General features: G+C 35.9%; 1 protein-coding gene and 1 long non-coding RNA gene across 2 annotated transcripts; one reads left to right on the top strand and one right to left on the bottom strand.

The window, feature by feature from the left end:
* The first annotated feature begins 3,735 nt into the window (after window positions 1–3,735).
* Dera (deoxyribose-phosphate aldolase) lies at window positions 3,736–39,240 on the top strand. The gene is made up of 8 exons (XM_081760015.1): window positions 3,736–3,858; window positions 9,651–9,800; window positions 13,004–13,198; window positions 16,666–16,800; window positions 20,208–20,363; window positions 22,986–23,071; window positions 27,240–27,458; window positions 38,524–39,240. Exons 1-7 carry the CDS (start codon window positions 3,828–3,830, stop codon window positions 27,444–27,446), a joined length of 960 nt encoding a protein of 319 aa, XP_081616141.1. The 5' UTR covers window positions 3,736–3,827; the 3' UTR covers window positions 27,447–27,458; window positions 38,524–39,240.
* Window positions 39,241–39,772: 532 nt separating this feature from the next.
* LOC145684840 (uncharacterized) lies at window positions 39,773–81,868 on the bottom strand. Its single transcript, XR_014131410.1, has 2 exons — window positions 81,734–81,868; window positions 39,773–40,146 (listed from the first exon to the last, which is right to left on the bottom strand). It is a non-coding gene; the product is annotated as an uncharacterized LOC145684840 (long non-coding RNA).
* Window positions 81,869–105,214: the final 23,346 nt, after the last annotated feature.

Here is a 105,214-nt window from a genome sequence, read left to right as displayed (position 1 = left end):
GTGGTTCTCAGTAATTAAAATGTTCTACATTTCACAATATTCACTTACACAAGAGGTTAATGACAAGTCCAGATACTTGTCTGTCCTCTATCAAATATCACGCATTATATACAGAAGTGAGTTTATTCAGAAAAACGTGGCTTTTTCAGGAGTAAAAACTGATCCACAATTACTTCCAAGTTGATCCTTTTTGTTTGATCATGTTCAATACTCAGAATGGCCAGTGAACGTAATCTTTGTTGTACCATTGTGCTCCGTAAATAATTCATGATCAGTTTTAGTTTTGAGAAACTTCTTTCTGCTGTAGCAGTTGTGACAGGGAGTGTGAGGTAAAATTGTAAGGCTGTTGTCAAGTCCGGTAAACTACTTACAAGACAACTGTTTTCTTCAATTAGTAATATCGCTATGTCTCGAATTGTTTTCCTTTGAGCTATCTCCTCAGAAAATAAACAACGGAAGGCTAACACTTGTTCTAATAGGTTTCCCGAAATGTCATTCTTGTATTTGTCAACAAATAGACAAGTTTTATCTTAAATTTCTTCATTGGTGAGTCCTTTTAAGCACTTTGGTGTCGAAAATGAAAAGTATTCAAGTATCTCACTCAAACCCCTGAACCTGCTTTTAATTTGGCAAATCACAATGTCAAGTACAACGTTGAAAACAGATATTTGGAATGTCTTCAACGGATCCGAAATAGGAAGTTCACTTGTCACTTCATCAAAAAATGTTTTAACTTTTCGGGGACGCTTTCCCTTTATATTAGAATCTACACGCCACGACCTGGGAAGTTCTTTAGCTTTATCCAGAAATCCCGAAAAATTATCTCACAGGGAAGGGAGATTGGCCAGAAGAATACGAACTGTTTCAAGGTCAGCATTGTCGCTTTGCAGTATCTTGGATGTGATGTTGATATTTTCCAGAACTTTACTTAGTGATGTAAGCAATAAAATGAACTGAAAGTTGTCCAGCTGTTTTTTTCAGTCATTGCTTGCTGTTTTTCTGGACCTTTGGAGCTCCGCAATAGTACGTTGGTCAAACATTTCATTACGGATTGATAGTTATTTCGTGTGGCTAAAAGACAATCATAGCAAGATGGCCATCTTGTTGGACACAACTCCTTTAATGTGATACAAATTTGACCGTCCTCAGCTAATGTTTTGTTCAGCTCTTGTCATCGAGGTAAGCTTTCACTGAAAAAAAAAAAAAAAACTTCTTGAAGAATATCGTAGAATTGTTTCACCTTATTAATATTTGACACAGAATCGTTAAGAACAAGATTTAAATTATGAGCAGCACAATGCACAAATTCTGCAGTAGAAACTTTCTTCTTTATTCTCGTTTGAACACCACTATATTTACCACTCATATTCGCTGCGCCATCGTAACCTTGACCTCTGCACTTATTAATGTCTATTCCATTTTCCTCAAGAATTCCTAAAATTTTGTTTTGAAATGACTCACTAGTTTGTGATATTATTTCCCAAAATCCTAGAAAAGATTCCTTTATTTGAAGCTTCAGACCTTCAGGTGAATTAGCAAACACAACATAGCGAATGAAAAGACTGAGTTGATCCTTTTTAGAAATATCTTGTGTGGTATCTACAATCAGGGAAAAGAACGGGGCCAAATTTATTTCTGTTGTTAACGCGTTCAGAACAGAATTTGACAGTAATTCTATGATCTGATTCTGAATATCATGATGTAAATACTTAATTTGTGTTTCCTTGTTCGTTACTTGCGATCTTAGTAACGAATATTATCTTGAAAGCAAATCAATTATATTGAGAAAATTTCCACTTCCGAGATCAATTAATTGACTGTCCTCCCTATGGCCTCGATAGCACATAGCTAAAGTTCGAACAACATCAATACATGTTATTATGTCTCTCCATTTTCGCCGTTCTTCATTCATTTGATCTTCTACCGTGCCATTTTTCTTCCGTACAGTGTACGTAACACATGCTTGCAAATGAGATTTGCTTTTTTCGTGCACCTTAATTTTCTTACTGAGGCCTTTCCAATCCCGAATAACGCCATTTTGCCATGAACGCTCACTGCAAGATTCTTTGAAAAGCCAACAGGGTTCACAATAAACAACATCTAAAATAAGTGAATTACACAATCAAAATATTTCTTTTTTTGACCGATTTTAGTTTTAATAAAGTAATACTTTTCACTAAAGGATCTGTTTGTTTGCGGATCTCGCGGGAAGAGAGCTTTGGGGGACACGGTGTAGATGCGAGAATAGCTCTTTTTGCCTCTGGTAAGCGCTTCTTTGTAAAGGCCTCTGTCACTAGGAAAGGGTTTGGAAATATCTGAAACTGTAGCAGTGCATACAATAGAATCACATTCCCTGGCCTTTGCTGCACTATTATTGTGTGAAAAGGAAAATCCCTCTGTTTCTTGTTGGAAACTAGCTTGGGCACTACTTGCACTAGGATCACATTCACTGGCCTTTGCGACGTCATTATTATTGTCCGAAATTGAAAAATCCCATGTTTCTCGTTGGGAAGTACCTTGAGCACTACTTACACTAGTATCACATTCACTGGTCCTTACGACACCATTATTATTATCCAAAATTGAAATATCCCTAGGTTTTCGTTGGAAACTAGCACTACTCCCTGCATTTTCATTACCAGTATGCGTCGAAGTTTTCGTTGCTGGCAAGAAAATTGTATCTATTTTCTTTAGTCTTTTATTAGCAGCTTCCTTTTCCTGTTGAATTTTGCGTTTCTTAGCCCCGCTTAAATATTTACGGTTGTCAGACATTGTGGAAAAATTCAATTCCTTTCACAAACAAAAGTAAAAGGACCCTGGGGATATAACAATTGTCCACTTTTTGAAATTCCAAACACTGACCATTGCGGAATCTATCGACTTCACTCAAACACAAGACTACGCGTTTGAACGAAAGAAGGCGTAGAAAAAAAATGTGCAGGGTTTTCATATAGGCCCCTACTCCACTGGTAGCGACAAGTGTGTATGTCGTGTGAGAGAGAGAGAAAGAGAGAGAGAGAGAGAGAAATATATAGTGAATGAGGGAAGTCTGCAGTAGATCCCCGCATTTGAACAATTATAACTTTCTTGACAGTACGGTATCAGATGTTCTCTTCTGACCCCATCTCAACCCTTGTTAGATTTCACGCGTGATAATACGATAAACTATCCATAGACGGTACCAAATATACACCGGAACAATGCACGGAATATGAACGTGTAAAAAACAAACTACAAGACCAAAGTGAAAGTTTTCCGAGTGTCCGAGATCCTGGAATAAACTCCAGCAGTTCAATGACCTCACAAATATATCTCTCAGCCGCAAGTAACGGTTTGGCCAGTAAGCCCCTGAGTAGAGAGAAGAGGATGAACGAAGACGACTTTTCCTAATCCATATACGACCCCAGAAGAAAGACAAACAAATATTGTCAAAACAACATACAATATGATGCATAACGTCCTAGGTTGTCCCTCAGCCTCTTATGGGGGGCCCTTGAGCTCGCCCGCCCCAGCACCGCGGGGTCTGCGGGGCCGTTGTGGCCGCCACTGCTATCTCAACTTTAACACTAACTCTTTTGCTTTGTATTTCAAAAATTATGAATAAAGATATTTTAAACAATATACAACGATACAAGAGTTCTGGAATGGCCCTATGATGCCAACTCTTATCACGTTTGAACCAAAGTTGGAGTAATTTTATCCATTGTTTAGCGACATTTTCTATCAACGACTTGGCAATACTGATCTTTGATTCGTACACACACGCACGTGACTGGAGTTACGTAATATAGAAATTCGTCTGCTCAATTAAAAAAAGAGTTTAAAGAATGGGAGATAGAAATCCAGGTTGTGAGCTAGGTAAAGAAATAATGTTAACTTTATCAGAATTGTATTAATAGAATCGTACAGTTTAAGAACAAAGAGTCAAATTTATACAATAGTTAAGAACTTCATTTCTTTATGGAAATGCAATCCAAAAATGTTTTGTACATTTTTCTTTTTCTTTTTTTGCGCATGCACACACATCTCACGTGGCACAGGCAAAATTGAACAGCGCAATAACAAATGTTCAAAATTTGAAGATGTTCTAATTACTTCGTAGTTTTTTTTATGGCTTCTTATGTTCTTGTCGCGTACCCATAAAGTGTGTACATATTTAGGCTGATATTTACTATCTCCCCCAATCTTTCACATATAAGGTCTCCAGTGTTACTTATATCACAAAATATACCTGAGCAAGCAAAAGAGGTTAGAAGCACCGCAGAGCCCGTTTTCTTTCTACCTTTATCGTAATTTACACAAAAACAAAGTCCTCTGGGCATTACTCGAGCAGACGGCTCTACTAAATTTTCATTTATTTGTTGCATTTTCCGATTTCTTCTTTCAGAGCATGTACTAAATGAGAAGCCAACGCATAAACCACGAACCATCTTGTGCTAGGTGGCCAATAAAAGCACGAATGCTATATAACCGAGTCAGGGTAGGAGCGCAGCAGGGGGCCCGACCGGAGCGAGGGGGTGCGTCCGTAGGGAGAAGGCGCGTCAGCGACGGGGGCATACGCATAAACAAGTATAGTGAAAAATCCATAAAACATCCGCAATAATTTTCACCTTCAAAAACACTTAAATAATCGTAATAACTCTTACTTTCAAAATGGCTTTACTTATTTCCCGGGCACAAATGGCCCGCTGAGAGGAGAAGTTCGTCCGTTTTGAATTTTTATTTCTTTTCCACACTTCGCATAGTTGATTTTACGTTTCAACATACCATGACGCTGCAAAAACTTTATAATATGACGTACTGTATCACACAATTCTTTGTAATAAAATCGTATGTTTGCATTATATCCATCGCAAATGTCGATTGCTAACACGAACAGAGCATTCCCGCCGTTTATTTCCACCTTTTTCGCATTTTTGTATTCTTCCGCTTCAGTAAGTAGTTACACTTAGAATGCGTTCACTCCCATTCAAAGTGTATTTCAATATGATATCTAATGAGAGAGATTACTTATACTCACACTCTACTTCTTTTATGAAAAGTGTTTGACATCGTATTTGACCTATAAATTTTGTTTTTGGTAGATCCGTCTGCTCGAGTGAACCCGTACTTTGATCTGGAGGCATGAAATGAGTTTGCGGAGATATTAGATGCCATAAAAGTGACACATGCGAAAATTACATGCTGGAAATTTAAAATAGGGATTAATTTATAAATTCACTGCGTAAGCACTTCTATTTCAGTAAGTCTATTCTTAGTACATTTCCTCTATTCCGAAGTTGGTCGTCCGCTGGGTTTTCTACAAAAAGCATAATAATAGCTACGAAAAGTTAAAAATCATCAATTTTGGCGAGTAAACTTTACAATGCACGCTCCAGCTGCGCATCGATAAGTGGGTCCGCTTTAGAAGGGTATGGCAGGGATAGAAACGGGTGAGCTTAAAGTTCAGAAAGTTTTGATCCATTTTCGTAAAATTAACAGTGATTTCTTGTTCCTAAGTGAGTATACCAGCTAGAGCGGGCGTTGTAAAGTTAACCCAAGTTAGGGAAGTTTGGACCTATTTTGTTAAAATTAATAGGGTGTAATTTCTTATCTCTGCGTAAGTATACCAGCTGAAGCGTCTCTGTACACCTGCAGCCTGTTCAGAATACAAATGTCCGTTACTTTTCCACAATCCCAAAATGCGGGAACGTTGCGCGAAGTAGTTCCCTCCGCTTGCCAGATCGTTTCATATTTATAATTACTTATAAACAAATAAACAGAACTTGCAATATCCTAAATATTATCAAGCACACAAACGAGTAGATTATCCATTTTTTCCCTAAAAATTTTCAAAATATATCTGCAAACGGAAGACCAACTTTGGGACTTAATCCCATTTTTAGGATTCTTTTTTGTCGATAATTTCTGTTTGCAGATTCTTTTAAAATTATATATTTGTGTTATAGTTTCGGCTATGTAACATAGCCTTCCTCAGACACATTATGAGAGAAATATCCAATTTTGACAGCTTATATACAATCTGGATGCAAGACACGCCCACTTTCTCTTTACAAAACATAAACTTTTAATTGGCTCAAAAAAGTAAATTTTTGATTACTGTAGTCACTTTCTTTTTTTGTGCACATTTTACACAAACTCTCAATGAGGTGTTTGTCACTTACACTTTCTATTCGCTATTGCTATTTATTAGTAATCTCGAATTTTCCAAAGCTACAATGAATAATTTACAAGTTGCAGATTCTCTTTAGAAGGGATTTTATGAGTATTAATGCTTTTTTCGCTAATTTATTTCTTTATGGCCTACAAAACAGGGTTGGCAAAAAAACATGGTTTTTATTGAAAAAACAAAAAACAAAAAAAAAAAAACAAAAAAACAGTATTTTGGTTTAAACCCGGTTTTTTTGGTTTAAATAATTTGCTCTTTGTATTTATATCATACATGGACAGAAATAAGCTGGTTTCGCTTTGGTGTTAGTATGTAACAACCGGGTTATGCTGGAAGGGGTCACATAAGCTTAAAGCGGAATTCAAACCGCTTCTCGGCTTACATCCAAGAGAAATTGTCCTCCATTTGAAATCAAAACCGGGAATAATTGGCCACAAATGCGATACGTCTGCCGACTCACTCACGAAGGACTCCTGATAAAAATACGTTGACTAATCTTTACATATTTCTTAATATAATCGGGGTCATTAGGACAGAAGGACAAAAAGATAAACAATTGCACAAGTGGAACCATTGTACAGAATTACCTATGGACAATTTCAAACTACTACAGGGTACAGAAGAACTAATTTAGTCCAAGTCAGTTCACTACGACTTTTATTAGTCCAAGTTAAAGAAATATAACGACTTACATTGCATATCAGTAAGAAAAGTGAATGAAGGTACGAATTATTTGAGTCCTCTTTGGCTCTGACCCATTTATACATAAATAGTTACCAATGATTCTTTTTATTTTAATAATTGCCTTCAGTGGGTTTTGTATGACCTCCCTCCCCAAAAAAGTACGGCATTTCGATGTATTTTATCAATAGTAAACATTATTAAAACGAAACAATGTTTAAAATTTTCCTTTTGTTGCATAACAATAATAAACAATAAAAAAAATCCATAAAGTTACATAAAAAAAGTTGCTTTCGTAATATAATCTCTTTGAGTAAAGAATGAGGAATTTAGGTCTGAATATAGTACGAATAATGTACGGGACTGAAACGTGATAACCCACAAATGTGTGTTCATCAAGATTTTATGAATAGTTACACTTTTACGAACATTTTTCATTTTTTGGTTTAAACCATTTTTTTTAAAACCACCTTGTTTAAACCAACCAACCCTGCTACAAAATCATCTATTTCCCTGTGTACAGGTTTACTTTCGGCGTATTACTAGAAAGAATTGTTGAAGAATGATAATTCTTTCACTAATTTCTTTATTGTCCCCTGAAAGGTTTCCACTGGGCAACATAAAAATATCTCACTTGGCATAGATAGAATTCAAGGGAGAAACTAGAAGTAATTGTTGAAAAATTACAATTCTCTTACGATTTGGGTATAAATACTGCTTCCGGATGTGTAATGTAAATATTACAGTTTAAAAACACCAACCTGTGCTAGGTGGCTACTAAAAATCGCGAATGCTATTTAACCAAGTCAGGGCAGCGCGAAGCAAGTGCGTCAGCTATGGTGGGTATGCGAAGGTAGCGGAAAGGAGTTCGTTTTGGCAATGATACGAGTTTCAATAGAACTTGTCATGGTTTCATACTAGTAACACACTACTTGTAAACATAAAATACAGGTCTTATATACTGTGCAGAAATATGCCGTCGATGGAAAATAGCATCTAATAGAGCCTTATTTCATATGCACTTACTTATTTTATCCGTCGTAAAGCACTTGTAATGATTTTCCACTATTAACCCCACACTTGTAAATCTAAAGTACAGGTGTATTACTTTGTATTTAATTCTGTCACCTGCAAAAATTTGATCCTTATAAACGTGTATTTTCATGCAAAGTATTGAATTTTTTCTGTAAATCGTCCAAAATATGGTGCGACAAAACCACACCTTCACCTTTCTCTGTATTAAGTATATGGGATTCGTACCTCTACTCACGGATTAGAGGTCGCGCGGTTTTGCGCCAAGGGCACCAAGCGGAGCCATCATAGACGTTGTTGATCATACTTTTTAGGGCTTTACTCGAGCAGACAGCTCTACCAAATAGAAAATGTAAAAGTCGGCTCCTGTAATGTCCTAACGGATTTAACGTAACCTAACCTGAAATGTAAAAAATCGGGTTCATTGGAGCAGAGGTACTAGTAAATAGAAAATTTAAAGGTCCATGTGCTCGTGCAATGCTACAAACCTAACCTAACCTGAAAATGTAAGAAATCTGTCAAAATTTGCTTGAACCGTCTGCTCGAGCAGTACCCTTTTTTAAATTGTTACTTGTGCAGTACTTTGTACATTCGATGTACACAATTCGCGTAAGAAGAGGTATAAGAAATATGTCTTAGTAATTTAACATTTTCTGTAGCATGTATTCTTCTGATACTTCTACAGTTACACCTTTATTCATTACTGTAGCATGTACACTCATGTCCAAAATGATTGTCGCATATCTATAACTGTCTTCTTGTAAGAGTATAATTTGATAATGATTTTCTAGGGTACTTTTAACACTGATACAATGTGTATAATCGAGAAATGTATATTTGTGGTAAATTTCATAGGAAAAGAATTATAAAGACGAAAATTAGAGTGAGTAAAACAAAATGTTGCTAAATGGACAAGAAAGTTTTATTTTCGTTTTATTGTTCTTATTTACTGCTCTTTTGACATGAAAATTGCCACATACATGTCTTTGCCGATTATACACATACTCACATTATAAGAAATATCGGGCGAATTGGTTATCAAATTATATTCCTAAACAACACATTTATAGACATGCGACAATAATTTTGGACATGAGTGTACATATCACAGTCATCATGAAGTGTACACTTACTTACCCCTTAGATACTTCTATGGTTGTGCATCATGAGTACACACTGCCTTGAGTCAACATTTTATAAGATAGAAATTGAAGGGGTAATTTGGATAAGGGTTTATCAACCTATTTCCTGTAAAATGAGATATACATATTTTCTGCAAGTTTGAGCATGTCCGTATGTGTCTAGGTGGTGTTAAGGTAATATCTCTGCTCCGTAGCAAACGCCTGCCTCCAAAAATAGTGTGTGAATACGTTGGTTAATTGGATAAGGGCGTTTGTTTTTCTGCTCTCCTGAAAAATTGAAGAATTGCTAGTTACGCCCTTATCCAAATTTATCCCTCAATTTATGTCTACTCATTGACTAATTGGAAACCTTTTATTGGTGTTCTTTTTGAAAACGAAATTTCAAAATTATTTTGCTTTGAAAAGAAATTTTAGAAGACATTTCTTAACTTATATAAGGAAATAGTCGCGAAGATGTGGCTATAGGAATTTATAGATAAATGTTGAACTTTACTATTTTCTTTTTCAATAAATGTCTGGCATTTGATACTTCAGCAAATTGAAATTTAGACAGGATGTAATCCTAATGTCTCTGTGATTGTAGTATTTCACAGGATAATATTGTAGTATTTCGTTTGTAATTTCAGATCTTGGCTGGGTCAACAGTGTGAACATAAACTTGCCAGCTGTGAAAAAGAGGGCAGAGGTGCTCCCTGGACGTAGAACAGTTAAAAAGCAATGGCAGGCGGCGTGGCTACTGCGGGCGGTCACATGTATAGATCTCACGACGCTATCAGGTTTTTGTTTTATTAGTATTGTGTGTAGTGTATATCTTTGCAATTTAGACTATGTCTGTACCTGTATGTGAATCTTTTAACAGTTTAAAATTCTGGAATATTCGTAGTTTTTTTTAAAAGAAGAAACGATGATAATAAGAGAAAAGATTGACTGTAATATTTTCAACCGAGAATATGAAACAGAAATTTACTTATTAATAATAAGATGAACAAAGTAGTTTTATTTCACAGTGTGAAGCTAAGGTATACTTTCGCACTATGCGAATTTAATGCTCGAACTTCAAATAGCACATCGATAACTATTGGTTGCAATAGAGGAATAAGATTTATTTATTTATTTTTATTTATTTATTTCGTTTTGCGCCGTAAGAACTTAGCGTTCATGGCTTCGTCAAGGGATACAGTTACTATTACAATGAATAATAATAATTACAAGAGAAACGCTACAATTAATAATACAATTATTAAGAAAACATAGAACCTGTTCTTCGACCCTGAATCCATATCTAAGAAACACATTACTCTCTATTCCTTACCGTTTTTGTTCTATGGCGATAAAGGTTGAAACCAAAAATGGTTAATTTCCACCACTTCCGGTTTGAATAGAGAGTTAAGGAAGGAGATAGAACCTATTCTTGGGACGCTAAATCGTTTGCAAAGAAACCACTTCTCGATATCTCGTACAGTTTTTGGTTAATGAAAATCAGTATTGAAAACAGAGGCACTCGGTTTCGATGTATTGCGGCAAGAGAACATCATCACAACCCACTACACCCTCTCTCAGTTGGGTCATATTACCAATAACGTCTGAATGAATTATCTAATTTGAGTATCGTTTGCTTGATGTAGCAAGAACATAATTCTGTGTACGTAACTGAAAATTGTATAGAAATAATCAATATATTCCTAACTTCTCACAAAAGAAAATCTGCCGTAGAAAACTAGGACAGGTCGACAGTTTTTTATTTTTTTTTTTAAATCGTAGAAACAAATAAAAATGGAGTTTTCAGCGAACTTGGAGAAATTCTTCTGATACGGAAACTTTCAAGTCATTTAATGTACATACTGCTTCGATAGATTTTCTTTTATCAAAAGTTTGAAATAAATTGAGTAATTTCTACAGGATTTTCAGTAACGCACGTAAAATTATGTTCTTGCTACATCAAGAAAATAGTATTCAAATTAGATAATTTATTCCGAAGTTATTGGTAAAACAATCTAACCGGGAGACCTCTTTCGCTCGCGTCTGTGTAGAAGTGTGTTGCTAAAACTGTTAATCTTATACAACATTACAGCATTGGTAATGGTAATGAACGTGGTAGGCATACGTGAAATGTTGGCTGTTACGTGAAGTTAAATAGAGGGCGATCAGAGCGCGAGAAAATTAAGTCTAATTAGCATAGTTGTAAAGAGAATAAAGAAACTATTTTTTTACATTATGAGAGTTGTTTACAATATCTGGACATGAATCTTTTATGCTCTGAAAGGAGCTTCAAATAGAGATCTTAAAGATCAAATACAGTAGAACCCCTCTCGTGCGCCCTCGGCTGCTCCGCCACTCTGGTTGATCCGACCGTGCTTGAGCTAACGTTTCTCGACTAGTCGGTGACTCACGAGGTCCACTGTCGTTTACTGCCGTCGCGACATTGTTGTTTACTTGCTGTTATCGCTTGTCCGCTTTAGTGCTCCGTCATCTCTTGTATCGTTTCTTTCGTTGTGCGTGTTTTCTGTATTGTACTGTGCAGTTTTTAGCGCTTATTGTTCGTTGGTTTTACGACAGTGTTCTTCTTTGTTTGTTACAGTGCAGTGCTTTTTAAACATGTCAGGAGAGAAACGTAAACACGTTACTCTTTCATTAAATGAAAAATTAAGAGTGCTACAAAGACTGAACACAGGGGAATCGCTCCAAAAAATTGCCCAAGGAACTCAATGTAGAAGATTGGAGAATTAAGTTTTGAGTTCAGAGATTGTTTATTTTATTATAAATTCGTATTTTTCTGTATTTTCTGGTAATCCAACCTTTTTTTGCGTTCCGACTACACTCCCCAGTCCCAACGGTGACGGATTAGAGGAGTTCTACTCTATGTCTAAAATGACAAAAAAAAAATAAATAAATAAATAAATAAATAAAGAAGTGAACTTGATTTCCTTGTGCACTGAACGTGCCATATCTTAAGGTGAGTTTTAATAATCATCATCATCATCATGGTAACTCAAATAGAAAACAATGTAATGCGAACATATTATGTTATTATGTTTGCCTTTCAATCACAAATTTGTTTACAAGTATATATTTTATCTACCTGTGAGCTTAGATAATTGACTTACTGATTATATAGAATAATAGGGCTTGTAGTTTAATATTCAACACTCTACATTCAATGTATGGTAAGGTAAGAATATATAACTGTAATATATAAGTTCATAGTGTTTTATGAATATCCGTGGTAAAAAAAACACGTAAGGGGGTACATATATATATGTGCACATTACCCGATTACGTTAACTGAAAATGAAAAATGAAAGAAGTATAAAATGTGCAGGAATTCTAAGTAGCATATGCTGATGATATATCCTAACTCTTGCTACAATTCTTCGAACGTACCTGCATTTATTGTAGATGGGATATCCTGATTGGGTAGCTACTCCACAGAAAAACCACCTATGGAGAAAGTATCTGCCAAATCATCCAATCAATAAATACATCTTGGAGGTGTAGTAAAGAAAGATTAATGTGCACAGTGTTGTAATTTTATTGAAAATTTTGCGTGCCGGATTTTTTTCATTCATTCAACCTATGTACAGGGCAAGAATATCTGATGCTACTATTGTTAACGACTTTTTGTCTCCTTTACCCGTTTCTTGTACATTGTTTTCCAAACTAAAAGCTCGAGAACGATCAGAAAGAGAGCGTTGATTCTGAACTCTTCATGACTGATTTTTTCCTTAGGGAATTTAAATACCCTGTATCTCTTATCGTTTGCAGTGTACTTACAATGTTTAGTGTGGGGAGACTTTTTAAATGTACGGTACTTTTGGTAACTCATTATAAATTTATTCTTACACTTCAAATTCTGTTATATAAACCAGTGAGGGAACATGAGTATCCTTATGGTTTCTCTTTGTTTCATCACATTGTGAGCGTGATGTGTTCCTCCTGTCGTTAATTGTATAAATTTTGATTTCTGTTTTGTTCTTTATAGGAGATGATACTTCAGCGAATGTGGAACGCTTGTGTTATAAGGCAGCTCATCCAGTAAGTCCAGATATTTTGACAATGTTGGGAGTACAGAACAAAGGTATAACGACTGGTGCTGTTTGTGTTTATCCAGCGAGAGTAGCTGATGCTGTCAGTGCACTAAAAAGATTTGGAGCATCACATATTCCTGTCGCATCAGGTAACGCATAAGCTAGCAGCAAAATTTAACTTTTGTGATCAAAATGTTTCCATATTGCATATACGCACATTTATATAACTATATAGTAATATTATAAAAATTTGCTCCGTCATTATTGGCTGATTGGAATACCAAAGAGGAGGCAAGGTGGCTCAGTGGTAGAGCGTTTACTTTTGGTGCGTGGAGTTCCTGGTTCGTTCCCCGGCCAAGGAAGTTTGTGGTGGACAATATCATGTCCGTGCGTTTTCTCGGATTACTCTCGTTTCCTCCCACTTTCTCATTCCATCAATTATTCTATCATCATTCACTTGCCTTAATCATATCTCCCTTAGCCTAAAAGGCATAAGCGTGGGACGTTAAACTGAAATATTCAGTCATTCATTCAGCATGTTGCGATCATATTTCGAAGTGGTGAAGTGGAAACCAGATCCATGTATCTTCTTTTAGACAGTTATTATTATTATTATTATTATTATTATTATTATTATTAAGTATTCTGCCTTCCGGCAGGTCCTGGGACTACAGATTTTTTTTTTTCAATTTTAGATTTAAGCCTGGAAATGTTTCTTCCGCGTTTTCCGATCTTCAGCTTCCTCTTTTAACTCCCAATATTTTCTTCTGTTTCTCAAACCATCGATTTAGATACTTACGTAAAGTTATTTTCAAAGTCGATAAAGTTATCAATTATAATCAAAAACTTACCTAGTAAGCTTGTATATTTGTTCAACTGTTCGTCCATTGATCTCATCAATTATTCTCCATCGTGAGAACAAAGTGTTTCATTTTGGCATCAGTGCTTTTCATCTGACTAGAGCGATACTGGTAGCTGAACAGTTATAATCTAATCGTATCTCTGATACTTGTCATCTAATTGCTTCTCCATGACGCACAGAGTGCAGTGAAACTTTTGTTTCACTCTGTCTACTCATGCTATTCGCAGTGCCGTGACAATTAATAATAATAATAACTTATTGGAATTGAAGTACCTTCATTTCGTTTGTTTTCACTTGACGGGAGGAGGAAACAGTTAATAAATAGAGAGTACTGATAACTGATAATAAGATTCGCATTATGTGTAGTCAAGGAGCCAAAGAGAATAAAAATATCGATTATGAGTTTTGAACTGAGTCTCCTTGTTTCTTTTCGTTTCTTTTTATACCTTCTTTAATATTCTCTTACCCATGTATTCATGTTAGAGAGAAATTTCTTGTTCCGATTTTTAAAAAATCTAGTTGGAGAACAGGGTTACCTATAGTCTGAATATTCTGTATGTGCGTGTCCAAAATTAAGGAGGCAGACTACTAAATATTTTTCAAAACCTAACATTTTTTCTTTTGCCAGATTTTTGTAAATGAAAAGGGATAATGAAATGTAACTTACCTCAATAATAGATGTTATTCTACACCCGAAAATACGAATCGGAAGGATTTTCAATGTTGCCATCCATAGAAATTACAGTATGACCAGAATTTGAATTACCCAAAAAATCAAAGTTAAGGCAACGACTAGAAAAATGAACTTAACGGTAATTGAAGACTTATCATGCTGTTTGTGTTCCTTGTTAACTACTTTTTAAACAATATTTTTTTTTATTTTGTAATAAAGTATGTAAGATATTACAGAATAAATACAAATAATAATAATACTTTTTTATTTTGTAATAAAGTATGTAAGTTATTACAGAATAAATACAAATATTATTTAAAAAGTAGGTAAAGGAACAAAGACATCATGATAAGTCATCAATTACCGTTGAGTTCATTTTTCTAGTCGCCTTAACCTGGATTTTTGAGTAATTCAAATTCTGGTCACACTGTAATTTCTATGGATGGCAACACTGAAAATCCTTCCGATTCGTATTTTCGGGTGTAGAATAACATTATCTATTATTGAGGCAAGTTACTTTTCATTATCTCTTTTCATTTACGAAAGACTGGCAAAAGAAAAATTGTTAGCTTTTGAAAAATATTTAGTAGTCTGCCCCCTTAAAGTGACAAATGAAAATGCAAGGACAGTAGAGTGAAAAAATACCGAATATGTAACACTGTGCTTGCTTAAATACGCCGTGTGATCACTGTGTGTGACGCCATGCGAAACTCGTGCAAACTACCAGCAGCACGATAGATAAGCAATGCACAGGGTGCAACCCCCGAATCATTTGATAACTGGATTCGGATGAATGTGTCGTCGAGTTTCATGAGGATTCATAACCAATGTCTAAACGACGCACTGCACTAGGGAGAAGTCGATCGAATGGAAGCAAATTGGTTGCATGTGTCCGACAAGTGGCCTCCAGTGTGTGGCAACAGTTCCAAGAGACAAGAACAATAACAATGACCCTGGCAAGATCGGCCTCAAAGCATGACACACATTATTTAGCATTAACGGCCCGTCGCCATAGACGCATGAGTGCAGCCTAGATCGCTCGGAGCGTTATTCTGCTATTGTTGCCTCAATTTTGGACAGGGTGTCTGCAGGCACTGCAATGGGGTATGATTCTATGCAAGAAGGCCAACGTGAGCAATACAGGTGGTGCAGAAACCATGGACAATGGATTCCAAAACAATGAGAAGTTATACTTTCAGTGATGAATTGCGATTCACTCCACACAGCGATTTTCGACATTTGTGTATATGGAGGGAGGCTGGAACTAGTTTTCTCACTCACAACATCCGAGAAATGGATCACTGCTAAGTTGGTGGCATGATGATGTGAGCCGGGATCGTGCTCTGTGGACGGATGCCTCTGTATGTGCTGGAGCAGAGCGCCCTGACCACCCAGATGTACCGAAATGAAATCCTTGAGCCAATTGTGAGGACTTGTGAGGAGCCGTCGGACCACAGTTACGGTACGTGGACAATAACGCCCGTTCTCATCGTGCAGATCTGCTGGCTGAATTTTTGGAGAGGAGGATATTTTGACAGATTCCATGGCTTACACATTCTCCGGAGTTGAACACCATTGAACGTGCGTGAGACGCATTGAAAAAATTTGCAGCTTCTCACTCCATTTCCAGACCCTTTTGACCTCAGAACTGCTCTGCTGGGGCAAAGAAAACTTTACATCAGGAACCCACCTTCATATACAACATGGGAAACCGTTATGCGGCGTGTATTACAGTTGCTCAGGCGCCCATTTCGTATTAGCAGCTGTACATGGTCACCAGAAACATCTTAGTCTCTGTCACCTTTATGATCACGAGCGAGCCACAGACATCATTACACGTTTCGGTTCATACTGCGATTTCCATATGTTCGGCCCTGTTCCTGCTTCGGACACTATTGTACGCTTTACTTGAACATAATTACGTATTTACATCTGTTAGCATCTTCGATTTTTCATTTGTCACTTTATTTTTTGGACACGTGTGTATATGTATTGTTAAAAGTAATTTTCAAAATTATTTCTTTTTTCAAATAAAATATTTTAATTGCTCCTCTTTTTATTTGCTTTGCGGTAAATTCTAGTGGCAACAGGATTTCCCAGTGGGCAGTATCCGCTGAGAACCCGTCTCGAGGAAATAAAACAGGCCGTGGAAGATGGTGCATCAGAAATTGATATTGTTGTTGATAGAGGATTAGTTTTAACGCACCAATGGGAAGGTACGTACTACATTTTTTTTTTTTTTTTTGTTGTTTGTTTGTTGTGTGTATGTGTGTGTGTCTCACAATGGGATTATAAGATTCTAATCTCTTCTCTTCGTCTTCGATGTTGAATGCAAGTGAATAACACAAATACGATTTCATTATTTTTCTCTCAATAGCCCCCATCAGGGACGTACATCCGTACCTCCCGAAATCCCGATTTTTCTGTAAATTTGGTCTAATTTTAGGAGTAAATTTACAAATTTTAATATAATTTGTCCTCATATTGAATTTGGACCCCTCCCCGAAATACTGTCCTGGGTACGTCTCTGACCCCATCCACCCGTAGGATATACAATTAACAAAACCTTACAGTCTACGGTGTTAGGAGTACATTTATACAAACTTTCAATGTACTACGCCTTATAATTCCGGAGATCTGGTAAACTGCAAGAAAAGTAATTCAAGGCCCCTCATTCCCCTTAGATACCTATTTCACAAAACCCCGTCTTATCTACAGTCTAGGGTACAAGGGAAAACATTTCCAGAAAATTTCGAGATTCTATGAGTAGTAGTTTCGGAGATCTGTTCATGAGTGAATCAGTGAACTAGTCAGTGAATTCACTCTTTTATATATTATATATAGAGAGATTTGCAATCGCTTTGTAAGTGGTGCATAGCCCAATTTGTAAACGAAAACGTCTTTTCCCGTTGACTGACACGTAAAAATTCTCGAAAACTACAAGTGCTAGCGCGTATGATTATTTTTGCGGCTTTGATATCCATTGCAGTATGAAACGACATACGTAATATACGTATATTTTTTAACATAAAAGAATATCTATAAAAGAACCTTTATATATATAACATGTATATTTTCCATACTCGTACAGTTATATACGAGTAAACACTGTGCATGATCTTTCAATTATAAAACATTTTTTGTAAATAGTATGTTTATAATAAAAATTATAAAGATTGCAGTTTCTTACAAAATTACAACTAAGCAATTAACAAATTCGACTACGTAAAATTCAAGTTACGTAAAGTTTATGGAAAGCATTACTCAGTTAGTCGTGGACGTGCTTTATTTTAAAAATTAATTGTCCTGAGTAAGATTCTACAAACTATCTTTTATAAAAGTGTAAGTCATCAGTTACGCTGTGTTTCATGAGAAGTATTAGAGAAAGGAAAAATGTTTCTGAATTATAAGATCATATGACATTTTATTCCTCCATACCTGAAAATGAATTTCAACGTAATGGCGGCATGTGCAATATATATCTGTCTGTGTAAATCTGTATAAAATCTGATGCGGCTGGCAGCAAAGAACCAATAAGACGTATAGTTTAACGTGGAATTCCGTATTTCAGTATTTCTGAAAACATACATCGCTGTAAATAAAATAAGTAAGATAATCCTATTAAACCGCAAATAAAGTCAGTCTAAAAAAATTAAAATAAATCTCAAAAATCAGTCATGTGAGTTATAGACTGAAAGTATTTGAGAACAAGATCCTGGGGCGAATTTTTGGACCCAAGAGGAACAGGAATAGGGAACGGGAGAAACTTCTTAACGAAAAACTACTTAATTTATACGGTTTACCAAACATTATTAGGGTCATCAAATCTAGGAGGCTTAGGTGGGCAGGTCATGTAGCCAGAATGGAACAAGCAGGAACGCTTTCAAAGTTTTAACTGGAAGATCAATCAGAAAACGACCATTAGGAAGATCTAGGCGCAGATGGGAGGACAATATTAAGATGGATCTCGCAGAGATAGGAATACAAAGTAGAAACTGGATCCAGTTGGCTAAGGATAGAAGTCAGTGGAGAGCTTTTCTGAACGCGGCATTGAACCTCCGGGTTCCATAGGCCATAGAGTTAGTTAGTAAGTTAGGTGAGTTAAATATTTTGAAGTTATGTAGTAATAAACAGGATATAGCTTAAGAAAAGGGACACTATGACTGAATCCCTTTTTAGGTAACAGTATTACAAAATATGCTTTTAAAGTACAGTTGTGGATACCTTTTATTATTGAGGCTATGTGAGACGTGGACCATAATTTTACATTTGATCTGAGCCACTTAGTCACAATGAAACTTTGTTCAAGATGCAATTGATTCACGAAATTCTTAGGTGAGCAACATACAGCCACAACATGACTGTTTTAACAAAAGAGACACTGACCAAAGCTTAAAACTTTATTTTAAATTATAATTTGTAACTGTTTCGGATATCTAACATATCCTTCTTCAGACACGATCGAAATTAATCTGTGTTGCAAAAAAAATTTTAACTTGAGGTATACATATTGCTGAAATTTATTCTTTATTTGAAAATTCTTGTACGTAATTATGCTTTTATATTGTTAATGACAACTTTGTTTCTTTTTAATTTTTTGTTATATGCAGCACAAAACAAAATTTGTATTAATATATTGGGTACTAAAGTATGCATAATTGCATAGTGTAAATATTTTTTTCTTTCTTTTGTGGTATTCCTATGATAAATGCCTTTTCGTAGCCAAGTGGTTAAGTCGCATGGTGTCGAGTACGATTCAGGTATGAGCATGAGCTTCGGGTAAAATGGTTTCAAGTAATGGTTTCTATTCCACTGTAAGTATATACGTAGTAGGTTCCGTTTTATAAGCCTTGGTGTTGAAAAAGGACCCAAAATCAATCAACCTTACGTTAAATGAAATAAAACAATGTCTTAATATGTGCATATGCAGGGTGGCCCAAAAGTAGGTATACAGCCCTTATTGATCAAGTATAACATTCTAGCTTATAGGTTTATTTGCTTCGGCTGTTCCGGGCTTAAGATATAAGTAAAAACACATTAAGAACAAATAATAAAGAACCTAAGTCTAACTGATGGATAACAATAAAAAATTATATAAAAAGCAATGAGCTGAACAGCACGGGACAGTATACTTGACCATCCTGTATATTGGTGTTTTATCCGAATGTTGGTTTTAGTTCATTTGCACCAGTAGAAAAAGGGTAGGACACCAAGGTTTAAGAGTACATGAAAAGCTGGAAAGTAAGTGTTGGACCGATCGGATAAATTATGAATTCGAATCAGGGATACCACTTATAAAGGTAACTGAGTAATAATGATTACATTACCTTCATATTCATTTGCTTACGTTAATTAATATGCTTTCGATATAAGGCTTTCTTATGTGTTTATATGGGTAACAAGCTATATCCTTAACAGAAGTTAATGTTTTAAATGGTATGAGTAAAATCAAATATAAGAGCGTAGGGGAAATGTCTACGAGACTTCTTGGAAACGAATGAGTGTATTACTGGCGGTTAAAGGAAGAAAAAATTAGGTAAACTGATTGGATTTAACTGAACTTTTCAGTATCACAGTAAAAATTCGTGTAACTTGTAAAAGAAAAAAAAAATGTTTTTTGCAGCTTTATACCAAGAGATCCAACAGATGAAAGATGCTTGCGGAGATGCCCATATGAAGACTATTCTCGCTGTTGGAGAACTAGGATCTCTTACTAACGTCTACAAAGCTTCTTTAGTGGCTTTGATGGCAGGCTCTGACTTCATTAAAACTTCTACTGGTAAGGAGTTTGACTTCTTGTGAACTAACATGAAAATAACTATAAGCTGGCGTAATTTAACAAATATACGTACTAAAAGTTTTATCGTACAACCTATAACACATTACGTGCGATATGTTCAAATTACATGTATACAGGAGGTTACAAAAATTTGTCACAGTATTATGAGAATAGATTCCTGACATCAAAATAAGAAAATATGTTCATATGGACCTGTGCTGAAAAGTGGATGGTTTCGGAGTTATAGGGTGGCGAAAACGTGAAACAAGTGGACTTCAAAACTTCATAGCTCCACTACTATGGGACCTATCGTAGTGGAGTCAAGACATCACTGAGGAACTGGTATGTGAACTATCCAAATATCCATGTGTAAGAATCCTCCAGTACTTGCATGCCAATTTTTAGAAAGGTAGGTGGAGAGTGATCAAGTACTCGAAACGCCCTCTCTATAAATGATTGTGCAAGTACCGGAGGTTTCGAAAAATGGCTATTTGGATAGTTCACAAACTAGTTCCTCAGTGATGTCTTGACCCGACTGCGATCGGTCTTACAGTAGTGGAACTATGGACCTCTAGAGTTAATTTTTTCACGTTTCCGGCACCCTATAACTACGAAACTATGCACTTCCAACCATGGTCCATATGAACTTTTTCTTCTTATTTTGATGTGAGAAATCTATTCTCATAATATTGTAACAAATTTTTGTAACACCCTGTATATGTGCCAAACTGTTGTATATATACAGATGGTGATCAGAAAAATGGAAACACCTGAACGAAATTGCAACTTACCAGGTTAATATGGTGTCGGGCCACCTTTCGCCTTCAGAACGTGGGATGGAGGCATAGAGGTCGTGAATGGTAGCAAGTGGAATTTTACACCATTCCTCATGCAGGGCACTGCCAGTTCTGTGAGAGGATAGAGGTGGAAATCGTCGCCGGAGTCGTGTTTCCAAGACGGACCACAGATATTCAATTATGTTGAGATCTGGGGATTGGGCGGGCCAGGGGAGGTGTTGAACTTCATCCCGATGTTCCTCAAACCACGCTGCAACAACGCCAGCTGTGTGAATGGGTGTATTATCATCCTGGAAGATGGCGTCATTGTCTGGGAACAACACATGGACCATAGGATGCAAGTGGTCTCCTAAAATTGCAACATAATCGTTGGCAGTGATTCGTCCGCTAAGTGTGACCACAGGACCCAATGAAAACCATGATATTGCGGCCCACAGCATCACCGAGCCGCCGTCATGTTTCACAGTTGTGCGGAGACACTGCAGATCATAAGCTTCTTTGGGCGTTCTCCACACATAAACACGGCCCGTGGTTGGGAATAGGGTGAAGGATGACTCATCCGACCATATCACACGTTTCCAGTCCTCAACGGTCCAAGTTGCGTGGTCGCGGCACCATTTGCGGCGTGCGAAAGCGTTGTGGCCCCTGATGAGCGGTTTGGCCCGTGCAACACGACCCCGTAAGTTCATGTCATGTAATTCGCGGCGGACTGTGATTGTCGAAACAGGGTGGGGGAGGTGCTGATCGAGTTCCTCCGTCACTTGCTCCGCAGTGGCACGACGGTTCTGCGTGACAATGCGCTTTAACACTCGGCGTGACCTGTCACTCATGATTTTCTTCCGCCCACTGTTCCGCTTCCCCGATGTGTTTTTCCCGTGTGTTGTGTAGGCCGTCATCACCTTCGACACTGTCCTACGCGACACACCTAACACAGTAGCCACTGCCGTCACACTCACTCTACATAACCGCGCACCAACAATTTGCCCTCTTTGAAAATCTGAGAGGTCTCCCATTTTACAGTACCTCCGTCTGCTGCAGCCACTGGACACTGCTGTTCCACTGCGCCTGACGTAGTATGGAGACCGACCTAACACACCATCACCAGCGGTCCGGCGCTGCGGACGCCACGACACCACTGCCAACCCATACATCTGACGTGTTGCCAACTACAGGTGTTTCCATTTTTCTGATCACCATTTGTATATATACTTAAATAATTGTGAAAACATTAGCATAAAAAAAAAAAACTGTAAGTACTTTCGTTAAATGCTTCATCAGATAGAAGTAGATTCTCTTCAGTCGGTTGAAGGTCAAGTTGTGCAGCAGATCATTATTCTACGGTACTGAGTAGTTGAGTTAGAACATTTGAAAGTGTTACGTAACAGTAGTAATGTGTGTTATATTTGTGCAGGTGGCTGACAGCACGAAGCGTTTGATGATGTGTCTGATGAATATGAAGTTACATTGCCGAAACTATTACACAAATTTCATTAATATATGTTTAATGTTTTGATCAGTTTTGTTTTACTAATACATGTTGAATATTTCCAAACCTACAATGAACAATATATAAGTGTTAATTTTATGGTTTTTTATAGCTCGATTAAACAAATTCACCATACTTGTACTCTGCACAACTAGATACTCATTTGTATTTCCCAGTTCTTAATATCTCTCAAAAGTAAAAAATGTAAACTTTCCTATTCACCACATCCACAAATGAGGTTTAATTTTCAGGAAAGATGTAAAATGTTTGTTGATTGTTTCTGTTCCTTTTTCTTTGTTTTAATTGATCTGTAAAATAAATTGTTTGTTCTTTCTATAGGTAAAGAAGGTGTTAATGCAACATTACCAGTAAGCATAGTCATGTGTCGTGCTATCAGAGATTACCATGAGAAAATAGGATATAAAGTAAGTGTTTAATTTTTGTATAGCTAAATACACAAATTAGCATTTTAGTACTATACATCACAAAGGCTAATGATTTTATCGTCATTTCATTGAAAGTGTTTAAATTTGCTTTCGATGTTTAACTAAGGTCAAATAAATGAGGAAAGTGAAAAAAGTGAATCACACAACGATGTCGGATAGTACATACTCCTGATCGGAGGCACGGTTTCTGGGTAAGCACTTCGTACCCTGATTAAATATAAAATCATGCAATAATGTAATATTGCAACATTCCCTCTGTGTAGCGGTATTTGAGATCGCTGTGATGTTGTTAGTTGAGCCAGGGGCGGATGCAGGACCGACTTCTGGGGGGGGGGGGGGATTGTCATACTGCTACTTAGAGCTACTTTTAAGAGCTTCAAACTCTGGCATGGGTTTGATTTATATATATAAAATAAGAAAGTTTCCTTTATCGCCCCCCCTTCCCCTTGGATTCGCCACTTAGTTGAGCAGTCGATCTCTTTAGAGCCATTTCTAATTCCTATTCCAAAGAAACAAGTAAGGATAAGTGTGTTAGCGAAACCCCAACCCTTATAAGCAGTGCAATGCGTAAATGGCTAAAAAAAAGGTGCTAGAGTATTAACCTTAACCTTTAAAAAATTAACGAAAAAACTGTTCTGTTTTTGAAGCGGATCTGTAAGGGGAAACAAGGTATCAGAATTCTACATTTTTATTCAAGATATAGTTCGTATACTTTGTAATATAGTTTTAGATACAAAATAATGTACACTACCTGACGTAAATAGGAAGAAAAAAATTAGCGAGTGGCCATTGATACGTACCATGCAGAGAGGGAGCCATTACTGACGTTGGACATAAAGCTTCGACTGTACGTGATATCCAATAAATCATCGATATCATCCCGTTACAGGTGATAGAATTCATCATAAACTACCTCGAGTAATCATTGTTGCTTTGTGGTTGTGTGTGACCGTTTGTGCAATTTTAGTTGTAGGAGATGGACAAACTTTTCTCTGGAGATATGTTCCTCCAAAATGGGAGATTGATTTTGAAACCCATCTATCTTTTCCAACGGAAGGGGAGGTGTAACATGGCTACTACGTCATACATGAATTGTGTGATGTGCGACAGTTGATCTTTTTCAAAGAGTGGTAGCAATACTCTTATAATACTTCGATGTATTTCGTAGCATTGATGCGCCGTCACACACACACACACAAAAAAAAAAAAGGTCATTTAACGACCACCTTTTCCAAATTGCACCCCATATCATGATACTAACACTGCCGTATTTCACCGTGGGATAGTGGTGAATCACAGTTTGTCGATCGCTTTCATATCCACTGTTGATCGGTGTCCGAGAATTAGCAAAATCGACTTTTATCGAAAATTGCGACATGGTTCCAAAACTGTTGTGGCTTGTTTTACATGGTGGTGCTAATTGCGTCTCCGTGTCATTTATTGTTTTGTAAGTAAAGACTTCTATCTGGCGGCGCGTTGGTACATCCCTACACTACATAAATACCGCTGGACGGTTTGTGCTGATCCGTCAACCTTGGCTGCTAGTGTCACCGGTAGATTTGAAAGGGTGACTTCTTTGATTAAGGATGATCGTACGTTTCAAAGTGTGGAGTTGGTTCTACTTGAACTGATTTTGGATCGACGTATTTCTTTCCATCTCATTTAAACTGCACTACAATTCTTTAGCAGTGCTAGCGGTACACAACATATTACTTGTGGAATTAACTTCTAGCATACTCTCAATGTCCAGTTATGCGACCTTGGGTAAGCTTCTTCAGCTTTTCACGTGCGCGTGACGTAGTTTCAAGTAAAATTTCCTATTATTATATAAAATTCACTTCACTTGATTTTCCCAGACTTATTCTCCTGTGATTTTTTTTAGAAACAGTACAAAGTGAATTGAAAACAGTTACAAAATATTAAACGATTAAAATAGGGAAATTGATCAAGTTTTTCTAAATTTGTTTTATGTGTATTCTATCAGGCCTTGTTTCCATTTTGTACTAAAACACAACAACACACTGAGCAAGGCTATGTGATAATATACATATGTTTTGTTACATATTATCACATAGCCCTGCTCAGTGTGTTATTGTGTTTTGTTTTATACGAGAGAAAACCAAAAAGTTCTCGCTCTAATTTTTATGATCCAGATGTACTAGGGTTGTGAAGTTTCGTCCATTGATTCTTCCCTCTCCATGTATCCGCCTTCCTTAGCCACTCTTTTCTTACATCTATGGGACACTCGTTTAGCCAGATTTTTCTGCAAATCTGCAGATTTTGGCGGAAATGAGTTTTTGTTTTTAGTAATAACCTTACCAAAATCGTGAAAACATCTTTCCTTTAACTAATCCTAATTCGGAGAAAAGGTAGAAGTGAAAGGTATTAGATGAGGTTAATACAGTGGGCAAGTCAAAGGTTTATATCTCCAATGACAAGCAAAGTGGCTGTTTCTATAAGAACTGTGTATATTATTGTCAACTAGCAGTAATACATTTTTATAGCAAGCACCTTCTTTTTTCTTGATATAGCCCCACAGTTTTTATTGTAGAAAGTATCCATTCTTAGTATGCTTGTGTTATCGTAAATGGTAAGTAAATATCACATTTTAATTGACCCAAGTACAGTCATAACTTTGCTGCGTGACGTGCGCACTTAAGCATTTTGGAAATGGGTGATGATGTTTTAATTTCTTTGGTTTCAGCATTAAATGAATATATCCAGCTTTTATCCATGGTCACTAATTTATTTTAAAAGTCTTTCTCATCTGTGTCGTGTATATCAAAACTGATAATGCAGCTTGTACATGTTGCTTGGTTTTTAAGATATCAATCTGAAAAATAACCGTAGTTACATTCATGGTGTCATACAATATGTTGTACATCGACTCCTTACTGATGTTAACCTCTTTAACTAAGAAATTAACCTTCGTCCTCGTGCGCCGTATTGTAGATTTGTTTGCACCCATTTGAATTATCTTTTCAATCATTTGACAATATCATACGATGGACATTCCGCACCATACACAGCTGATATATTTTCGTGAATGATTTGTGCAGATTTCCTTTAAAAATGTGGGATGATCATAATTCGATGATCAATTTTGTCATATTATTACTATCTCTTACTTTCGTGGCTTTAACTCCAGTTCCACAAGACCTTCATGATACAAATGAATAACTTCCGGATTGCGAAGCAATAACCTTAACTATCACACAATTAACGTTTTAGAATCATTCTAAATTATTATCATTGCATTTTGAAGAAGTTGATTTTCTTTGCATTATCTTTTATTTTTAACGTTCATGTTTAGTAACATGATCATCTTTGAGTAACATTATCATCTTTAAACTTAAGATAAGTATTACTTGTCCTCTCGACAATTACAGTCATAATATCAAAGTTCATATTCTCTCTGCTATGTTTATAAGAATTACAGTTTTTACCAATTTTATGATGGCTTGCATTTTAAGTATCCCGGTCATAAAAAGGTTTACATCAATTGGAAAACACCAGGTATATGTGTTATTAAGATCTGTATGATGCCATGCGTATAACATTTCACAGACATAAAAACACAACAAAAACTAAAGTAATTGAAGCTTGCTCCTTTCATTTATATGTAAAAATGCTCTATTTTTAGGATCTTTACTATCTGGATTCTGGTTATGTTATGGCTGTAAAAACTTCTTGCAAAACACCCCAAACATTTTTTTTTTTTTTTTTTCATGATAACCACAAAAGCTTCACATAGTGTATTCAATTTGGAAGAGTAAATACTGAATAAACTCGGTTTACTAATCGGTTTGAAGAGATCAAGATACAACTCAACTTGGACAATCTCAACTGACGAATAGAGACAAAACCTAACCAGACTGTGTGTTGCAGTTTTTCTTGCTAAGGCAAGTCATTCCAGTAGAAGTCTCGCGTGGCATAATGGCCTTTGGTAAAGGTTGACTTGCTTCTTTGATCCTCCATGGGAGTTCATGTTACATTCCATGGTTGTTGAAGTTCCATCGGGAGTTCATGTTACACTTTAGGCTCACATCGTATATACATGGGCTAATAATAGTAATAATTGTTAGTCAACTTAGTGTTAGTAATAGTATTATTATAAATGATTCATTAATACAATTAATTTTCAAAGGTTGGTTTTAAACCTGCTGGTGGCATTCGTACTGCCAAGGATGCTCTAAATTGGCTTGTACTGATGAAGGAAGAGTTAGGAAACGAATGGATGTATCCTAATCTCTTTCGATTTGGAGCTTCTGGGTTACTAGTTGACATTGAACGGCAGTTGTATCATTATGCCATGGGAAGGTACGCTGCGGCCTATGAATTTCCAATGGGATAGAACACTTCAAAGGTGAGTTAAAAAAATAATAAAACTATTGAATCATTACGTGAGCATGCAATTTTATGGCCGTTGAATTAAATACTTCATAATTCGTGTTGGTATAAAAACACCAGCGCAGAAGAGAATAAAAAAAAAAGAAGTAAACTACCTACTTGATGTTCGCTAGGAAAATTACGGTAATATATTTTTTTATTAAGAAAAAGAAATTCAAATACAACTCGAGCCAGTACAGCAGAGAAAATACAGGTTTTTAGGGGCCGCGGTGGCTCAATGGTAGAGCATTAACCTCTGGTGCATGGGGTCCCGGGTTCAAACTCTGCTCCTGCCAAGTGAACTTTGTGGTGAACAAACACCATATGCGTCGGTTTCCTCGGGGTTCTCCCGTTTCCTCCCACTTTCTTCATTCCACCATTTCATACATTTCTCATCATCACCGTCTCCTTTAACCTAGCTGGCATAACCGTTGGACGTAAAACTCAAAAGATTTCGTTTTATTTCATTTCATTTCAATACAGGTTTTTATATTGATCACTTTTCTAACTTATTCAACTTATCGTTGCGATTTGTATTTTCGGTTATTTAGTTTTTGTGATATTTTAAAAGTAGATTGAGTGGTAGGTAGCATTGGCCAAGATAATCTAGGTTTTGGTGAATGTTAATTAAGGTTAATCTAAAGCTATGGAAAAATGGCGTCAGAAGGAGGTACACTTTTTTACTCACAGGGGTCATAGTTTTTAGTTCTTACGAAACTTACAAAAATAGATGGCGGTGTTCTCGTACGCAGCTTGAAAGATAGGACAAGATCTTTGAGTTAGAAGTATATCTTCCCTGCTTTATTTTCTTTCCTCGCGAAGGGTGGGCAGACGTTGTGGGATGTCGTTTGTCTTCGACCTTGGTAAGAATTTTCTTTTTCGATACCTCCGTCCCTCTAAGTAACCCAACACCACCGACCACTGTTTAGTAAAATGCAGCTTTTTTGGAAGGAGAAGTTCGAAGCTAATCTTACCATTTCTTGTAAAGAACGCTGAATTAGTGAAAATGTCGATTAGGCCTACTGAGAGCACTTTTTTTTCGGTACTTGCAGTATATATATATTCACATGATGCTAGAATTGCAATTAAATAGACATTTGCGCAGCGTAGATTTAATAAAAAATGTCATAAACGGCAACTCAAATTGAATACAAGAACTTTTAGTGTCGTGTACAGAATGTTATAAAGAGGAGTTGAAGTACCCAAGTTCATATCGTATGCCATTGATCCGTACAATATAGTAAAGGGTAAAGTACGTACACAAAATTTTGAATTCTTTATCTAATATAAGGGTTTTGAAACTTGTTGCTCCTTTAAAACTTCATTTACTGGAGACAGAATGATGTTTAGCGAAAATGAAATACAAGGAAGAGCGATGATAAAAATATAAATATAATGAAGAAAGAGAAAGAAAAGAAAATAGCTTTAACAGCAGGATTACCGAGGGAGAGGGAGAGAGAGAGAGAGAATAGTGTTGTATTTATGAAGATACAATAGTTATTATCAAATACTTGAAATTAATGTAAGAAGTGAGTAAATTGTTAGTCCATTGTAGAGTGGTATCTTATTTGCAAAAACAGGAAAATATCAATGTATAAATCATAGCAAATCACTTCGTAAATAAATATTTTACATTAGATTCCCAACAGTATTATATAAATTATTTCTCATGGACAGGAGTAGTATACACTTCGGAGCAGGGGCGGCGATTAGGGGGGCAAGAGGGGCAGTTGCCCCTCACTTTTTTTGAAGTAACCCCCCAATGTATATAGTTCCATTTGGAAATGTAAAGTTTTAGTATGTATTACTGGTTCATAGAAAAAACGGTGCCATATAATATTTGCCGTTGCGTGAGTACTACGTATTGGTTATTTGTCTTCCCTGCTATATTAATTGTGTTTTAATTGCAATTCAAAGCAATTAATGCAATTGCGCATTTCTTTAAATGTCGTATCATATGCATGTAGTATTTACTGTCTTTCAGTTTCTAAGAGTAATAACACACATTTAATAGCATGTGTGGAATTAAAAATATAAGTTGTTCATTAATCCCCAGTTTTAATATAACTTCTACAAAACAAGCCTCATTATTCATTACTATGATTAATATTATCCTTTCTATGTATTTGTTTTGCAAATTTGTTACTAAGTAATATGATCACACAATTTTATGGACAGAATTTTAAGATGTTCATAAGCAAGGAATCAAATCTCTTCTTTAATTTCGTTGTTTAAGAGTACAAAGGGCTAGTACCTACTTGCGTTGCTCTTGTCAATTTACTTAATAAAGTATGAAATACGAAATTATTATTAAGTATTCTGCCTTGTAGCAGGTCCTAAGACTAAAGAGGTTTTTATTTATTTATTTATTTATTTAGACTGGAAATGTTTCTTCTACGTTTTTCGATCTTCAGCTTCCTCTTTTAACTCCCAATATTTCTTCTGTTTCTCAAATCATCGAACAGTTGTGTTCTTCTTCTTTCTATTCCTCGCTTTCCTTCCATCTTTCCTTCTATGGTGGTATGAAGAAGACAATTTCTTCGCAAGATGTGTCCAATTCAAGTGACCTTCCTACGAAGAATGGTGGCTAGAAGTGTCTTCTTCTGTCTTATCCGCTTTAAAACATCTTCGTTTGTAGCTCTCTCTGTCCATTTTATTTTCTCTAACTTCCGTAATGTCCAAGTCTCTAAACCAGAGAGTCCAATGTTCCGGATATAGCACTTGACGAACTTCTTCTTAAGTCCAATATTGAGCCTGCTAGTTAAGAGTGATCTTTTCTTGTTGAATGCTTCTTTGGCTATGGCAATCCTTGACCTGATCTCTTTAAGTACGATCTTGATCTGATCTTGAGTTACAGTAAGCGTCTCGTGTCAAAATTGGCATTGTAAAGTTAATCATATCATTTAGTGAAGAAAATGTGCCAAGTGGATTTCTCTATTTTATATTAAGTACATACTACTTAGTTAATTAAAAATTAGAAATAAATAAATAAGATAAAGCTCAAATTAGCCACTGAAATCCTTGAGAATAAATAGTTTTCTCTCATTTAATGTTTTGTTCAGTTCTAACAATCAGCAAATAAATTATTTATGATCTTGAATTAGCAGCTTTTTCCTACTGCATGGTGAGGACGCAGAAATATGTTGAGTGGTTTTAGTCAGTTTCTCCAGATGCATGTGCTACGTACCTGTGTAATATTTCTTAATTAAACCTCTCCCTTAATATATATCCCTACCTCTTCGACCTTTTTGCTTGTGATTTGTATTTGGTGTACAAGTAAGATGTTAAAATCATTCTTAATTCTTTATCAAGGAGGAAGAAACGCTAAATGCTATTGAGGTAAATTTTACACAGATCTTGATGCTTTCTTGTGTTGTAGGAATTACTTTATAAACATCATGATTTCTTAAAGTTTACGCATTCTATTAATATCTAGTCTTCTCAGCTCTTTTTTGGTAACAGATTCAATTGCATTTTGTTATTAGAGTTCAGTGTCCGATTCAACACCGTGGCTATGTGAGATTTGGACGTACAGCTTAACATGGAATCCGAACTACATAGGCTCCCACCAGGAATCGAATCCGGGTCTCGCGCTCCAAAGACGCGTTTGTAATAGATTGAACATTTTTGTAAACGTTAATAGTAATAATCAAGAGAAATGCGATGTTTAAAGAAAACTTGTATTATTTCGTATATAAGAATATTATTTGATTTTGTTTTCAAATATTTAATATTTCTGCTTCAGTCTTTTTTTTTTTTTTTTTTTTTCATTTATGGAAAGTATGACAAGATTTGAAAGTGTTTTGTCTCTCTCTCTCTCTCACTTTCCCTCCAATCATGAAATTGTATGTTTCGAACCTAATGAAATGTTCAGTACATGGAATATAAATTAGCTATCTAACAAGGGACATATGCGAAACGTGACAGCTAGATATATATGAAAATTGGTATCCTGACTAATCGTGGATCGCTAATCATCGTGATGATAATTATTCGGTTCGGAAATGCCTTGTTTATCCGCTATAATACGTATACCAAGCAGTGACCGGATGAGGCTGTGCCGAGTTATACTCCAAAAACGCTGGAAAAAGGTAGAAAATTAAAAATGTGTGCAGGTAACTTGATACCTACCTGAGGGGGAGACGCGACCAAGAACACGGTAGTAATGTCACGGAAGCAGTGTTGCCATCCCAACACAAAGTTATAGCTTTTCAAATAGAATGTATATCATTTTATTGCAGTAAAACAAGTGGCATAAAACGTGAAAGAAAACAAGCAGAAAGTGGGTTTTCAGTGTTGCCAAATAAGGGAGATATGAGGTGTAAAGTTGAGAAATCATCGAGTACGTACAATGAAACAAATGTATAACAACAAGAAGTATGCAGAAGGAACAAATGTACAGCAGGGAATAAACCACAGTATGCACAGCATCCAGTGACTATCCCGCCAAGTGAACTTTGTGGTGGACAAACACCGTGTGCGTGGGTTTTCTCGGGGTTCTCCCGTTTCCTCCCACTTTCTTCATTCCACCCTTTCAGTCATCTCTCATCATCACCGTCTCCTTTCGCCTAACCGGCATAACCGTGGGACGTAAAACTCAAAAATTTCATTTCATTTTTTTCCTGTGACTATCGGGCTTGATACGTCATGTCGAGTGTAGCTGGGGCGAGAAATGTGCGTATTTTGTCATACTGTGACTTTTCTGTTGTATGTATTGGTGTATTATAATTAAATACCTTGCACCAGTATATTACTGGTAACCTGAATGTAGTGTGTTTTATCTTCATCGTTGTCTCACATGCTAACAATACGTTTCCTATACTCTCGACTGAGACCAATCACAGTTCATTAATCTTTGCGAATCGATTCTGACGCACTTTCTTGTCACAGATTTGTTATCTTTCGTGTCACAACTTTATGTACTCTTTTCAGGCGGTACGCCTTCGTTTCTGTGGTTTGGAAGGCATATAGGATTTTATATAGTGTTGCAATCCCAAGACAGTTCGTTTTATAGCTCTCGGGAACGGTTCTTGATATCGATTCCACACATACGCCATTAGATTTGATGCGCTACAGGAAGAATTGTTGTTCACGTTTCCACATAATGTCTCATGAAACTTCTTTCTATGGCAGCTCTACCATGTGCCCGTTTTGGGTGAATCCTGTATCAAGCTCGTTAGTCACTGGATGCTGTGCATGCTGTAGTTTACTCTCTACTGTACATTTGTTCCTTCTACAGTCTTCTTCTTGTTGTACATTGTTCATTTCTCTGTACAGACCCCATAATTTCTCAACTTTACAGCATCATATATCCCTTATTTGCCAACAATGATAACCCACCTTTTGCTTATTTTCTTTCACGTTTTATGCCAATTGTTTTAATGCCATAAAATTGTATACTTTTATCTGAAAAACTATAAATTTGTATGGGATGGCAACACTGTTTGGGTGACACTACTGCCATGTTCTTAGTCACGCATCCTACTCTTGTAGGTATTAGCTTACCTGCATACATTTTTCATTTTCTGCCTTTTTCTGGTGTTTTTGGAGTATAATTCGATACAGCCTCACCCAGTCACTGCTTGGTATATGTATTAAACGTAACCATTTAATGCATTTCCGCACCGAGTGACTATCGCCACGATGATTGGCGATCCACAATTAGTCAGGGTACCAATTTTCATAAATATCTAGCTCTCACGGTTCGCATATGTCCCTTGTAAGCAGTATCGTTGTAATTAGTTTGAATTCGGTTCCTTAATTTCTAAGCCTATTTTTCTTTCCTATTGAAATTTCGTAAGACTATACCCTGGACACAAAATTCAGATAAACATAAAGGGAAAGATAACGTGAGCTTGTCACACCATATTTATGTGGTTCTATTTAGAGAAAACAGGAAAATTTCAATTAGAATTGTTACTTAAGCAGGATTCGAATTAGAAACGTGCTATGGAGGTTGGCTATCTTCCAGATGGTGCTATTATGTTATTTTGAATCTTATGGTACTGCTGTTTACCTGTGTATCACAAACGATCATTTTCGAATACGTTAGCATGGCGATATCTGGAATAGTTGATTAATTCTTGTGAAACTCATGAATTGAATTAATCGTAGTCAGGTCAGCTTTTTATCTTTTAGGTTTCTTTTTAAGATAGATGCTCGCCCTTCTGACATTCATAAAAGTAGGGTGTGATGAGGTTTGTTCTTGTGTTCGTTCTGCTCTTGTTTTAATCTGTCACGTGCGACTTCTATTTTCTCTCTTCTGTAAAAAAGTTGTTCAGGCAAATAAACTCAGACCATGATTCAAGACACGGTCATGTGACAGCCAGCGTAGTGTCTCAGTAGAAAGTTATGCATTAACTGTTGTGGACAGTTCCTATAAAATCACATGACAGACAGTAACTTTGTCTGCTGTGTGTGTTATGTACAGCAGGGCCGTGCTGGGATACTAATGAGGGCGGTGGACAAGTCTACTAAAAGGGCGCCAATACAAACGGGAATATATATATATATATATATATATATATATATATATATAGAGAGAGAGAGAGAAACTTTGAAAGAAAGTATGGGTGCCATTTTATATCAAAATCACCACCAAATTTGTTCTATTATTAACGTAAATAGCTAACCTCGAATCGAAATCCTACAGAAAAACTTTTTAGTTCCTGTAATAACATTTCTGTCAAATAAACAACAGAAGCTAAATGTATCAACAACTTAATATAGCACGCCTATGGACGCAGGAGGCTCATTGGCGCGTTTATAAAAGCTCTCCATTGATTTCTGTCCTTAGAAAACTGAACCAAGTTTCTACTTTATATTTCAATCTCTGCGAGAACCATTTTAATATTGTCCTTCCATCTGCGCCTCGGTCTTCCTAACGGTCATTTTCCTATTTGGATTTCCAGTTACTACTTCCAAAGCGTTTCTAATTTATTCCATTCTGGCTACATAACCTGACCATTTGAGCCTCCAAGACTTGATGACCCTAACAATGTTTGGTAAACTGAATAAAATTATGCAATTCTTCCTTATTAAGTTTCCGCCTTTCCCCATTCCCGTTCCTTTTGGAGTTCGAATATTGGTTTAAGAATCTTGTTTTCAAATACTTTCAGTCTGCGACTTTTCCCCCGAGTCAGTGACCATGTTTCGCAACCATACAGCACAACAGGTATGATTATCGGTTTATATTTTGAGCTACAAATCCATCAACAGAATTAGTAACAGCAAAATATTTTTAACTGAATAATAGCACGAAATCTCTGCTATCAGTTGACATTTTTTTTTTTTTTTAGTGATTATGGTTTTGGTCTGTTAATATTAATCCTAGATATTTGAAAGTATCCATTTTATCGAAAGAAAATATTATTTGGTATTTTAACGCATCCATAAAATGCAGTATTACGATCCCGACAAACTTCCATTTATTTAGTTTTCTCTGCATTTACTTTTAAGCCTATATCCCTGCAAGCGTTAATTAAGATTTCTGCATTTCTTTCTATTATTCTATCATTACCTATTAAATTTACATCATCAGCATACGCCATAACCTGGCAAATACAATTCAGCTCTAGGACCTGATTACTGTCTTTGATTTTCCTTATCGTGTTCTCCAGAACAAAGTAAATAATAATGACGACAACGCATCTCCTTGTTTCAGGTCATTCTCAACGTGAAAGCTCGTGAACAAGATTTCTCTACCCGAACCTTACTTTGGGATTCATGTAAACATATCTTAATTAATCTACCTTTTTCGGCATTGCAAATTCTGTAAGCATGTTGTACAATGTTTCCTCCTGCCAGAGTCTAAAGTCAATAATTGATGTGCCAGGATGTTGTATTCTCTCATTTCTTTTCAAGTATTAGTCGAATGGTAAATATCTGGTCGATAGTTGATCGATTTTTACCTAAATCCGTTCTGATAGTCCCCAATAATTTCATCTGCGTATGGAGTCAATCTTGCTAATACAATGTTTAAGAGGACGAATTGGATGTTGACAGAAGAGAAATGTTTCGATAATTATTAAGTCTGTTTTGTTGCTCATCTTCTGAACTGGAACAATGATTGATTCTCTTCACTCTTGTGGTAATTCTTCATTGTTCCAGATAATGAGAATGAGTTTGTGTATCTTGCTCTACAATTTTTCCCCTCCAGCTAAAATTAAGTCAACCAGAATTTCGTCTACACCTGGAGATGTGTGTTTAATTTTTTTTTTAAATAGCGACTTCTATTTCTGTCTTGTTAGGTTCTGGAATATACGGTTATACTGCATGCATATCACTTCCTCCAAGCGCATTAGTTTTTGGCTATGTGTTAAGCAAATCGTCAAAGAAATCTTTCCATCTATTTAAGATGCTATCTGTATCAGTGAGAACTGTTCCTTTAGGTTTCTTTAATATATAAGCACGAAGTTGATAGCCTTTCTTAAGTTCGTTGATGCATTTATACATGTCCCGATTGTTTTTGTTTTCACTATTATCTTCAAGTTAATTAATTTTAACTTTCAAAAGTCGCGTTTCTTTGTTCTAAAAATTTTAGAAATTTTCTGCCAGGTGACAATTAAATTTTATGCAGTTATTTCTTTCGGATTTTGTAGCCAACGCAGTTTCTTCTGTTTTCTCTTCTCTGCTACTTTAGTACATTCCTGGTTGAACCATGGTTTGTTCCTACGTATTTCTGCGTGCTCCAACATTTCTCTTGCTGAAATTTTAATGTTATCTATAATTTCAACCAAGTATCTTGAACACTAGTGCACTCCGAACCTTCTAAAACCGAAAAAAAAATGAAATCTTTGAGTTTTACGTCCCACGGTTATGCCGGTTAGGCTAAAGGAGACGGTGATGAGAGATGAGTGAAATGGTGGAATGAAGAAAGTGGGAGGAAACGGGACAACCCCGAGAAAACCCACGAACACGGTGTTTGTCCACCACAAAGCTTCTAAAACCGAGAATCTATTCGACACTTCAATCTGGTTCCCCTCTCACCTGACTCTCCTCTATTAAAAAAAAAAATTAAACCGCTCCGTTTTCAGATATTGAATATTTCCTATATTCAACGATATTCTCTCTCTTACTATCGCAATCAACTCCTCTGAACGACCGTACATCAGTTGTGCTAGACTGTTCTTTTCTGTTTGCTAAAACATGATCAGTTTGAATATGTGTTTTTCCATCTGATGAAGTCCAAGTATATTTATGAATGTCGCGATGTTGGAATTTTGTAATCTTCACGATAGGGTTTCTGGATATTGCACAGTTCACGAGTCTAACGTCGTTGTCACAACCTTCCTTATGCAAACATTTATTCCCTATAATCAATTTGAAAATACCCTCTGGTCCTACCTTCGCATTGAAACCGCCTAACAGAATTTTCATATGATATTGCAGGAGATGATCAAATACCCGTTCTATTCTTTCATAAAAACTGTATTTTTTTAATCGCCATCCTTATTTTCTGTTGGGGTATGTGCATTTAAAACAATAATATTACACAACCGACCCTTAAGAGAAGTAAAAGAAAATATATCATTAACAAATTCAACGTATGTAATTGCTGATATTACGTATTTGTGAACGGAAAGCCCTGTTTCTAGTTGGTAATTTTTAATTTGTTCCCCGTAAAAGAGCGTAAAATTTCCCGACTTGATTTCTCCATTTCCTTCTCATCTAACTTCCTGATATCCCACTAGGTCCTACCTCTATTTAAACTCATTTTTTACAAATTTTAACGCGCCTGTCCTATAGAGACTTCTTATATTTCATGTTCCAAATCTCATGTCGATTTTACTTTGCGGAGTTCGTGCCAAGTTATCAGTTCTGATCCGAGGATTCTGCGAACTTTTTTTTTTTTTTTTTTTTTTTTTTTTTTTTTTTTTTTTTTTTACAGGATGAGGTTGTTAGCCTCACGCCGGTTATGCCGGTTAGGCTAAAGGAGACGGTGAGGATGAGAGATGAGTGAAATGATGGAATGAAGAAAGTGGGAAGAAACGGGAGAACCCCGAGAAAACCCACCAGTACGAGGACGCGCCGTGCCGTGGTGACAGGAAGACCACATTTTACGGAAATTAATACAGCTATATTTCAGAAATACAACAGGTACTGATTATCCGAACATTGCTTTAAAACACACAGGAACAATCAATATGCTCGGATATATGGATGCATATTAAGACTGTGAAAGCTTCGATGCCGTAAAAATTGTAAATTAGAGACTAGTGTCAGTGTAGTATTACATAAATGCATCGTACGTTTGGCTATCCGAACTCTTCTTGATGTATCACATTGTTTCGTTTTATAGCTATATAACTTTATAATATTTTTGTAAGTAATTATACTGTATACCTGTTCTCTGCCAATAGCAACTGTATGAATTTATAATACAAAACTGAAATACAGAAGAATGAAATGAAAAAAAAGTTATATTTTATCAGGGCATCTTGTGTAAAGGGCGCCTGGTATTCTTCACAGGTTCTGTACTACCAGTCAGTATTTGAATTTATTAAACAAAGCTGGTATACAGGATAACTAAAACCATTTATCTATAAAGTGATGTTTCGTGGGGCGCCTTAGGTAAAGGGCGCACTGTACCTTTCACGGGTTCTTCGCCAACAGTAACTGTGTGTATTTATTGTACAGAACTGTGTTATACAGAAGAGTAGATAAAATCGTTCATCTGTGATGTGGTCTCGGAAGGGCCCCTAATGTAAAAGGCGCACTGCACCTTTCACGGGTTCTTTAGCAATAAAACTGTAAGAATTTATTACTAAAAATGTGTACCTTTACTTATAGTGTTATATTTCGGAGGGCGCACCGGGACACGTCCCGGTGTCCCGGTGGGCCAGCACGGGCCTGATGTACAGTGCAATAAAAGACCATCTGTTCACATTTTATTTGAATAACCCGTATGTAAACAAGGTTCTCCTTTTACACTAATACCTTTTACACTAAAATCATAGCGTATAATAACCACTGTTGCAATAAGTAGAAAACGTAATTTATTTTAAGAGAAGTGTAAATATAGGATTTTTCTTTCTCAACAGGACAGTGGCAGCAAGTTCACTAGAGATTTGTAACAAAGCTATCTCATGGTTCAAGAAAAAAGAAATTGAATTGCGCTGCGCAGACACGAAAGGAAAGTAATATACATATTATATGAATATGCATCAATTTTTATTATTATTACGCATATAGTGACGTTTAAATATTTTGTGGATGTACAGAATTACTGTAGTGTGATTTATTACAGGAGGGTTCTTTTTAAAATTATATTTGTTTAATGAGATATTATTTGTTTCGTATAAATACTCTTATACTGGCTACATATTGCAATTATCACTTTAATTGCAGTTGTAGCAACTACTTTTCTATACTACAAATACCGTAGTGTCAAATTTTCAACTGGTATTCTCTAGTCCTTAACTGCTTTTTTTTTTAAATATATATATATATATATATATATATATATATATATATATATATATATATGTTGTTAAGTTTCATTTATATTTTGTGTCCTTTTCAAAACTGGTTTTGTTCATTCAGTATTTACTGTGATATCTTATGTAAAGAATAGAATGAAATTTACGTTTGATGTAATATGAATTTGTTACAATGTTACTGTCATCATTATTGGGAAAATTGTACTCAATGTTGTTTGAAATACTAAAAGGTTGCTTAGTTGTTTTTTTTAAAACTAAGTACAATTAAAAAATAATATATTTTTCTAAAAAAAATAAACTTTTTTGAATAAAAATGTATTTATTTGTTTTTATTTAATAAACTACTTTGGTATGTTCCTCAAAATATCTTTAGAAATGAAATGAAATTCCTAGTTTTGCGTCTTATGTTTATGCCCTTTAGGCTAAAGCATGCGGATTATTATTGAAAATGATTATAAAATAATTCTATTGTACGTACCAGATTGTAGTACCTTCAATATTAATCATGCCTTTTGTCAATACTGTGAAGATGGAATTAAATCTCACAATGGTCTACAAACTTCATACATCCCTTACCTGCTATCGGAAACACAATTTCACCTAATGCAGGCGTGTTTAAATTATATGTGGCCATCAATATTTTTAAGAGGCTTTGTCATTTTATTAATAAATTAAATTTGTATATAAAGTAGAGGCGTATCTGCTGTTCCAGAGCTTTGTTACAAGCTTAAGTATATATATATATATATATATATATATATATATATATATATATATATATATATATAAACATTATGTACTTTAGAGCTAGATGGTCAGATTTAAATCCGACTTTCGCAAGTAAAGTTTTACTGATAACCATTATGGAACTCAATTATACACACAGATAGAAAACAAATAAAAGTTTATTGCCCCTGAGTTAAATAATACATACAAAATATAACAGTTGTACTTTTTTATGTTTGAGATAATGATTATTTAATATACAGCGTATGAAATTGGAATATACCGATATCTGTAAATAGGAGTTACAATGGAAGAATAAACTACAGGATGAGGAGCATCGAATCTTGATACAGCTACTGATTGGCCTCCATCGCTGTATGCGTAGGCTGTTCCTTGATTTCCAAATGCATCCCTCACTACCGTCTGACTTTGTGAACCAAACTGTAGTATGTAGCCGGGAGATGCGAGTGTCATGGTGACACACAGCCCAAGGATAATCTACAAGAAACAAAAACAAACAGGGTCAGACAATTTAGTGTAATACTTCGTACAATTATTTTCACAAATTCCAAGTTAATAATCTATTATCTATCGATAGTTAGATCCCAAAGAAAGTTTTTTCCATTCATTTCATCATTCTTGTTTTCAAAACTATAGAATAATAATGTACTAAATTCAGAATCTGGCCAGATAAAAGAAACATGGCCTCCCACCCAGTAATTCGTAACACACGCGTATCACAGAACACGAATTTAGGACATATTTTTAATTCAGAATACAACACGCAGTTCGGAAAACACAGTGTAGAAATTTTGAACTTGTATTATTGTAGTTTGTCCGACAGGACATAGCTGCAAAGCACAACTGACCTAAATGGATTATAGCATTTTTCCTGTGGAAGTGAAAGGTGGAGTGCTGCATGCGTTGGGTGACTCAATGTATGAATCGAGAATGACGTATTTTCGCCACTAAAGTTGGCGTTATTTGTTTCCGGTTAGTTTCGCATAAATATACAGTATACGGTAGTTATAATGTTTGTCTTTCTGCCGGACCATAAGATGGTACTAATAGAATTATAATTTTTGTTTAAATTTCTAAAAGGAGAAACTTCAAAAAATCAAGTCCATTAGGCAATGAAATGCAGCAGCATTAAAAAAAGTGCCCATTTTCGTTTCACTGTATAATAGAGGGCAGTTGTAAGAAAAATCCCCTTTGTGTGTAAGTTGATGATTAAAGTATGACATTTGCGGTATTGATTATTCTCACGTTCCTCATGAGTTGTTACCATGGTGTCATATTTTTACAGCCCTTAGAATGCGTATGGTGACATCATCTGTGTGGCCGCCACTTCAAACTACTTAACACGTATTATCTTCAGAACAGCTGAACAGATTTAAATTGTTTGGAGCAAATGAAAATTCTAATCTGAAGCTGAACATTATGCTCAATGAAAAGGTACGAGGCAATATTTTCCGACATCAAAATTTGTGGTATTTGTCAAATTACAACAAAACTGTCAGCTTTGTGAAAAAAAAAGTACAGAAAGTAAATTTTAGTGTAGTTCAATACATTAGAAAAAATCAATATAAGAGAGAATAGGCCTCTTTTACCTTGATTTCTCCTAATGTGTTTTGACAACCCTGCAAAAAAAGTCGTGACTGGCCTTTTTTCTTTCAAGTCCATATATTCTATATTTAAATGTAATTTTGTGTAATTTAATCTCTAGCAAAGTTATGAAAAATTAAAAGATTTTTTTTTTTATTAAGCCTCCCTTCCAAAGCTCTGGGCTCCCGATATATGTTGAGATTACCCCACCCCCGTATGGTGGTCTGATGATATGTCTAGATTTGACATTGCTTACACATTCACACACACACACACACACACACACACACACAAAGTGTACGTCATCTTAATTTGGAAATGCATATGACGGGTTCTAGGCCACAAATGATTATGTCGAGCGCTTGAACTCAATTGAACATACTTAACTGAGGCGTTAACAGCCATTAGTTAACACGTAATCCAATAACGTGCTTAGCGCTGTAATGATTTTGATTGTTATAGTAAGTCATCTGGTAGCACTTAGCTTATGAGTCGATTTTATGTCAATCTTAACGATTAAAATTTAAGATAAATCAGCAATAACAATACCGTGACAAACAACACCAAACTCTAGTTGAGGCAAACCGCACATAATAATTTTACCTGTATGGTGGTGTGATTCCGCATCAATTCTATTCGTGGTCTCCAGGTTTATTGGTTCTAGATAAGTCATGGAAGCTTCACTCTCTTCCTTTGGCCAAATTTACTGTTTAAATAACTAATTTTTCATATAAACATGCTTTATATTGTAAGAATAAATATTCTAAAACTGTCGTCTAGTTTAGGGAGACGGAGAATATATTAATGAAAAGCGGTAATTTTTATTTTCCCTTAGAGCAGTTACAAAATATTATTTATTAAGTTTAGAATACAGAAATGTGTACAGGCAGGCACGTAGCCTGGATTTCGTAAAAGGGGGGAGGGGGGGAGTCCGTGACATGAAATACTGTGGTTATCACACCAGGAGCTCGATGAATCTAAACTATTTTAGTGGCATCATATATTGGTTTGTTAGGACAATAAAATGAGGATATGTTAGTAATAATGACAAACTACGAAGAAATCTTGAGTAAAAGAATAAAAAAAAAAGTATTGAAAAAGATTTTACAATATTTATGTTCCTTCCTTTGTTCATTCAAATATAACAATTTATCTTTCATTATGACTTCAACTATTATTTAAAAAAAAAAAAGTATATATATCCAATTATGCCTTGTAAAATATTTTACAATGTCTGCGTTTTTTTCTCTGTTGAATCAAAAGTTAACAGAACTTTCTTTCTACATAACTTTTTGTTTTCATTATTCCGTCCAACTACGGTACTATTTGTTCCAAATGACAGGTTAAAGGAGCAGTACAGGGTGTCTATCGGTCACGAAAGTCACGAATAAATCACGAAATCAGAAAACGGTCATGAAAGTCACGAAAAAGTCACGAAATTTAGCTTTTGGGTCACGATTTTTTTTAACTGTACAAATGCAAGTACAAATTGGAAAATTTTGTTCTATAAAACGTCAAAATTCATCAGCAAAAATGTCTGTGGTCGGCTTTAGACGCTATCAAATCGCAAGCAAAGTACGTTTCTATCGCATGGATGAAAATTCGGCCTAATTCGCACCCAAATTCGCTCTTGAAAATGTTAGGAAATTTTGTGATTTGGTAAAGAAAAAGTCACGAAATTTCATTTTGGAATTTTAGTAGACACCCTGCAGTAGAAAACTGATTCTGAAATAACATGTTTGATACTGCAGAGAAGCGATGACGAAAAATTATGATAAAAAATGTCCACAATGTTACAGAACGGCACTATGCTTTCGAAAACTTGAAATTTCTCTGACTTTAAGCAGAAATTCTGAGAATTTAGTGTCTTCTCTAGAAATTTCAAATTTCCTGACTTTTCCAGGATATCCCGCTCATTCGTCACTATGTATTGCAAGTAATATAAATCTCTTCATAAGAAAGAGTAACCAGAAGCTTGCTGTAGCTTTTTATTTTTAACGCTGATTCTTCTTTTCCTCGTTTCTTTTTGTTTCATTCTTCCTTAATGAAATGACGAAAGGGCCCTCTTCCAACTGCATCAGTAACCTTTTTTTTTTTTTTTTTTTTTTTGTAACTGTGGTGATTTTGCAAGTTTGAAACAAAGAGAATCGGAATAATAATTTTTCTTCACTGGCTTTTGATTATCGTTATTATTTTATTTTTTATTATATACATATATAATATGTTATATTTACAAATCTGCTCCTGCGGATGGAAAATACCTTTCTGACTTTGGCATACTGACCATAAATGACGAAGTGAGTATTCTACCAAGATCAACCGATTGTACTTCAGTTTCCTTTGAGCACTTGAGATTTCTCATGGCTGATATTTACCCTCGCCTATTTGGACAAAGACACGAACACAACGAGCATGACAGTTTTGAAAACTTTCATGCTCTTCAATGGGAATTGAACCCATGATAGATTCACTTTACGATGATGAACCGAACGCCTCACATCAGACCACTTGACTACACGACACCGACTACCGTTTCCTTTGAAACCCAGAATTTCAACTTCAAAGAAAGAATGACGTAAGAGAAGTTAGTTTCATCTATTTGGTGATCGAAAGCCTTTATGAGCAGTGATAATTTCAGATTTTCTCCGGGAGGGGGATTTTAATAGTCAGGGTGAAAAGTAGTATAACAAAAAATATACATTGAGCACGATACATGTACACTATGTGATTAAAAGTATCCGGACACCCCCCAAAATATACGTTTTCATATTAGGTGCATTGTGCTGCCACCTACTGCCAGGTACTCATTATCAGCGACCTCAGTAATCATTAGACATCTTGAGATAGCAGAATGGGGCGCTCCGCGGAACACATGGATTTCGAATGTGGTTAGGTGTTGGGGTGTCACTTGTGTCAGAAGTCTGTACGCGAGATTTCCACACTCCTAAACACTCCTAGGTCCACTGTGTCTGATGTGATAGTTAAGTGGAAACGAAAGGGACACGTACAGCACAAAAGTGTACAGGCCGACCTCGTCTGTTGACTGACAGAGACCGCCGACAGTTGAAGAGGGTCGTAAAGTGTAATAGGGAGACGTCTATCCAGACCATGACAAAGGAATTCCAAACTGCATCAGGATCCACTCCAAGTACTATGACAGTTAGGCGTGAGTTGAGAAAACTTGGATTTCGTGGTCGAGCGGCTGCTCCACGGAGGTAAATGCCAAACGACGCCTCTCTTGGTGTAAGGAGCGTAAACATTAGATGATTGAACAGTGGAAAAACATTATGTAGAGTGACGAATCACGGTACACAATGTGGCAATCCGATGGCAGGGTGTGGGTAAGGCAAATGCCCGGTGAACGTCATCTGTAAGCGTGTGTAGTGCCAACTGTAAAATTTGGAGGTGGTGGTGTTATGGTGTGGTCGTGTTTTTCTTGGAGGGGGCTTGCACCCCTTGTTGTTTTGCATGACACTCTCACAGCGCAGGCCTATATTGATGTTTTAAGTACCTTCTTGCTTCCCACTGTTGAAGAGCAATTCGGGGATGGCGATTGCATCTTTCAACACGATCGAGACCTGTTCATGCATACCCTGTGGCGGAGTGGTTACACGACCATAAGATCCTTGTAATGGACTGGCCTACACAGAGGCCTGACTAGAATCCTATAGAACACCTTTGGGATGTTTTGGAACGCCGACTTCGTGGCAGGCCTCACCGACCTACATCGATACCTCTCCTCAGTTCAGCACTCCGTGAAGAATGGGCTGCCATTTCCCAAGAAATCTTCCAGCACCTGGTTGAAAGTATGTCTGCGAGAGTGGAATCTGTCATCAAGGCTAAGGGTGGGCCAACACCATATTGAATTCCAGCAGTACCGATGGAGGACACCACGAACTTGTAAGTCATTTTCAGCCAGGTGTCCGGACACTTTTGATCACATAGTGTATATTCCTGGAGAGAATTTCATGGATCCGGGGAAAATTCCTCCTTTACCCCCTGAAATCATCAGTGCTTATAAGAACAAAGATATGGCCAAACGAAGGTTGTTAAGTTGTTTCTCATTTTTCAGGCCGAAAGAATTGTGAATAATAATAATAATAATAATAATATGTCTGCCAAAATTAAGCTTGAACCTTGAAGTGCAAGAAGATAGATTGATTTGCCCTACGGAAAGATAACGACGTGGCATAAAATTTTGAATTTCATCTTCAGAACGATCAAATTACTGGACACTTTTTAAAATACACAATTTGTAATAATAATAAGTGTATAGGAAATGTTTATTAGTGTCTACTTGAACGCTGAGAGAATTTGAAGAGAATCGTCCACAATAATTCTTAGTCCTTTGCTATAAATGTGAATTCATCTATGAATTGCTCTGCACGTTGACAACTTTTGTCCTTAATTGATTAAAATTTTGTTATAAAATCCAATTATTTTAAAAAATTGTTGTATAAGCGGTTGAAAACAGTACTTGGATTATCCAATTGAAAACTATGAGAGTCATCCTACTTCTTTTACAATGCTGTATTCATTCATATCTTTTGTTCTGCTAACGAATACAAATGCAACTCGGTCAAGACATTAATAGGACGTAAAGAATCGATTGAGTTAATAATAATAATAATAATAATAATAATAATAATAATAATAATAATAATAATAATAATAATAATAATAATAGTCTTTATTAAGATGCAGCTTTCTTGCCACACACGACACTTAATATTTTCTCCAAGGTAATTGCACACATAAGCTTTTGTATAATTTGCTAATTGATCCAAGCGTATTTATCAGTGGAAGAATGGCCCCGCGTAGCGTAGTTGATAACGCTCTCGCCTTTGGTGCGAGCGGTCCCGAATTCGATTCCCGGTGGGAACACTAGGTCGAAAAAGTGTAAGAGCTTTTTTGGCCAGCCATCCTGAGTGAGGTCTTTCCTGGGTTTTCCTCATTTACACCAAGCAAATGGCAGAATGATACCTAACATAACAGTCCCAGGTCGCTTCCTTCCTTTCCTATTCTTTTCTTTCTTTCTACTTTCCCGGATATTGTGCTCGCCGAGGGACGTCATCCTTCATATGTGGCACGGGCTGACATGGCCATAGATGCCGAAAGCCCAGAAATCTAATACCTAATCCGGATCAAAGTGGAAGACAACTACTTAATTAAAAGCAAATAATTTGAATGCTAAGAGTATGTGAGCATACGATGGACATTGTGCTTATTTTGGGGAGAGAGAGAAAGATTTCTACAAATTTGTAGAAGAATAATTTCTACAAATTCTTGTATAATTAATCATTTGCATAAATTTGTTATTCGTCTCTTTTAGCTTACAACGACTCACCAAAGGTAGCCGTTAACCCTGGTTCAGTTAATATAAGTATATCTCTAGTGGCAATACTCATTTATACCTTAAAATATCTTCTGATGTTATATTCACTAAGATGATCACCTTTTTAACGAAATTACAAGTTCATGATAAATATTAAATAATTTATTCTTTGATTCCCCTTTAACGTATATTCACACAAACTGTCTTGCAACCAAACATGTTAAGTAAGTATATATAAACAACGACATAGCAACCAACAAAACAATAATATATATTTCTTATATTAAAAACATTCTTCTTCTATTATTTTAATTAACGTTATAATATGTATAGTGCTTGTGTAAAAGCACTTTCTGCCCGAAAGATAAACAATTATGAATCATACAATTATGAATCGATACAAAGTATCTCGTTATATAAAATGTCGCTCGATAAAGGGACTAAATATAAAAGTTACATGGAAGCTTGACTTTTATATTTAAGAACCACTGGTCCGTTTATAATAATAACATGATAATAGTTGTGTTCTTTACATTTTGATCGCCCTTCATATATATAACTTCGTTCAGTTACCTCATATAAATACATTTATAATAAAACTTTCATTCCACTATTATTTATCTTTTATCATTAAAAAGTCGTCGCTTACTAATACAATTAACGAAGGATGCGAAATCAAAAGCATAAGAGATAATTACATTCTAAAACATAAATTACAATGATCAATAGTTTCATGCATTATTAAAAACGGTCATGTTAAAAATGGTTAATCTTTACAGAGCGAATTATAGAATAATTACGTTAGATGACATTTTAAAGTATGTATCATATCAATAAGGTGTCAGGATACAAAAGAATCTTATCCGAGTATCATATAAGGTGACGCATGGGTACGGTCGTCGGATAATTAACTTAATAGAATGAGCCTTATACTGAATATAATCTTTGACAATAAAGTTCCAACACAAATCAACATAATATAAATAACCTTTGTTTTTAAAATCATTTGGAAATTAATATTTGTTAATGAGAATTAAAGAAAATTAAATTAAGTAAAAATCAAAAATAAAATGTAACCTATGCTCGGGCGAGCGAAAAGAAGGAATTAACTTTATTTTCACACAAACAGAAGTCTTAGTTTCCTTCATTCTTATTTATTTGAGCAAGAATGTCAGGTGCAACTAACCTTTTTACCAGCTGCATCCATTTTTCTCTTGTATACTGGGTACGCCTCCAAACCTTCAACTCATCTATATTACGAAGTCCAATTAACGTACCTGTTTTAGCGTTCAACAATTCAAAAACTTTAGGGTTTATTTCCTTGAAACATAAATAAGGACCTGAGAAAACGTCACAAAATTTATAAATCTTCTTTAACAACGCATTACTTTGTGGGTGTTGTTTTCATTATTGACATTAACACATAAATTTGAAGATAAATATTCATAAGAATCAATAGCTGATATGGGTTTAACCCCTACCACATCAGCTGCAGTCAGTTTAAATTCGTACTCGTGTATGGTTCCAATAAAGTACATTGTATTGCACAATCCTGATTATGTTCCGCATTATTATTTTGTACAGGAATTGCGTGATTGTTTTGATTATGATACGAAGTGCCATCTCTTAAATTAAAGTTACGTCTATCAATACGGTTTACAGTATTTCCAGAATTACGCCATACATTTCGTCTGTTTTGGAACCTACTTCGGTTAAATGGTCTGACATAATTATTATCACAATTAGTTAGGTTAGGTGGATTTACATCATATCTTTGCCTATTCTGATTATTTAAATTTACTCTATTCAGGTTATGTTCCGTATTGTTTACATTACGAATATTTACATTCCGGACAGGTACTGACCTAAGGTTATCTGAATTATTTCTAATTTTACCTACTCCAGTTTGATTATTCTGTGCCTGGTATTGACTTTCGTAATATTGAACAAGCATTAGCAGATGATTGAAACTTATGCACTGTGTAGAAAGCAGAATTTGTTGCAGTTTAAAAGGTAGTAGATTTCGGACAGATGCAATCACTCTGGATTCAGATTGTAGTGGATTTACAACTTTTAATTCATTGTAAGTGTTCACAACAAAATCAACAATAGATTTGTGTAGGCGAGGATGAAAAGGTTGGTTTCTAATCATAGCGTCTCTGTTAGCAAGTAAAAAGTCGTTCTCATAATTTGCGATCAACGCTGCTTTGAATTCCTCATATGTTTTGACGTTTTCCCGTACTGCTTTAAACCATAAAGAACACGGTGGGAGTAATAAATGAGGGATTAGTTTCATATATTGAGATTTATCTATACACAATATACTGCATTCATCCTGAAATTTTTCCAGGAAAGAAGTAGCATTTTCATTGCAGCTGCTACCACTAAACTTACTCATAGCTCGTATTTCGCTCATTTTTACACTTAACTTTATATTTCTTTCACCATTTCGTGTTAAATGGAAATTTCTACCTACTGTGTTATGCGTGATTCCACCATCTCTTTTCCGCGTGTTATGCGTGGTTCCACCATCTCTTTTCCGCCCATCTATATTCCTTTGTTGAATTCTTTCCAAAATAATATCCTCATCGGATGGGTTACTTGAAGAAGAAGTAACGCAAGGTCCACGTCGATCTGCTTCGGGTGAATGCGAGGGCATCTCTTGTGAATGAGGGAATTCCAAACGATCAGTAACAACGTTGTTGTTGGATGTATTGTCTTTAATCTGTAACGCCCTAATTTCCTCCTGTATGGTAGATATCAATTGTGTATTTGCACGTATTTGGTTAGAATTACCTGTCACCTGAATCTTTTGCTGACGAACAGAAGATTCTATTACTTCAAAATCTTTTTTTACAATATTGACTTCTTGGATTACATGATTGTAGTTATCCTTGCAATCTTCAGATAATCTTTTTAACTTCTCATCAAATTGTAGCGTGATGTCTCTCACAGCTTGGGTTACAGATTGATCTATTTGTTCTAATCGTCTACTCAATTCTTCATACTGTCTACTAGATTCTTCAGATTTTTGCTGTACCGTTTGTTTTAATTCTTCAGACATTTGAGCTAAATTTTGTTCCTGTCGCTGTAATGCTATTAGAATTCTGTCCTCTAGTGTCGACATTCCAGGTGTAATGGGAGCTATATTCTGCTCATTGTTAACACCGTCAACAGTTTCATTCTCTACTGTCTCACCAATCATGACTTTTCTTATGATTACTCTGCCACTTCTAAGAATGGTTGAGTTAGTATTCATGAACCTTCTTATTAAGGTAAATTCACCCTTACTTTAAACTTCGGGATATGAATTTACAAGAATCCCGGGTTTCGGCACCAAAAATTTTACAACGACTCACCAAAGGTAGCCGTTAACCCTGGTTCAGTTAATATAAGTATATCTCTAGTGGCAATACTCATTTATACCTTAAAATATCTTCTGATGTTATATTCACTAAGATGATCACCTTTTTAACGAAATTACAAGTTCATGATAAATATTAAATAATTTATTCTTTGATTCCCCTTTAACGTATATTCACACAAACTGTCTTGCAACCAAACATGTTAAGTAAGTATATATAAACAACGACATAGCAACCAACAAAACAATAATATATATTTCTTATATTAAAAACATTCTTCTTCTATTATTTTAATTAACGTTATAATATGTATTTGATAAGCATATCTCTAATCAGTCTGTAGATTATACCAGCGGCGGATCCAGGGGGCGATCGGGGCAATCATCCCCCCAGAAGAGGAAACTTTTTTTATTTTATATATATAAATAAAACCCTCCCAAAGTTTGAAACTGTTTAAAGTAGTTCTAAGTAACAGTATGACAACCCACCGCCCCCCCAGAAGTCGGTCCTGGATCCGCCTCTGGATTATACAGTGTGTATCAAAAGTTCAGGGCCATGAGTAACTTCGTTATGAGTAAAAGTACGAAAGAATGAACGGATAAGAAAATTGTTGGAAATATGTGGTTTTCAGTCTAAAATAGTGATAATTTCCCCAATACCATTAGTGGTTTGGGCTCCACACTGCTAAGGCGCCCTGTGTTAAATGAAAAGCCAACGTTGCCAGTTCAACATTTCACTTCGGCTTTCACATTATCAATAATATAGCATTGTTGGGAAATAGATTCGAGGTATTCTAGGTTCCCTCACATAACAATATGCACGTTCCCTGTAATTTTGGCGTACCCTTACGTTCCATTGCCAACCTCAGAGAAAATTATCATATATTACAAAAAAATACCGTGTATTCGTTATCCATGTAATAATTGTAAAAACGAGTATAATACTATTAATAATCGCAATAATATATAATGAACTACTCTAGTAATCTTCAGTTTCGAACTCCAAATTGGGATCAGTCCTTACCATTCTTTAAAATCTCTATTAACACTAACCTGAACAATAATAATATTTCCACCCCCTCGTAAACGCAACTGATTTTAAAAAATGAGTACAGGGTTGCCATTTTCCAATTAAAAATTGTTATTGATTTATTTTATAACAGAAATGACTGTTAAAACCGTCAGCGTGTGTGTTTTATAATTATTTAATGCACTGTACATTTTATTTGCACATTCAAAAAATGCAAAGAAGTGTGTTCTAAAATTATCGTATATTCACCTATTATAGCAAGAGCATTATCTAGAGTTACCAACTGTCCGGTATTTTACCGGGCAGTTGTTTTTGTCCTTGTCCGGTGTCCGGTACTACCTGAAAACCGGACGCTAAATGTCTGGTAATTTTTCCTCTTACTAGTTCTATTCAGTTTACTTTTTAATCCCGTGGAAAGTAGATTTAGTTGAATCCGTATTCTAAGTCGAACCGAATTTGACAACCTTTTGATTTCGGCCATAGAGTAATTCCATTCCGCAACGAATTTGTTGTTTCGTCGCAGTAATGATATCGTTTGCAAAGTGGAAGTGATGCCAATTTATCTTTAGAGTATACGTTCTCCAGGAGAGTATCGGGTATTTCCATTTTCAGAAGTTGGCAAACCTTGCATTATCGTATATAGCATTAGTATATCACGATAAATTATCGCATGGTTGGAAAGCCTGTCGAACAGCCTACTGACCTGGAAACGTCATGTTTTTGGCATTCAGCGCTTTACCACTGTGGAGCCCAAATGGCTGATGTGATTAAAAAAAATTACTATTTTAGATTAAAACATAGAGGAAAAGCACCAAAAGCGACATAGGTCCGTAAACCGACATATCGCCTTTTTTTTTTTTTTTTTTTGGCTGGAACACGCTGCACTCTGGACAAGACACTATATTAGTAGTTTCTACTCTCACCACTAGGCGGAGTACGTGCAATTTAAACCAGTTGTGAGGGTGGATTAGTGTGTGAGGAGCATTGTTTTGTTTATCGTTGTGCCAAAATTTCTGTTGATATTTTATCATTAGTAAGCGAGAATTATATAGAGGTAGATGATTTACTCATTACATACTTTTATTCTTTAAGTTATTAAGTTTGCAAATCACCGTGGTTCTTGTGCCAACTGATACTCTTTGATAGTGAAACAAGTACAAACATGTAGGAGTAAAGTGTTCTATAAACCGACATACCCTTTCACTGACAAGTCTGCAGACCTACAGCGTAAGGCTACGCTGCGTAAAGCTACTCAAGCGTCAGTAATAACTTCGTCACCGTATAAAAAAGAACTATTACCTACGATTTAGAAGAAGGTGCAGAGAGAAACTAAACTGAACGCAGGTAGAAAAGGAGACTCAAAAAGAAATGCAAGTAGGGTTAAGTCCCAAACTACGCCCAGGTTAAGGTATGAACAAGCAGACAATGACTCATCATCAGATTAAGGTTTAGTGTCCAGTGTACCAGAAAGTAATGATATATATTGCCAAAGACTCTTTTCGGAAGACTAGCTGAGAAGAATGGGTTCAGTGTATATCATGTGAGGTCTGAACACACAAAGAATGTGTCGGTGTGGAAGGGGACCTTTACATCTGTGTATTGTCATTGATTTAGACTGAATGTGTAATTCCATAGCGATATTCTCTCTTGATGCTTACTTAACTTACAAAATACCCATAATGTGTAGACTATTTAGAACTGTGAATTGTGTCTAATACCACAATGAAACTATTTCTATCAGCACCTATTTATACTTTTAATAAGCAAAGTATGGTGCAGATCTAATAGTATCTTACAAGTAAACCTACTATTGTGCGTAACAGAACTTATACAAGAATATCAAAATGAAAATTTAAGAAGATATCTTCTTTTCATTTTGCAAGATAATAATTTTCTGAAGGTATGTCGGTTTTGGGGTCTGGTTTCTAAAAATATGATTTCGGAGACAATTGAACAAATCGTCATAATCGTGGCAATATATGACGATTTTTAAAACTGGTTACATAATTTTATTGAGTAGTGTTGCTGGTTTAAAGAAATATATTTACTTCATAATCGCGGTCCTTCAATTCAGCTTTATGAGCCAAAAGCAAAATGATATGTCGGTTTCGGTGCTTTTCCTCTACGTATTTCCAACAACTTTTCTCCTTTTTTTCCATTTTTTTTTCACATTTTTACTTACAACGAGTTGCACTATTGTCCTAGACTTTTGGTACATCCTGTGTAATGATGGTGTGAGACATTGAATAATTTAGTACTTTCATTTTTATTTGTTTTTCTTCTCAAAAATTTTTAATTTCATTTTTTTAAGAAAGGACAAGGTCCTGAGAAATTTTCTCTTTCAATTGTTGAATATTTTCTCACGATAGATTAACACGCATGAGAAATGACGGCATTTAAGAAAATGAATGCGGCTTTTGTTAACGGAATGAATTGTTAGTGGGATATCATGTGACAACATATGTGGTCACGTTGAAATAAACAATAAAAATTAGCTTAATAGGTGTCAATGAGGGATTCAAACTTTCACACATTTAAAAGTTAATTTAAAATTATTATTTTTCCCATTTGTCTTATGAAATTTTGTACATGTTATCAAACTATTGTTTAGAAGACAAAAAATTACAGGCTGGTGCGTTTGTGTGTATTAGTCCGGCAGCCAAAAGCCTAAAATTAACTGAACCCAAACTTAGCGTATTAAGTTTTTTCTCTTTGAATTTTCTGAAGGATGGGTACAAAAGCTTCTCAAAATTCAAAAAATGAAATGAAATCTTTGAGTTTTACGCCCCACGGTTATGCCGATTAGGCTAAAGGAGACAGTGATGATGAGAAATGAATGAAATGGTGGAATGAAGAAAGTGGGAGGAAACGGGAGAACCCCGAGAAAACCCACGAGCACGGTGTTTGTCCACCACAAAGTCCACACGGCGCGAGCTGGGATCAAACCAAGGACCCCAAGCACCGGAGGTGAATGCTCTACCACTGAGCCACCGCGCCCCCTTTCTCAAAATTGAGTGATGCCACCTCGGCACCCTTGGGAAATTCGAGCTGTGACGTCATTTTTATATCATCATAATAGTCATCAAGTTTAAAACGACAAGTTCCAAACAATCGACGATAGTTCCTATAATTATTATCTGATTTGCATTATGTAACTTGCTTCAGATAGGTAATGAATTCAGTTTTCCTACAAAGTATTCCTTATTTGCGTATTTGCTTTTGTTGTAGTTAAAAATTGCTTTACAAAGTTAAAATTTACCAAACTTTACTTTTAATATACAGTATGACTTTGATAATGTAACAGTTTCCGGGCTCTTTTTGATAATTTATTCAACCGATCTGTTTCAAATTTTCTGGGACACGACTAGATAGTCATAGAGGCTACCCTCAGAATTTGTTACAAGGTGGTTGAGTAGAGGCAGAGGAATATATCAGAAATTGTTGAATTATGAAAGTCATACTGTACTTCCATATTCGTATATAATTATAAATGATGTTTATTTATATCATTCACTTTTATTAAACATATCTCATAAATGTTTATTTACATATCCATAAGAAACATTCACTTTCAGTGCAAAATTTAATCTTAAAAAAATCTAATATACCACTGTAATGTCCGCAGCAAAAAAAAAAAAAAAAAAAAAAAAAAAAAACCTGCAACATGAGCATGTAAGTTGTGAAACAAGGAAGTCTCTTGCTCCAAAATGAGTGTGCAGGAGAGGACGCCGAGGTTTCTCCTGGCGTGATTCGTGCCACTTAGAAGTTACAGTAGAGCGTCGAGTATCCGAAGTAATTGGGGGACATGGGTGTTCGGAAAACTGGTTTGTTCGGATAATCGAACTGTACATGTTTATTTGCCATGCGCGGAGCGGCACGCCTCAACTCTAAGCTGGCGCAGCTGTTGCTGTGAACAGCTTTGATACTGCCGCTACTTCTACAGCCAGTGCCAAACCGACAGAAGTGTGCTGATTGTTGAAACACAGCGACTGGCGGCTTGGCCGGTCAGCAGCGCCTTATGAAGGCCCCATTAGAAGCAATGTTCCGCCAGCGGTGGCTCAGTGCGGCGACTACTGTGGGAAACTTGGTTTGGGAGTGAGGGGGATGATGGACGGTAGGGTGGGAGAGTAACAGGTGCGAGCGAGTACACAGTTCGGTTAAGCGGTCGTTCGGTTGACCGACGTTCGGATAATCGACGCTCTACTGTATGTTGATCCCCTGGGTTTTTAGGCGTAGTTTCACAATAAACTTACATGCCCATGTCGCATTTTTTTTTTTTTTTGCTACGGACTGTACATTTAACATCAGTATTATTTCCATCCTCATCTGAATCTTCACTACGTGTTATAGGGCTGTAAATTCAATATTGTTACAGGCACGGAACAAAGTACAGGGTAAAGAAGAATCTCTAAAATTACAACGATACATTTTCCATGGTTCTTCACTTTCACACGAGCATTTAATCAGTTTTAGTTCTTCAGAGGGTGCTAAGGGTACATTTTCAGGCAAAGTTAATGGCACTAAAGTTGTCTGAACAATGTCCTTATAATATCCATCCATACATAGTTGGGTCTAGTTTAGGTGGTTGTGACACAATACACTTTTCAACACATGTTCGCAAATGTGCACGTTTGACGCTTTTTAAAGCCTCGTTTGTCGAAGGAAGCGAGGAAAGTTGTGGTGCTTAAGAACAGTTGTTTCCCTTTTCTTATGCCACTGTTTATTCGTGCCTATGTAATAGTTGCATAGCTTCCTTTACCATAGCTTTTGTGACAAATAGTGAAGCTTACTCTAGAACACTAGAAAGTGGTACTGTATGGTAGGCCAGTAATGACAGGGAATATCCATCCTTAATGGTTTTAACATTTTTTTTCTTTTCCGATACGAAAGTACGAAGCCGTAGCGTCAAACCACTATGGACGTGAGCTGCAAAATTATTGGGAAAGATTTTCCGATTCTCCAATACAGTTCCACCAATATTTACGACAGTTCGTCCGTGCATTGGTGATCCCATTAACATTTCTGCTGTAGTGTTTTAAAAGAAGTATAAAGGTAACCAAGAAACTTCTGTCGCATTTTATGAAGGTCTGTGTTTCATTGGCGTGAGTTGAATGAGAATTTGTTGGCATGGGTATATCCAACATACTACCTGGTTGTGGCAGTTCAGTTACACCGTGAACCTGCGTAAGGACAGAATAAACATGGGATCTCCACAGAGCGTCATAAGGGTGTGTATGCTGTACGAGTTCAAACTGGGGTCAAACAACGCAACAGTGGGGCGGAAGATATGCCAGACTTTTGGTGAGGGTGTCGTGTAGCGGTGGTATAACAAGTTTAAGGACGGTGACGTTACACTCGAAGACTCACCATGTGTCGGAAAACCAACACATGTACAAAATGAAGATCTTCAGGCAGCAATTGAGGCGAACAATGGCCAGACATGTGAGGAACTGGGACTAAAATTCAGTGTGAGTGGAGAAACCATTCGGCAGCACCTCCATCAACTTGGGAAGCACTATCAGTTGGATCGAGGGGTCCCACATAATTTGATCCGGGCCAGAAGGCAACGCGAGTAAACACTAGTGTTTCTTTACTGTCTCGTCTGCGAGCCATTTCTAGACAGGGTGTTGACATGTGATGAGAAGTGGGTCCTGTACGAAGCTCTGCGGCGCCGTCATCATTGGTTAGCACCCCATGAACCGGTTCCAAAACAGCCAAAACCAGCTCTGCACCAGAAGAAGTTCCTCCTGTGTGTTTGGTGGACTGCTCGTGGCATCGAGCATAGGGAACTGCTACCAGCTGGTGAGAGCATCAATGCAACTGTGGACTGTCAGTAGTTGAATCGTGTTCAAGAAAAACTCAAAACTCTTTAACCAGCACTTCTGAATAGCAAATGGGTCCTCCTGTTACAGGACAACGCTAAACCCCACGTGGCTAGGATGACCCAGAAACCATCGGTGTCATCCGATATTACAGTCACTTGCCAGCCAAGGTTACTTTCATTGCTTGTTGCACTAAGATGTTAGCATCAGTGATCGAAGTGAGACGGTATGTGGTGGTATGCCATACCACCTCTTTCTTTTCAGTGATGAAGACACACCGCCTCTGGTTTTTCAGTGATCAAGAAATACCGTCACTGGAAAGTGGATGCTAATATATCTGTAATAAATCCATTTTTACACACAGTAATTGACGAATAGCTTCGAGTGTAAGAAACTTTTACTTCTTATGTAGAAATAATTTCTAAGATGGCAACAACATTTTTGAAATCTTTCCCCCACTTTTTATATTAAATATGAGGTGTCTAAAAGGTTCACCTAGTTTATATTTTGTTTAATATTATGTTGTGCCATATTCAAATGCTTCTTTCTTATGTATGTTTGTGTCTTCTTGCCTTAATGCATACAAATGCCCTATTTTGAGCATGGGCGGATTTATTAGTTGTATGCTGTGGGGAACTGACCTTCCGGGGGTCTGGAATACCCCTCAGTCGAGTAGAGAGTTTGGGAGTTGTCCTGCGGTAAATTATTTTAAAATTGTTAATATAAAAACTCCGCTTTTGAGCATTTCCATGTATAATTATCTATAATAGAACATAAGGTAACATTTTAAAAAAAATCTCAGTTGAGGGTGGGGTAAAGCCTCTCTCATGGTTTTGAGTCATTATGTGAATAGAAATGCAATCTTTTAGGCAACATACCCTCACTGTATTTGAACTTTAGATAGGTTGTACATCCAGTCAAAATCATAATAAAACATACCGCCTCTACTTTTTTCCACTTCGAACACTGGTTAGGATCATAATGAATACAGTGAGAACATCAACGCTCAGCTTTGTCGTTTTACTTTTTGGGGGTAAGTTTTTCAGAACATCCAGTAATTCGTTGCCACTTTGTAAGCATTTCGACTGAAATATTATTCTCATAATTTCTTCAGCAATTATTATCATTGGGCGTACATACTGATGAATTTTCTTCCCAAGTAGCATTTTACTAATACCAGCAAATACATTCTGGATTACTTCAGTTAATTCACTTTCCACCATGAGAGCACCAATACAACCAGCAGAACTCATCAGAAGGTGCATGTTCCCAAGTCTCAGCACCACGTTCTGAAAACAATCAGGATTTGTCCACTGTATGTGTAATGCCCCACTGTATAACTGCTGCTCACATGTGAATAGAGTAATATCTTGCTCAATTTGTTTTGTTATGATCTGAGCCTTCGTCAAGGCTGTCATGATAGTGTTGGGATGAGAAAAGGACATATCAATCAGAGGTAGATACCGACAAAGTGGATGGTTGTAAAGTTGAGCTAATTTCTCTACATTTAAAAGTGTTGTAACCATGAAACTCCGCATATGTGCTGTGCATCAAAATTATGTAGTAGCAAATTACATATATTAATCCCTTTCTGCATGACTTTTTCTTTTAGCGAAAAAAAAATCAGTATTGGAAATCCTCATATGGGAACTTGAAAAATGAATTAAATCTTGAATTTTAGATTTTTCATTAATTCCGACGAGAAATAAGTAAGTGCCATATATGATACACTTACAACTCACAAAGAACATGCCAGATGTCACCAAAATCTCTTATTCATACACGTCAATATCTCATACAGCAGACAAAAGAGTCATTTGATGCCTTTGATAAACCACAAAAAATCTAGTGAAAAAAGAGAATGTGCCATATATGGCACGGCATGCGGTAAGGGTTAAAATATATACATTTTTCGTCCGAAATGTTCTTTAATGATTACAATGTGGCTTTATCTGTCCTAAATTTCCCTACAATACTAAAATTTGAAATAAAATTAACTCGAAAGTAAATATATCACATTTTCAAGTTGACTGGCGCTCTCACTTATAATGCCAAGGATCGTAGGCTCGATTCCCATTCGAATAATGTGGTTTGCTTTACACTGCTGACCTCGTGATTTGGAATTAGCTTACATTAAAAGCTTCTAGCTTAATTGGAAGCTTCTAGGTAGATATATAATTAAATAAATTTCATATATGCAAATTTTCTTCAAAAGAACAGATCGTTTTTATATTTTAAAATATTTTTAACTGTAATGAAAATGAATACATAATTAATGGATACAATTAGCAAAAGTTGAATTCATTATCTATCAGGAGAAAGTTACAGGATACAAATCGGATAAAATTATAGGAACTGTGGTCAAGTATTTGAAACGTGTTGAAGTGTATTTAATGATTCTTGCAATACCGCAATTGATAACGTCACCGCCCAAGTTCTCCAAGGTGCCAAGGTGGCATCACTCGAATTTGAAAAGCTCACATGTCTAGCATTCAAAATATGCAAACAGAAAAACTTAATACGCTAACTGTGGGTTTAGGTCTCGGCTGCCGGACTATCTGCCTTGGAAGAGGGTCATTTGTTTTGTTTGACTAAGGGCGGTCAGTTGTACAGATATTAATAAATTGATCCTTCATTGAGGTTGTTCGTTAAATTTTACAGATTTACCAATCGTTTCAAAATTTTCAGGATTGTCCCTACTTTTGGAAAATTATCCAGCGTCTAAGCATGACTTCAGCGGAACATCTAAATATCTCTATACTTTCATGAAATGAAATATTTCAGTTTTACATCCCACGGATATGTCGTGTAGGCTAAAGTAGACTATGCTGTTGGGGTGTAGTTAAATTTACATTGAAGTTGCACTATCCGGTCGTGACGTAATGTCACGTGGTAATTAGTCCACTTTGCACACACAACTTTACGTTTTGTAAATTATTCATTGCAGCTTTGGAAAATTCAAGATTGCATTGGATATATACAGTATACACTGCTTTGGTCAGTTGGAGTTTTATGTACGTACGTAACTTTACGTACGTTAAGAAAAATAGCTGAGCGAGCGTGGGTTAGAAGCCTTGCAGGGCTCGTTTTGTTTCACCTTTGCCCCCTGACAATAACACGTGACATTACGTCCCACTGGGGTGGTGCAACTTAGATGTAAATCTAACCTCATCCGGATCGTTGAGAGTAAATAAAATGGTGAAATGAAGAAAGTGGGAGGAAACGGGAGAACTCCGAGAAAATCCACACACATGGCTCTATTTTTTAATAATTTTTCATTTTTTGTGTATGTGAAGCGATAAATAAAATGAAACGCTGAGTCGTACGATTATCACTTTTAAAAAGTCAAAGGAGAGAAATCATTACATTAAAAAAAAAAAGGACTTGGTCAGGAATACCAAATTTGTTTGGTCGGGTCATTTGGTCACTTTATTTGGTTAGTTGAACCAAAATTTGGTCATTTATACCAAATTTGTTTGGTCATGAGCACTATATTTTTTGGTTAGAACATTTGGTTGATTAATTTTGTTATGCGAACCAAATCTTAAGTGATTTGGTAAAGATTTGATTCTCCTGACCATGGGCGGCGATTAGGGGGGGCAAAGGGGGGAAGTTGCCCCCCACTTTTCTGAGATGGACTATTAATGTATGTAGTTTCAACCAGGGAAATATGTATATTAACATTGATATACAAATATTCAGATTATGTCTTGCCCCCCCACTTTTAACGTCCAATCGCCGCCACTGCTCCTGACCAAAATGTTCAGTTACAAGGTCACGTGTATCCATTTGATTTCTGGGTAAACATGGCGAGTACAAAAGTGTGGATCGCGGTTTGAGTGTATGGACGAAAGTATATAGTGATTCTACCGAAAAAAAAATATCACGTTTAACTAACAATCACAAGTTTGGAATTCAAAGGACGTGTGTGAAACAGACTTTTGTTTGCACTATCTAACTTTCAACACCAAAGTCCCAATGATATGTTGTCACTTGGCAGCAACACAATGGATCTCGTGAGCTACACATTAAGAAGTTGGAACTTACCGCTGCTAGTCAACGTGTTTCGAGGTAACCTTACTTTTTCGTTCGTATTACTTTACTGTTAGTATATATATATATATATATATATTGGCTGTAAATTTGGTATAACAAATGCGCCTTAGGTAAACTTTTACAATGCACTCTCCAGCTGCACATCGAGATGTAGGACCACTTTAAAAGGGTGTAGTAGAGTAGGGTAGGATACAGAAGAGTAACATAGGAATAAGTAGGGTAGAGGTAGGATATGGTTAGTTTAAGTTTAGGGAAGTTTTGACCCATATTCATAAGTTTAATAGAGTGTAATTTCTATTTTATTTTCAGTTTAGTTCCTGTGGTAACTGTATTTGGTATTTGCTACCAAATGTTTTGGTCAAATTCACTAAATGCAGGTTTAATATTTACAACCAAATTATTTCGATCCAAGAACCAAACCTGGATAATTTGAACCAAATTTTTGGTATTCCCAACCAAACCCTACTTATTTGGTCATTATTCAGTCAAAATTACCAAATGCATATTTGGTAATGGTAACCAAATACTAGGTTCCTGCAATCAAACAAATCGTAACCAAATTATTTTGTGCTGGTGACCAAACGTTTGGTTGGCGCTATATTGACCAAACGATTTGGTAACCAGCACCTATTTTTTGGTCAATCTGACTAAACCTTTTTTTCAGTGTATGGAAAAATAAGAATGCGGAAGGAACAGAACTCTGAGAAAATCCAATGAAAAAATGTCAGTTTCAATATTCCATGACATGTAATCAAAGCATGGACCCACCTTATGCCAAAGGTGAGCATTGTATTGCGACAGGAAACGCCGTGCAGCTGAGCCACCCAAAATTTACACCTTATCCTATAATCATGTCTGGTAAAAAGACCCCCCTCTCTCTTCCCTTCGTTTCTCCGATACTAAAATAAGCAATCGCAACAGAATGAAAAATTGAAACCGATGAATGTCTGTTAGACAGAGGTACAGAAGTGAGACAGAGAGAGAAAGGGGAGAGAAGAAGAAAAAGAGGAAGATGAAGAAAAGAGAACACTGATAAAAATAAAATTAAAAAATGGAATTTAAACATAGTAAGATAGAACCTAACATTATAAAGTACTATTTCCAGAAATCCAACAACAGTGTAGAAGTAACGTTTGGATTTTATATTTTTTTCAGGGCTATTCGAATATATAGGAGATGCTTGAAAAATTCATTAAGTCATTTTCAAAACGAATACCAAACTAGGTGGTCACATTAAATACTCAATTTCCAGCGGAACTATAGGGTTCCAATACACATCAAGAATAATGTCAAAAGGTTAACACACATGTTTATTTGCGCGTGGTTCGGTTGCAAATTCGATGGTATTCATTGAACGCACTGATTTAAAATGCATTATGATAAACCCAGTAGGTAGCGTAGGTCATACCTTCAATTCCAGATCACTAAAGCAAAGAAAACAAACAAAAATTGAATGATTTCTATTTTACTGCTAAATTTCTATCAGGATGGTTCAACATTTCAAGTCCAAACTGTATCATAATGAAAAGTTACAAATGTTAAAAAGGAAAATTGAATAGACGTAGCAGACCTTACATGTTTCACATTCCAAACATAAATAAAAGACATTGAATTATAGGATGGAAACGAATTTTATGTAAAACTAATATAAATAAAATCTTCTCTTGAATAACCAAATAAAGACCATTTTCTAGTAATCTCTGAAGATATATCCATTTAGATTATCCACTCTCGATTTCACCTATTTTGATATTAACGTTGTAGTTCGCACAGATAGAATGAACACGCCAGAGCTGAATCGCGTCATCGCGTCAGTCAGGTGATGTGGGTTAGGTTATGGACCGCAAATGGATCGAGGAATTGAACCCGTATTAACCCGGTGATTCAATTGAGACTTGGTAATCCGAAGGACAAAGAAGAGATCTTACTTATTTACTTGTGTTTAAACAGTATTTTTTCATCAGTGACCAGGACTAGACATGTTATTCCCCGAACACGAATAGTAGAACGGCAAAATTCTCAGTTAATTAGACTTTCCAGAGTGAGTCAATCGGGTCATTCAAGTCAAGTTTTAGATCAGAACGCTTCTGTTTGGGTTAGAGCTAATCACCATACCATCAAAACTGGCTTGCTTTTAACTGTAGAACACGCATACACACAAAACGTGTGAGTATGTGAAAGAGAGAGAGTGAGAGAGAGAGAAAGTGAAAGATGCAAAGACGTGTTCAGGTAACGCCAAGAAAGGCAGAAAGAGATAGAAAGAGGAATACAAGTATGAAAATTACTTATCATTACACTGTATGGTAAAGAACACACACGTTATTTACTCGGATTCTTGCCAGTGATGCCTTGTAAGTTCTCCAACCGTAGATTAATCTCTGTTTGCAGCCATTACTTAATGCAAAAATATACTATCTGGTAGCGAATCGAACCGAGATTTTCCACTTGGAAGTCTAACGCGATATCGATGCTCCACAGGTTACTCTACCCAAAACATGTTTAACAAATGATACAGTCAGTGCCGGATTTAAGGGAGTTGCAAAGGTGCACGTGCACCTCCCTCCGTTGTAAATATACACTACCTAAAGTGAGAAATTAGCTGTGAGTTTTGCAAAATCAATAGTTTAAGTCAATTTTCTGAAGGTTGAAGGAAAAGAATTCATCGAGAGCAGACACTTAGCATTTCCAAACGAATTCCTCATTCACATCACAGATGTCTAAAGGCATTTAAAAAACTAAAGTTTAATTCAAATGTACTGGTAGTTATTGGTGCATCCCCTCAGAGAATCCTGGATCCGGCCATGGATACAGTGTTTCTTTCTAAGAACAATAACATGAAAAGTGAATGCTTCAGATCAGTGAACTGTTTCGTACTATCCTGGTAGCCTCTATAGGCGTTATTTGGGCTTCCGCAAGCAACATTCGTAAATCGACTCTATTGTGGCATAGATGTTTGCTTCAACATTCTTAAGGACTGCTTGTTTAGTATGAGAAGTTACTCTTCGATTCTTCACGATAGCTTTGTAAAAAATTGGATTGAATATGGTTTGAACCTATGTTAACTAGCTGCACTATTCTTAAGTCCAGCATGTTACCCTATACTATATTGCTACCTAAAACCATAAGTCAAATATTACTTAGTTTAGCCCTGATCTTTGGAACGAACCGGCTTCTTCTTGTAAGTAGTGCTCTCAACGGGTCTGGTCGGGTTGAAGACTGACCCGACCCGACCAGTGACCCGAATTGACTGACCCGACCCGATGATTTGACCCGACCTGAGTGACCCGACCCATGATCCGACCCGACCCGAGCTGACCCGATTGACCCGACCCGAATAGCCCGACCGACAACCCCTCTCGAACTGAACCGATTAACCCGACCCGACAACCCAACCCGTAACCTGACCCGAGCTGAACCGAGTCGGATTGGGTCGGTTCAACCCGACCCGTTTGAGAGTACTATGGTCACGAGACACTGGGTGAACGCCAAAATGCACTCCCATTGGGAATTAAACCCGGACCACGTGTACCGAAGTCTTACATGTTAATCACTAGCTACATCAAGCGGGGGATTTGTATATGCATCTTAGGGAATATTTGGCACTTTTGAGATTTCGTTATTTCTTTTTATAACTGATACCAATGTCCGACGTGGAAGAAATTTATTATTTTTTTCTTGATTTAGTTCAATGCGACGAAATTTTTCTTCAAGGTCAGTGTTCTCACCTGCTCGGAAGGCAGAGGGTCTTCTTGAAAGACAGTAGCAAGAGTCTCTTGGCGGAGACAGAAGGAAATAGTTAAACTACAATGATAAGGGTTGAGGAAACGGGAGAACACCTGTGATTTTTTCCAACCCTTCAACTTTCATTCCAAAATAGCTTCTTGTGATTCCGGGACCCGCGCCACTTTGATTTTTCTTTCTCGGTAATTAAAACGTATTTTACAGTATATGTAGTTGCAAGTAAGAAGATACATAATACGAATTTTGTAATTTAAATTTAAAAATACAGTGTGATAATTAATTATAAAGTACTATTTTTATTTCATCACGTTCAGCAAAATGAAACAAATGAAATTCAAACAATTCGCACCCTGGGTCTTGGTCATCAATACTACGTCTTATTCTTTGTCTTGCACAGTCAAGAGTTGTTCCTGTATTTCGTAGTCTTGGTGGTCTTCATTGCTATACAAGAGCCAAGAATGCTCGCCTCATCGGTACAAATGAAGACCAAGTGTGATTTTGATTATGGTCTTTCATACTATACGGAAAGCAAGAAAATATGCTCATCGCTACTTCGTGATCACCAAAACAAGGCCAAGAGCAAGATTACTATGCACTTCGTCTTGTATATCCAATTTTTATCTTGTTCTTGTATCGATGTTCTTGGGTTCGGTGAAATGAAAAGAAATATTCAGTTTAAGGTCCCTCGATTCTGCACCGAGGCTAAGGGAGATGGTGACCATGAGAAATGAATGAAATGGTGGAATGAAGAAAGTGGGAGGAAATAGGAGAATCCCGAGAAAACCCACTACACGGCGTTTCTCCACCACAAAGCCCACTTAGCACAAGCTGGGATCGAACCATGGGCAGCATGCACCAGAGATTAATTCTCTACCACTGAGCCACCATGGCCCAGCTTGGACTTGGTCGTCCATGTCCAATCTTTCTTTTGGCCTTGCTTAAACAACTTCTAGTTTTGTTCTAAATCCAGACTCCAAATTGGCGTAGATATTAATATTACAGTCGATTGGTAAAATCAATCTTCCACATTTAAAAATTAAAGTACACACAAGTACAAAAATAAGCATTTACCATAAAAGCACTAGCTGCAAGTGTTCAAAATAGTTTTATGGTTTCTATAAAATCAATTGAAAATTGCTATTTTTAATTAGGCAGCTAGTGAAAAACAGCAGCTTTCGACTCCAGCCGAGTTTAAGCTCAACCTAAACTCAGTTGACCAAAGTGAACTGACCCGAATAACCCGACCCCAGCTGACCCGACCCGACAACCCGACCCGAGTAGCATGACCCGACAACCCGACCCGAGTTGACCCGACCCGACCCGACCCGTTTGAGAGCACTAATTGTAAGGTTATTTACACCAAAGTGGATGCCGAAATTCATTTATTCAACGACCTGGAGACAAATTAGTGTCCGTTAAATGAGTTAACATATAATCCACGAAAAAATAGAGAAATAATAACTTCCATCTTATGCAGTAATTTTTGCCGTGTAAGCTCAAAAGTATGCTTATAAGTATGATAATAGTAATAAATGGTCACATTTACTGTATAGTTGTCACTTCAACGAACAATAATATCAATATTGTCCTATACTTGCAACGCCATGCACAGATACCATACACGGCGTCAATCTCACGAACGATTCTTTGGGGTAGGTTCTAATCCCATTTTCTCTTCCATTTCCAGAAAAGTCACGCTCATGACGTTTATCGAGTATAAAATCCATACGACATGAGAAGGAATCGATCTTATATATATTCATAAAAGTCGGGAGCAGTACTACACATGTTATTGTCGAAAAAGCTTAACACAAAATATTTAGTTATGTCTTGGTACTCGTGGACATGGGTTCAAGTTCGTTGGGGGCTATTGAATACAGTGGTTCTTAATATACTTTAGCGAAAAATTGAGTCCCGTCATTAGAAGCTTAGCTCTTCGTTTTAGTTTTTCGTAACAATTATTATTGAAAATATTTAGTGCCGGTAATAGTATTTTTCTTTGCGTGTTGTTTTTATTCTTTCCTTCATTTAAAAATATATCCAAATAAATACCACCATACTTCCTCTTATTTTGAATGTAAATACCATTTGCATTGTTCTTAACTTCAATTTACTCGCTCCGCCTACAGAAACCACTCCACAGAGAGGAAACCTGCTTGGTTGCCATCTCGTGCCTCGCTAGTATACTGTTACGGAAAAACCTTACGTGAGCGCGGAAGCAGTTACATGTTTCTCTCTGCTGGCAGACGGCTGCGGTTTCCCAGGAGTTGTCAAATCATCAGTGTTTACGAAAGCGAGAGAGATTGCGTACTAAGCGTTAACGGCTGCCCTAGTGCGTATTCATGTTTGCGAAAATATAGCAAAACTAGTACCATGAAAAAAAGATAATAAACTGTAAACGTATTATTTTAAATTAATTTAAAAACGTGTTATTTCAAATTAATGAAAAACGTGTTATATTAAATTTCTTTATTAATGTTGCAGGGCTACCGCCGGCAGCCTTGGTTGCCCATAAAATGCGCCACTGGTATATAACCTTGTAAACTACTACAAAAAAATTGAATACTGTACATTTAAAGTGGGATTTGAATTACGCGAGATATCGGAGTTTGAATCTAATCCGTTTAGGGATCCAACCCGCGACCATGCATAACGAAGTCCGTAGTAGTTTATTATTCTAGTAATATTGTTTATTAAGATAATGAACGTAACTCTCTCTCTGGTGAATAGAGAATCGAATAAAATAGCTGATATACGACAATTCCTAAAAATCGTACTACAATTCGTTTAAATACGGTTTTGGTGTCATCTATTGCGTTGCCTGACGTAGTAACGAATAACACTCATTAAACGGGCAGGAATTAAACTATAATGTTGGAGTTGATTGATTACACGTTACTTTCTCTTTTCATTATTAATATTATATGAATAAAGGTCTACACATATTTCTTAAAATGGGATCTGAACTATTAGTCTGCTTTTATCCAAGGTTTGGTTAACTGGGGATATACCCTAAACTTGGTAAATGTCACTGGAGATTCCACCCGGAAAACATTAGCATAAGACACGTAGCTACGAAGAAATACGCGGCCTACATGAATTTTTCAGCCGAAAGTGAATTGGAAAAATAAGGAGAAAATTAAGATGTAAAAAATTACAGTAGAGCGTCGATTATCCGAAGTAATTGGGGGACATGGGTGTTCGGAAAACTGGTTTGTTCGAACTGTACTGTACTGTACTGGACTGTACTTCTACAACCAGTGCCAAACCGACAGAAGTGTGCTGATTGTTGAAACACAGCGACTGGCGGCTTGGCCGGTCAGCAGCGCCTTATGAAAGCCCCATTAGAAGCAATGTTCCGCCAACGGTGGCTCAGTGCGGCGACTACTGTGGGAAACTTGGTTTGGGAGTGAGGGGGATGATGAACGGTAGGGTGGGAGAGTAACAGCGAGTACACAGTTCGGTTAAGCGATCGTTCGGTTGACCGACGTTCGGATAATCGACACTCTACTGTATACATGTTTATTTTCACTTTAGTTTTGTTCGAGACTATCGAGGCTGAGAGCGAGATCAAGACAAGCATATGTTAATTGAGACGGTAATTTCGACTCGAGACGAGACCGAGATGAGATTGAGACTGTATGCAGTCTCGTCTCGTCACCATCGTGTTTATGTTTAAGGGTTAAAATTTTGAAGTTACAGATGAAGCATTAAGTAGTCCATATCACTCTTCACTATATGATTGGATGAAATACCATAATGTTCGTAGATTCAAACAAAAAGGAAATATAGAGACAGGCTTGATACATTTCTACAGCTTCTTAAAACTTTTCAGCTATAAGGCACACTTGCCCCAGCTTAATGTATATTACCTAAGTATAAAATACTTATTTTGTTTCTAATGCAAAACGAAAAATTTCTTTCTATAAATTTCCTTCTAGTGCATTCTGTCAATTTCGTTGTTCTTCTTGGCCCTGATGGATTCGCCCTGAGAATTATTAACACTGATATCTTGGTTCTCGATCATTTCGTGGGGCATCCATTTGTCCAAAAGACGTGCTACGTTTGAATACTGAACGTTAAGCTTCTCCTGAACCTATAATGTCGTTAACTGAGTCTACTTCTGCAATCAGCTCCAAATCATCTTCCTCAATAACAGAACGATATTCATGACTTTCCTTACCTTCCATGCTTAAGTATCTCATACAGAATTTTCGGAGCCAATGTTGTACTGCGTATTTATTTATAATAACTTTCTTTACACCACATACCTCTGGTGTATAGGATTTGTGGTTCGATCACGGGCCATATGAGTTTGTGATGGACAGCATCTTGTACATAGGCTTTCCCATTTCCTCCCAAATTCTTATTGTACCGTTTTTTAATTTTTGTGAGAACATTAAATTATAAATTTCATTTTTATCTTTACATTACACTTCAATAATATTTGAAGCTATTTTTCGCCTCTGCGATCGAGCTTAAATTTGTTGAAGTAGACTGTGCAAAAATTGTGTTTTGACATCCTCAAATGTGAAAATACACGAAGGCTTACAGACGTTTCCTATGAAGTCAGTGAAGAACTTTTGCATGATACCTATCAGAACATACAGATTGTACGTTTTATAACCAAAACAACGTGCCAAAGTGGAAGTATTCGAAAACACGTAAAAGTTGGGTGACGGCAGAAGTCCTAAAAATATAGGCACTAGACCTAAATTTTAGTAGTTCTGCAGTTTAGGACTTGTGCCTAATTGCGACGATGCAGCAACTAGTTGGCAATAATGTTACGAATGTAGCTAATTCCAACAGTAACAGCTATATTTGTACTACTAAGATTGTTATTATCACTATCTGTTCTGCACTTATACACGAATTACATAATACAACCTATTTCATTCTAAGAATTAATTACATAATTAGTTAAGAAATTCGTTAAGAAACTATTTTATATTTACTACTTTACAGTTAAGATCATTGAGTAGTTATGTTTCTTGTATTAGAATAGGGAATTTTATGGCAACAAATATATTTACACCATTCCTTTAAAGTTAGCACCGTAAAAGAATGGAGTTATGACTACAAAAAATACTAAAATATAATCGAAGTTAGATTAAATAATATAGACGCATTTAAATTATCTTACGTAATCTTATAAAGTTACCGTTTTATGGTAGGGGAGTGTTAAAATAGCAGGGCCAGAATCATTTTAGTTAATACCAGTATGTTAAAATCAAATATCTATTTTATGGAGACACGTATCTTCCTTGTGCTGTGTAATTTTTTGTAAATTTTGAACCCATTAGAAAAAAATCTTTTGTTCGGAAATATTGGCAAAACCCGGATAATGTAATTTAAAAACTATTTATTCGCCTGATACTAATCTTATTTGCTGTAACGTGTCTGCAGCATCTATACATACAACGTATTTCGCTAGCAGGAAAAATAGTTAAAGCAACATCTTTTAATTTTACTTTTTAGTTTTCTGATAAAAATACCTCTTCATTATTTGTATATTTTTCGAAGAACTCAAAAAGAGAGAGGATTTTCTTTACATATACACACACACTGCATAAGTGCGTAAATTTGAGCAGCGACAAATATATTAAAGAATTTAACATGTGAAACTTCCGTTCGTTATTCTTAAAGACTAGCAGAATACCCGTTCTTCACACGGGGAGAATAGTTTCATTTTCGGTATGAGGAGCATCAAAACTGTCACCAGTGAACTTAGGGACCCCAAAACTATGAGTTTGACACTAGTATCAGTCATTTTCACTTACTATTACATGTCATCCTCTCCCTTTAGGAGTAATAATGGAGGCTGAATTTGGATTTAAGTTTCATCGTAAGTGTCACTGTTCATCTCAGCCACCCAAAAAAGTATGGATTCGACACTGATATCGACCATTTTCGACCATTTTTATATACCCATATTTTCTCCTCCCACAAGTTGCGGTGCTGAATTTGGACTTAAAGGTCATCGGAAGTGTCACTGTTCATCTCAGGACCCCAAAAACCATGAATTCAACACTAGTATCGGTCATTTTGGATCATATATATATATATATATATATATCCGCTTCCAAGTTGCGGGGATGCATTTGGATTTAAAGTGCATCGGAAGTGTTACTGTTCATTTCAGCGACTCTAAAAACTATGAATTCGAATTCGACACTAATATCGGTCATTTTCGATCATTTTTATATATTTCTCCGCCTCCAAGTTGCGGAGATAAATTTGGATTTAAACTGCATCAGAAATGTCACTGCTGATCTCAGCGACCCCGAAAACTATTGATTTGACACTAATATCGGCCATTTCCAGCCATTTTTATATATCTCTTCCTACCCAAGTTGCGGGTCTGAATTTGAATGTAAAGGGCATCGGAAGTGTTACTGTTCATCAAAGCAACCCCAAAAACGATGTATTCGACTATAATATCGGTCATATATATATATATATATATATATATATATATATATATATGTGTGTGTGTGTGTGTGTGTATTATATCCCCCTCTCCTCTGTCCCCAGGTCACGGCGTTGAATTTGGGTTTAAACGGCATTAGAAGCGTCACTGCTCATCTCAGCAACCCCGAAAACTATTGATTTGACACTAATATCAGTCATTTTCTATCATTTTTTATATATCACCCCCTCCCTAAAGTTTCGGCGTTGAATTTGGATTTAAACTGCATCGGAAATGTTACTGTCCATCTCAGTGGCCCTGAAAACTATGAATTCACACTAATATCGATTATTTTGCATCCTTTTAATATACCTCCCCCTCCCTTAATTTGCGGGGATAAATTTAAATTTTTTAAACGGCATCGAAAGTGTCACTGTTCACCTCAGTGACCCCAAAATCTATGGATTCACACTAATATCAATTATTCTGCATCATTTTTATGTACTTCCCTCAATTTGCAGGAGTAAATTTGAATTTAAACGGCATCGAAAGTGTAACTGTTCACCTCAGCGACCGCAAAAACTATGGATTCGACACTTATAGCGGTCATTTTCGATCATTTTATACATCTTCCTCTCCTTCCCCTAAGTTGCAGTGCTGAATTAGAATTTAAGCTTCATCGGAAATGTCAGTGTTCTTCTCAGCAACCCCGAAAACTATGGGTTCGACACTAAGATCGATAGTCTTTAATATATATCCGCACTTCCTTCCTCCAAGTTGCACCTTCAAAGTGAAATGATAAAACCATCTCAGGCCCGAACCTCATCTATGTTGAAAGTTTTTGTCAAAATCAGTCTGGTGGTTCAAGTGTTGTTAAGTTACAAATATAGTTACTTTCATTTATATATATATATATATATATATATATATATATATATATATATATATATATATATATATATATATATATAAAACTCAGCTATTGCTTCTGCAATATTTCAATGGTTCGTACTTTAATACATCCCTTCCTCAACCATGGTTGCGGAATTGATTAAACGTAATGTTTTTGTATTATATAAATTTATTTTAAATATATCTTTCTCATTAATTTCAATTAAATTGCTTTTCAAAGATCCTCTAAAATTTCAGTGACGCACTATGGGCAATAAACCATTAACTTCTATGGCCACCCTGCTACAAACTACAGACTTAAATACCGGTATCCGATAAAGCATTTCAGTAGTAAGTAGTTGCCACAATATCAATATGAACGTATTTAATTTCAACGGCAACAACTATGTTAGTAACACTAAAATTATTAATAATAATGATAACGAGTAAGGAGTAGTTAATTACGAGTATGACAATTATTTGCTACAGAAAGACTTCTGTACAAGAAATAAATGTGTAAAAATAATTTACTTCAAAACAACACAAGGAAAGCAAATTTTATGACGTACATAACTAAAACACAATATTATGTTACTAATATGAGGTCAATGGTGTAGAAATAGAGAAAAACAGACATTATGAAAAATCTGGGAATCACATTTGGTAGGAAGTTAAAATTTTGTCAACATAGAAATATATCATGGAAAGAGCAAGAAAGGACAATAGGCTTTATTTATTTATCTATTTATTATTTCAGAACGATAGAATATGTATTTATACAAATAACTTGTAAGAACTAAGGTTCTGTAATATGAAACAGTATATCTAAAACTTTGACTAACAGATTGACAGTATTCTTCTTACGGACGCGATGGTAGCGCCACAAGAGATTTTTAGGACTTCTGCAGTTTAGGACTTGTACCGCGATATGATTTTTAGGACTTCCGCCGTTTAGGACTTGTGCCGCGATATGATTTTTAGGACTTGTGCCTTTTAGGACTTCTTAAAGACTTGTGCCTCGAAATAATTTTTAGGACTTGTGCATTTTAGGTCTAATGCCGTTTAGGTCTTGTGCCTTTTAGGACTTCTGCCGCGTCCCCATTATTACAACATCACAATACACGGAGATATCCTATTAGCTATCCAGTCCATTAAAAAAAAATAAGGAACTAGTAACGTACTCCAAAATAAGTCGGAGATTGGGAATCCCATAAATACTTTTCTGTACCGGGGCCCCGAAGATATTTAATACGGCCCTGGATGGTTATGGCAGGTGTGATTAAAGGGGGGGGTTGCGTAATGTGTAATGGGGTGAGGGATACCCCTATAATAATACACACAAAAGTAAAACACTGAAATGACTTATTTAAAGCTGGGCTATTTGACAATTTAGGCTTATTTCTGTTGCTAGTATTTATACAAATCTGATGTCGATTTTATTCGATTCTGTAGGCTATCCTAAGTCTATAAAAATAAAACATTTAGTGCTTTAGATAAAGTAATAAATATCCTTAATGAAAGTAATAGTTATTCACAGAAACTTACAGTTTTTTTTTAATCATCAAGATAGCAATCTCTAATGTATTTAATTCAAATAATTTTCTGATTATGTAAAATAAATTCTGTCCACAGCATTCAAATCATTAATATGTATGAGAGTGATTTCAGGAATTCTTTTGTTTTGCACTGCTCATAAACATATTAAGTACATAAAAATATGAGGTGATTCTGTAATTCGATGCAAATCGTAGTATCCATTAAAACTAATTTGTTCAATAAACAAATGCCATATTTTGTAAGCGGCTTGTCTAGTAGAATTCCCTAAACTTTAAATTGTCATGTACTTGGCAAAAGTTGAAAACAGCGCCTCACGTGCGAGACATGTAAATTCTTGTTATTTACATTTATAATATAAGCCCTACCTACCAGTCGATGTCATTCGTTTGGAAACCGTTATTGTAAAATGTTTACGTTTGCCGTCATCATGTATACACAGAATATATCTAAGTATTTCTTTCTTCTCTCTCTTTGCTTAATTTCTCAGCAGAGCTGAATATGGTGAAACACCTATATAATAAACTGTTTCGCAATTATCTGTTTTTTTAAAGTATATATGTGTGTGTGTCTCTGTGTGTGTAAGGATCGTTTTTATTATATATGTAATTCTTTTAAACATGTAAACCATTAAATGAAAAGAAGAAACGTCATGATGTTTAGTCTCTTGTGCTACTCATTCGACTAACGATGTTGTGAATCTCACAAATCACACAGTAAACAGGTTATAAAACTTGTATTGTATTCAAATTAAAAAAAAAAAAAAAAATCTGGGAAATATTCTCATACTATATACAAAGCCGAAACATACCTACTTAGTGTATGTACCCAAACATTACATTCTATATTCCATTTTATTCTTTTTCTTTTACTTTGAAGTCTCTCTTATTTGAAAGGAAAATTGTAGATATCACTTTGTTTTCTTCTAATTAATGGGAGTGCGGATTCCCCTCCCTTCTTTTTTGGCGTCTTCGTGAGGAAAAAGGCGCTTTTAAGTTTTCTTTCTCTATCAGCGTCCGTATTATCTTGTAATCTCGGAACGAAAGTAGCTATCAGTAAACGGCTTTAAAAATTCGGAGTTAGCAGGGTTGTCCTTCGGAGTTGTGGAGCCCTATTGGGAAAAAACATGAGGAGCCCCATTATTCTCAGCATATTTGCACCAAAGTTTATATGCCCTATAAATGAACGAATTTGATGTTTTCTCTTATAATCATTTAACACTCAGAAATTATATATGAGTCAGTATCATTCTTTTTAAAATTTATTTTTCTTACTTTTTTCCTGTGTAAAGTATTTTAGAATTTTGTCTAAGTTCAATCTTCTGCTAATTTCAGATTCAATAAAATTAAATTGTTCAAAAGTTTTTGCCGAATTGATGATTTCAACTAAGTTTAACGTTGGGAAAGCTCTTTTCTCCAGTTGCCGCAGTCACTGGGATTGTTAAGGACGTATTGCAATGTATGCTTGCGTGTATTTGATAACTGAGAGCAGATTACACTCAAGTGCCGGACCGCTTTAGGCGTGGGGACCGATTCGAAGTAATCGATCCAATCGGCTTAGGTCCATCCTTGGGATTCTCGATTTATTCAATCATTTTCGACGTCATGACCTATTTGTCAGTTGCTTTGCAAGGAATCTACTGTAAGAAGGTTTTCACCAGTAGTAGGTATAAGAAAGAGGGGTTTCGAATTTTAACCCCCTACCTTTGAGTAAGATATTGTAACAAAAAAAGAAGAAGAAGAATAAACTTTTTTATATATTAAGATCTAGTACAAAAATCAGACGTGTACTGAAAAAAAAATTAAGACAATGCTCCTTGTTGAAATTCTGACATCACCCATTATATACACGATAATAGGACCAATAGACGTAAATGAATGACGTTTTACTGAATTTCGGTTCCAAATTGGAATTGACTTCTCCGAAACAACAATTCCAAGTACGGAACCGAAACCGAAACCGGAATCGAAATAGACTTTCTGGTAAAAATGGTTTCGGACTCTGCACGGAAACCAATTTTCCCAAGAAATCGGTCTCAGACTCAGAACCGATTGATTTTCTGAAAAACTCGGTAGTTTCTGGAACTGAAGTCGATATTGAAGTGGAAGCAATATTAATTACATCAAAAGAGAAATTGATTTGGCAATTAAACCGCTATGGGTAGTTCCCTCGACTTAACATTTTAACACTTGTTTCAACATCGCTTGCACTTTGCAACGATCTTGAGCTAACGATGCTTTTATCAAAATGTTTACATCAAAATGTATTTCGGTTCTCCTATCGAAACACACCGATTTATGGTTTTCCGTTTTATTAACAGAATCGATATGCCGAAACGTATTTCGGTTCTCTTTTTGAAGCACACAGGATTAAAACTTTTTATTTAGATTCCGGAACTGGAGTCCAAAACATTTTCGGTTTCGTTAGTATTAAAAATTCCGAGACCACCTTCACATCGATTGGGACAACCTGCTCACATCATTAGTCTGACTTTATATTCACTCGACCTCACGGTGACATTACCAATCTGACGTCATGCCAACAAGCTCAAACTCATATCATTATTCCAATATAGCTCTCATTTGACATCAGTCCGACATCACGCTCACTCGACCTAACGGTCACATTATTAGTTTGACATCTCACTCATTCGAACTCACGTTCAAATCAATTGAACATTACTCTGACATCATAAATCTGATGCTCTCGCTCGTATGATCTTTCCAGTATCAAGTTCTCACTGTTATTTTTAACTCGTACTCAGTCAACGTCTTATATATATATATATATATATATATATATATATATATATATATATATATATATATATATATATATATATATATATATATATATATATATATATAATCCTTGCCACTCTACAGATTGCCGAACATTATTATTATCGATCGAAGTTATTTGCGTACTTACACGTTTAGAGCACATAAGAACTACATCACTGAAAACTATAAAATAGAGAAGTAAATGTTTTTAAGAAGTTATTTTCAGTTGAGAAACATGCTTGATTACTTTGTGATTGTGAAGTTATGTTATCACGCCTTGTTTTACAGATACTTTTAAAAAAGACCATAGCGTGAATTTATGTACTCTAAATGACTGTTTAAGTATCAACAAACTGATTTATATACTAACTAGCATTAGGCTACCTGGTCCCCCTCTTCTCATATCCCAAACATCGCCTCTTTCATCCCTTGTAAAGGAAATATCAAAAAACGCTTAAAAAATACGTTTTTAACTATTTTAATTAAAAGTCTAAATTCGAATTTTCATGCCTCTAATCTTAAGAAATGTTGATATATGGCCATTTTATTTTCACAATTACAATCCCCACTCTTTTTATCGTTCTGCCTTTTTCCTTCCCTTGTAGGAAATAATAATTAAAAAAAAAACACACTTGAACTGGTGTTAAATTATTTTAAATGGGAAATCTAAATACAAAATTGCGTGTCTCTAACTTCGACGAATTTCGAGATATGGGCATCCAACATAACAATTGTAACAATTGTAACCCCACCCCTTTTCTTCCAGCTTTCTTCTTCCCTTGTAGGTGAAATATATATACGTATAAATGGTGAAACGCGTTTAATTATTTTAAATGAAAAGTCAAAACACCACATTTCATACCTTTAATATTAAAATATTCCGAAATATAGACATCTTATTTAATAATTGCAATTAACACCACTTCTCACTCCTTTTTCTTCCCTTCTAGGTCAAATAAAAAAAAAAACGCTACAAGATGTCTAATTATTTTAAGTGAAAAGTCCATATACCAAATTTCATGTTTCTAACATTCTGGAATTTCGAGATTTAGAATTTTAAGACTATAATTACCACCCCTCTGTTTCTTCTTTCGTTGAAGAATTTGCGAAAATCCTTCCTCAGTGGGATTTTACACTATATGCCCTGTCCACATGTCAAGTTCCTAACTTAAGCAGTTTGGTCTTAGCATTGATCAATGAGCCAATCAGAGCCTCTTTTATATACAGAAAGCCTAATACAAACTTTTATGTCTCTAATCTTAAGGGTTTCGAGATATTGCCATCTTATTTTAACAGTTGCAACTCACCCTTTTCTTCCTGTCTTTTTTCTGTGTAGGAAATATATATGAACGGCGAAATGCGTTTATTTAACTCTTTGGAGATGCAAAATATGAACTCCTCAAAAACATCCAAGCTTATGATTGGGTATTGAGTGATTTGTTTGACTAATTAAACGCATCTGAGGCTTATACACTAAACCACGCCTAGCCCTCTCTTAGATGTTGTGTTTATATACCACACCTGTCATACGGAACGAACGAAAATGTTTAAATGTCGCTCCCATCTCGAAAGGGTTAAATGGGAAGTCCATATACCAAATTTCATATCTATTCCCTTCAGAAGTATGGACATTTTACTATAATAATGGCAACCCCCAAATTTCTCGTTCCCAATGAAATTTTGAGAAACCTACCTTATTGTGCTTCTCATATCCCTAACATATGTCTAATCTTTTCTTCTCTCCTTCAGTTAATGTCCTACGATTATGCCCTTCAGGCTAAGGGAGAGGGAGACGGATATATCTAAACTAAAGTATTTAAGATTTAGATTTCTGTGTTATCGGCATTTATGGCCATGTTAGCCCGTCACGTATGAGGAACGGCGTCCCTCGGCGAGCACAATATCCGCGGAAAGGGAAGGAAGGAAGCGGCTTGCGACCTAATGTTAGGTGCCACCCCTTCATTTGCTTGGTGTGAATGAGAAAAGCCCAGGAAAACCTCATTCAGAATGGCTGGCCTGAAAAAGCTTTTTACAATTTTTCGACCTATCGCCCCCATCGCGAATCGAACCTGGAACCGGTCGCACCGAAGTCGAGAGCGTTAGCGACTAGGCTACGCGGGTCCTCTAAACTAAAGAGAGAGATATATACACACTACAGTGGCTAGGATTGGTGGCCAATGGCCCTGTTTACGATACCATAGCGTGAATCACTTATCAGCACTTCTTTAAATCATTATATGTCTTTTTGAATTCTAAAAAAAAGAAGAAAAAACAAAGTTTATCTATACAAATAACAAGTAGCAGTGCCCGTGTCCACCGTGAAGCAATTTGGTTTGTGTGGCGTGATATTTTCTCACTTATTAATGAAACTAAGAGTATTAATAGATTTATGCATGAGAAAAAGAAAAAAAACAATTTAAAATATTTGTAGTACAATTTGTTTTATCTTTTTTGTTATTCTTTAAGAAAGTGTGTGTTTTTTTAATATTTTATTTTTCTAATGTGTTATGATTAGTGATGTGAGGTGGAAAATTTTCCGCGGAAAATTTTCCGCTATATTTTTCCGGAAAATTTTCCGTTCTAAAAAAAATATATCAGTAATCAAGTAACAGTTTATCAGCAATAATGAAATAGATTGAATTCATGTATAGAAATGTTAAAAAGTGAAAGATCGTTTAAAGAATCTGAAAATTTTCATGGCTCAGAAAATTTTCAGTACTATGTAGGAACAAGTTAAACAATTTTTCATGAATCGAAATATTTTCTGCCTTATATGGAAAAATTGAAGAACTTTTTATGAGTCGGAAAGTTTTCATCATTTTGAAGCAAGAAGTAAAACATCTTTTTTGTGAATCGGAAAGTTTTATTGCTCTGTAGAAACAAGTGAGAGGAATTTTCATAGATCGGAAAATTTTCATCACTATGTAGGTTGATACGAAGTCAAGTATGATTATATAAACAAAAATAGATGATTAAAGAAATTTCCTAAACCTAATCCCTTACCTTTACACACACACACACACACACACACACACACACACACACACACACACACACACACACACACACACACACACACACACACACACACACACACACTCACACACACACACACACACACACACACACACACACACAAAACACTATGTAGAAACAAGTGGAAAACATTTTTCATAGGCCTGACAATTTTGGATATTATGTATAGTGATGCTAGGTGGAAAATTTTCCACTATATTTAACTGCACATAGAGCTACAAAATTGAATTTCAGTAGAGTTAAGTTAGTCAACAACAAATTATAATTTTCCAATTAGCTCTCGGGAACCGGAAAATTTTCTATTTCAAGTTGAGAAATAAAATTTTACAATATTTCTCTCTCTCTCTCTCTCTTGCTCTGCGAGCTCCTTCGTTGCTAAGCGGTTAGCATACGCGCCTTTGGCATGGAAAACCTGGCTTCGATTCCCAGCGGGAGCTCATGTAGTTCGGATTCCACGTTAATCAGTTGGTACCGTTTTATATAGTCTCGCTGTTGAAAGGGACGTTAAACTCAAAATCAACTCAATTCAACTACTCTCTCTCTCTCTGTGTGTGTATGCAAAGTGCAGAGAACATACCTCGAGTTCGTAGAGTACAAATATCCCATTCTATTATTTAAAATTTCAATTTATTAAAAGTCATGAATATTTTCCGATTCATAAAAACATACTCCACTTATTCATTCGATTCATGAAAAATTGTTCCACTTGTTCCTACATAGTACTGAAAATTGTCTAAGCCATGAAAATTTTCAGATTCTTTAAACGATCTTTCACTTTTTAACGTTTCTATACATTATTTCAATCAATTTTATGAATACTGACGAATTGTTACTTAATCACTGATATTTGTTAAGAACGGAAAATTTTCCGGAAAAATATAGAAGAAAATTTTCCACCTCACATCACGGCTAAACAACGATGTAGGAATAAGTGGAGTATGTTTTTACGAATCGGAAAATTTTCCGTTTCAAAATTTCCCGGAAAATTTTCATCACTGTACAGGACAGACAATTTTTCGATTCATAAAAAATTGTTCTACTAGTTCCTACATAGTACTGAAAATTGTCTAAGCCATGAAAATTTTCAGATACTTTAAACGATCTTTCACTTTTTAACGTTTCTATATATGAATTCAATCAATTTTATGAATACTGATGAATTGTTACTTGATCATTGATATTTGTTAAGAACGGAAAATTTTCCGGAAAAATATAGAAGAAAATTTTCCACCTCACATCTCGACAAAACAACGATGTAGGAATAAGTGGAGTATGTTTTTATGAATCGGAAAATTTTCATCACTGGTTATGATGAATTGTAAAAATCTGGTTTTGTTCGAAGCTGTTACATTAACTCCTCTGTACTAGATAATCCCGCTTCACTGAGGAGTAAAGCTGGTTGCATAGAAAGAGACTGATCAAGAAGCAAACAGATTGAGACTGATATGATATGATTTGATTTTTTGAGTTTAACGTCCTTTCAGCAGCGAGGCTATATGAGACGGGACCTACTGATTAACGTAGAATCCGAACCACATGAGCTCCCGCCGGGAATCAAGCCCGGGTCTTCCATTCCAAAGGCGCGCGCGTACGTTAACCGCTTAGAAACCTCCCTTTGTGTACGCCATTGCTGAGAACACTTTCAATGCAAATACATCACTATGGTTTCTCTCACCCCTGACACAGGAGCACACCCAGAAAGTATTGTTGGGAGGGGTCCAGCCTTTGGAATGGGGGTCCAATACTACGTCTATGTAGTATTGAACAGGTATTATTCTGTACCAGATAAGTAATTGTAAAATACTTCTACCTATATTTTCAGAAAAGTGATAGAACTAGATTGTTTTTGTAAGAGAAAATGTACTGATGAAGTGTAAGATCAAATTTTATGTTATACCAATCATTTCCCCGGTAAACAAATATAGTTTTATTGAAAAGTGTACAAATGTATATTGAGTTCGGAAGTTTATTTCAGGGTCCAGGCCTGGTGGACCGCCCATGGGTGAGCCCTTGCTCTGAAGTATGGGACCCCCTCGTGGATGCGCGACTGCTCTCACATATGAGGTTCCTGGTTCGATCCCAGCTTCCACCAAGTGGGTTTGTGGTGGACAAACACCATGTGCGTTGGTTTTCTCCCGTTTCTTGCCACTCCCGTCATTCCACCATTATCATCCATCTCATCACCGTCTCCTTTAGCCACAGTGCACAACCGTTGGATATTAATTAAAAAAAAGTTTTTCATTGAGTTAATTTTCCTTACGTGATGACCACCACTTGATATGAAACAAAATTTGTTGATGAAAAAAGAAAAATTAAATTTATAAAATTATTTAATAAAGGGAAATAACTGTTATTTTTGAAGGCCGAATTTAATAACGGTTCTTCTACTATTGTTTGATAGTACAACCCTTAACTGTTCACTAATTTGTTAAGAAGGAAATTGCCAGTAGTTGACTTACCAGTAACTTCATTCTTCGTTGTGTGGGAATTCGAAGAAAAGAAAAGGGCAACACAAAACACAGAGAACAGAAGTTCACTCTGGTGTGAAGTTGTAATATGTACTGGCAGCGTTATATAGTAACACACTTTTCCCCGCCACCGGAAATTGTAAGGTGGGTGACGCAAGTGACAGGGATGGGAATTTTCAATTTATCTTGTAGTTTCATTTGCTGTTGGGCTGCAACTTGGATGAGCTGGAACTTTATCTTTAATGGAATTGGAGCAATACAAGAAACAACAAATGTCAAGAACATTTCGTGTAAATAATCTGCATTGAAAATTATCTATTTTCTCAAACATATAGCCTTATTCTAAAATAAAATTAAAACAAAAATACCACATTAACGGCAAATATTAATACGAAAGAGAGTTTAAAAAGTTACTAATTGCATATAAAAATACATAACGCAAATTTAAAAGTAAATCGTGAATCGTATTTTTAGAGCATTCCAATCTGTTTTGTTCCTAGTTCGAATGAAATCACAATATATCTAGGTATAAAAATTAAATTGAATCCTTAGTTTAACATCTCACGTTTGTGGCCCTTAAGTTAAACGAAACGTAAGGCAGGTGCAAGTGAATGGTATGGAAAAATTCGTATGAGAGGAAACAGGAAAATGGTTATGGTAAATCCACCCCCCCCACGATCAAGGATGTAAAATAGAGGATCTGCCCTTATAACAAAATGTTAAAGCCATACGTCACAGTTTCGCCACTCCTATTCTGTCCATTCCGCCCAGTAAGATCACAATGTTCTGAGCTAACAATCATGGCGGAAATGAAAGTAGCCAATCAGACAATGGCGGAAACGAGAGTAGCCAATCAGACGTGCCGATGCTCGGTTGTTTTTTTGGCTTCATTGATTTAATTGGATGAAGTTACATATTGGCAGATCCTCTATTTTATAATATCCTTGGACACGATACTGTCCACTACAAGATCAAATGGCCTGCGATCGAACCAGGGATCTTTCATCTCAGAGGAGAGTACTTTACCGCAAAGGAATCGTGTTCCCAAGTCATTTCATGTTAATGGAAAATGAATAAACATAAATGTGTCCTGTATGTTACAGAGATCCTCCATTCATGAATATTCTACATATAATAAAATCTCTTAAGATTAATGTTATGATTCATATTATTTTGATGATCCAATTGTAATCTTTACTTTATACCTAGATTCGTTGAGAAATTTTTTGGTAGACAATTTGACATTAATTATATTAAGAAATGAGTATTCTCAATACGACGATGCACCTGCTCATTTGGTTCGAAGATATGTGAACAATTGTTTGATAGATTGATTACTTAGTGTTTAGCGCCCTTTTTCAGCATCGAGAGTATATTGCCGGGATTCACTACATAAAGTTAGATCTGAACCACAATTTGAGTTTATTTTCAAGACAATACCGCAACGGGAATCGAACTGGGGACCATACTTACAGAAAATACGTCTCCATAGCTGTAGAGGTTTTCTAGGAGTGTCGGACAGATGTTGCTTCTTCGCGTCGATGGGCTTATTGCTCGCTGAGCTAATGAGGAACTGATGTCGGTCGTCTATTGACAAACAGCCGACAAAGATGACGAACCACGGTGAGTTGTGACGCTGTTAACTACTGTATCATTATGTCCCTGCTTTCCTTGTGACGAGAGTTTATCAATGTGTGCAGGTGGATGTCTTGTGAGAGTTAGTGGTTTCTCTTGCAGGCTAGCATCCTCGTCTTAAAAGCATTTGAACACCGTTGTGCTGTGGGTAATTTTACTACACCTTTTTTCAAAGGTCGTATCGCACGTGTGGATAACAAGGTGGTGTATCCTTATTTTGAGCAATGAGTAGACCATTAATTAATACTATGTTATCCTTGAAAACAACTCAAAATTACGGAATCTGTACTGGCCAGACGAAATCTTTCGAGATGTTGCGTAATAGCTACGACATTGATCTAACATTGACCTATTTCTTGACATCTATGATGGTATGGAGTCGGCATGAAACGACATTTATTTCAACCCAACCTGGTAATATAAAATAAGGTGTTGGAGTACGCGTACTGTATACAGTACTTCTCTTATATGTCCCTATGCCTTACTGTGGGCAATATTTTGCGTCCTTTCCTCTGCCCTTTCGTATAGAATTCATCTGAATTGGAAGTCTCACACGAAACTAGGACTCGCATGGACATGTTTGTGGATCAGTCCACCCCATTCTTTTCCCCCTTTCTAGATTAAACATTTAAATACGCGGAAACACTTGTTTAGTTATTTTAAATGAAAAGTCTAAATATTGAATTCCATGTTTCTAATCCTAAGGAATTCCAAGACATGGTCATCTTGATATAATAGTTACAACCCCACCCTCTTTTCTCTCCTTTACGACCAATATAAACAAACACTGAATTATTTTAAATGAAAAGTAGAAATACCAACTTTCATGGTATTTATTTAGACTTTCATTTATTAAGGGATTCATATATTAAGAGATTTCGAGATATACACATCTTACTATAATCCGCATCCCTCTTCTTTCCACGTCGAATTTCCAAAAAAAAAAAAAAAAAAAAAAAAATCTTTATTGATATCTTACGCCATAAACCCTATATACTTTTCAAGTGTATTAGGTAGGTTGACTGTCATGAACAAAATATATGTGTCACATGCATAGTGGGGCCAAATGTGGTTGTAGATAAGCATTAGTCACTCAAACAAAAGAAACCTAGCGAATAACAATATATACAGAGTCTTCCAAAAGTCCTGCAAAAAAGTAAAAAACTATAACTTTGTAACCATTTATTGTATTTGTACAAAACTTTTAGTGGACTTGTAAGAAAGTCTGAAATTTTGTTTCCAAGCATTGTTTCAACACCAAACCTCCAGCTGAGCACCATTTACGTCCAAACATTGCTGAAGTCTTTTCGGGAATCCAAGAATGGCATTTCGACGTGCTTCATCCGTAGTGCTCCCAATCACATCATGTATCTTCTTCTGGAGGTCCTGAACAACTTTCGGTTTTTGCTTGTAAACTTCTGTATCATTTTCTTACGGACAATATTGTGTAGCGTTGTCATTGGTACTCGCAGCTCCAAGGATCTGCGTTTCAACGATTTCTTTGGACTTCGCAACACGCTTTCCTGCACGAACTGAATCACATCAACACTGGTCGTTGGCCTTCCGCTACGAGGCAAGTCCAAGACACTTCCGGTAGCTAGGAACTTATCGTACCATCTCTTGATACTTGAACCTGCAGGTGGTTGTTTCTGATATTTCTGTCGGAATTTTCTTCTCACCAAAACACTAGATTTTTAACTCACAAAACCAGGAAACACACTGCGCTTTCTCTTGAGTAGATGCCATCTTTGTCACGTGATTTGCGGTTATGACGTCAACGTTTACATCCGTTCATTGTTGCCAACAAAAATTTTAACATTTCCACTAAATATTACAAACAAAATATAAAATTGTAAGTAGTACTTTCAAAGTTACAGCTTTTTACTTTTTTGCAGGACTTTTGGAAGACTCTGTATATAAACTTACAACTTAGACGACTACAACTTATTCACTGACTTTCTTCTTTTCTTCTTCACTGATAATATGACAACATTATAATAATAATTTAAACAACAAATTCATGAAATATGTCGGCCCGTAATGGGCACAAAAATGAACCAATAACTTAATTACAACCATGTTAAGTCATTTCTTTAAGGTGTGAGCAACTACTACTTTGCGAGAACAGACTACAAATACAGGACAACAGTCGAAAGGCGAAACAACTCCTTTGCACACGTTAACAAAATCAAGTGAAACCCACACATGGATATCATGGCTTCAACCAATTGTGGAGAGATCCAAAAGTGGGTATCACGACCTCAGGAAGAGTGGATCCTAAGACCCATTTTTTGGTCTCATGGCGGTCAACCTGTGAAGCGGTTTGACCTACGCATTGATTAGTCAGTCAGTCAGTAAGGATTTATTCTCTTATACATGTATATAAATTATGTGATAGTGAAGCTTACATTATTGGAAAGATTAGCGATTGGAACTCCAATCTTCCTTGAAAAGTGCATTTCACTTTTTCTTATCATCATCTTCTTTTAAATTATTCGACTGATGTGAACCAAATTTTCTGTGGCCTTTCTTTCATAAGGAACAAGAAAGACTCTAAAGGATGTTAGACACATCGGTCAAACTTTGGTTTTTTGAACTTCTTTTCTCATGTTGTTGCCTGTAATTCCTGTAGTTTTGATTGGCTTCACTAAAATTTAAAATCAGAGCATCTGAAAGTTTATTTTCATAATCAATCCAGCTTCATTGATCTATCAATTTTTCATTATACAATATATATACACACGAGGAACAGTCAAAAAAATCCCGGAATTTTGATGTACTCTTTACTATATACGTACATATTTACTTAATCGCCTTCAATGGAGGCACTTTCGGAATACTTGTTTCACCGTTCCTGCGATTGCTGGAAACACCGACGAAAGTTTTCTTTTGGTATCTTTCAAAGTTCAGGCTTAGCTTGGTTTTGATCTCTTCTACGATGGCGAAACAGAAAAGTCCCATTTTTAGCTTTCGGAAGAGCCAAACATCCGGCGCTAAACTATTTTTAAAGCTATCAAAGTTTCTGAAGCAAAATTTTCCCAATTTACGCATGAACTTAATGTTTGGGTGTTACTCGATCCGAGAAGTTGCATCAACTCATCACCACACACTCCTTCGTTCAGCCACAATACTCGTACACTGTCTGTTATTATCTGTTCAGTCTTTTTTCAAATTCATAATTCGACAGCCTAAGGTTGTACTGTATACGAGATATAATGGTTCAGCTACAGTAGTCGTTCCAATTCCAAGCGAATTCTTTGTGACCTCGCAGTTTACTGGTGCACCCATTCTCAGTAAATCACATAGAAAGAGTAAGAAGCAATCGGCAAATCTGACGTTGATAAAAGACAGTTGTGACAGGCAAACAACAGCATTGATGGTTTTGCAAAGACCCTACTCGTGCATTCATGACTTTTCGCACTCTGCCAACACTTGTTAGACTTCCAAACTATGCTATGCATATGTATAGGAAGTCTTATAGATCGGATATGTCCGTCCGTTCGTCTGCCCATAGGTATCAGAGCAAAAATGACGAAGGAATATCAAGAAAAAGTTTTTTTTTGCAATTGATTCAGGTCCCAAGAATAGGATCCGTCTCCGTTAACCATCGATTCAAAACGGAAATAGTAGAAATCAACCATTTCCGGTTTCAGCGTTGATAATCATACAACAAAAAACTAATAGATACGAACAAGCAGTTTTTGGGAATCGATTCAGCGTCTCAAGAAAACGTACTATCTGCTCCGGTAACACTCTTCTAAAACCAGAAGTATTGAAACTTCCAGTTTCGAAATTGATTTACATACAGAAAAAACGATCACGTATATCGAGAAGCGTTTTTCTTTCAATTGATTCAGCATTCCAAAATTAGGTTCTATCTCCTCCAATAACTCTCTATTCAAACAGGAACTGGTAAAAATTAACCACTTCTGGTTCATATGTTGATCGTCATAGGACAAAAACGGTAATACGTTGCGTCAAACATTATTTCAGAATCAATTCAAGGTCTCAAGAAAAGATATTATATCTACTCGTATTGCTTTATTAAAATCGCAAGTCGTAGAAATTTAGTCATATTTTCTGTATGAATATTAATCTCAATTGGGCAAAAATGACAAAATATCGGGAGGCAGTTTTCCGGAATAGGTTCAGCGTTCAGAGAATAGGATTCACCTTCTTCGTTAACCACTTATTGAAACCGATAATGGTAGATTCCATGTATTTCCGCTTATACCTTTATCACCATAGAACAGAAACAGCAAATCAATTCAGCGCCTTAAGAAAAAATCCATCTCCTACAGTATAGGCTAAGACCGGAAGTGGTAGAAATCTACTACTTAACAGGTTTCACATCTCAATATCTCTCTATTGCAGTCGGAGCTTATAGATCTATTACGATATTGAATTCGCATAGTAAAGAAGTTTAGCATAGTTATACAACTGTGAAACGAAACTAACTTGCTTGATTCTATTCACCTATCTCAAGGTCTCTCCTTTTTTTCAACCAACTCCTCACTAGCCTGTCTCCAATCAGAAAAGCCTGTCTCCAATCTTCTATATCATACGTTACTCAGTTTGAAATGATTGAAACCACAACATTGCTCACTGGAGTTGATCTGACCTAGTACCTGGCATTTTGGTGATATGAGTTCCGACTTTCTCATGGAAGCCCTTGCCTCATATATGAGATGAAATGGTATTTGTAATTAAGGGCATGCGAGTTATTGAACGAAATGCAACTGCTTCTCTTACGATTTAGTGTCGTGGTAAAGTTCAGGGAAATGTCACAGATGGATGCCTTGTAAAATATTCTTCAGCTGCAGATTGTGAAGTTGTTGACTATGGTGAAATTGTTCAAAAGAAGATAGTTACCAAGCGGGATGAGGTCTGGCATAAACTTGTCGAATGGCTATGATAGTTCCTAATCGCTTTAACAGGTTGTGCTCAGAGGATTTGATATTACGCCAAAATTTCCTGGTATGAAGATCTATTATCTCGGCGAGATATGGGAGCCGGTCTATGCGTGTGTCACGGATGTGACCAGTGATGAGGCAGGCTGTGTGATTTGCACGATTTGGAGTTTTCTCATGTAAGATGTAGGAGTGTGCTTCTATGTTGGTGAGCGTTAATAAGATAGGACTCGTTATTTATTCGTATAAATGAAATTTGGTCTTGAATTGAAAATCTGACGACCGAAGGATGCATGCAATTGCTTCAAGCCGTTGCTTGCCATTGGAGACTTTTTGTTAATGTGTTGATGGGAGGTTAATTTTCGATCCAATTGCACTCCTAGATACTTTAGTGGTAGCTGCTTGCGGTAGTAGATGATTTCCATAGTGTAGATGAACTGATGGAGCGTGACGTTGCTTGATAAAATGAACGACTACAGTTTTCTCGGGGTTAATTCGAATGCACTATCATACGATCCACTCTTCCATTTTATTGAGGTATCTTTGGATCTGAAGCTTTGCAAAACGAATGTTCTTGTTATATACAAACAGGGCGGTATCGTCGAAGAACGTTCCATGATCGTGTCATGACCGTGTCATGATCGTGAGGTTGGTCGTGTAGAGATTATAAAATAAAAATGATAGACACTGCTCATGCTATTGGATGAGATGTTGGTCAGTTCATAGTGTACGTGGAATCTCTACCAGTGGAAAAATGAGACAATAACTGCTGTATAGTATGTCGGGAAATCTATTTGGTGCATTTTGTATAAGAATCTAGTATACCATACTTCATTAGACGCTTTTTCGACATCTGAGAACCCTCTATAGCCTGCGATCGATTATTGAAAATTTGTGTGATCTTCTTGACAATTCTCGTGAGTTGTGATGTGTTGAGTATAGGTCGAAATGCAAATTGATGGGTAGACAGAAGATAGTTGTCGGTCATGAGGCGAAGAAGACAGTCATATAGTAAGAGTTCGATCATTTTACTGAGGTGTGCGACCGAACTGATGGGGTAGTAGTTCTGGCGAAATAGGCGGTTTTCTCGACTTGGACAGCATCAAATTGTAGCTGGTTTCCATGAAGATGGGTAATACCTCCTATCAGCATTGCATTGAATGCAAGGCAAAGTATGATCGCCAGCTTCTTAGGCGCTTTCTTCACGAGTGGAGGAGTGATGTTATCCGTTCAGCAGGCTTGATAGACTTAATCTAACACAAAATGAAGCTGACTTCTCTGGGTACGCATATTTGATCAGGTGGAAGTTGATGGGCTTGATAGATTAGGAAAAGGATGAAATATTGGACTACTCATATTGTTCTTTCTTCAGCATGATCAGCAATAAACTGAAATTAGTAGCGTAGTTGTTCCCGTAGAAGCATTTGCTTTCTCATCGCTGTGAAAGACAAGCTCCTGTGGGTAGTGAAATGGTTGAATGTGTCGAACAAATGAGGTGAATATAGACCTGGCCAGTTTCCAATAGTTTCGGCTTGATGTTTATGGGAAGTGTAGTGTCTAATTCCATTGGTAGTATTGTTGTCTTCCTTAGCTTTTGCTGTAGATGATTATAAATAGTTTTGAAAACGTGCTCTCGAAAATGTTGCCGTTGCTTTCTGACCCAATTCTTGATTGTGACAGTTACTGGTGTCCATAATTTATCAAGTGATATTTGTTGTATATTCCACAATTTTAAGCAGATTCGGTGCTTCACAAGATTTTCTTTATTCTTCTTCATACCCATATTTCGAAAGCTTTTAGTTATTTTTAGTTACTTCTGTGTAATGTTTATGTTTCTGCCCCATAAAGTAGAAAACTCCACATGAAGGTTTTTATAAATCTTTCTCAACTCTTTATTCAAGAACCTACAAAATAGACTTTTCTTCCTTCTCAAGGCATATTTCGCCATTCCTATCCTTGCTTTTATTTCATGTTTATACTTCATATCATCACTAATAATATTACCCAGGTATCGAAAACTAGTCACTTAGTTACCTACGTTCTATTTTCTCTCTTCCTACTTCAATATTTGACTCCGATTACTTCGTTCCAATCATCATCATCCCATGTTCTTCACAGCCCTTTCTCATGTTTTCTAACATTTTATTGATTTTGTTTCCAGATTTCACAACAAGTGCCATATCATCTGCAAAGAGTATACACTGAATGAGTCTACCTCCTACCGAAATGTTGTCTTCAGTCCATAAGCTCTTTTTCACTATCACTTCTAGATAGATATTAAGTAATGTTGACGAGAGATATTATCACTGTCGAACTTACCTTCCAATTGCATCCTCCCCTGTCATTTCTTCTCCTGTTATAACATTTACTTGTTGGACCATATATAAGTTTCTTATGAGTCTTCGAATCCAACTTTCTTTAGAACACCCAACAACAATTTCCAGTCTGTGCAGTCGTAAGCTTTTTCTAGATCAATAAATACAACACACACACACCTCTTTCTCTTTTTCTAGAAATCTTTCACCGATTACCCTTAATAAGCCAATCACAACTCTTGTGCCCTTACCCCTCCTAAACCTACACTGTTCCTCCTCAACATTTTCATTTGTCCTTCAACATAGCGTTATATTCAGTATTCGAAGCATGCAATGAAACTAATAGTTCTATAGTCCTCACATATTTTTGGGTTCGAATTCTTAGCCATCTTTATTATGATCGTTTTCAGGAAATTTTTGGCCACTCTCCTGTTTCATATAGGTCTATTTCATAGCAGAGTCGGAACAATACTTTCTTGCAATTCTCTCCCATATTCTCAACGAGTTCGATTGGTATATTACCTATTCCGGTTGCCTTTTTTTTCCCTAATCTTGGACATGGCTTTTTCAATTTCATCCCGAAGAATACTAAACCCTTTATCATCCTCGCGTATTTCATTTTCTACGTCAACATCTAGGCTATGCGGTCTATCTCTACTCTCACACAGGTCCTCAACATATTCTTTCCATTCTTCTAAAACTTCACTCTTCTCGTTAACCAACTTCCCATTCTTAATTTCTATTGCTATCTTAATATCCCTATGATTTGAATTCCTCGTGGTATTCAAAAACATATTTGTTGGCTATTGTGATTGTGTAAAAGTTCCTTTGACGGAAATATAAGTTTTCCTTTTGGAATTATTTTTATAGAATTGCACATTGTTAAGTTTTATGAGATGCAATGGAACGATTGCCCTTGGATACCTCCGCTGTTGTAGGGACACATACGGGAGAAAAGAGAACAAATTCTACTCTGATCACTTAGCATATCGAAAATGTTTTTAACAGCGCCCAGTTTTTCAGTTAAAAATCAATCTATTTTGTTCTCTTTTTAGTCATTTTAATTACGCAAAGCGTATGTTGTCAACATATTCCGAAATATTATTTAGCAAAGCAAATATATACACGATTTCAACTTCCCAACATTATGTTTCCGCACAGTTCAGAAATTCTTCAGGGAGAGATATTTAAAGGTTTCAAGTGTTTTATTGCATCCGTTCATATAACTTTCTTTAAAGCAGGTCAAAACATTGCAATTTGTCTTAAAAATCCTCATATATATATCTTATGGATCTGAATGGGCCCTCCCAAATTAACAGAGAAATCGGCGCGAGTGCCGCGAGTGTCTCTGTACGCTGACAGCTGTTTGCGATATAATCCCGATATTTTTTAGTGTTTGTGGTAGAATTCATAACACAGAGTCTATTTAGGAATTCTGTGTTTGAAATCTGAGAGTTTTTTTTTTAAATTTTAAAAAACTCCCAGATTTCACACACATATGACTCTACTTGCCCCATTGCCCCATGCATAGCCTCAGACTAGTAGGCAGGAGACTATGCATTTTTTCTTAGCTTTCCTAAATTTGCAAGTCAAATTTAAAATGCTGGGTTGGAAAGTTAAAATATTGTGTATTTCTCTTTCCTAGTAGCCTTGTTTCGTAACGTTTTAAATTACGATATTAAATGTTTCCTATAATTACACTGGTTGCACAATTTCTTAGGCTAATTTCATTCCATCCATCCATTCATTCTATCTGTACAGAAATGTTAAAGTACGTAATAGGTATTACTTTACTGCCCCGGAACCGTATCTTCCAAGCGGGGTTAGAAGTATTTTTGCAATACTACTTTTCATATCCCATGTATTGAAAGTTCTTCCTGAAGAAAATCTTCTGAAAGACCACTGGATGAAGAACTTGCAGAAGGTACAGGCACTATATTCAGTAGAGTCATGTTAATATGCCCACAAGCAGTGTGACAGTACGGATTTATACTTGGATACGTTTGTCAGAGGCTAGAGAAACTACTAAGCCACATTTGAGCCAGGATCAAATTGGAGAATTCCACATCATGGAGGGTCGAAAACGGACTGTCCTGGTGGTAGGTAGACATATTACCTTCTGTACAACCGTCTGTGAAACACAAAATCTCAAGACCTGCTCGATGGATCACCATAAATCTTCGCCAAGCTGTAGAGGATCAAAAATTAGATATCGAAAAAAAAAATGAAATGAAATCTTTGAGTTTTACGTCCCACGATTATGCCGATTAGGCTAAAGGAGACGGTGATGATGGGTAATGAATGAAATGGTGGAATGAAGAAAGTGGGAGGAAACGGGAGAACCCCGAGAAAACCCACGAACACTGTGTTTGTCCACCACAAAGTTCACTTGACGGGGGCTGGGATCGAACCCGGGATCCCAAGAACCAGAAATGAACGCTCTAGCACTGAGCCAGGTCGTTGATGGAGGTGATCCATCCATTGATTCAAAACATGGATAATTGAAAAGTCAGTTCTCTATGTACTCCTATAACAGTAATTATGTATTTCATCCTTGCTTGATAGACTATCTGCACGGAAATAAGTGATACACTGCATGGAATGATGTAATATTCCACTTTCTACTATTCACAACTTTTGTGACTCCTTTTACGTTTCATCAGAGCTGTTCTGAAGGCGATAATTGGGTGATCCAATACCATATTAATCTGATAAGTTTCCCTTAAATAATTTGAAGATCAATGCCTTATTTAAACTGAGTTTATACAAATTACAAAACATCTGCGTCATTTGCAGTTTTCACTGAAATTATTCTCAGATATTTTAGACTGAAAGTATTTGAGAACAAGATTCTGAGACGAATATTCGGACCCAAGGGAAACGGGAATGGGGAATGGCGGAAACTTCATAATGAGGAACTACATAATTTATACGGTTTACCAAACATTGCTAAAATCATCAAATCTAGGAGGCTTAGGTGGGCAGGTCATGTAGCCAGAATGGAAGAAAGTAGAAACGCTTTCAAATTTTTAACTGAAATACCAATCGGAAAACGACCATTAGGAAGACCTAGGCGCAGATGGGAGGACAATATTAAGCTGGATCTCGCAGAAATAGGAATAGGAAGTAGAAACGGATCCAGTTGGCTAAGGATAGAAGTCAACGGAGAGCTTTTGTGAACGCGGCATTGAACCTCGGTTTCCATAGTTAGTTAGTTATTTTAGATGTTTGATTGTAATCATTAGTATTCTAATATGTTTATCTCTTTGCTTTGGTTGTAGGAGACCCGAGTTTGATTCTTGGCGGGGGCTCATGTCATTCGAATCTCACGTTAAGCTGTAGGTATACGTCTCACATAGCCTCGCTGCTGAAAGGGACGCTAAAATGAAAATTAAATCAAATTTTTCTTTGGTCAATTTTGATAAACACATTTGAAATTGGAAAAACAGAATTTCAATGTAAGTTTGAGCTTTGTTCAATTCGAAGTTAAGGTAATCGTGGTTAAAAAAGAAGACGTCTTTGTAATTTAAAAATAATTACATAGTTCATTTACTTGAGTAGCCTGTTTCTTGTTGATGGTCTTTCATGCTTCTCAGGACGAGCTCCCCAGTTTGGGAATCACTGGTGTATTAGAGCTGTTAAAAAAATAAATAAATACGATTCTTTGTGATTTATCTTCCCGAAGTACCGAAGAATGAGTACTCATTGGAGAAATTAAAAGTAGACACCTATGGCAGTACAGAGACTTTTTTTTTCAATTCAGATTCAAAATGATAAATGAAAATATCAAGCAACACTAGCTGAACTCCTTATCTCAAATTTTAAAAATATGTAGCACCAGTGGCGTATTTAGGGGGGCTTCCGGCTTAAGCCCCCCACGAAATCTTACTTACTATATTAAAGTATATGAAATATCTTGCAGAATTTTCACATTTTCAGGCAAAGCACCTCCCCCGAAAGTTAGCAAAGCCTCCCCCAAAACAAAATCATAAATACGCGACTGTGTAGCACTCAAATAAATAACCTACTCTAAAGTTTTTTATTTAAAAAAAAATAATGTATGCTGAAAACCCCTTTCTTCATGGAAGAAACTATTCTGCATGAACAAGCTTCTTTTAACAGGAGACCTCACAAACATCAAAGCATGTAGCCTGCAACTCGATTATCGTAGCAGTTACCAAAAAGTATTTTAAAAAGAATACGAGTTGCATCTACCTGAGGGCCTTTGTTTTTTAAGACATGTCTTTCTAAAGACCGTCAGGTGTTGCTATTACAGATAGTTCAGAAGCTCGAATGTGAATTATGGCTGTAATTTTCGTACATACTGATGTCAAACCAACCATCTAATCTATGAAGAAGACTTTGCTCCTTTAGTAGATACCGCTGACCGTATTTGTAGAATTCAAGTACTTACACAAGTTCTTCATGTAATGATTTAACAGAAAAAAAAATCACGAGTATACCCTATACTTTATAAACATTTATTGCCCATACAATTGCACTGAAACAAATCACCAAACGCAAATTATTTTCTACGAAGGAAATTATGCATAACATACATACACACATAGGATAATAAATTCAGAAATAAAATTCATGATCAAAATTTATTAACTTCATATTATACATAGTGTATTCGTACGTGTAGTAGGCGACATAAAATTCAATCAAGTGTTTGGCAAACAGACGACTAATAAATCTATCAATCAAATAATAGTTCAGGTTTTTGCAATTATTTTTACCTACAATAATTTTACTCAAGTGTCTCTGCATGCATAATGACTGAACATAATATATACATCTAATTTAGGTATTCTAAAAGTTCATAATAGTTTGTATAGGAAGTTTTTTAAAAACCTTTCCTTGTGCATCTGGTAAATACGTATTTAATGAAATATTAATAAATTCCAGGATATTTTATTTTGGAGGGGAAGATATTTAATTGGAAATCACGCGTTTATATATGCAAATAATAGCAAAGTGCTTATGAATAATGAAGGAGGATATAATATATCGCTTTAGGACATGAGAACCAAATTATACCATACTTAATAGTAATATTTTCTATCCGGGTGATTGCTTATTCAATTAGTTGTTTTCATTGGCACAAGTGTGTATCAGAATCCATAATTTCTCCACTGTCACATGCTGTGTCTGTAGCAGCAGTAAGTTATTACGAAAAATCACTAGTTTCTAAGCTACTGAATTACATTAAAGTAAGTCCAGATCATTACATACGACATTTTTTCTTTAGATTTACTGTTCGTACTTGTGATTTACAATGCATCCCACTTGATTCTTTCTCATCTTTTGCGCTATGTTTCTGTTATACAGATGAGGTTATTCAAAGATAATTGTTACAAGGAATGTAGAGTGATAATGAAAATTTAATGCCTAGATCACATGAACAAGTGGCGATAAACAAAGATATAAGCTAACATTATATGAGATTGACGCATTACAATGTAACGTTTACTGTAAAAAAATGTACAGAGTATGTTTTACACGAATTAAATGAAATAGTTATCGTAGCTTTTAGCAGTACTATGACAAGACTCGGGCCATGTTGGACTCTGTGTACATGATTTTTATTCACTAAACTCTAATGGTTGATTTTAGAATGGATTTTTAGATGTTTAAAGTCTTGATTAGGGGTTAGAATTAAATTAAAGGAAATTTCCACAGAATCATACTAAAGATAACGCTTATATACAGAAATATGGAAAAATTGCTATAAGAATATAACTATCGTAAAAATCATTCATTCATTTATACCCAAATACGTTAGGAAATTTACAACTATCGAAGTCTAGTAGGCCGTATATTGCCAAGCATACAATTGTTCTAAGTATTTTAAATTGTACGAGTTATCTTGTTGACAGATTAAGAATTTTTGTTGATTAGATTAGTGCTTATATTTATTTGTTAAACAGGCATATCCGTAAGGTAGGGGGGCAAGACCAATAATGTATTATTGACATTTTTAATTGATCGAGAGTTAAAATATTTAAACCTATTTAAACTTTGTAGAAAGTGGATAGTTTCAAATATCTAGGATCAATATTAACAGAGAAACATCATATTCACGAAGAAATTAAATGTCGACTAAAAGCAGGGAATTCGTGTTACTATTCGGTTCAAAATCTCTTGTCGTCGCGAATTCTGTCGAGGAATTTGAAGCTTAAAATATACAAAACGATAATTATGCCTGTTGTTCTGTATGGCTGCGAAACATGGTCACTTACTCTGAAGGAAGAACATAGACTGAAAGTATTTGAGAACAAGATCCTGAGACGAATATTCGGACCCAAGAGGAACGGGAATGGGGAATGGCGGAAACTTCATAACGAGGAATTACATAATTTATATGGTTTACCCAACATTGTTAGAGTCGTCAAGTCTAGGAGGCTTAGGTGGGCGGGTCATGTAGCTAGAATGGAAGAAAGTAGAAACGCTTTCAAAGTCTTGACTGGAAGATCAATCGGAAAACGACCAATAGGAAGACCTAGGCGCAGATGGGAGGATAATATTAAGATGGATCTCGCAGAGATAGGAATACAAAGTAGGAACTGGATCCAATTAGCTAAGGATAGAAGTCAGTGGAGAGCTTTTGTGAACGCGGCATTGAACCTCCGGGTTCCATAGGCCATAGAGTTAGTTAGTTAGTTAGTGTTTGCGTGTTACTTGCCACGGTGTTACTTGCCACTATTGGAATTTCGTGTTACTTGCCACGGTTACCTTATAGCATATTTATTGTCTATGACAGCGTGTCTGTTGCCACGCACCTGCATCTAGATTTGACCTTGAGGGGGTGGGAGTAATTTCCCAAGCAATTTTCGAAACAAGGCAATCACCTGAAACACAAGAAACAAATTTCTGATTTAAGAAATAGGAACCTTGTTACATTTATGCGTGTCACAAAACTCACAAAACTCGCACGAAATACAAGAAACAAAACAAGATTCTGATGAAAGGAGTATTCTTGCAAATCTACACAAACAATTGAAGTTCTTCAGTAACTCGAAAGCATGTAATTCGAAACATCTTTTTTTTTTTTTTTATTTCTCTGCTTGGATGTACCTCGGCAACTTTTCTGTCGCCGTCGCCGCAGTGAGCGGACTCCCATAAGACTCAATGCATTTTTAGATGTTGCCCAACTGTTTCGTCGCCAAGCTGTTGCCTTAGGCCTACCGCTCACTGGCAACATTTTGTCGGGCAACTATCTTGTTGCTCTGGCTAAACGCATTGAGTCTTATGAGAGTTCGTTCACTGAGACGACGGCGACAGAAAAGTTGCCGAGGTGTTGCTAAGCAGGGTGACAGCAGGGCAACAGCTCGGAATCGGAATAGTTGCGCAACATCTAAAAATGCATTGAATCTTATGGGAGTCCGCTCACTGAGGCAACGGCAACAGAAAAGTTGCCGAGATATCTCCAAGTAGAAAGGTAAAAAATAAATGTTTTCTACAAGTTTTTTCACGTAACAGTTCGTTCTGTGTGTAGTGCGTGAAAAGAAGTGCTCGCAATGGAAACTAATGCATTCTTTGATTAGTGAGTAGCATGTCTTTAATTAGTGATAAAGACTATGAGAAATTAATTGAGGGAATAGAGAAACGCCTCATTAAAGAAGAAATATATATAAAGAAGAAATTATGGAAGGATGTGTGTTTAACTGTTATAAGAAACCAGAATGAGCTTTCCAGCCAAGATAAAACAACACAGGGAAATTACTCCCACCCTCTCAAGGTCAAATCTAGATGCAGGTGCGTGGCAACTGACACGCTGTCATAGATAGATAAATATGCGATAAGGTAACCGTGGCAAGTAACACGAAATTCCAATAGTGGCAAGTAACACCGTGGCAAGTAACACGCAACGTTAGTTAGTTAAACTTTGTAGAAAAGTGCGTAATTATTTATATAAACATCAGAAAAACATTTAGTATATTAACAATTACAAGGGTATGGGTCATAACAATTGAATAAGTTTAGAGGTAACTTTTGCTTTTCTGAGCATTATTGATCATCGGGGAGGAGAACGAGCATCCTCGCAGAAACAAAATGTTGGTTTAAGGATTAATCATAATATCTTTTGGTGAAGAATTCGAGATGAACTGGACGTCATCACAAATAAAATGCACTATTTACTTTTGAATAAATAACTCATTAAGTACTTTGGTTAAATAATTGATTGAGTACTTTGCTTAAATAAATTGATTAAGTACTTTGGTTAATTAATTATTTTGGAAAATTAATTAACCACTTTGGTTAAATAATTGATTAATTACTTTGGGTAAATAATTGATTAAGTAAGTGCTAAGGAATTGATTAAGTACTTTGGTTAAATAATTGATAAGTATTCTGGTTTGAACAACTATCATCCTTTGTTTAAATAATTGATAAAGTACCTTGGGTAACTAATCGATTAAGTACTTTAACTAATTGATTTAGTATTTTAGTTAAATAATTGGTTAAATACTTTAGTTAAATAATTATGCTAATTAGTGCCTTGGATAAATAATTGGTCCAGTACTTTGGTTAAATAATGGATTAACTACTTAATTCACTTACTACTTTTGTTATAAAATTGATTAAGTATTTTAGTTAAATAACTGATTAAGTACACTAAAGCCCGGATTATCCTCGGAATGGGGTGGCAAGAGCCCGCCACTTATCCACAAATTCTGAGAAGGCGTATAGGATTACGATGCACAATAAACCTGTCAGTAATTTTCGACCTTCGCACTGTAGGGCCTATTGTATTATCCGATTATTGGCTTGGATTAAAATTGTTTTTCTGAGGTTGGTAATTAATCCTCCAGTGGTCGCCTGCGCAGACTCTCACTCCTCAATGAACAATTAATGTAATGTACTACCACGCAAATTACATTTCACAAATCCCATTTTTCATATCTTACATCAATTGGCTTCTGCTTATCAAATAGAATTGCACTTTGAAACGTGCTCAATTGTTGGAATTGATTTTCATAATGCAATTTATGTATATGTTTTACAAAGTATTTATTTGCATACAGAGTGTCAGACCGCAGCGACTACTTATGCAAAATAATTAAACGGGACTGCAGCAGGGTTCAAAAATATTTCGCGGCACTCACGAATGATCGGAGCTTTATTGTACTTTCGTTAAATAATTGATTAAGTACTTTGGTTAAATAATTGATTAACTATCTTGGTTAAATAATTCATTAAGTACTTTTCTTAAATAATTCACCAAGCATTATGGTTTAAGTAACTGATTAAGTACTTTGGTTAAGTAATTGGTTAAGTGCTTTGCTTGAATAATTAAGTGCTTTGATTACTCTGGTTGCCATTATAGAACAAGAAGTTGTAGCAAAATGTGTTATTAAAAGTTACCTTTCATTTTATTCAAAACATTGCGCATCATTCTTTGTTGACACTATATTATAACAAATCTCAATAAAATTTGTTATTATGGCCACAGTTCTTGCTATATATAGAATTGATTGACTAGTTTGGTTAAATAATTAATTATGTACTTTGGTTGAATAATGATTAATTAATTGATTAAGTATTTTGGTTAAATAATTGATTAAGTACTTTGTTAAATTATTGATTAAGTTCTTCGGTGATATTTGATCAAGTACTTTGGTTAAATAAATGATTTAAGTATTTTGGTTAAATAATTGATCAGATACTTTGATCAAATAAATGATTAACTTCTCGGTTAAATTGTTGGTGTCAAGTATTTTGGTTAAATAACAGGTCAAGTATTTTGTTTTATTAATTGATTAAGTGTTTTCGTTTGATTAAGTTCTTTGGCTAAATAAATGATTAAGTACTTTGGTTAAATAATTGGTCAAGTACTTTGGTTAAATAATTGGTCAAGTATTTTGGTTAAATAATCCATTAGTTACTTTAGCTTAATAATTAATTAAGTTCTTTGGTTAAATAATTCATTTATTACTTTAATTAAACAATTTATCAAGTACTTGGTTAATAATTGATTAAATACTTTGTTTACATAATTGATTAAGTTCTTTGGTTAAATAACTGATTAAGTTAAAAATACTTTGGTTAAATAACTAAATATACTTTGGTTAAATAATTGATCAAGTACTTTGGTTAAATAATTCATTAAGTATTTTGAATAAATAATTTATAAAGTACTTTAATTAAATAATTGGTTAAATGTTTTGGATGAGTACTTCGGTAACTTTGGTTGCCACTATAGAACAAGAAGCTGTAGCAAAATGTGTTATTAAAGATTAAAACGAGAACTTCCTTCTATCTTATTCAAGGCTTTTCACATATTTTTTTCCTGTCATTATATTATAACAAATCCCAAATTAGAATTAATGTTATTATGGCGAGGAATTTTAATCTAGTTTTATGCTGTATATAGAATGTCTTTTAAGTTATAAAGAATGTGAATATCATCCGTGTTATGTTTCATAATTTAAACTGTTTTAAGCAAATGAATGCAGCACTGCAACATTGTGGATATGAAGAAACGAACTAATTATTAATATGGAATCTGAACCGGCGTGATCCGGGTTCGTGATGTACAGACCATCCTGCAAGATTGGGAGCAACTGGATTGCGCACACTATAGATCCCGAATTGCGCACAAATCTCTATAATATTTCTCGGACGAACTAGTGTGAGTTTTTTTTTCGAATACAGTATATATATCTTCTCTATCCTTATGTGTTAATTCCTCTGTATTTTCTAAATTAGCTCAATCCTAGCAATTTTATTCGATCCTTGGTTCGGGTATTCCGCTGCTCTTTTCTTACAGATTTACATAACAGAAGAGAAAATATTTTCCATCTGACAACATTGCTTAATTTTTCTGTGCGCAATCCTGTACCTAATGACAGCTTGTCAATGCCTTATCAGATAAAACTGATAAAACCGGAAAAGTGTGCGCAATTTCATTGCAGCCGCAAGATTAATCCTCGCAGCATCTTGCCTCCAATAAGGGGTAAAAGTGGATCTAAAAGGGTAGGGGGACGGAAGGTAGCGGCATGACGTCATACTGTCCCTCTGCTTATCTTTGTTCATTGTATTTTTTTAGGAACTGGGGGTACGTCGTATATATTTTTTCGAAGTCGGGGGACGGTGTCCCCCGCGTTCCCTTCATTTTTGCCCCTGCCTCCAAGACAATAAAATTACCGTCCTAGTTTTCCTTCTTGTAGACGCAAATGTATAGCAAGGCAATAATTGGCTACATTTTGAGAATACTTATAAGATATACTTTGTCAATCGTCTAACAAGTTGCAGTGTCACATGCACACCACAATTGTATGGCGAAGTATTTTGATTTTTTTATTCATATTAAATTTAGAAATGATAGTAGATGTTAACCACTTCCGGTTTTAGTAGAGAGATGGAATATAATCTTGAGACGTCTAATTAATTGCAGAAAATCGCTTCTCGCTATCTTTAACCGTTTTTGCTCTATAGGGATCAACTTAAAGACCGGAAATGGTTGTTTTTCTACAACTTCCGGTTTAAATATCACCTCCATCAACGAACTCGATTCCTAATTTCTGATCCTATACTTCCTGGCCGAAGTTGATGGTGATAAGAATTCATTGTGTCCCGTACTGACAGAATAATACCATATTTTACGGACTATAAAACGCACCTTAATTTTTAAGCAATTTTTTAAAAAATATACCGTAACATTTTTTCCACTTTTATTATTAGATTGCAAAGCCAGACTAAAAAATTCTTAGTTTATAAAACCGAACTGACCTTTAAAAATCCCTGAAATTCGTCATCTGAACTTTCTTCTTCTTCGTCGTCGTTGTCCTCTTCATATAAGTGTTATCAGTATGGATTGAGCTGCTGCCAGTTGAATTCAATGTTGCTAGATAGGGATAGGTTTCCTGCGGCATCGAATATATGGCCATTTTTAAAACTGGCGGGAATTTTAAATCAAACACTGGGCATTTTTTATATTAATTTCGAGTATAAGACGCACCTGAATTTTAGAGGCAATTTTTTGAAGAAAAATGTGTGTCTTATAGTCCATATAAAGAAGCTTTAGTAATCCCCTTTGCAAACTTAACTCCCTAAAAATTAAGTTCCGATTTTTAACAGGTTCTTTTGCACAATAGAAATTCACAATTTATTTATTTATTTATTTATTTTACAGAGATGAGAAAGTGCATTTCAATGTGAAAACGAAAGCATATGTTTTAAATCGAGAATCGAACTTGAGTTTTCGGTAATTTATATAGAAAAAATATATAAAAATGAAAGTGACTATGTGATTAATAACTCTTGAGTCAATCACCCGACCGATCTCGACCAAATTTTCAACATAGATGAAATTCAGGCCTGGGATGGTTTTTATCATACATATATATATATATATATATATATATATATATATATATATATATATATATATATATATATATATATATATATATATATATATATATATATATATATATATATATAGGGTGGGTGCGCCATATATGGAATACGTTCCTAATATGAAATACCAGACTATTTAGTCTACTATGTGTTGCTACCGAGAAGACTTTACTTAAACTTGTAGATAAAGACGCCCTCAGTCTGCGCATGAGTGGTTTGCTGCCGAACAATAACGTAACATTTTCTTTTGCTACAGAATATTATTTTGAAGAACTTGACATTTTCTGGCGTATATTTCCAGGCTGCTGAATGTACGCAAAGAATCATATATTATTGTTGAGTTTGTGGTATTTCTATTACATATATAGTGCACCATAAGGGTATAAAGATTTAGAACACAGAGAATCACGTAAGCGTGTGTGAGAAGAGAACTATTCAAAATGGCGATTTTTCTAATATGGAGTACTAGCAGGATCCTAATATAGAATATTCCTAAATAGGTCCATACGTATGTGAACTAGAAGTGAAGAAGAATAACTCAATTGTAAGTTATATTAGACTTGACATATTATTTTAGACCGAGCGTCAGCGAACGTCTAAACCTTTGGCATTTGTATTATCTGTCTGTGTGGGTATCTGACTGTGTGTTTCGTGATAACTCCTGAACACATGAGCCGATTCGAATGAAGGTTTCACAGGTTGTTTATTAGTCCAAATATCAAAACTGCCCTGTCGTCTCTAGTGCAAAGTGAAGAGAACAGCATGACAGTACCGATTGAAGTAGTGAGTCTGCTACCAACTACAGCCACAGCATCGCAACCACGTAGTCAAAAGCTAGATGAGGTGAAAGTAGTTACGGAAACTCCTCACGAAAACGAAGCTGCCTCTACTTCCTCACAATGGGCTTTTACCTCTTCATTGCAAGTAGTTAAAAAAAACGTTTAGTTTTTCAGGCCCCGCCCAAGAAAATTCAATCGAAATAGCGAAAGAAAAGGACATCACGCGACTACAAATTACAAAGTTAATCCGAAGAGTCAATGAATGACTTGAACGAAGATAGTGACAGTTTAAGTGACCCTAACTGATGATCACGATGATGAGAAATGTGGACATTGTGGTAAATTGTGGTCGCTCGTGCAGGGGAGGGGGATGGGTTAAAATGCCTAGTTTGTAAAACATGGTCCCACGAAAAATGTCACATGAAAGGCGGAGAAAAATATGTTTGTGACCATTGTTTCGCAAAGTAAATCTGGAATCAAAATTTGGACGCCTAAAGGCACACTAATCCAGTATGTTTGAACTTTTTCTTTTATATAGGGTAGTTTTACACTTTGTTTGTCGCACATACTTTGATTACCCGAATATATCGTTTTGTTGTTTTTATTATTAGTTGTATCTAGTAAGCATGCTTACTCCAAGGTAAAATATATTATAGCTACTCCAAAAGTTAAAATAAGTAGCTATTACAGCCTATTACAGCAATTTACAAACATAGGCCTAATAATGAATAAGTCCAGTCAAGTTCGATAATTATCTTTATACTACGTAAAATTCTGATATTTCTACTTTTTTGTTTTAATTATCTAAAGAATGTTATGTAACTTTTGTTTACTTGTCTTATAAGCCTACCAAATATAATAAATAGGCCACAATGCTTACAATGCGACATTTGGCTAATTCGAGCATGAGCACGATCCCTGCTCAGACCGCCCTTCCTAAGTGACATTTTCCCTGGTTTTCCTGTCCCATCAGGCGTATGCCTGGATGGTACTTTTTCTGAGGCCACTGCCAAGTTCTTTCCAATTGGTAGACTTAACTTAAGGGCCGATGTGATCTCGGAGTCTTAGGCTCGAACTCTTTCTTTGCTAATTTCTTTGATAATGAATAAATTTATTCCTTAAATAAACAAATAAATGCGTTACCTATGCTCGAATTATCCTAATGTCGCATTGTAGGCAGACGCGCATATTTTGTTCTAGTATTTCATTTTAGGAACAGGTGGTGTTCCATATTAGGAGCCGGGTGTGCCTAATATGGGAAACTGAGTTTCTTTCAATTGTGTAATATTGTAAAAAATCAATAATGTTGAACAAATTTTCATACTCGTATTTTGTTTTGCAAAGGTACCGCAAGTATTATGATGTATAATATTTTTATTCTGGACTAGGCATTTCTAAGAAATAAAGAAGAAACAAAAAGTATTCCATATTCGGTGCCTTTACCCTATATATATATATATATAT

The sequence above is a fragment of the Thermobia domestica genome, chromosome 5 (assembly GCF_964235325.1).
Source record: "Thermobia domestica chromosome 5, izTheDome1.hap1.1, whole genome shotgun sequence".
Lineage (NCBI taxonomy): Eukaryota > Metazoa > Arthropoda > Insecta > Zygentoma > Lepismatidae > Thermobia > Thermobia domestica.
The sequence above is the reverse complement of the archived record's forward strand: the minus strand, read 5'-3'. Positions and strand labels throughout refer to the sequence as shown.

Bases quoted from the DNA above. Each gene is read 5' to 3' on its own strand.
- Dera (XM_081760015.1), top strand. From the start codon at position 3,828: ATGGGAGATAGAAATCCAGGTTGTGAGCTAG. The intron at 3,859-9,650 runs GTAAAGAAATAA...TTGTAATTTCAG, and splicing joins AAATCCAGGTTGTGAGCTAG to ATCTTGGCTGGGTCAACAGT. The intron at 16,801-20,207 runs GTACGTACTACA...TGTTTTTTGCAG, and splicing joins TTTAACGCACCAATGGGAAG to CTTTATACCAAGAGATCCAA.